This window comes from Loxodonta africana, chromosome 3 (genome assembly GCF_030014295.1).
Source record: "Loxodonta africana isolate mLoxAfr1 chromosome 3, mLoxAfr1.hap2, whole genome shotgun sequence".
Lineage (NCBI taxonomy): Eukaryota > Metazoa > Chordata > Mammalia > Proboscidea > Elephantidae > Loxodonta > Loxodonta africana.
The window spans coordinates 23,131,739-23,257,482 of record NC_087344.1 but is presented as its reverse complement, the minus strand read 5'-3'; the positions used below and the strand labels follow the sequence as shown (position 1 = coordinate 23,257,482).

Here is a 125,744-nt window from a genome sequence, read left to right as displayed (position 1 = left end):
TGTCTCTATTGAGCTTCTCACTGGATGTCCTGTCCTTCTCCGAAAGTGGTGTGTTGAAGTCTCCTACTATAATTTTGGAGGTGTCTATCTCACTTTTCAGTTCTGTTAAAATTTGATTTATGTATCTCGTAGCCCTGTCATTGGGTGCATAAATATTTAATATGGTTATATCTTCCTGGTCAATTGTCCCTTTTATCACTATGTAGTGTCCTTCTTTATCCTTTGTGGTGGATTTAAGTCGAAAGTCTATTTTGTCAGAAATTAATATTGCTACTCCTCTTCTTTTTTGCTTATTGTTTGCTTGATATATTTTTCTCCATCCTTTGAGTTTTAGTTTGTGTCTCTAAATCTAAGGTGTGTCTCTTGTAGGCAGCGTGTAGACGGATCGTGTTTCTTTATCCAGTCTGAGACTCTCTGTCTCTTTATTGGTGCATTTAGTCCATTTACATTCAGTGTAATTATAGATAAGTGTTTAGTGTTGTCATTTTGATGCCTTTTTACGTGTGTTGTTGACAATTTCATTTTTCCACTTACTTTTTTGTGCTGAGATGTTTTCCTTTGTAAATTGTGAGATCCTCGTTTTCATAGTATTTGATTTTATGTTTGCTGAGTCGTTACGTTTTTCTTGGTTTTTATTTTGAGTTATGGAGTTGTTATACCTCTTTGCGGTTACCTTAATATTTACCCCTATTTTTCTAAGTAAAAACCTAACTTGTATTGTCCTATATTGCCTTGTATCCCTCTCCATACGGCAGTTCTATGCCTCCTGTATTTAGTCCCTCTTTTTGATTATTGTGATCTTTTACATATTGACTTCAATGATTCCCTGTTTTGAGCATTTTTTTTTTAATTAATCTTAATTTGTTTTTGCAATTTCCCTATTTGAGTTGATATCAGGATGTTCTGTTCTGTGACCTTGTGTTGTGCTGGTATTTGATATTATTGGTTTTCTGACCAAACAATTTCCTTTAGTATTTCTTGTAGCTTTGGTTTGGTTTTTGCAAATTCTCTAAGCTTGTGTTTATCTGTAAATATCTTAATTTCGCCTTCATATTTCAGAGAGAGTTTTGCTGGATATATGATCCTTGGCTGGCAGTTTTTGTCCTTCAGTGCTCTGTATATGTCATCCCATTGCCTTCTTGCCTGCATGGTTTCTGCTGAGTAGTCTGAACTTATTCTTATTGATTCTCCCTTGAAGGAGACCTTTCTTTTATCCTTGGCTGCTTTTAAAATTTTCTCTTTATCTTTGGTTTTGGCAAGTTTGATGATAATATGTCTTGGTGTTTTTCTTTTTGGATCAGTCTTAAATGGGGTTCGATGAGCATCTTGGATAGATATCCTTTCGTCTTTCATGATGTCAGGGAAGTTTTCTGTCAGCAGATCTTCAACTATTCTCTCTGTGTTTTCTGTCCTCCCTCCCTGTTCTGGGACTCCAATCACACGCAAGTTATCCTTCTTGATAGAGTCCCACATGATTCTTAGGGTTTCTTCATTTTTTTAAATTCTTTTATCTGATTTTTTTTCCAGCTATGTTGGTGTTAATTCCCTGGTCCTGCAGATTTCCCACTCTGCATTCTAATTGCTCGAGTTTGTCCCTCTGACTTCCTATTGCATTGTCTAATTCTGTAATTTTATTGTTAATCTTTTGGATTTCTGCATGCTGTCTCTCTATGGATTCTTGCAACTTATTAATTTTTCCACTATGTTCTTGAATAATCTTTTTGAGTTCTTCAACTGTTTTATCAGTGTGTTCCTTGGCTTTTTCTGCAGTTTGCCTTATTTCATTTCTGAGGTCATCCCTGATGTCTTGAAGCATTCTGTAAATTAGTTTTTTATATTCTGTATCTGATAATTCCAGGATTGTATCTTCATTTGGGAAAGATTTTGATTCTTTTGTTTGGGGGGTAGTAGAAGCTGTCATGGTCTGCTTCTTTATGTGGTTTGATATTGACTGCTGTCTCTGAGCCATCACTAAGATATTGTAGTGATTTATTCTATATTTGCTCACTGAGTCTTATCTTGTTTTGTTTTCTTTCAATATACGTGGATGGGCTACTAGATTGTGCTGTCTTGATTGTTGTAGCCCTTGACTTACTTATGACCTATTACCAGCTGGTTTGGGCTGTTGCCAGATATATATGCCTGAGTCTATTCACTATTCTTGAGTAGAATCTGATTTTGGGTCATCAAGTGTGTGATGCACCCTAACACCTATCCACCTTGAGAAGTGGTGGTGATAGTTGTGTGCACCAGATTCTATTAGCAGCTGGGGTTCACACTTCGGGGGGGGCAGGATGCTGACAGGCTTCCCCCAAGTGTCAGTGAGGTAGGTGTGTCTGTATTCCTAAAGCACCTTGGTGGGAGGGCTCTGCAGCTGTACCTTAGGCTCCCAATGCAAGTACCTCTACAGATGGGTAGGTGTTACCCTCCTTAGACCCCTAAGGCAAGAGGCTAGGTGGTCTGGGGGGAGCTTCAGCCCTCAGTTCCCTGTTGTGGGTCAGTTAGGGCTCTGTTGAATAAGCAGAGATATCAGACCTGGGAAACTTGTTTTTCCAGTAAATCCGCTAAAAAAAAATGCAGTCAGATCCCTATCAGAAATGCCTTTGCATTATAATAGCCGCCTTGTTCCCTGTAGGGATGAAAGCCCGAGATATGGATCATATATGCTTGGCTGGAGCTGGTTCTGTGTTTTTAGTCCAATTAGGGAAGGATTTTTGGTCCCTGGGTTTTTTGCGGTTGCTTCTCTCAGGCCGGAAGAATGGGTTAGGAAAAGACCAAAAGAAAAAAAAGGGAAAAGAAAAGCCGCGGAACCGGAGCCGTTCTCCCTCTGGCTCAGGAAATTCCAATGTTAATGAAGCCGCCTGGGAAGGGGAGGGGAGGGTTCAGAAAAACAGGAGAGAGTAGCACCCCAGATTATAGCCAAAGTTGCTTATCTTGCTTGGGATGACTATTTTATCTGAGATTGCCAAGGGGCGTGTCGCCTACTTGTGCTGGCTGTGTAGAGATTGCCCCCAAGGGTCTGGCCCGCAGAAGCCGCGGTCAGTTCCTCCGCTGCCTGTCCAAAGCCCCGCGTCAAGGTTCCCCGGCTGGGACGCTGCACTTCTGGCTCCAAAATCAGTCGCTGCCTCCCGGGGACTTGTCCTCCCGCCAGCCACGTTGCCACGCCCTCACGGACCGGCTGGGCCCCCTCCCGGGGTCAGTTCAGGGGGGTAGGGCTGCGCCCCGTGTTTGCGCCATCACAAGATGTTGTGTTCAGCTCCCCTGGGCCTAGTCCTAAGCCCGGCGCCAAGGTTACCTGACTGGGACGCTGGCTCCAGGCTCTGAAAACAGTCGCTGCTTCCCCCTTGTTGTTCATTCTCCATCTCTGTCACTCAGGTCAACTCTTTAAATCTGTGTTTGTTGTTCAGGGTTCATAGATTGTCATGTATGTGATCGATTTACTTGTTTTTCCGAGGCTTTGTTGCAAGAGGGATCCGAGGTAGCATCTAGCTAGTCAGCCATCTTGGCCCCTTTCCCCTTTAGTATTTCTTGTAGTTTTGGTTTGGTTTTTATGAATTCCATAAACTTCTGTTTATCTGGAATGTCCTAATTTCACCTTCATATTTGAGAGACCGTTTCGCTGGATATAAGATTCTTAGCTGGCAATTTTTTTCCTTCAGTTTTTTATATCAGCCATCCCATTGCCTTCTTGCCTGCATGGTTTCTGCTGAGTAGTCTGAGTTTATTCTTATTGACTCTCCGTTGTAGGTGACTTTTCGTTTATCCCCAGCTGCTCTGAAAATTCTCTCTTTATCTTTGGTTTTGGCAAGTTTGATTGTAATATGTTTTGGTGACTTTCTTCTAAAATCTACCTTATGACCAGTTTGATGAGTATCTTCTCATCTTTCATGATATCAGGGAAGTTTTTTGCCAACAAATCTTCCACAATTCTCTCTGTACTTTCTGTTATCCCTCCCCATTCTGGTACTCCAATCACTCGTAGGTTATTTCTCTTGATAGAGTCCCACATGATTCTTAAGGTTTCTTTTTTTTTTTTTTTTTAATTCTTTTATCTGATTTTTCTTCAAATATATTAGTGCCAAGTGCTTTAGCTTCAAGCTCAGAAATTCTGCCTTCTACTTGCTCAATTCTGCTTCTGTGACTTCCTATTCAGTTGTCTACTTCTGTAATTTTATTGTTAATCTTCTGAATTTCTGATTGCCATCTGTCTATGGATTTTTCCAATTTGTTAAATTTTTCATTATGTTCCTGAATAATCTTTTTAATTTCTTCAGTTGCTTTATCTGTGTGTTCCTTGGCTTGTTCTGTGTATTGCCTCATTTCCTTCCTGATGTCTTGAAGGATTCTGTATATTAATCTTTTGTATTTTGCCTCTGGTAATTCCAGGAAGGCACTTTCATCTAGAAGATCCCTTGACTCTTTGTTTTGAGAGCTTGTTGAGGTGATCATGGTCTACTTATTTATTTGACTTGATGTTGACTGTTGTCTCTGAGCCATCTCTAAGTTATTTTATTAGTTTATTTTAGGTTTGCTGTGTCCTAGCTTCTTGCTTTGTTTTGTTTTGATATGCCTAAATGGTTTGCTTGAGTGAGCTCGCTTATTTTCATCTTTGGAGCTCTGACGTCCTGTCCCCAGATGGCTAGAGCTGTTATCAGGTATATCAGTGTAGGAGACCATTCACTTTTCTTGTATGAATTCAGCTCAGGTGTCCAGGTAGCTGATCATCAAGCGTGTGGTACAGGCTCTGTCCTACAGACTGAGAGGGGCAGGGGTGATTGGTGTAGGTACCGGTATCTCGTTGCAGTAGGGGGTCATGCTCTGAACAAGGCAGGGGGCTGAGAATCATCCCCCACGTGTCTCTGAGGAAAGCGTGTCCCTGTTCCCTAGAGCATACAGGTGGGTGGGTTCTGCAGATGGACCATGGGCACCCAAAGTTTTTGGTTGTAAGGACTTGGAGATACCAGTTATCCTTGGACTCCTGTTGCGGGTAGCTGGGTGACCTGAGTGGAGCCACCAGTCCTTAGGTCCCTGATGTGGGTAGGTGAAGACCCTGTTTAATAGGCAAGGCAATGTCAAAGATCAAACACTGAACTCTCAACCACACAGCTGAAACGGTTGGAGTCTGCTAACAAGGGCCTATTCTCCTGAAATGGGTCCAAACAGGTCCGTGCAGAGGGGAAAGGTATTCAAAGTCCATGGACCATTTATGCCTGGACAGGAGCTGCTTCTGTCCTGAGCTCCCTCAGTTAGTGGAACTGGCAAATTATCTTTTTCCCCAATTGCAAATTTATTCCTTCTCCAAGGCTGGGAGGATGGCTCTAGGTGCTCAATAGGGCCTATATCAGGCTCAAGGAATACAGCTGCTGAAGCCAGCTTGGCGGGGGTGGCAGTAAACTATACGCAAGTACTTAGCTTTTGTCGAGAGCACTGTTATTCTCTGGTTCTGGAGGTGTGAGTAGGCTGTGTGGCTGGGTGCTTCTCCCTGAGGAAACTGCGACCGAACACTAGTACCAGCCCGCAGCCACTGCTCCCGGGCATAGTGCCTGAGGGCTCCCCACAACTCAGGTCCGGTAACTCCTCTCCGCTTCTGAACCATCTCTTCCTCCCCCTGCCCCTCAGTTCACTTTCTAAGCTTGCCTTTGATGTTCAGGGCTTCTAGCTTGTCATAAATATACTCGTTTCACTTGTTTTTTCGGGTCTTTGTTGTAAGAGGGCTCGCCAGAAGTGTCTGTCTATTCTGCCATCTTGGCTCTGCCTCCAGCAAAGAGATTTTTACTGTGACGTATCAGAAAGCAAAGATGGGAAATCAGCTGCAAGCACTCAGGCTATAAACAGACCAAAATCCAAAGTAAAGTACATTCTACAGGTTCTTGTTACACAGTTTTGACAGATAGTAATTCATTGTGAGTAAGGGTCTTTCAACATGCTCTTTACAATCATTGGAGCCTGTACCTATGAGGAAATTACAGACTATGATTGGTTAAAGTAAAGACAATGAACTAAGATCATGATTGGGTGACCTCATTTTTTCTTTTGTAACAGTTTGGTCTCCTGGCTCAGGGGTCCTGGGTCTGTCATATGTTCCTTTTTTTTTTTGGTTATGTGGGCTATGTGTGCTATTGGGTAGATCTTTAACTTGCTTCCTAGGGGTGAACTGTTATTTAGTTTTTTGTATGCATGTCCACCATCCATTGAATGGGTTCGAGCACTTTGTTCTACCCTTTGATGTAGTTTCTTATTGTTTGAAGTCCTTTAGATTCTGGCAAAGAGGTTAGCCTTTTGTAGTGATAGCCTGCCGTGGTTAGGTTAACCTTCTTCAGGGTTAAGGTTAATTTCACATGAGGAGTCCCTGTGTTACACAAACAGTTAAGTGGTTGACTACTAACTGAAAGCTTGGTAGTTCCAAACCATCCAGAGGTGCCTTGGAAGACGGGCCTGGCGATCTGCTTCTGAAAAGTCACAGTCACGAAAACCCTATGGAGCAGTTCTTCTGTGCATGCATAGGGTCACCCAGAGTCAGAGCTGACTTGATGGCAACTAACAACAAAGTGTCACATGCTCAAGTCCCAAGTCCTGGGAACAGGTGGACAACAACCCCTGCCGCTGGGTACAGGTGTAGGGAGTGATCCTAGTGATGGGGTCCCCCCACCACACACCTTCTTGAGTTGAGGGACAGCATAGTTCATGTGTTCAAGCCTGTTTTTTCCCTTAATTTATCCTCCTGGATCCTAACCAGTAAGAGCGGCATCCCCACCTCTGGGAAGTCAGGGTGCCTCGTAAGAGTCAATACAGAGGTCTGTGACCCCTCTGTTGCTACATACCTTGCTTGTGTTGCTTTTGGTTCCCTGGCCTCAAGGGATATTGCAGGTCTGATCCCTGAAATTTGGTGGCAAGGGGCCTCATGAGTCAATTTAAGGGCCAAGAACACTTAGTGTCATCCCCCTAAAAGTCCTGAGGAAGTCAGTAAATTGCTAGAAGAATGCAAAACCCCTGTATGATGTGCCTGAATGCTTCTGTGTGCCTGCTACCTATTAGCTTGCAAAAGCGCTAGTCCTTGGTCCTCCAGGGCTGGGCGCCTTGTCCAAAGACGACCCCCTACCGTTGCATTAGTGGAGGCTGACACCATCCTAATAAGATCGATTGGGACACCCCAGACGGAAAAAACAAGCAGCCGCCTACAAACAGGGCCATGAGAGACCACCAGGAATTTATCTGGTAAACACCTAGAGGGAAAAACAGTGGGGGACAAAAAAGATTAAAACCAAGATTAAAATTTTACTAGGCTGAAAATACAGACGATTTTAAACAGTTTTATTAAAAAATGGGTAATGAAAAGGAGAGCCTCCAGCTTAAACAGGCTGCCCCGGAAAAGAAAGGGTTACAAAGCCCATACTGGGGAAGAGGAAGAGCCACGACAAGAACCCAATCAGGACGGGAAAAAATTTAAAAAGCTCAGCGACACCAGGCTAATGAGGGAGGGTTTCTATCTTGATCTACCCTCTTTAGCCTTGCCACGCAGCTAATTATAGCTCTGTTACAACAAGAAAGCTTACTTCCCTGGGTTGTAGAGGAAAACACCCTGTGGCACAACAAATAATTAATTCAAACCCAACTTAAGCCCAGGGTCCTTAAACCATAAACCACTGCCATGGGAGCGATCCCAGCCATATATATATAGGGTAAAGAGAGAGGACCCCTCTATAGTACATCTAGTAATAAACGAATAAAAAAGAAAAGTCAAACAAACAAGGATACAGGGGAGGAAATAAAAATAAAATTTTAAAAATATTATTACATTAAAACAAAGGTTCATAAATTGGTCCAATTGGAAATCCAAGATTGATCAAAATAATTTTATTATTAAATTATTACTGTTAAAATAATTTATACGGCAAAAGATAAAAGGGTGCTGTTTGGCATTTGTGCCTCTGTAATTTTTTTTTTTTTTTTTTTTTTTCTGTAATAGAAGTTGTAAATTAACTTTACCGTCTGCTAAAATACACCAATTGGCAGCCTTCATGAGATTAATCAATACTGGGACTCAAATTACACTTACTGTGGGGACCCCACTAGGTTACACATGGTACCCCTATAATTTTAGGGGAGTTATAAAAAACTTAAACCAAAGCCATTGCTATCAAGTCAGTTTCTGTTCATTGTGACCCCATGTGTTCCAGAGTAGAGCTGCTCCTTAAGGTTGTTGGTTTGTTTGTTTTTCCCCACAGGGTTTTCCTGATTGTAATTTTCACAGAAGCAGTTCACTAGGCCTGTCTTCCTGGAAGCCGATGGGTGGGTTTGAACTACCAACCTTTAGGTTAGCAGCTGATCACAAACCATTTGTGTCACCCAGGCACCTTACTGAATATAAAATGGAGAACAAATATGCCTCATCTTAACCATCAAAATTATTGCCTTGCCTAAATTTTCTATAATCATAGTACCCATTGCCCTAAAATATCCCATAGTTGGCATGATACTCTGACACAATGGATAATAAATTGACATTAAATTAAGTCCTTGGCACTTAACAAACTGGCCTGACAAGTTGGGATCCCACAGACCCCCAGTTAAAATAATACAGCCCAATATTACAACATAAGTTAAAACAGGGACTTCAAAGATTGTTGTTCTTGTTAGGTGCTACAGAGTCAGTTCCAACTCATAGCGACCCTATATACAACAGAACAAAATGCTGCCCAGTCCTGTGCCACCCTCACAGTTGTTGCTTATGCTTGAGCCCACTGTTGCAGCCACTGTGTTAATCCATCTCATTGAGGGTCTTCTCTTTTTCGCTGATGCTCTACTTTACCAAGCATGATGTCCTTCCCCAGAGACCGGTTCCTCCTGATAACGTGTCCAAAGTAAGTGAGGCAAAGTCTTGCCATCCTTGCTTCTGAAGAGAATTCTGGCTGTACTTCTTCCAAGACAGATTTGTTCATTCTTCTGACAGTCCGTGGTATATTCAATATTCTTTACTAACACCATAATTCAAAGGCATCAACTCTTCTATCTTACTTATTCATTGTCCAGCTTTCTCATGCACATGAGGCGATTTGAAAATGCCATGGCTCGAGTCAGGTGACCTTACTCCTTAAAGCGACATCTTTGTTTTAACCTTTAAAAGGTCTTTTGCAGCAGATTCGCCCAATGCAGTACGTCATTTGATTTCTTGACTGCTGCTTCCATGGGCATTGTGGATCCAAGTCAAATGAGATCCTTGACAACTTCAGTATTTTCTCTGTTTATCATGATGTTGCTTATTGGTCCAGTTGTGAAGATTTTTGTTTTCTGTATGTTGAGGTATAATCCATATTGAAGGCTGTAGTCTTTGGTCTTCATCAGTAAGTGCTCCAAGTCCTCTTCACTTTCAGCAAGCAAGGTTGTGTCACCTGCATATCACAGATCGTTAATTATTCTTCTTCCAATCCTGATGTCTTGTTATTCTTCATACAGTTCAGCTTCTCGGATTATTTGCTCAGCATACAGATTGAATAAATAGGATGAAAAGATACAACCCTGATGCATGCCTTTCCTAATTTTAAACTACACAGTATCTCCTTGTTCGGTTCAAACAACTTCTTCTTGGTCTATGTACAGGTTCCACATGAGCACAACTTAGTGTTCTGGAATTCCCATTCTTCTCAATGTTATCCATAATTTGTTATGATCCACACAGTCTAATGCTTTGCATAGTCAATAACACACAGGTAAACATCTTTATGGTATTCTCTGACAAGATCCATCTGACATCAGCCATGATGTCCCTCATTCCCCATCCTCTTCTGAATCCAGCTTGAATTTCCTGCAGTTGCCTGTGGATGTACTGCTGCAAACTATTTGAATTATCTTCAGTAAAATTTTACTTGTGTGTGATATTAATGATATCGTTTGAGAATTTCCGCATTCTGTTGGATCACCCTTCTTTGGAGTCAGCACATATATGGATCTTTTCCATTTGGTTGTCCAGGTAGTTGTTTTCCAAATTTTTTGGCATACCTGAGTGAGCGCTTCCAGGGTTACGTGTTTGTTGAAACATCTTAATTGGCATTCCAGCGATTCCTGTAGCCTTGTTTTTTGCCAGTGCTTTCAGTGTAGCTTAGACCTTTTCTTCAGTACCATTGGTTCTTGATCATATGCTACCTCCTGAAATTTTGGTACAGTGACTCTGTGAATTCCCTGCATCTTCTTTGCCTTTCGATATTTTGCCCATAAAATCCTCTAGTATTGCGACTTGAAGCTTGAATTTTTTTCTTCAGTTCTTTCAGCTTTTGAGAAATGCTGGGCATGTTCTTCCCTTTTGGTTTTTAAATTCCAGGTCTTTGTGCTTTTCATTACAATACTTTGTCTTCTGGAGCTGCCTTTTGAAATCTTCTGTTCAGCTCTTTTACTTAACGTTTCTTCCTTTTGCTTTAGCTACTTGACCTTCAAGAGCAAGTTTCAGAGTCTTCTGACATCCATTTTGGTCCTTTTTTTTCTTTCCTGTCTTTTTAATGACCTTTTGCTTTCTTCATGTGTGCCCTTGATTTCATCCCACAGATTAAGCCTTTTAAGACCTAGCTAGTGAACAGGTGATTTTCCTTACTGGTTCCCCATTTAACGACCCAAATTTTGCCTATTTAAACCTGCCAGAGATAAGTGACACCTCATGGTAGATTACTAAAACGTTAACGCTGTGGCCTCATACCCAACACCCAATAGATATTTTGCTATGATAAATTTGACTAACATATTCTATTCAGTGCCTATTCCAACAGCCTTTGCCTTCACCTTTGTGTGCTGCACCTGACACACCATCCAAAATGCCCACAGACCCTTTTCGGTCAAATTTAAGACAATCTGGTCATAAAATTAACATGTATTTGTACGGAGGTTTTTCTGTGTGGTATTTACCATGCAGAATATTTTGCACCTATCATCACATTTAATCCTCATAACCTTCTGAGGGATGCTATGTTGATTTGCCCCTAGGTAGTCTCCTCTCACTACTTTACATATCATTTCTGTACTCATGCCTACCAAATCTATATTTCTAGTTCCAGTTTCTCCTTTGAACCCCAGTTTCCACATCCAACAGCTTACTCCATATCTCCATTTGGGTGCCTAACAGTCATCTCAAACTTAATTTGGGTCAAACTCAACCCTTGACTCCCAACTTCCCAACTTTGTTCCAATCCTGTCCTTCTGCAGTGCTTTTCATTTCAGCAAATAGCATCTCCCACTGTTATGGATTGAATTATGTGCCCCCAAAATATGTGTCAACTTGCCTAGGTCATGATCCCTAGTATTGTGTAATTGTCCTCCAGTTTGTGATTTGATGTAATTATCCTCCATTTTGTGGTATTGTGTAATTATGCTCCATTTTATGTGTTCTGAATCCTAACCTCTGCCTGTGGTTATAATCCCATTGGCGAATGGATAATAAGGCAGGATTAGGTTATGTTAATGAAGATTAGGTTATGTTAATGAGGCAAGATTAGGCTTTGTTAATGAGAATTAGGTTATATTGGTTATGTTAACGAGGAAGTATTAGAGTGGTTCTTAAGTCAATCTCTTTCAAGATATTAAAGAGATTAAACAGGGAAGCAGAGACAGGGAACCTCACTACCACCAAGAAAGAAGAGCCGGGAGCAGAGTATGTCCTTTGGACCTGGGATCCCTGTGCTGAGAACCTCCTAGGCCCAGGAGACAGAGAGCTGGAACACTGGAGATGGTATGAGACAGCTAGAAGCAGTGGCAGAAAACCAGCAGCAACAGAAACAGGAGACCGGCAGGAGATGGTGTAGTGGGTGTGCTGACCTACAGACCAGGAGAGCTGAATGCCTTTGAGCAGGACGCTTGTTAGCAGAGCGGGGTGCCTCCAGGCACTTGTCTGTGGAGCTAGGCTTCCCAGCTCATGGAGCTACAGAGCTGAGCACCTTTAGGCTGAAGCTTACTGGTGGAGTGAGGTGCCCTTGGGCACTTGTCAGTGTTGCTGACAAGCTTTGTAGCCCTTGCCTGAGCAGGGCAGAGATGTGCCAAGGGGCCAAGGGCTGAAGGCTGAGACTTAGAGAGCAGGAGAGCAAAAGACAGAGAGTGAGAGAAAAGCCTGCCTGCACACAGGGCTGAGAAGCTGTCCTGACCACAGAACTGTATCCTGAGTCATTTCTGATCCTGTTATGCCAACACAAATGGAGATCTCCAAGGAATGCTGGCCTACAGATGTTGAAAAGAGACAAAAACCTTCCTCCAGAGACAACAGAGAGAGAGATACTCACCCTAGAGCTAGTGCCCAGAACTCAGACTCCTAGCCTCCTAAACTGTGAGAGAATAAATTCCTGTTTGTTAAAGCCATCCACTTGTGGTATTTCTGTTATAGAAGCACTAGATAACTAAGATACCAATCAATCAGATTTTAAGGCTGAAATCATTAATCCCCAACCCCACTGCTGTCGAGTCGGTTCCGACTCATAGCGACCCTATATCATTGAAGTCATATAAAAAACAGGTTAATAGAGGAAGATGGTGATGGCAGCATAGTTTTTCAAGCTCTCCAAGTCCCTCATAACAATAGATAGAGCAACTAGAATTAAAACCCACATTCAGAGACAGCACTTACAACAACACTAGGTGACAAGCTATTCCTGTAAGCCCCCAAATACAAGAAGATGGGGACAAATCCTCAACAGCCACAAAACTTGCATGACATTGGTGTCTGTGCAAGAAGAAGAAGGAAGCCACAATGTGGTTTCTGCTGAACTTGATAACTAAAGAATCCCAAAATAGCCAACAGGCATTGGCCATTGTGGGCCAATTTGAGAACAGCAGCAGAAACCTGGAGAAGCCAGAAAATCCACAATAATAAGAACTGAAGAGGATGGAGCAGTTTACCTACTGTGAATTCTCAAAATGGAGCTGCCAGGATACCCTTCTGTGACAGGGTCCCACCCTGAGTAGAAACCCCTGCGATGGAATAAAAATTGAGCAGGGTAGGCAAGAGAAAGGAAAGAAGTCTAGATCCAACAGAATTTTCTACAATGATGGAAATCTTCTCTATCTGTGCTGTCCAATACAGTAGCAAGTAAGGAGCTAATTTTAAATTTTTATTTAATTAATTAAATACATAAGCACATGTGGCTAGTGGCTACCTACTGGATACGCAGAAGACCAATGTGTGAGAAGGGAATAGAGCCAGGAAAGTTCAGAAAGGAAATCACCAAATTTCTAAACACTATACATAAACCACAGGAGTTAAAAAAGCTACCATGAACCCTGTTTTATTCTAAAAGTTTAGGATAACTAATTTCATATAAAAATGAGTAATAGAAAACTACCAACACCAAATCCCATACGAGGTTAATAAAAAACAGAATAAGGGACAGAATAATGTCCCTATTAACAATGAAAGCATACTCCAAAGAAATACCCACAAAACAGTTCATAACTGTAATCTACTATTTCAAAGTTAGCTAAAAGACCTTAAGAAAATGATACAAGACATGAAATTATAACATAAATCAGAATTGGAAAAACTCAGAAATGAAATGACAACTCAGAAAAGATTTAGAAAATAAAATGAAAAATTCAGCTATGAAGCCTCAAGTAAGAGCGCAAGAGCAAGTAACCATAACAGATATAACCTTAAGAGAAATAGAAGGTGCAAAAGAAGAAAAATTTAGACATAAAAAACAAAAGAGACATTAAAATAATTTTAGAGACAGTGACAAACATCGAAGATAGGCAAAGAATACTGAACATACGGATACTAACAGTTCTTGAAGAAGAAAACCAAAGCAAGGGAACAACAACAACAAAAACCCAAAAATAATCCAAGTAAATTTTCCTGCAGTAAAACAATTTGAAACTACATTTTGAAGAGCATGTAGCATACCTGAGAACATCAACCCAGAACATCCAATATCAAGGTACCAAGACATATTCTAGAAAAATGCTGGACTTTAAAGAAAAAGAAACATCCTTTGAGCATCTAGAAAAAAACAGCACGTGAATTGTAAGGGAATGAAAATTAGATTATCAACAGACTGTAAAAATGCGTGGGGGTGTCTGACCTCCTCTAGCTTCATGAAGGGGAAGAATCACCAGGATAAACAGCCCAATGCCGATTCCTATGAGGTGGAGGTCAAACATACCTCCTCTCTCCAACCTTTTTACCAATTCTGACACCAGCCATCTTTCACACTGCACTCTCTGCTTCTCTACTGGGATAATTTGTTGCAGTGGCCACATAGAACTCACAGACCATACTCACAGTTATGGGGGTTATTAGGGAAGTAATAGCTTACAATTCAGGATCAGGAATGGCTCAGAATACAGTTCTTCAATCAGGACAACTTCTTGGACATGGCTGCAGGCATGCCTCTCTCTGGCCTTTGGTCCCTCCACCCAGTCTCTGCCCTGCTCAAGCAAGTGTTCCAAAGCTCTTCAGATCTGCTAATAAGTATCTGGGGGCACTCCACCCCACTAAGAAGCCTCCTGCCTGAAGATACTCAGCTCTCTCGCTCCATAGGTTGGCACACCCACTGTAGCTGTCTCTATACATGAGCCAGGAAGCCCACCACACCATCTCACACTAGTCTCCTGGTTCTGCTGCTGCCATTTCTCTGCTGCCACTTCTCATTGTCTCATGCCATCTCTGATGTTACAGCTCTCTCTCTCTGCTCCTTCCTGGGTCTCATGGTTCTCAGTGCAGTGACCAGGAGTCTAAAGGATGTGCTCCACTCCTAGCTTTTCTTCTTGGTGGTAGTAAGGCCCCTCCTTCTCTGCTCCTGGGATGGTTCATTTTAAGCCTAGTGGGATGGTAAAACTGATCAATCCCATTGTTAGAGTTCCATACACCTTATTTGTATACTCCCACCCCCACAAGGAGTGGGATGCATTTGAATTATGCATTTGAATTATGGTATTGGCAAAGAATATTGAATATACCATGGACTGCCAGAAGAACGAACAAGTCTGTCTTGAAATAAGTACAGCCAGAAAGTACCTTAGAAGCGAGGATGGGGAGACTTTGTCTCGCGTACTTTGGACATGTTAACAAGAGCGACCAGTCCCTGGAGAAGGACATCATGCTTGGTAGAGGGTCAGTGAAAAAGAGAAAGACCCTCGACAAGATGGATTGACACAGGGGCTGCAACAATGGGCTCGAGCATAACAACGATTGTGAGTATGGTGCAGGACCGGGCAGTGTTTTGTTCTGCGGTACATAGGGTTGCTGTGAGTCAGAACCAACTCGCTGGCACCTAACAACAACAACAACATGGTTTTGCCCATTTTAAAAACATTTGATGTCTCTTAAGTTCTTTACTTTTGTTTGTTTGTTTGTTTTGACATACTTTCAGATTTAAGCTGTATATATCTATATACTAGGAATACACATTTGGGTGATCAAACTCTAAAGCAATGCAAGGAAGTGCTTATTGTAAAACTCAGGATAGTGCTTACTTTTGGGGTGAAGAGGGAGGCTGTGACTGAGCCACAGGCCACGGAGGGGTTTCAGGAGTGGATGGCAAAGTTTTATTTCTTGACCCGGGTGATATTTGCTTTATAATAATCTATTAAGTCATACATTTGATTTGTGTGGCCTTCTGTATCTTGTGTCTTCTTTTACAAATAAAGATTCAAAACACCTAAGTTAACAAATATGCCCAAAGGTAAGAATATTTTTTTCTCTACAACCATTTGTGATAGATTTTTGTCCTTAAGAAATAATTGCATGAATTTTAAAAAATAATCTTAAAAAATGATCACATACAACTCTTATATTCTTAAACTTTTAAAAATTTGTAATGTTGTAGAGTTGAAAACACTGAATGAGAAATGTGATGTTTTGGTCATGAGTTTCTCTTGTTAGGTGTTAACACATAATGTCACGTTGACATGTAGAAAATACACAGAGACTAGCCAGCAAGTTAGAAGAGCTTCTCAATATAATTGAAAATGGCAGTTTTTAAACTAGGAATTAAATTGTATTTGTGAAAAACTCACCATAAAATGATCAGTTGTGTGCTGGCAATCTTTAACTTTACCTGAGTGCTGTGATCTTGGAAGACAGGGCCAGTTAAAGAAACCCTCCACCCTGTGTGTTCTGGGAAAGAGCTTGCTGCAAAAAAAAAAAAAAAAAGCCCTTCAGATTGAAATAAGACTTGTGGCTAACCCTCTTATTTCACTTGACATCACCATTTGCTACACATGCCAGTTTCACCAGTTGGCGTTTCAGTGTTGACTCATGGTGGCTCCACGTGTCAGAGTAGAACTGTGCTCCACAGGGTTTTCCATGGCTGATTTTTCAGCAGTAGATCACCAGGTCTGTCCTCTGAAGTGCTTCTGGGTGGATTCAAGCCTCCAACGTTTTGGTTGGCAGCCGAGCGCATTAAGCATTTGCACCACCCAGGGACTTGGTACACACAGTTCATCCTAAATTCATCTGGTAGTTGGGGTGGCCATCTGTATCAGCTAATTGCCTTTATCCAAAGGAAAAATTAAGCTTCTGATGTTTCCATAACTTGGAGCCAGGCACCTGGGCTGAGTCAGGGAGATAGGAGTGCTATCTTCCTTTATGTACATTTCAAAGAGATGACTCCTAGGGCTCTTAAGAAAGACACTCCACATTGGAAAACTGATAGGAGGCTTATTTAGCTTTTAAAATATTTACATATTTGTTAGCTGACCTGAGCAAACTTCCGTTAAACTTAACTTTAATATATCCTCAGCAGGAGCCAAGTCAACGTTCAGAACAGCCCTGCCTTAAACACAAAGACATTCCCTGAGCTTTGCTTACTCTTCCTACAAAGTACGTATTTCCTGCCTGAACTTTGAGATGCTTGCAGATCTTACAGTTGCTTGGAGCATTCTTCCTCTTGCCCCTCTTGCAAAAATCATTTTCAGTAAAGTCTCTCCTTATTAATGTACGGAGTTTGTTTTTATTTGACAGTGCAAAATAAACAAACAAAAATGCCACCCTGGTCCAAGCCACCTTTATGTCTTATCAGGATTATTGCTTCAGCTCTCTAATTGTCTTCCCTAATCCTACTCTGGTGGCATAGTGGTTAAGTGCTACAGCTGCTAACCAAAAGGTTGGCAGTTCGAATCCACAAGGCACTCCTTGGAAACTCCATGGGGCAGTTCTACTCTGTCCTATAGGGTCACTATGAGTTGGAATCAACTCGACAGCAACGTTTTTTTTTCCTTTTAATCTGACCCTTGGCTCCTAGAGTCACTCAAAAGACAGATACTTAAAAAAACGTACATCACATAATGTCACTCACATAGCTCAAAACTGTTCAGTGGCTCCCCATCACACTCCAGTAAAATCCAAAATTCTTTGAGTGTCCAGGTGGCTCTGTATGATCTGGCTTCTTACTTCTCCAAATTCACTTCCTGCTATTCTCCACTGGCCTTCTGCTGCTGGTCAAATTCTTCTGCCTCGTGACCTTTGAACTGGCTGTTCATTCTTCCTCCAGAAATTCAGACACTCCCTGAATTCCTTCTGCCCGTTTTGCTGGGGGTAGGGGTGAAGCTGAAATACTGTGTGTACATGACTGGGCCTCAATTTTCTCATCTGTAGTCCAACTGTCGGCCCTCCCACTCTCAGTCCAAACGTTATATAGATGTTAGAAACCAAAGGTATAGTGTGACGAGAAAATGCTTTTTAAATGCAGAACTTTCCAGTAGGGAAGGAAGATTTTATGGTTAAGAGCAGCTTCTTAGCATGGATTGTAATTCTCGTGGTTCCCAGCAGGTGGCAGCATGTTATCTGCTTTACCGTGCAAAGTACTACCTCCTCCTAACACCAGAATGAAGAGAGTTAACATTTTTCCTTTTTTTTTTTTTTTAATGGGAAAGCTAAAGGAACTCATATTTGGTGGGCATCTACAGTATCAGCTGGATATTCTGATTTACATCCGTGATTGGATTCTCAGCCGAGCTGCCCAAATGATCCTATTAATACCTAAGTCAGATCATGTCCCTCATTGCTCAGAATTCTCCAATAATAATCAATTGTGAAACTAAAGGAAAAACTACAAGTATGTACATATGGTTTCTAGGAGTTAACCTAACTAAAAGGTGCAACCCATTTTAGCAGAAATTTTAAACTCTCCTCAAAAGCCTGAAGAAGCAATGGGATGAATGGAGGTGTAATCCATTTTGTGGACTGACAGATACTTTTGTAAACCTGGTGCCCTAGGCCGTGAAAAGGCAGAGAAAGGGAGCAGGAAAAGCTTCCATTGTGCCGCCTGAGACTGGCCATATATGAGACTAGGAGCAAGGCCTCACCCAAGCTCTGCCCCCACACCTAGTCCTCATCCCTAACTGTGCCCTCTTGGCCTGGAGCCTGACTTTATCCTGCCCTCCACCAGGTCTTGTCTTCACTCCCAGCCTCACTGTCCAGACAGGTCCCCAAACCCAGCCACACCCTCTTCCGGGCCCCAAGCACTGCCCACTAATCCTGGGACCTGCCCTAGACAAGACCGATTTCAGGACACCTGCCTGCCCCTGGCAGTTCCTGGGTGGTGCTCGGCTTACTAATGTCGGTTCTAGTCCACCCAGAGGTACCTGGAAGCATCTTGGAAGAAAGGCCTGCTTCTGAAAAATTAGCTACTGAAAAATCTATTTGTGGTTGTCGTTAGGTGCTGTTGAGTTGGTACAACAGAATGAAACACTGCCTGGTCCTGTGCCATCCTCACAGTTGTTGCTGTGCTTGAGCCCATTGCTGTAGCCACTGTGTCAATCCATCTTGTCGAGGGTCTTCCTCTTTTTTGCTGACCCTCTACCTTACCAAGCATGATGTCCTTCTCCAGGGACTGGTCCCTCCTGACAACATGTCTAAAGCATGTGAGACAAAGCCTTGCCATCTTTGCTTATGAGGAGCATTCTGGCTGACCTCTTCCTAATTAGATTTGTTTGTTCTTCTGATAGTCTATGGTATACTCTATATTTTTCACCAACACCACAATTCAAAGGAGTCAATCCTTCTTTGATCTTTCTTATTCATTGTCCAGCTTTCGAATGCATATGAGGTGATTGAAAATACATGGCTTGGGTCAGGCACGCCTTAGTCCCCCAAGTGACATCTTTGCTTCTTTAACACTTTAAAGAGGTCTTTTTTCAGAAGATTTGCCAATTCAATACATGCAATTGACTTCCTGACTGCTCCTTCCACCGGCCTTGATTGTGGATCTAAGTAAAATGAGATCCTTGACAACTTCAGTCTTTTTTCTGTTTATCATTATGTTGCTTATTAGCCCAGTTGTGAGGATTTTTTGTTTTCTTTATGTTGAGGCGTAATCCATATGGAAGGGTGGAGTCTTTGATCTTCATCAGTAAGTGCTCCAAGTCTTCTTCACTTTCAGCAAGCAAGGTTGTGTCATCTGCATATCACAGATTGTTAATTATTCTTCTTCCAATCCTGATGTCTTGTTCTTCTTCATACAGTTCAGCTTCTCGGATTATTTGCTCAGCATACAGATTGAATAACTAGGATGAAAGGATACAACCCTGATGCACGCCTTTCCTAATTTTAAACTACATAGTATCCCCTTGTTCTGTTCAAACGACTTCTTCTTGGTCTATGTACAGGTTCCACATGAGCACAACTTAGTGTTCTGGAATTCCCATTCTTCTCAATGTTATCCATTAATTTGTTATGATCCACACAGTCTAATGCTTTGCATAGTCAATAAAACACAGGTAAACCTCTTTCTGGTATTCTCTGACAAGATCCATCAGATATCGGGAATGATATCTCTCGTTCTACATCCTCTTCTGAACCCAGTTTGAATTTCTGGCAGTTCCCTGTTGATGTACTGCTGCAACCGTTTTTGAATGATCTTCAGCAAAATTTTACTTGTGTGTGATATTAATGATATTGTTTGATAATTCCTGCATTCTGTTGGATCACCTTTCTTTGGAATGGGCACAAATATAGATCTATCCCATTTGGTTGGCCAGGTAGCTGTCTTCCAATTTCTTGACACATACGAGTGAGCACCTCCAGCTCTGCATTCATTTGTCGAAACATTTCACTGGTATTGTCAGTCCTGGAACCTTGTTTTTCACCAATGTCTTCAGTGCAGCTTGGACTTCTTCCTTCGGTACCATTGGTTCTTGATCGTATGCTACCTCCTGAAATGGTTGAATGTTGACTGATTTTTTTTTGTTTTAGTGCAGTGAATCTGTATAATCCTCCTTCTTCTTCCTGTGTCATTTAATATTCCCCCACAGAATCCTTCAATACTTCAGCTTGAGGCTTGAATTTTTTTTTTTTTTTGTACATCAGATGAAGGTTTACAGAGCAAACTAGTTTCTCATTAAACAGTTAATACACATATCGTTTTGTGACATCAGTTGCCAATCCCATGACATGCCAGCTCTCTCCCCTTCTTGACCTGGGGTTCCCCATTACCAGCTTTCCTGTCCACTCCTGCCTTCTGGTCCTTGCCCCTAGGCTGGTGTGCCCATTTAGTCTTGTTTTGTTTTACGGGCCTGTCTCATCTCTGTCTGAAGGGTGAACCTCAGGAGTGACTTCGTGACTGAGTTGTAAGGGTCTGTGGGCCATACTCTCAGGGTTTCTCCAGTTGTTGCCAGACCAGTAAATCTGGTCTTTTTTGAGTTATAATTTTGCTCTACATTTTTCTCCAGGTCTGCCCAGGAGCCTCTATTGTGATCCCTGTCAGAGCAGTTGTTGGTGGTAGCCGGGCACCATCTAGTTATGCTGGACTCAGTCTGGTGGAGGCTGTGACGTTGTGGTCCATTAGTTCGAGGTTTGAATTTTTTCTTCAGTTCTTTCAGCTTGAGAAGTGCCAAGTGTGTTCTACCCTTTTGGTTTTCTATCTCCAGGTCTTTGCACATTTCATTACCATACTTTACTTTGTCTTCTAGAGCTGCCCTTTGAAATCTTCTGTTCAGCTCTTTTACTTCATCATTTCTTCTATTCGCTTTACTTACTCAATGTTCCAAAGCAAGTTTCAGAGTCTCTTCTGACATCCATTTTGATCTTTTCTTCATTTCTTGTCTTTTTAATGACCTTTTACTTTCTTCATGTTTGATGTCATTCCACAGCTAGTCTTGTCTTTAGTCATTAGTCATTAGTGTGCAATCTGTCAAATAGATTCTTGAGATGGTCTCTAAATTCAGGTGGGATATACTCAAGGTTGTATTTTGGCTCTAGTGGACTTTCTCTAGTTTTCTTCATTTTTGATGACTTCCAATTTTCCTAGATTCATACTTCGCACATTCCATGTTTCGATTATTAATGAATGTTCTCAGCTGTTTCTTCTCATTTTGAGTTGTGCCACATCAAGAAATGAAGGTCTCGAAAGCTTTACTCCGTCAATGTCATTAAGTTCAACTCTACTTTGAGGAGGCAGCTCCTTCCAGCGGTATTCTGAGTGACTTCCAACCTGAGGGCTCATCTTCTGGCACTATACCAGACAATGGTCTACTGCTATTCGTAAAGTTTTTACTGGCTGGTTTTTTCAGAAGTAGGCTGCCAGGTCCTTCTTCCTAGTCTGTCTTAGTCTGGAAGCTTTGCTTAAACCTGTCCACCACGGGTGACCCTGCTGATATTTGAAATACCAGTGGCATAGCTTCCAGCATCACAGCAACTGGCAGAAGGCATGGAGGAAACTGGTTTTATCTATTTTTGCTGCTGCCCTTCTTGCTGCTTATGCCTCCTTCACCATGGCCCCTCTCCCAGCCTCACTCAGACCTGAAGTGAAAGTGGGCGTCAGAGGGATGGTGGCTGTTTTACTTCTGCAGGTGTCCTAGGGCACTTTTGCAATAAGTCACCTCCAGCAGGGTTTAGCCCTGGAGCAGCCACATGTCAGCATGGTCTGGCAGGGGAGTGGCAGAATCAAGGGGCAGGTTGCACCTGCAGCTGTGTTTCCTCCTCCTGGAATCCAGGCCATGCACCGCAGGTCCCTTGCTTCTCCCAGCAAGGTGGTGGGGGGGCCTGCTTCGGGTGTCTGTTGCCTGGGAGGACCTTTTCTCTCTACGCTGTGCTCCCTTCTTCTAAAGCCTCCAAAGCAACATTTATGTCCTTTGCCCAGAAAAGTATCTCTGCTGTTAGGGTCATCCAGACTCTGCTGCCAGCATCCCCATGTCCTTACAGACCTGGAAATTCCAGCGTGTTCCGGTGATATCTCAGTGATCAGCTGCTTCAAGAGGGCTGCTTCTTTTGCTATGCAAGATCATTTTTAACAAACAGGTTTATTGAGACGTAATTTACGTTCTTCGGCTTCAAACTGACCTTGCATATGAGCAATTGATGGTCTGTTCTGCAGTCAGCCTCTGGCCTTGTTCTGACTGGTGATATTGAACTTCTCTGTAGTCTCTTTTCATAGATGTCATTGATTTGATTCCTGTGTAGCCAAACTGGTGAGGTCCATGTGTATAGTTGCCATCTATGTTGCTGAAAAAAGGTATTTCCAATGAATACGTTGTTGGTCTTGCAAAATTCTATTATGTGATCTCCAATGTCATTTCTATCACCAAGGCCATATTTTCCAACTACAGATCCTTCTGCTTTGTTTCCAACTTTTGCATTCCAATCACTAGTAATTATTAGTGCATCTCAATTGCATCTTTTATAAATTTCAGACTGCAGAAATTGGTAAAACTCTTCAGTTTCTTCATCTTTGACATTAGTATTGGTGTGTAAATTTGAGTAATAGTTGTATTAATTGGTTTTTGTAGGGCTATGAATATTATCCTATCACTGACAGCATTGTACGTCGCGATAGGTCTGGAAATGTTCTTTTTGATGAGGAATGCAATGCCATCCCTCTTCAGTTTGTCACTCCCAGCATAGCAGACCATATGATTGTTTGATTCAAAATGGCCGATACCTGTCTATTTCAGTTCACTAATGCCTAGGATATTGATCTTCAAGCATTCCATTTCATTTTTGATGAATTTCAAATTTCCTAGATTCGTACTTTGTACATCCCATGTTCTGATTATTAACTGGTGTTTGCAGCTGTCTCTTCCCATTTTGAGTCATGCCACATCAGCAAATGAAGGTCCTGAAAGCTTTACTCCATTGATGTCATTAAAGTTGACTCTACTGTGAGGAGGCAACTCTTCCCCAGCCCTATTTTGAGTGTCTTCCAACCTGAGGGGCTCATTTTCCAGCACTATACCAGACAATTGTTGTTTTTGTTAGGTGCTGTCAAGTCGGTTCTGACTCATAGTGACCCTATGCACAACAGAACAAAACAGTGCCTGGAACTGTGCCATCCTCATGCTTGTTGTTATGCTTGAGCCCGTTGTTGTAGCCACTGTGTCAACCCTTCTCAATGAGGGTCTTCCCTTCCTTCGCTGACCCTCCACTTCAGCAAGCATGGTGTCCTTCTCCAGACAATATTCTGTTATTATTCATAAGGTTTTCACTGGTCAGCTTTTTTAGAAGTAGATCGCCAGGGTCTTCTTCCTAGACTGTCTTAGTCTGGAAGCTCTGCTGAAACCTGTCCACCATGGGTGACTCTGCTGGTATTTGAAATACCAGTAGCATAGCCTCCAGCATCATAGCAACGTGCAAACAACCACAGTATGAAAAACTGACAGACAAGTGGTGAAAATTAAAACAAGTCCACAAGAGCCAAAGTACAATCATGAGTATATCCCACCTGAATTTAGAGACCACCTCAAGAATAGATTTGATGTATTGAACACTAATGACTGAAGACCGGACAAGCTGTGGAATGACATCAAAAACACCATGAAGACTAAGGTGTCCCTGACCCAAGCCATGATATTTTCAATTACCTGATATACATGCGAAAGGGGAACAATGAATAAGGAAGACCGAAAAAGAATTGATGCCTTTGAATTATGGTGTTGGTGAAGAATATTGAATGTATCATTGTCATCTAGTGCTGCTAGAACACAAATACCACAAGTGGATGACCTTAACAAAGAGAAGTTTATTGTCTCACAGTCCAGTAGGCTAGAAGTCCAAATTCAGTGCACTGGTTCTGGGAGAAATCTTTCTCTCTCTGTCGGCTCTGGAGGGAGGTCTTTGTCATCAGTTTTCCTTTGGTCTGGGAGTATCTCAGCATGGGAACCTCAGGTCCAAATGATGCGCTCTTCTCCCGGTGCTGCTTTCTTGGTAGTATGAAGTTCCCAACTCTCTGCTTGCTTCCCTTTCCTTTTTATCTCTCGAGAGATAAAAGGTGATGCAGGCCACACTCCAGGGAAACTGCCTTTACATTGGATCAGGGATGTAGCCTGAGCAAGGGTGTTACATCCCACCCTAACCCTCTGTAACATAAAATTACAATCACAAAACGAAGGACAACCACACAATACTGGGAATCATGGCCTAACCAAGTTAATACACATATTTTTAGGGGGACATAACTCAATCCATCACAATCATGGACTGCCAGAAGAACAAACAAATCTGTTTTGGAAGAAGTACAGCCAGAATGCTTCTTATAAGCAAGGACGGTGAGACTTCATCTCATGTACTTTGGACATGTTGTCAGGAGTGACCGACCAGTCCCTGGAGAAGAACATCATGCTCGGTAAGATAGAGGGTCAGTGAAAAAAAGAAAGTCCCTCAATAAGATGGATTGACACAGTGGCTGCAACAATGGGCTCAAACACAACAATGATTGTGAGGATGGTGTAGGACTAGGCAGTGTTTTGTTCTGTTGTACATTGCGTCACTATGAGTTGGAACTAACTCAACAGCACCTAACAATAACAACAACAGCATGCAAATGTTTGACAAATGAGTCCAGAGTCATTGACACTTCTTCCTTACTAGGTCCAGTCAGCATAATGTCATTAATATATTGGGCCAGTATGACATTTTATAGAAGAGAAAAGCAATCAAGGTCCTGCAGACTAAATTATGACATAGGGCTGGAGAGTTTATATCCCCTTGAAGTAGGATAGTGAAGGTGTATTGCTGGCCTTGCCAGGTGAAGGCAAACTGCTTCCGATGTTCCCTTGAAACTGGAATCGAGAAAAAGGGATTGGCCAGATCAATAGCTGTATGCCAGGAGATGTGTTAATATGCTCAAGCAATGAAACCATGTCTGGAACAGCAAACGCAATTGGTGTCACTACCTCGTTATGTTTATGATAATCCACTGTCATTCTCCAAGATCCATGTGTTTTTTGCACAAGCCGAATAGGCTAATTGAATGGCAATGTGATGGGAATCAGCAACCTTGCATCCTTCAAGCCCTGATGGTTGTGGTAATCTCTGCAATCCCTTCAAAAATGTGGTATTGCTTTTAGTTTTCTACTTCCCTGGGTAGTGGTAGGTCTAATGCCTTCCACTTGGCTTTCCCTATTGTAATAGCGCTTGCTCCATTGGTCAGGAATCCAATATGGGAGTTCTGCTCCCATGAGTATATCAGTTCGAATCATGCATTTTGGAACTAGGGAAATCACTACAGGATGGGTTTGGGGATCCACTGGACCAACCGTGAGATGTAACTGAGGTAAGACTCCATTAATAACCTGACCTCCATATGCCCCTACTCTGACTGTTGGGCCACAGTGACATTTTGGGTCTCCTGGAATTAGTGTAAATCCAGAGCCAGTATCCAGTAATACCCTCAAAATGTGATTATTTCCTTTTCCCCAATGAACAGTCACTCTTGTAAAAGGCTATAGATCCCTTTGCAGAAGGTTGGGAGAAAGATTAACAGTATAAATTTTTGGCAGTGTAATGAGATCCTTCCTGACAGGAGTTGTGGGTCTGTAAACCAGCTCAAGTCTGGGGATTGTTTGAAGGGCCATGATTCTCTATTCTGGTGATTTGAGTTAGATTGCTGTTCACTTGACCTAGAATTTTTCTGCTTGTACAGATCAAGTAAATATTTAGTAGATTTCCTATCTGTTTCACTCCTGGGGACACTATGTCTAAATAGCCAATGCCATAAGTCTATAGGAGTCAGATTATTCTGATTACTGCATTTAGTCTGCTGTCCGTTACGGTAACCATCCCAACCTTGTCTTTGTTGATTGAGTGCCACCAGTTGGCCCCTACCACCACAGGGTCTAGTCAGCCCCATTGTAGTTAGGTGTCTTAATTCAGTTAGGGCACTTGCCACTGTTAAATTTGACTTACATAAAATAGCAATCACAGCAGTCTTCAAAGATGCTGAGACTGCCTTCACAAAATTGTTCCTCACCATTGTGGTAAAAGTTGTGTCCTTTGTGCACTTCATGTGTGGCTCTGTGGGTCTAACCTGATAAATCCATGCTAACATGCCCTTTTCCTTAAGCCTTTGGATACCTTCTTCTACAGTATACCAAGACAGGTATGGTACTTCAACTTGATTTAATGTAGGCCACAGCATAATCCATGCTTCAGTGAACCAACCAAATAAACTATTAGATCCTTTTCTAACCTCTTGAGCTGAAACACTGAATGAAAAATCTGTGCTTAGTGGGCCGATATCAATAAACTCAGACCAATCCAGCTTTATGTTCCTTGCACCATTATCCCACATCCCTAGTAACCATTCCCACACATATTCCCCAGGTTTCTGTTTGTACATATTAAAAAAGTCAAGTAGTTCTTTTGGAGTGTAGCGTACTTCCTTCTGGGTCACACTTTGTACTTTACCTTTTGGGACTTACTAGGATTTAAGTCTAGTTATAGGTCCAGAAGCAAAAATGAGTGGTGGGGGTGAGTCCTGGGAACATTCAGCAATGTCTTGTAAGTTATCTATTGCACTGTCCCAGGCAATGACTCAGTTGCTGCCCCAGGCGATATCTCAGACAAAGACTTTTCAGACACAGCTGGGTTAATCTCATCAGATGGTGGTGGAGGGGATGATGATTTTACTGGGGAGGGTGGATCAGCAGACAAAGGTCGAGTAATCTCTTCAGATGGGAAGTAAGGGGGCTGGTTCTGTTGACAGGAATGGTTCAATGGAATTTTGGGGGTCAATGTCCCCAGCTTTCTGATTATCTGCCCATATGTCATCATCCAAGTTTCAGGGTCCCATTTCTTCCCAATCCATGCCCTCACTTTAACTTCAGACACCATTCGAGGCTGGAAATTCAGATGGCATTGTAATTCAGCCACTCTTATGATAAGACTCTGGGTTTGGTTTTCAGCAATATCAGCTCTGTTACTATAAGGAATAAGGCTTTCTTTCAGGCGCAAGTGGCAACTTGGGGTATTTTATGTGGCACTTGAACTGTGATTCTGAAGCCCCCAAGCTCATTTGTTTCTTTCACCACTTTGTCCTGTGAAAGTAGGACCAACCAAACAGCTTCCCTATACTTCTTATCTAAAAAAATTGTAGAAAAGTATCAAACATGTGATCACCCAGAGATTTTCTTCTCACCAATACTTGATCTATTGGTGATATTTTGCGTATTAATACTGTCAATCCATGCCATGGATTAGCAGCACCCTCTTTACTACTGGAGGCAGAGTCATCATTGCCTTCAAGACTAGTCAGACTTGAAAACCAATTTGGAAATCTCATTCTTACAATTGTTTCTCTAGAGCTATTCTTGGTGCCAAATGTCTTAGGATGGGTTCCCTAGAGAATAAAAACCAGCATACAAATATATACATACATACATATGTATATACATATATACATACCCACACCCCATCCAGGAATACATACATATGTGTATACATACACACATACACATATGGAAACCCTGGTGGCATACTGGTTAAGTGCTATGGCTGCTAACCAAAAGGTTGGCAGTTTGAATCCACCAAGAGCCCCTGGAAGCTCTATGGGGCAGTTCTACTCTGTCCTATAGGGTCACTATGAGCCAAAATCAACTCGACAGCAATGGGTTTGGGTTATACATACACATATATGGAAACCCTGGTTGCATAGTGGTTAAGAGTTACAGCTGCTAACTAAAAGGTCGGCAGTTTGAATCTACCAGGCGCTCCTTGGAAACCCTGTGGGGCAGCTCTACTCTGTGCTATAGGGTCGCTATGATTTGGAATCAACTCGATGGCAATGGATTATATACATATATATATATATATATCCATATATATATATCTCCATATAAAGAGAGACACAGAGAGAGAGATCTCAAAGAAATGGCTTATGCAGTTGTAGAGGCTGGAAGTCCCAAGTTCATGAGTCAGGTGTCAGGCTGAAGACTTCTCCTGTCTCATATAGCTGCAGTGGCTGATGAATCCAAGATCATCAGGTTAGACAGCAGGCTGCTGGCTCAAGGGCTGCAGAGGTTGATGAATCCTAAGGTCACAGGCAATATGGCAGGCCACTGGCTCAAGTCCCAAGAACTGGAGGTCAGATGATGACAAGCTGGATGCAGGATCCAGAGCAAGCAACCGAGTTTTGCCATAACATGCGTATACATATTAGATGCAGGCCACACCCCCAAAGAAACTCCCCTTACAGTTGATTGGCTGATCATATCACATCGTGGAGAATTACTACATCATTACATAACTGCCAAATGACATCATTAGATAACTGCCAAACTATATAACTGACAAATCACTGAGAATCATGGTCCAGCCAAGTTGACATACAACTTTAATCATCACAGCCAGAAGTTCCTGTACATGTTTTCGTTAATTTTTCTATTTATATTTGTCATTTCCCCATCAGTTTTTAGGAGTGTGTTATCTTTGATACCAAATATTTTTTGGTTATAAGTGTTCCTTTCTCTTTATATTGTCTTGTGAGCAAAGATTCTTAATTTTCATATAGTCAGATTCATTAGTTTTTCCCTTTATGGTGTGAGTTTTTGCAGTGCAATGGGTTTCTCTTACATATGGCTCTTCTATCCTTGGGTTTATAATTCTTCTAAAAATAATTGGTTGGACTGCAGTCTGTCCTGTGATTGGCCTATTTTATGCACCATACAGGGATTGGTTGGTTTGCTATGCAAATTGAAAAAACTAAACTCATTGCCATCAAGTTGATTCTGACTCATAGCAATCCTATAGGACAGGGTAGAACTACCCCATAGAGTCTCCAAGGAGCACCTGCTGGATTTGAACTGCCAACCTTTTGGCTAGCAGCCATAGCACTTAACCACTACATCACCAGGGTTTCCAAATATGCAAATAAAAAAATGCAAATAGTGGTGCTTAAATCCACCCAATAGGATTGACTGAGTTGTGGTCCATCTTGTAGTTTGGTCGGTTTTGCCATCCTGCTGGGCTTATATGAGGGACAGTCCCACAGAGGTTTGCAGGGGCAGGGGGACCACACTATCATCAAGAACAGCCTGGAGCAGAGTGTGTCCTTTGGACCTGGGATCCCGCACCAAGAACCGCCCAGACCCAGAAGAGTGAGCTGTAACACAGAAGACAGCATGAGACAGAGAGAAACAATGTTAAGCACAGCAGAGCCCAGTGGCAGTGAAATGGCAGCAGCAGAATGGAGTGGGAGGAACCAGGAGACCAGCATGAAATGGCTGTGGCTGTCTTGCCAGCTCTTAGAGAGAAAGCTGAGTGCCTTTGGGCAGGAGGCTTGCTGGAGCAGCAGGGTGCCTCTGGGCACTTGTTGGTGGAGTTAAAAGAGCTGTGATGCTTGCCCAAGCAGGACAGAGGTCAATAAGGGCCTGACAGAGGAGTCCAAGATGAGGGATTGTCCTATGGGCTTGGCTGAGAGGATGGCCCAGCCTATGGCCTGGCTTAGAGGGAGCTGAATGCTGTCCTGGTTGGAAGCTGTCCTGATTGATGAAGTTGATTCTGTCTCCTGAGTTGTATCCTGTTACTTCCAAGTTGATCTTGGTCCCAAGTTGTAGCCTGTTACCTCCCTAATAAACTACGTAACTCTGAGTATGGTCTGTCAGTTCTGTGTGGCCATTTCAATGAATTATCGAACCCAGCAGAGAAGTAGAGAGTGCTGGGGCGGTGGGGGGGGGGGGGGCGGGGGCGCAGGGGAGGGGGGCAGCTGGTGTCAGAAATGGTGAGGAAATTGAAGAGTGGAGGCATGTATTACCTCCACCTGAGAGGAATCAGCTTTGTGCTTGTTATGGACTGAATTGCGTCCCCCCCAAAATATGTGTCAACTTGGTTAGGCCACGATTCCCAGTATTGTGTGGTTGTCCTCCATTTTGTGATTGTAATTTTATCTTAAGAGCATTAGGGTGGTATTGTTACACCACCCTTACTCAGGTCATCTCCCTGATCCAGTGTAAAAGGAGTTTCCCTGGGGTGTGGCCTGTACCACCTTTTATCTCTGAAGAGATAAAAGGAAAGGGAAGCAAGAAGAGAGTTGGGGACCTCACACCACCAAGAAAGAAGCACCGGGAGCAGAGCGCGTCCTTTAGACCTCGGGTTCCTGTGCAGAGAAGCTCCTAGTCCAGGGGAAGATTGATGAGAAAGACCTTTCTTCAGAGCTGACAGAGAGAGAAAGCCTTCCCCTGGAGCCGATGCCCTGAATTTGGACTTCTAGCCTACTAGACTAAGAAAGTAAATTTCTCTTTGTTAAAGCCATCCACTTCTGGTATTTCTGTTATAGCAGCACTAGGTAACTAAGACAGTGCTGATCTTGATTCTCATCTCTCTTGAATGTAGATGAGTTCAGAGAATGCTATATTAAAGTTTTTGCGTCTCGTTTAAGAAATTTTTCCCTAACCTCAGATTATAAATGTGCTTTGCTACATTGTATTCTTAATATTTTGAAGTTTGGTTTCACATTTAAATTCTCAGTTGACCTGAAATTGATTTTTTGTTTGTGACAGAGTATGAAAGGTTCATTAATATGATTTCAGGAACACTGAAGTACTATTTTCATCCCGTCAGAATGGCAGATAATTTACAATTTAATAAGAGGCAAGTACGTGGGAAACTTATACTTTATTACACAGATACAAGTATACCCTGTGACTTAGCAATTCTACTTATTGATTTCTAGTCTAGAAGTACATATACCACAAGTATCACAAAGATGTATAAACAGATTGATCAATCGATTGATCCACCTATGTATCGAATTAGTCAAGTGAATGCTAGCTGCTGTAAAAGCTAAGTCCTAGTAGCAGTGAAGGTGGTGATACATGGATGAATAATAGATGTATTTTATGTACTCTATATATATTACAAAAATAGAACTTATAAGATTTTTTTGTAGATTACATGTGGGCTGTGAAAGAAGTAAAAAATGAAAGATGACTCCAAGGATTTCAGTTTCAGTAGCTGCAATAATGGAATTGTCATTTATTGAGATGGGATAAGACTTTAACATAAAATTACAATAACAAAATGGAGGACAACCACACAATTCTGGGAATCATGGCCTAGCCAGGTAGACACATATTTTGGGGGGACACAATTCAATCTATGACAGTTTCCAAGGCTATAATCTTTATGGAAGCAGACTGTCACATCTTTCTACTGCAGAGCAGCTGGTGGGTTTGAACCGTCAACCCTTTGGTTAGCAGCTGAGTGATTAACCACTGTGCCACCAGGGTTCCTTGAGTTCAGTCTTATGCATCTCAAATTTAACATGACTGTCACACATGGAGATGTCAAGTAGGCATTTGGACACATGCCAAGGGCTGGGCACTATTTTGAAAAAATTTTAGACTCAGTAGAGACCACAAAATTAATACAAAGAATTTTCATATACCCTTTCCCAAGCTTCATCTAATGATAATATCTTACAAAACTATAGTACACTTACCAAAACCAAGAAACTGACATTGGTATAACGCTGTTATTAAATTACAGACCTTCTTTGGATTTCAATGGTAGAATTACTTTTATTTAATAATTTTGTTAAATAATTCATTTGATTTACGGTAGAGGGCCAAAATAATTTCTACTTTCCCAAGAACATTGCAGGATTGCCCATATAGTCCACACTCTTCCACACTGCTTTCTAGATTCTGTTGTCTAGAAGTAATCTGTACTAATAGTGGAATAGAAGAGACAAAATTATCTCTATCTTTTTATATGGTTATATGTATAGAAAGAAACTCAAGAGATTCTGATTAAAAGCTATGAGTCTTAATTTAATTTTCTAAAGTACACGAGACGTGATATACAAGCACATACAAACAAGCTTCATGTAGAAATGGAAATGGGAAAAACTTCCACTCTTAATAGGGAGAGCAAATTTCAAAAAATAAGAAATAAATATAAGAAATGTGCAAGATCTACCTGAAGAAAGTGTATTTAAAAGCAATGGAACAAGATCTGAACAAATGGAAAAAAATTACATTACTGGATAACCCAGAACCCAGTGCTGTCGAGTCAATATAAAGAAAAAAAAAATTACGTTACTGGATGTAAAGAAATAAAAACCAGTTCTCCCAAGATTAACATAAAAATATAAAACAATAAATAAATGAATTGATTTTAAAGCCTATATGAGGTATAAACGTCAGCAGACAGACGAGAATTTTGAAACAAAAGAAAATGGAGACTTGCCTTGCTGGTACCCTACAGCCCGACAGTAAAGCAAGATGACTCTGAAACCAGGCTGTCTGAGATTGAATCTCAGTTTAAACTCTCTGTGCATAACATTTCTTCATTTGTAAAATGAGGATGAGAATAGTACCTACCTTGTAGAGTAGCTCTGAGGGTAAGTGATTTAACAGAGTAATAAACTCTCAGAAAACATTAGCTATCCTTATTGTTACAAACAGATATTAAAACTATCAGTTCATTGCAATTGCAACAGTACTATATTAGCTATCCATCTGGAGAACCATCAAGTTGTACTTCCATGTCATGCCACGTAGCAAAATGTATACTATAAAGATCTAAAAGTTAAAAAGTAAATATTTTAGAAGAAAATCAGGAAAATATTGTTATTATTCAGAGTTTGGTGAGACTTTCAAAAGAACAATAGGTCATCTAGAAGCTATAAAGGAAAGGACAGACAAATTTGACTATAAAAAAAACTTTAAATATTTTATAGGGCTAAAGATCCCATAAACAAGGTTAAAGGAGAAAAAAATTATAAATTCAATGGAAACATTAAAAAACACGTGATATGGAAACAACTACACTGTCCATCAACAGATGAATGGATAAACAAAATGTGGTATATATACACACAATGAAATGTTATTTAGCCATAAAGAGAAATGAAATACTGAAATATGCTCTGGTATGGATAAGCCTTGAAAACTTCATGCTGAGTGAAATAAACCAGACACGAAAGGACAAACGTTGTATAATCCCACTTATGTGAAATACCAAGAACAGGCAAATGCAGAGAGACAAAAGTTTATTAGTGGTTACCAGCGGTGGGAGAGAGGAGAGAATGGGAGTCATTGCTGAAGGAGTTCTGAATTTCCGTTTGGGGTGGTAAGAAACTTTGGAAAATGGATAGTGGTACTGGTAGCACAACATAGTGAGTGCAATGCCACTAAATTGTACACTTAAAAATGATTAAAATGCACTCCTTGGAATATATCCTAGAGAAATAAGAGCCTGTACATGAACAGATATATGCAGATCCATGTTTACTGCAGCACTGTCTACAATAGCAAAAAGACAGAAGCAACCAAGTTGCCCATCAACAGATGAATGGATAAATAAATTATGGTATATTCACACAATGGAATACTATGCACGGATAAAGAACAGTGATGAATCTGTGAAACATGTCATAACATGGAGGAATCTGGAAGGCATTATGCTGAGTGAAATTAGTCAGTTGCAAAAGGACCAACAGTGTATAAGACCACTATTATAAGAACTCGAGAAATAGTTTAAAGAGAAAAAAATATTCTTTGATGGTTAGGAGGTGGGGAGGGAGGGAGGATGGGAGAAGGGTATTTACTAATTAGATAGTAGATAAGAACTACTTTAGGTGATGGGAAAGACAACACTCAATACAGGCGAGGTCAGTACAACTGGACTAAACCAAAAGCAAAGCAGTTTCTGGAATAAACTGAATGCTTCGAAAGCCAGCGTAACAGGGGCAGGGGTTTGGGGACCATGGTTTCAGGGGACATCTAAGTCAATTGGTGTAATAAAATCTATTAAGAAAACATACTGCACCCTACTTTGGAGAGTGGTGTCTAGCATCTTAAACGCTAGCAAGCGGCCATCTAAGATGCATCAATAGGTCTCGACCCACCTGGATCAAAGGAGACTGAAGAACATCAAGGACACAAGGTAATTATGAGACCAAGAGACAGAAAGGGCCACATAAATCAGAGACTACATCATCCTGAGACCACAACTAGATACTGCCTAGCTACAACCGATAACTGCCCTGACAGGAAACACAACAGAGAACCCCTGAGGGAGCAGGAGAGCAGTGGGATGCAGATTCCAAATTCTCGTAACAAGACCAGACTTAATGGTCTGACTGAGACTAGAAGGACCCCAGAGGTCATGGCCCCCAGACCTTCCGTTGGCCCAGGACAGGAACTTCGCAGTGTCTGGAGTGATATCTAACAACGCAAATTGTGCTGGGTTGGACAACAATAACCTGAGAATTTTGTTTAGCAAAACACACCATTAAGAGAATGCAAAGTAAAGTAAGACATGGGGAGAAGTTATTTGCTTCACATGTAACTGACGAAAGGGCTCGTATCCAGAATAGAACATACAACTCCTATAAATTAACACAAAAATTAAAAATAATCCAATAAAATAAACAAGAGTTTTGGATAGGTTCTTCAATAAGAGAATATCCAACTGGACAACAATTATGTGTGAAAAGGTGCTCAGTATCATTAGGAATGGGGAAATGTAAATTAAAACCACAAAGGGATATCACTATACACACAGTTGAATGGTTAAAATTTAAAAGACTAACAATACCAAGTGTTGGTTAGGATGTGCATGCTCTGATGGTGGAGGGACAAATTGGAAAAACATTAAAAAAAAACCTAGCAGCATCGACTGAATTGGAGCTGTTGATTATCATCTTAATTGACACAGCAAAGGGAGGGAGTACCGTACAGGAGGATGAAGGCTAAATGGGGCTGGGCTTCTTTTGTAGTTATGAAAATGTTTTAAAATTGATTGTGATGGTGGATGCAAAGCTCTGTGCATATACTAAAAAACATTGAATTGTACACTTTAAATGGACGAATTTTTAAACAAGTAATTTCTTTTATAAGGATCAGCACAAAACTGGTTCCTATGAGGTGGAGGTTAAAGATGTCCCAGATATCCAACGTTTCCAAACTGCTGTACCACTCCATCATCTCTCACATCAGCTACTCCTTCTCCTCTCAGTGGTCTTCCTCCTGCCTTTGGGTTCCTTAATTTGTTGCAGTGACTCACACACAACTCACGAACCATATAAAGAAAATGGCTCATGAGGTTGTGGAGGCTGGCAAGTCCCAAATTCGTGGGTCAGGCGTAGGCTTCTCCTGACCCCTGTGGCTGTAGGGGCTGACAAACTCAAACCAGCAGTTCAGACCACAGGCTGCTGGCTTGAACATGTCAGATGATGGAGGCCTGCAAATTCCAGAATTGGCAGGTCAGACAGCAGGTCTCTGGCTGAAGTCCCAAGAACTGGACGTCAATTGATCATGAGCCAGATGCAGGATCCAGATGCAGAGAGAGAGAGCCTCACCAGAAAACACACATGTATCTTAGCTGCAGGCTACACCTCAGGGAAGGGCATAACTTGAGCAAGGGTGGGATTGAATTCCTCCAGCCTGCAAGGCTGCAAACCAAGACATACCCTACACCAATCCTGCCTCATCAACATGTAGAGGTCAGGATCATAAAATGGAGGACAACCATACAATATTTGGAATCATGGCCCAGCCAAAATGGACACATAACTCCCCAGCCATCACAGGTTCCAAATACCACTATTTGCATAGTCCCACTCAATCATTGTGTGTGGATCACAAAGACCACGGCTACAAGGGCCATATTAAGTAATTCACTGCACCACAATTGTATGGTGTATGAATTACATCTCCAAACAACCAAAAACTAAAGGCCTAAAGAGATTGAATGGGTTAAGGGGATAGACCATTTCATGGCTTGACTTTTTTTTTTTTTTCCAAATATGTGCATATCATTGCAAAGGACTGCAGAACCATGGAGGTAGGCAGGTAGAAATGAATTTGGAGGGAATTCTGTTGCCTGTCTAAAGAAGCCTTGGGTCTGATATTCACCGGAACCCCATCTTTCTGGGACAGGCCCCACACAAGGCACGCCCTCTGCGTCGGTCCCTGGGCCTTTGGGTCCGGTCGATATTCTTGAAACCGAGGCCTTGGCCTCAATCACCCCACTGTATTTCAGTTTCTTGTCTAACCTCCCCTATGCCCCTTTCTTAACCACCTTGTTAGCTTGCTTCGCAGAAAAATACCAGTTGTTTCAAGAAACCAAGGCCAGAGTGGTAAACAAGAACCAGCCCGAACCAGATCTGGCTCGCAGACCATGCGCACCCTGGACATGCGAGGTATGACCGTGCGCACACATTTTCTCTGCCTGGAATTACCTATGTGTGAGATTTCCCAGAAAACTGATGAATATGTATAGCTTCCTAGATTAAAATGCCAATAAAGGTTGCAGCCTGGCCCCTGCTCAGGGAGCCAGAGCTGGGCAATCCCCTGGCTCCTTGCATTGGTGCTCTGCAATCAAGTGATTTCTCTTTCCTCAAAGCTCCACGTGTCTCCTCTCTTGGTTTTACAGCGGACCAGGCAGGGACCAACTTGGTCTGGCAACATTCTCAATCAAGTGGGATGCGGATTTCCACAGTCTCTCAACGGAAAGAAGCTGGGAATTTTCTGCTCGTGTCTGAAAAAAGGAAACCCTAAATTTTTTTTTTTTTTTTTTTTTTTTTAGTGGCGTAGTGGTTAAATGCTACGGCTGCCAACCAAACGGTCAGCAGTTCAAAACCGCCCGGCGCTCCTTGGAAACTCTACGGGACAGTTCTATTCTTTCCTATAAGGTCGCTATGAGTCGGAATCGACTCCACGGCAACGGGTTTGGTTTTTTTTTTTTTGGTCAGAAAAAAGCGACTGCTACCACCTCCTCCCTACCTCACGTAACCTTAATCCCGGTGCTCCAGGGGCCCTGCCCCTTATGCTGTTCGCCGTGCGGTGACCGGAAGCGGCAGTGTAATTCCGCAAGCCCTAGCGCTTCCGCAGGCGTCAGGGGTCGGTTTCCGCCTCCGTCCGCCTCAGGTGGGATCTGGAGGGAGGGAAGGAGGAAGGGAGGGAGGAGGGTGGGGGAGCGCCCTGGCTCGGAGTTGCTTTCCGGCCGCGCTGGGCGCCGGCGCCTGCGCCTGCGCCTGCTTGGGAGTCGCGGCGCTTCTTCTCGCCGGCCGCGCGCTGGGGGCCTCCCGGCGCAGCTAACGCGTTTCCGCCAAGCGGCCGGGCCTACGCCTGTCGCGTCCGCCGAGGCTGGGCTCCGGGCGTCTGTTCCCGGGAGGAGGCAGGTGGGGAAATGCGGCAGGTGCGTTCGCGGGGCCTTTTTCCCCGCTGTAACTCCTTTTTCAAGAACATTTCAAGCACCTTTCTGACTTTTCTCCTGAAGGAATAGCATCCCCACCGTCACCCACGGCCCCAGCGTCCTCTTCTCACCGACGTGGCGATTAAGGCGGATCCGGTGAGTATGGGCAGAGTCCATCTGGCTGTGGGCGTCGGTTATTGAAGTTTGATCAATTATTCTGGTGTTAAAATGCTTTCCTACGTTTGTAGGCTTTGTCGGTTTCTAGAAATAAAACCACGTGTTGCCACAAGCTTTTTTACTAAAGCAGAGCAGGATTACTGAGCTGTTTTCGAGGTCAGTAGCAGCTGAACGTCCCCCCAAGAACTTCACAATGAAGGGATGTCCAAGAAGAAGGAGGGTGCAAACGTCATTGTGCTACTAACAGGAATTAAAATTGTCTTGACTGTAAGATGTGCTTGGACCAAGTGTCCCCCCCCCCTTACATTTTTAGTTTCAAAATTTCTAAATCAAAGAAAGTTCGAAAGTCCAGTACGGTAAACACCCACATGCCCTTGTTGGTAGCTTGACCATTTGTTAGCATTTGAACTATTGAGAACACAACGATAATGCATGCATGGGACCCTGCTGAAGTGGCCAGGGTTTGAAATGTATGTTGAGTTTTTCCTAAAATTATGATGTTCAAATTGTGTTTGGATCAAAAGTGTACATGAGGGATTAATTTCCGGAGTCCTCTGAAGTGGTTATTTCCCTCTTCTGCTATTTTCCTACCTCAAACCAGCCTTGTGTTTATAACAAATATATTCGTGTATGTAGTACTCCTTATACTTTCATGGGGTTGATTATTTTTTAACTATCCTGCTGTGGTGAAATGAGTTCCTTTATGTGGCCTTTCACCTTGGTTCTCGGAAAGACAGCTTGAGTGATTTTTTTCCGCCTAAGTCCTGAGGAGTTACCTTTGCCCTAGTTTACTACTCCAGAGGGTTTGTTACTCTTGTCCAGGTTGATTGACGTTTCCTAGGCAAGCTGTAAACAACTTGGTTTGATACTTTTTGTCTGGTCCTGGGCGGCAGCCTGCCCTGTGATTGGTATGCACCTTGCAAGGATTGGTCAGTAGACCATGAAGATGAAGTGAGTTGTAGCCTACTGTGCAAATGAAATATCTGTGGCCTACTGAGAGGGAGTTGGTCAGTTTGTGGCCCTGGTGGGAGTGCCATGCCTTGAAATTGACAAGGATTTTGTGTATTTAAGCAGTTAGCCCCACAGAGGTTTTTCAGACAGAGAAGCAATAAGAAACAGCAGCAGAAAGAGAGAGGGGAGGCAAGGAATCCCCTGAAATAGCTATAACATGGCTTAAGGGGTTGTAACACTGGTGGCAGAGACAGGCCCAGAAGGGACCCAGTGGCAGAGCCAGTGGTGACAGATGGCAGGGCCAAGGGGAGCCTTCTTGAGGGGGCAAAGAAGAGAGGGAGAGAGAGAGGGAGGGAGAGGGATGGGAGCAGGAGAGGGACGGAGGGAGGAGAGACAGACCTGCACGGCCACTAGGGGCTGAGAGAGCTGTCTTTCATTGAAGAAGGGAGGCTTTGCCTTCATGCTTCCTAATCCTGGTCCTGAGTCGTAGCCTGTTGATCCTGATCCCAAGCTGTACTCCTTACTTCCTTAATAAGCCACTTAACGATAAGTACAGTTTGTGAGTTCTGTGAGATGTTGCATCAAATGCCAAACTCAAACAGGAGAGGAAAGAGTGCTGAGGGGAGAGTGAGTGGCCACTGTCAGGTGGAGTGGTACAGCACCTTGAAGAATGGAAATCTGGGATATATTTGATTTCTGCCTCATGGAATTTGACTTTCTGCTGATTCTTATATTTAAAGTTATTCATACAAGTGCTGATCACCAGCTGATAAATCAGTTATTTGTTGATTACTTCTAATGCCCCCATTAAAATGTGAGATCCTTAAAAGCTGGGACATTTTCTGTGTAGGTCACTGTTCCCTCCATATGACAAGAACATGGCCTGACACAGGGAAGGCCCTTAATAAATACTTGCTGTATGAATGAAGGAATAGAGCATAGTTAAGTGACAAAAGGGAGACACAGCTTCCAAACCCACGCAAACTCCTGGAGCAGGCACCTGGGGAAGTCTCAACTGGGTAAAATTTTCTGTTTTTCTTCTCTCCATTATGCCTAGCAGTGGCCTGGACTGAATTCTGTTCATGTCAGAAACAGCAACTGCTGTAAGAGGTCAAGCTTTTGACAGAGCGTTCTGTTTTTACTCCCGAGTCCCACCAAAAAAAAACCGAACCCACTGCTGTTGAGTTGATTCCGACTCTTAGCGACCCTATAGGACAGAGCAGAACTGCCTGATAGAGATACTAAAGAGTGCCTGGCGGATTCGAACTGCTGACCTCTTGGTTAGCAGCTGTAGCACTTGACCACTACGCCACCACAGTTTCCGCTCCCGACTTGCCACTTCCTAATTGGGTGACTTTGGGCCAGTTACTAATCCAGTCTGAACTCAGTTTTCTCAGCTATTGAATGACAGCATTAATACCCAATTTGGAAGGTTATTAGGACAATTAAAGGGGACTACATATGTAGAGCTCCTAATAGGTGCTCCATAAGTGACAATTGTTATTGATACTTGCATGGTGTAATAGTCAACAGTTTTTAATGGCTGTCATATGTTTTTATCTATATAGTGAGAGGATAAACATATGATGTTTGATGACTGAGAAGAAACATTTGTTGCTTAACAATTGATGTTGTGAGCTGGTTCCCCAGACACCAGTGTACTAAGAGAAATCAAGATCAACCTATCAGTTTAAATTTACCATCTTCTCTGAAGTGATCTTCTGAGCAAGAAGTAGAAGATTCAGGAAACTTTCACTACCAGTTTTACAGGATGGCAGCCGTTGATCTGACTCCTGTGTGTGGTAAGTCCTCGTTGGTGGTTCTTTTCAAATACTCTGTTTAGTTCCTTCACTGATAGTGGATCCATTGCTCAGGGGCTGAGCAGTCTTCCTGTGGGCCATTTAAGCTACTGAAATGGGCCAGAGTGTTTATGAGTCAGGTTCTTGGGATTTGTAATGCAAGGAGTGTGTGTGGAGGAGGATAAAATATTCATGAGTTTTACCATGTCTGTCAAATATAGCACTACCTCTGTGTGCTTTAATTTCTGTGATTATAACATTTCTGTAGCTATAACCTCTTCGTCATAGCTAGCAAGATCCAGAGAACCCTGTTCTGACTTCAGGTAAATCAGAGCTGCTTTGGCTCATTATGGAAGTAGTGTGTGTATGTTATATGCACGGTGTGGAACAGCTTCTAGGCATATAATTGTTGGTATTGTGGATTAGGCTTGGAATTTTATGTTATCATTCTTATTCTTGAGGTCTTCTTTCTTGGGACCCTTTCTGTCTTCATGAGAGGAAAACAGAGGAGACAAGGATGGTGACTGGGTTGCTAACCGATTCTTATCAGGCAAGTGGAAAGTTGACTTTTCTGCACAATGTCATGCTTGTTTCCATCAGGTAGCCATGTCCCCTTGTAATGTCCCCGAGCTTCTCAAAGCAAATATTACTCTGCTCAGGGAATGAGTCACCTGTTGAAATTCCCCAGGGTCTGTGTTATCTCAGGTTGTAGAGTTTACACTGGAAGTGATAATATTATCACAGTATTTGCTATTTCTTTCTGATACTCAGTTTGCTTGTTGGCTTATTTTGTCAGATCAGAAGGAAGGAGATGAAGGTGTCTAATCTCAAATTTTTGTGTCACTTGAAATAATTCATCTGTCTTCAGATTTTAGAGTTCTGCAGTGTGCTCAGGACTAACTGCAGCCTGTAAATAGAGGAGGGATAAGATGAGAAGAGCCCACAGTAAAGTTGTGGTAAGATAAGTTCAGTCACGTGTGTGATGCTGGCAAAACCATGTGACTGCATGAGATCACCAGGCAGTGTGGGTAGCTCGAGAGGAGAAGAAGCTTGAGGATTCAGCCCAGGAGTACTGTCTAGGCTCAGGTCTTGTTTTCTCAATCTGCCATTCATCTTCCTGAGAACATTGAAGAAAATGGTACTTAGCTGAAGCCTGCCTGTGTGTGATGATTTAGGACTTAGTGACCTTTGAAGATGTGGCTATAGACTTTACCCAAGAGGAGTGGACCTTGCTGGGTGAAATGCAGAGAGATCTCTACAGAGATGTGATGCTGGAGAACTATAGGAACCTGGTCATAGTAGGTAAGGCTGGCATCGTTTTTTCCTCTAAGTCTTTTATGTAATATTTCTTATAATTATGTTGTCAAATGGGAATGCAGTGGTAAACAAGATAGACATGGTCTCTGACCTCATTAGTCTTATAGTCCAGTGGCTTCCATGTGAAAATGAAGATTAGTCTAAATAAATAACTTTATATCCTTTATGGGCTAAAAACCTTAAGTCTTTTTCAGTGTGCATGAGGTTGGGCATGGGTTTCAGGGCTTAGAAATCTCTAACCATTTTAGGGTAAAGAAAATGTGCTTGAAATATTGCTTCTTTTAAAATAGTTTTACTATTTAATTTTTATAAAAATTTTGCATGACTATTTTGCTGTTCTTAAAGTGAGACTTGACAGACTTCAGAATCTCTGATTGGAAAAGGAAATGTTTGTTATGTATAGCACAGTCCTTTTTTTTCACATATCTTTCCCTTGAGCAGGGTACAAATTATGCAAACCTAATCTGATCTCTCGATTGGAACAAGAAGAACTGAGGACCGGGGAGAGAGGAGTCCTGAAGGGTGAGTTCACAAGCAGCTATGGTATTATGAAGAGCAGCTCTCGTGTGGGAGAGAGCAGTATGTTTGGAAATGTTACTGAGCAGTCAGTCTTTTTAAGACGTACTCATTTCTTAGAAGGCTGAGGCCATTCATATTCTGAGGTTCTTCAGGTGGTTTTACCTTTCCTTCATCTTGAAATTTCTATTCATCCTCTCAACCTTCTACTGGTCTCTCGGAAAGATCTGTGCAGTTTCCTTGAAAATTTCATTAATTTGCATGTAGCTCTTCTCCTAGTACCTTCCTATCTTGTTTTCTTGATTCAGTCTTCTTTTTCTGTACTCTCAGCCTCAATTTTTCAGAATATTATTTTTTGGTAATTACCTATGGTTTTTTTTTTTTTTTTGGTGGTAAAATATATAAAACAGAAGGTTGAAATTTCAACCATTTTTGCATACAATTTAATAACATTAATTACACTTACCTTGTTGTTCCCCACATTTGTTTTTGTTTGCTGCTGTTGAGTTGGCCCCAGATCAGGGCACCCCATGGTTTCAGCGTAAGAATTGCACCATAAGATTTTCCTGGGTCCCTGTGAGTCAGAATCTACCCGATGGCGAAGGGTTAATCTTTATAGAAGCAGATCATCAGGTCTTTTCATCTATGGAGCTGCTGGGTGGGTTCAAACCACCAACCTTTGGGTTAGTACCCAGTCTCAAACTGCTTGTGCCACCCGGGTTTGTTGCCCACATTTACTACTGTCCGTTTCCAAAGGCTTTACATCTTCTCCAAACAGAAACTCAGTACCCCTTCAGCAATAATTTCCATTGCCTTCTCCTCACTGACTCCTAATAAAGCATTTGTTTTTATGCATGTGTTTATTCTAGGTATTTCATATAAGTGGATCATAGAATAGTTGTCCTTTGTATCTGATAATGTTTCAGCATAATGTTTTCACGGTTCATCCATATTGTAGTGTGTATCAGAATTTCATTTCTCTCTATGACTGAGTAATACTACATTGTGTATGTATTTTGTTTATCCATTCATTTGTTGATGGACACTCGAGTTTCCACCTTTTGGCTATTGCGAATAATGCTGCAATGAGCATTAGTATGCAAGTATCTGTTTGGGTCTCTGCCTTTAGGTCTTTCATACCTAGGAATGGAATTGCCGGGTCATATGGTAATTCTGTTAACTTTCTGAGGAACCGTTAAACTGTTTTTTGTGGTGTATGAGTCACTTTACAGTTTTGCAATTCAGGAGGGTTTCAATATCTCCACATCCTCACCAACACTTGTTATTTTCCATTTTCCTGAAAATAGCCATCCTAGTGTGAGGTGGTTTCTCATTGTGGTTTTGATTTTCATTTACCTAATGAATTATGCCCCCATGTGCCTGTCAGTTTGTCGTACAGTGGGGGATTGTGTGTTGCTGTGATGCTGAAGCTATGTCACTGGCATTCAGATACCAGCAGGGTCACCTGTGGAAGACAGGTTTTCACTGAGCTTCCAGGCTAAGACAGACTAGGAAGAAGAACCTGGCAGTCTACTTCTGAAAAGAATTAGCCAGTGAAAACCTTATGAATAGCAGTACAACGTTGCCAGAAGGTAAGCCCCTCAGGTTGCAAGGCACTCAAAATATGACTGGGGAAGAGCTGCCTCCTCGAAGTAGAGTTGACCTTAATGACTTGGATGGAATTAAGCTTTTGGGACTTTGATTTGCTGATGTGGTATGACTCAGAATGGGAAATAACAGCTGCACACATACATTAATAATTGGAATGTGGAATGTACGAAGTATGAATCTAGGAAAAATGGAAATCGTCCGAAATGGAGCACAAAACATCAATATTTTAGGCATTAGTGAGCTGAAATGGACAGGTATTGGCCATTTTGAATCAGACAGTCATATGGTCTACTATGCCAGGAATGGCAACTTGAAAAGGAATGGTGTTGCATTCATTGTTACAAAGAACATTTCAAGATTTATCCTGAAGTGTAGTGCTGCCAGTGATAGGCCTACACATGCCTATAAGGAAGACCAGTTAATACGACTGGTATTCAAATTTATACATCAATCAATAAGGCTAAAGATGAAGAAATTGAAGGTTTTTACCAACTTCTACAGTCTGAAATTGATCGAACATGCAATCGATATGCATTGATAATTACTGATGATTGGAATGCGAAAGTTGGAAACAGAAAAATGATCGGTAATTGGAAGATACAGCCTTGATGATAGAAACAGTGCTGGAGATCACATGATAGGATTTTGCAAGACCAATGACTTTTTCATTGCAAATACCTTTTTCACCAACATAAATGGCAACTGTACACGTAGACCTTGCCAGATGGAAGAAAGGAATCAAATCAGCTACATCTGTGGAAAGAGATGATGGAAAAGCTCAATATTATCTGTCAGAACAAGGCCAGAGGCTGACTATGGAACAGACCATCAATTGCTCATGGCAAGTTCAAGTTGAAACTGAAGAAAATTAGAACAGTTCTACGAGAGCCAAAGTATAACCTTGAGTATATCATACCTGAATTTAGAGACCATCTCAAGAATAGATCTGACACATTGAACACCAGTGACCAAAGACCAGATGAGTTGTGAAATGACATCAAAGGCATCATACATGAAAGAAAGCAAGAGATAGTTAAAAAGGTAAGACCAAAATGGATGTCAGAAGAGACTCTGAAACTTGCTCTTGAACGTCGAGTAGCTAAAGCAAAAGGAAGAAATGATGAAATAAAAGAGCTGAACAGAAGATTTCAAAGGGTGGTTCAAGAAGGCAAAGTATTATAATGACAAGTGCAAAGACCTGGAGATAGAAAACCAAAAGGGAAGAACACCCATGGCATTTCTCAAGCTGAAAGAATGAAGAAAAATTCAAGCCTTGAGTTACAATATTGAAGGATTCTACAGAGAAGATATTAAATGACACGGAAGCATCAAAAGAAGGTGGAAGATAGAGTCACTATACCAAAAGGAATTGGGTGACGTTCAACCATTTCAGGAGGTATCGTATAACCCGGAATTGATGGTACTGAAGGAAGAAGTCTAAGCTGCAGTGAAGGCATTGGCAAAAGGCAAGGATCTGGGAATTGACGGAATACCAGAGTTGTTCAACAAATGGGTGCACTGCTGGAAGTGCTCACTTGTCTATGCCAAGAAACTTGGAAGACAGCTATGTGGCCAAATGACTGGAAGAGATTCATATTTATACCTATTCCCAAGAAAGGTGATTAAACTGAACGTGGAATTTATGGAACAGTGTCATTAATACCACATGCAAGTAAAATTTTGCTCTAGATCATTCAAAAGTGGTCAGCAGGGAACTGCCAGAAATTCAAGCTGGATTCAGAAGAGGATGTGGAACCAGGGATATCATTGCTGATGTCAGATGGATTCTGGCTGAAAGCAGAGAATACCTGAAAGATGTTTACCTTTGTTTTACTGACTATGCAAAGGCATATGACTCTGGATCATATCAAATTATGGATAACGTTGTGAAGAGTGGGATTCCAGAACACTTAATTGGGTCCGTGAGGAACGTGTACATAAATCAAGAGGCAGTCATTGGATTAGAACGAGGGGATGCTGTGTCGTTTAAAGTCAGGAAAGGTGTGTGTTAGGGTTGTATTCTTTCACCATACTTACTCAGTATGTATGTTGAGCAAATAATCTGAGAGGCTGGTCTATATGAAGAAGAATGGGGCATCAGGATTGGAGGAAGACTCTTTAACAACCTGTGTTATGCAGATGACACAATGGTTGCTGGAGGTGAAGAGGATTTGAAGCGCTTACTGATGAAGATCAAAGACCACAGCCTTCAGTAGGGTTACACATCAGCATAAAGAAAACAAAAATCTTCACAGCTGGACCAGTTAGCAACATCGTGATAAATGGAGAAAAGATTGAAGTTGGCTAGGATTTCATTTTACTTGGATCCGCAGTCAACACCCAGGAGCAGCCATCAAGAAATTAAATGGTGCCTTGCATTGGGCAAATCTGCTGCAAAAGACCTCTTTCAAGTGTTGAAAAGCAAAGATGTCACCTTGAAGACTAAGGTGCACCTGACCCAAGCTGTGGTGTTTTCAGTCGCTTCATATGCATTCGGAAGCTGGATGATGAATAAGGAAGGCAGAAGAAGAACTGATGCCTTTGAATTGTGGTGTTGGCAAAGAATATTGAATATACCAATGACTGCCAAAAGAACGAACAAATCTTTCTTGGAAGAAGTACAACCAGGATAATTTTTAGAAGGAACGTAATGAGACCCCATCTCGCTTTGGACATGTCATCAGTAGGGATCAGTCACGGGAGAAGGACATCATGCCTGGTAAAGTAGAGGCTCAGCAAAAAAGAAAACCCTTAATGAGATGGATTGACACAGTGGCTGCAACAGTGGGCTCAAGCATAACAGGCATTGTGAGGATGGTGCGGCACTGGGCAGTGTTTCATTCTGTTTGTCCTAGGGTCTCAGTGAGTCAGAACTGACTCAACTGCACCTAACAACAGTGACTGATGACGTTGAGTATCAGTTCATGTGCTTATTGTCCATTTGTGTAAGTACTTTGGAGAAATGTTCAAGTCTTTTGTTCATTTTTTAATTGGGTTGTCTTTTTGTTCAGTTGTAGAAGTTCATTATATATCTTGGATATTAAACCCTTAACAGGTATATGGCCCCTAAATATTTTCTGCCGTTCTGTAGGTTGTAGCTTCATTTTTTTTGATAATGTCCTTTAATGCACATTTTTCATTTTAATGAAGCCCAATTTGTATATATTTTTTTCCTTTGTTGCTCATGCTTTTGATGTGGCATCTAAGAATGCATTGTCAAAAACAGGATTTTGAAGTTTTACTTTATGATCTTTTGTAAGAGTTTTATGGTTTAGTTTTCTTATTTACTTTGTTGATTCAAACCCTGGTGGCGTAGTGATTAAGTACTACAGCTGCTAACCCAAGGGTTGGCAGTTCAAATCTGCCAGGCACTCCTTGGAAACTCTACGGGGCAGTTCTGCGCTGTCCTATAGGTTTGCTATGAGTCGGAATCGACTCGACGGCACTGGGTTTGGTTTTCGTTTGTTGATTCATTTTGAGTTAATTTTTGTATATCCTGTGAGGCATGGGTCCAGCTTCATTCTTTTGCATTTGGAGATCTCGTTGTCACAGCACCATTATTGAGGAGCCTGTTCTTTCCCCAGTGAATGGACTTAACATCTTTGTTGAAAATCAACTGAACAAGAATGTATAGGTTTATTTCTGGACTCTCAGTTCTATTGGTCTGTATGTCTGTTGTTACACCAATTTCAGACTGTTTATTACTGTAGCTTTATAGTACGTTTCGAAATCGGAAAGTATGAGTCCTACTTTGTTCTTCATTTTCAAGACTGTTTAGGCTATTCAGGATTCTTTGCCTTTCCATATGAATTGAGGATTGAATTTTCCATTTATGCAAAGAAGACGGAATTTTATAGGGATTGCATTGAATCTGTAGATTCCATGGTATTGACATTTTAGTAGGATTAAGCCTTCGAATCCATCAGGACAGAATGTCTTTTTCCATTTATTTTTGTGTTCTTTCATTCAGCAATGTTTTATACTTTACAGTGAGTAAGTCTTTCACCTCCCTGGTTGAATTTATTCCCAGGTATTTTATTCTTTTACATGTTATTGTAAATGGGATTGTTTTCTTAATTTCTTTTTTCACATTGTTCATTGCTGGTGTGTAGAAGCACAACTAATTTTTGTTTTGACCTTGTATCCTACCACTTTTCTAAATTTGTTTATTCTAGTTGCTTTCTTGTGCATTCTTTGGGATTTTTTTCTATGTAGGATCATGTCTCCAAATAGCAATAGTTTTACTTCTTCTTTAACAGTTTGGGTATTGGTCTGTAGTTTTTTAATTCTTGTGATATCTTTTTTTGGCTTTCATATCGCATAATGCAGGGCTCATAGCATATATTAGGAAGTATTTCCTTCTGTTTTTCTTTTTTTTTTCCAGAAGAATTGTGTTAATTCTTTTAAGTGTCTTGTAGAATTTTTCAGTGAAATTTCCTGACCTTGGCCTTTTCTTTATTGGGAGGTTTCTGATAACTGGTTCAGTCTTTTTACTTGTTTTAGATCTATTCAGATTATTTCTTCTTGATGCAGTTTCAGTAGTTGGTGTCTGTGTAGGAATGTGCCTAGTCCATCTAGGTTTTCTGGATTCTTGGCGTATAATTATTCATAGTATTCTCTTGTGATTCTTTTTATTTTTGTAAGTCCTGTTGTAATATTTGCACTTGCATTTATGATTTTAGTAATTTGCATATTTTTTTTTCTTGGTCAATCTAGGTAAAATTTTATCAATTTTTTTTAAAGAACCAACTTTTAGTTTCATTGATCCTGTTGTTTTTGTACTCTGTTTCATTTATCTTCACTGTAATATTTATTGTTTCCTCCCTTCTAGCTTTGGGCTTAGCTTGCTCTTGTTCAGTTTCTTAAGGTATAAAGTTAGGTTACTGATTTGGGATCTTTCTTACTTTGAATGTAGGCATTTACAGTTAGAAATTTCCCTCCGAGCACTGCATTTTCTTCATCCCATAAATTTTCATGTTATATACTCATTTGTGTTTACTGCAGTGTGTTTTATAATTTCACTTGTAATTTCCTTTTTCATCCTTTGGTTTTTTAAAGAATGTGTGTTGTTTAATTTCCACGTATTTGTGCATTTTCCAGTTTTTCTTCTCTTCCTGATTTCTTATTCCATTGTGGTAGAAGAAGATACTTTGTATGACTTCAGCCTTTTAAAATTCTTAGTCGCTTTTTGTGGCCTAACGTGTGGCCTATTCTAAAGAATGTTCCATGTGTGTTTAAGAAAAATGTGTATTCTGCTCTCTTTGGGTGGAATGTTCTATGTGTGTACTTTAAGTTTAGTTTATAGTGTTGTTCAAGTGTTCAATTTCTTACTGATTTTCTTTCTAGTTCTGTCCATTATTGGAAGTGGGATATTGAGGTCTTCAACAAATACTGTAGAACTGCCTTCTCCCTTCAATAATGTCAATAATTAATATATTTTAGGGCTCTGTTAGGGGCACATGTATTTATAATCGTTATATATTTTTGATGGGTTGACACTTTTATCAATATATGTTATTTCTTGTAGCAATTTTTGACTTAAAATCTGTTTTGTCTGATATTAGTCTAGCCACTTACCTCTCTTATGCATGGTTTATCTTTTCCATCCTCTTACTTTCAGTCCGTATGTGTTTTTGAAGCTAACATGAGTCTCTTGTAGACAGCATGTAGTTGGATCATTTTTTAAAAAATTTTATTCAGCCGATCTCTGTCTTTTGATTGGGGAGTCTGTTGTGTTTACATTTAATTGATGATAAGAGAGAACTTCGGACATTTTGATGATTTTCTTCTATGTGTTATATATCATGTTTGTTCCTCAATTTTTCCATTATATTCTTTTGCAATGATTTTCCTTAGAATACTGTTTTGATTCCCTTTCCTTTCTTTTTTTTTGTATATTTTAAAGCTTTTTTTCTTAGTGGTTATCTTGGGTACTATTAATTAACAACTTCATGACAATCAATTGTGAATTAATTCCATCTTAGTAGTATTCAAAAATTCTGCTTGTATAGCTCCATTCCGCCTTTCTGTTGTTGTCTCAGATTACTTCTTTCTACATTGTATGTCAATTAACATAGGCGTACAACTTTTGTTTTATGCCTTTGTCTTTTAAATCATATAGGAAATAAAAAGAGTTACAAACAAAAAATACAACTATACTGACCTTTATATTTATTTATGTAGTTATTTTTATTGATGTTTTTTAATTCTAGTGTCATTTCATTCTGAAAGGCTCCCTTTAGCATTTCTTGTAGGGCAGGTCTGTGAGCATCATACTTCCTCAGCATTTGTTTATCTGAGAATATTTTAATTTTGCCTTCTGTTTTTGAAGGATAATTTTGTCTAATACAGGTTTTTTAATTGACAGGTCTTTTCTTTCAGCAGTTTAAATAACGTTCCACTGCCCTCTGGCTTCTGTTGTTTCTGATGAGAAATCCACCATCACTACTACTGAGTATCCCTTGTACATGATGAGTCACTTCTCTCTGGCTGCTTTCAGGATTGCCTTCTTGGTTTTGGCTTTTGACTAACTATGTCTCAGTATGGATCTCTTTGAGTTTATCCTGCTTGGATTTTGTTGCACTCTTGGATATGTAGATTTATGTGTTTTATGAAATTTGGAAAGTTTTTGGCTATTATTTCTTCAAATATTCTTTCTACCCCTTTCTGTCTCTATCTGGGACTCTATTATGCATATGTTAGTACACTTGATGGTAGGTAGCTCATAATTCTCTTAGGATCTGTTCATTTTTGTGCATTCTTCTACCTTTCTGCTGCCGAGACTGGATAAACTCAGTTGATCTCTCTTCAAGTTTACTGATTCCTTCTATTTTTCTATTGCCTGCTCAAATCTGCTTTTGAACCCTGTAGTGAATATTTCATTTCACTTGTTTTTAGCTCCAGAATTTCTATTTCGTTTCTTTTTGTAATTCCTATTTCTTTGTTTTGATGAGACGTCATTTTCCTGGGTTTTTTTTTTTTTTTTAGTTCTTTGTCCTTATTTTCCTTTAGCTCTTTCATCATATTTAAGGAACTTGATTTCAAGTGTTGGTCTGCTAAGTCCAGTACCTTGACTTAACTCAGGGACAGTTTCTGTTAGTAATTTTTATGTGTTTATTTACACGACTCAACTTTTTTTTGAAAACTAGACATCTTGAATAATACAATATGGCAGTTCTTGAAATCTGTCTCTCCCTTCTCCCCAGGATTTGCGGTTGCTGGTTGAGTGGGTTGGTGTTTGTTTAGTGAATTTTCTATGCTGTTTTTGTAAAGTCTTTGTTCTTTGTGTGTGGCCTCTAAAACACGTGTTCCATTAGCTTAGTTTTCATGAATGCCTGGTGCCAAGAAAATAAAAATACTCTCAGTCTTTGCTCATTGGCTCTGTGTTGGAGCTCTGAGGCAGGCTGTTTACAACTTTCTCTTTAGTGTTCACTTCCTGCTTGCGTAGACCTTGAATGTCTACCAGACTGGAAAGCTTTAGATCTTAAAGGTCTTTTCTGATCATGAATATATCTTTGGGCATGCGTGTAATCTTGATCCCCTGGTATATGTTGGAACTTTTAAAAGCCCTACTTCCTCACATATCAACATTCTCAACCTCTTGCTTCCCAGGCCTTTAGGTCTGTTGATTGTCCTGTTTTCCATTTCCCTGACTGCTTTTGCTAGTGTTTGCCTTTTAAATGCTTGGAAAAGCCACACGGGAAGCTGCCTCAGTCCTGGAATTCTTTGAGGTGGGTGAATCAAAGGCAGATCTTTGCACTGGTCCATGAGGAAGTTGCCAGTAGGGTTGCACCACACAACCCAATTCTTTGAGAACGAGGTTCATATTTCTCCTCCTGGCACTAACAGCCTGCACCAGGAACACAGTTTAGTATCTTTACAGCCCCATTTGATACAGGAAGTGATGATAAACGGTCAATTTAAAATGCAACAGCACTCTCTTACCACAGTGTGCCCTTCTTTCTTCCTTTTGTGTTCCCTTGGTTGTTATAACTATTTTACTGGAGTCCAGAGTTACACAAAAGTTGACTCTGACAGCTTTTCCCACCTTGTTAGTTGTTTTATGGAAGGAGAGCATCCAGGAGTTTGCTACTCCACCATTTTTGATGACATTCCCTATGCCATATGTTTTTAAACAACTGCATCCCACAGTTTTTCTCTAAAGCTAAATTTTTCTACTTTGTTTCAGAATTGTATTTGCAGTTCAAAAGCAGGAAAGCATCCATACTTCATCGAGGTATTTCTGTGCAAAACACATCAAATGGAATAGAATTGGTAAGATTTACAAGGGATCATTCCTTTCTTCTGTATTAGGAATAGAAGCACAAAATCCATGAGAATTTTATGAGGCAAATGGCATTTATCCAGAAAAAAAGCAGAGCCTCTAGAAAGAGATTCTGAGTATCATATATTTGGGAAGTATGCTAAACTTACTTGAACCCTATTTTTTCTCAGAGATTCCAGAAGTACACCTCTCCATATATGTAACTCCAGTATTCAGATTTTGATACCTAATTTAATCAAAACAATTATCAGACATTCTAAGGAGCTCTGTGGAAATAAAAATATAACGCACACTCCCGCCCTTATAGTCAGCTTATTCAATGTAAAATAACCAAAAACGAAGATAGGAGGAACTCTGTACGTACGGTGAAATGGTAAAAACTTCAATCATTATAATGTTTCATTTATATAACAGTTGTGATGGGGGAGAAATTTTATTACTATAGTGAACTTGAGAAAGTCTTTAGTCATCATTTTTCTCTTAATCAACAGGAGAGCAGCAGTGCTGGAGAGAAACTGTATGACTCTAACCAATGTGGAAAAGCCTTTAGTGAACACTCAGGTCTTAGGACTCATATGAAAACCCGCGTTAGAGAGAAAATATCTCTGGATAATCGGAGTGGAAAAGACTTCAGAAAGAATTTTATTCATATTCTGCACAAGAAAATCCATGTTGGGGAGAAACTTGAGTTTTTTCAACATGAAAAAGTCTTCACTCAGCTTCCAAATCTTACTGGGCACAAGAAAACTCATACACAAGAGGAAATGTGTGAAGGCAAAGACCGTGGGAGAACCTTTGCTAATCAGTCATACCTTAAGGTACTTCTGAAATCTCACATTGGAGAAAAAGTTTATGCATGTAAGGAATGTGGGAAAACCTTCACTAATTCCTCTGACCTTATAGAACATATAAGAATTCACAGTGGAAAGAAGCCCTACATATGTATGGAATGTGGGAAAGCCTTTACTCGTTCTACAGGACTTACCTTACACATACAAATTCACAATGGAGAAAAACCATTTCAGTGTAAGGAATGTGGGAAAGCTTTCATTCATTCTTCATACCTTACAAAACACATAAGAATTCACAGTGGAGAGAAGCCTTATGTCTGTAGGAAATGTGGGAAAGCCTTTGCTCGGTCCTCAGGACTTAAGTTACACATCAGAACTCACACTGGAGAAAAACCATATGAATGTAAGGAATGTGGGAGAGCCTTCACTAGTTCCTCACACCTTACAGAACATACAAGAATTCACAGTGGAAAGAAGCCCTACATATGTCTGGAATGTGGGAAAGCCTTTACTCGATCCACAGGACTTATTTCACACATACAAATTCACAATGGAGAAAAACAATTTGAATGTAAAGAATGTGGGAAAACTTTCCTTCATTCCTCATACCTTACAAAACATATAAGAATTCACAGTGGAGAGAAGCCCTATTTATGTAAGGTATGTGGGAAGGCCTTCAATCGTTCCTCAGGACTTGTTTTACACACGCGAACACACACTGGAGAAAAACACTATGAATGTAAGGAATGTGGGAAGACCTTTAATAATTATTCAATGCTTAATGAACATGTAAGAACTCACACTGGAGAGAAGGCCTATGAATGTGAAGAACATGGGAAAGCATTTACTTGTTCCACACATCTTAACATGTACATGTGAACTCACACTGGGTAAAAGCATTGTAAGTGTAAGGAATGTTGAAAGCATTTAGATATTCCACATGTCTTAATATCTATATGTAAACCGAGATTGGAGAGAAACCCTATTAATGTAAGGAACGTGGGAAAACCACTTGATCTTCCACACTTGCTAAACATCTTAAGAACTAAGCCATGTGAAAAATTCTTGTAAGTATTCCTGAGACCTTAGTATACACATCTAAACTCATCTGAAAAAAGACCTTATGAAAGTAAAGGATGGCAGAAATCTTCACTCAGTTTTCACTTGTACATAATATGTAGGAACTTACCATGAACAGAAATGTCATTAATTCAAAGAATGTGGGAGAGCAGTACAGATGTGTAAGAACTTGAGAGAAACCTGGTTTTAAGACATGGGAAAGTCTGTTTTAAACATTTTACACCTAAAATTACAGCAAAAGCCTTACGAAGGTAAGAATGAGATAAAACCTTTATTTCATATACATTAATAGCACATGAGAACTAACACTAGAGAAATACCTCTGTACGTTACAAAAACAGTAAATCCTTTACGTAGTGCTCAGGATTAATATGCACATAAGGATACATACTGGTATAAAATTCTGTGAATGTGTGAAGGATAAAGGAAGACCTTTTTTAAGTATTCAACATTTAAGAACTCAAAATGTAAAGATGTCATATAAATGTAAGCAATTTAGGAAAACTTTCAGAAATTCCTTACAACTTAATGTACTTCAGAAAATGTATGAATGTAAAAAATACGAAAAATCCTTCAGGTGTTAGTGGATGAGAACTTGAAGTTGAGAGAATCTGTATGAAAGTAAGATATGGAAAAACTTTAGTTCTGCTTTATGTTGATATTCTTAGATGATCTCATGGAGAAAAATATTATGAATGTTAGCAATATGGAAATGCCCTTTTTTATCTTTAGTAATTTGCACTGGAGAGAAACTGGTTGTAGGGAATGTGGGAAATACTTCATCCATTCTTTAAATCTTAATGTACATGTGAAAGCCAATACTGGAAAGAAGCTGTATGAGTGTAATAATGTAGGAATGTTTTTAGTTAATTCACAGCCCTAAAAGGATGTGGACAGGGATGGATCATCCAATAGGCAAGGTAAGCACGGTGCTTACCTTACTTACCAGGTCATCTGTAGTGAACAATTTCACATTTTTTACCACGCCAGATACTCTGCTTTCTAGGTATAGCTGGCATCTCTCTCCCTCCCAACCCCACCGCACCTTCCTACAGAATCAAAGCCTCTCTTCAGATTTATGGTTCCTAACAGGGATGGATTACCTGGGAAGCAAAGTAAGCATGGGCTGACTGTATTTACTTATCTGTAGTGAACAACTTTGCATGGTTTTTACCATATGTGAAGTTGTTCACTACAGATTAGTAAGTAAGCACAAGTCAAGCCTGTGCTTACCCTGCTTATTGGATAATCCAGCCCTGAATGTGGAAAATACTCATTAGAAGGATGAACTATGAATGTTCAGGAATTTGGGGGAAGCTTTCAGGTACTGTTCTTTACTTACTGTACACAGAGAACTTGTATTGGAGGAGAAATCAAAAATAAATGACATGAAAATGAGAATGTCTTTCTGTGTGTCTTATCCTTAAGGGAAATATCTGGACTCTTAATTTCCTGTGGTAATTTTATGAAGTTTAATTGCTTTTAAAAGGCTTGAAGTAAACTTTTTAGTAAATTACATTTCATATAATGGTGTTTTCATTTTGGCTCAGCTCTAAACACTTTCTCATTTACATAATGTCTTAGATGAACTCTGGGTTATTAGGGAGTGTTTTATTTGGCAGTATGGTATCTTGTAAATGCTTTTTAGTACTGCTTTCTGATTTCTTTGTTAACAGGTCATGGAATGGTATGGTATTTTTTTGTTAACGGAAAAAATTTCTTTGGCCTTGTATGGCAAATAGGATACATAGAATCCAAGTTCATAGTTCTAAAAAATCCTATGTGTCAGCTTTGCTTGGGTTTATGGGAGGTTATAGCCCAACGTACTGACTAGCGAGAAGTAGAGAGAAATCATTGCTGTGAGTTCCTGGAAAGCTGTTGGACGTGGGACAGCCTCATCAGGCAGTTATACTTGACACTTCCCTCTTCTCTCCTGGAAATCAGAAATAGTTCATGGAGTTGGGATGGTAAGTTTTGTGCTCTGAGGACAAAAGCCACAGACAATTAGTTTAGCTTAAAAAAACAGTGATACTTCCGCCTGTGGTGTCTGCATCAGCCATTGGATTGTTTGTTTCTGAACTTTTTGCTACTTGAGAAAAATGGTCTTTATTGGGCTGAGGATATACATTTGTTGTGAGTAATCAGTGTATAAATGGCACTTAAATCTGTGAGATCAGATGCTTTTCCCTGAAGATAAATTCTAGGACACATAACTTTGGTGGTTGGGGACATGGGAGGAGTAGCAAATAAATTGAGAAGTAATGAGTGGCTCATGAGATAGGAAGAGAATTATGATTGGTATGTATGAATGTAAGGAAAGGAGCAGACAGTGATCAAGTGTACCAAATGGTGATTTGGTGAGTTAAATGAGAATTTGTGATTTGGTCATGAAAGTCATTGGGGACTCTTTTTTTAAAGCTGATTCTGTGCAGCAGGGTGGGAAAAGTTCTCCAATTGTTATAGATTCTGGAGGAAAGAGGATAGGATTTGGAGATAATAAAGATAGCCACTCTTGTTTGACATTAAAGTCTGTTCAACTTTGCATTGGTATTAGTTTTCTATTGCTGTTGTAACAAATTACCAGAAATATAATGGTGTAAAACAATAAACATATCTTAATGGTTCTTGAAGTCATAAATCTGAAATGGATTTCACTGGGCTAAAATCAAGGTGTTGGTAGAACTGCATTCCTTTCTGGAGGTTTTAGAGGAGAATCCATTTCCTTTTCCACCTTTTAGAAGTAGCCTACATTCCTTGGCTCATGGCCCCCTTCCTCCATACAACATCAATCCAAATCCTTGCCACCATCTCTTACTGTCTCCCTCTTTTAAGGATCCTTTTGATTTTGTTGGGCCCACCTGCATAATCCAGGTTAATCTCTCTATATTAAGGTCAGCTGATTATTGTTAGTGTGTGTTGCTGAGTTGATTTTGACTCATAGCAACCCCACAGGACAGAGTAGAGCTGCCCCGTACCGTTTTCTAGGCTGTAATCTTTACAAAAGCAGATTGCCATGTCTTTTTTCCTGTGGAGCAGCATGTGGGTTTGAACCGTGGATCTTTCCGTTAGCAGCCTAACCGTTATGTCAGCAGTGCTCCTTGGTCAGCTGATGAGCAATTTTAATCCCTTTTACAACCTTAATTCTTGGTGGTCATGTAATCTCACGTATTTGTGGGTTCCGGGTATTAGTATGTGGATATCTTTGGGGAGCTGCTATTCTGCCTACCATAATCATTCATATGTTTATGTACTTTTAAAATACTGTTATTTTCAACCTTTCTGGTTTTAGTTATTTTGAGTATGGACATTTAATAAGATTTTGAAGTCTAATTTGAAATGTCAGTTTACATGTTAAATCACATGTGCTCTGATACTAATGAAGTGTTATTTCTGCCACCTTATTCTGCTCATTCTATGTTTTTTTCCTATGCTTAAGAAATTCGGTAATTATAGCATACATACAGGGATAGGGTCACTGTGAGACAATCAATTTGATGGCATTGGGATTTTTTTTTTGTATACAGGAAATTATATGAAAATACATGGAAAAAAAAAACCCCAAACCCATTGCTGTCGAATCTTTTTGGAAGCAGATCACAAGGGCTTCTGCAGCGATGTTCATTGGGTTTGAACTGCCAACCTTTAGATTAGTTGAGGGCAAACTGTATGTGCCACCCAGGGACCTTTATGAAAATGCGTAAGTACTGTTAACAAAGAAAATACTGAGCCCCTAGATAAACTTTGCAGACCAAGAAATAGATTACTTGATCCATGAGTTTCTGTCCCATTGCATCACATTTTTCTATCCAAAAGGAATCTCTTTTGAACTTTGTTAGCTGTTTACCTTTCTACATAGCTTTTATATGTATATATCCCATTTTATATGTATCCCGTAATGAGGTATTACTCCTTATGTGATTTTAAAAACTATGAAAGTTACTGTTACTTATGTCTGCCTCTGTAATTTGTTTAATCTGTACATGTTCAACCTTATTATGTCATGACTATGTTTTTTCCAAAGTGGTTGTGAGATAGTATCTCATGGTGGTTTTAATTTGCCTTTCCCTGATCAGTGATGTTTGTGAACACTTGGAAATGCTTTCGCTGTTTTTTTTTTTTTTTAAAGAAATACCTGGTCATGTCTTTTTAACCTTTTTTTTAGGCTTTTGTTAGATAATGTGATAGACATCATTTGTGAATTACATGATTGCAGTATTTTCCATTTTGTGTTTTTACTTTGGTTATGGTATTTTAAGGAAAAGGATTTCATTTTGGCATAGATGATGTGATGGTTCAGATTGTCCACTTGGTGGGGCCATGATTCTAGGTGTTTATATGTGATACTGCCATGATAGAGTGTGCTTTGAGTAGCCAGTCAGTTCGAAGGGTGTTTCCTTGGAGGTGTGGCCTGCATCCAAATATAAGCAGATGTTCTGGCTTTTTTGCTCACTCTGGATCCTGCAGCTGCTTCCTCTTTGTCTGACCTCCAGCTCTTGGGACTTGAGCTACCAGCTTATCTGTAGACCTTAGGATTCGTCCATCTTCACAGCCTAAGGGCGGGAGCCCTGCTCACCAACCTGCTGATCTTGGGTTCGCCAGCCCTTGGCTAAGCGAATTGAGAGAAGCCTCTATCCCGATCCATGGACTTGGGACATCCCAGCCTCTACCATTGCATGAGCCGTTTTCTTGATATAAATCTCTCTATATATTTACATGCTTTACTGGTTTTGCTTCTCTGGAGAACCCAGCCTAAGACATTTCTGGTGTAGTAAGTAGAGGAGAGATACACCAAATCTTAACAGGGAAGATATTATTAGATCAATATGCTAAAGGTATTATACTAAAAGAAATAAATTGGTGTTACGGAAATATCAATCCTTTACCCTCATCCACTGTCATGTATTGAATTGTGTCCCCCCAAAATATCTGTCAGCTTGGCATGATTCCCTTGTATGGTTCTATGTCTACCATTTTACCATCTGATATGATTTCCCTGTGTGTTGCAAATCCTATAATAAGGTGGATTAGTGGCAGTTATACTGATGAGATCTACAAGATTAGATAGTGTCTTAAACCAATCTCTTTTCAGATGTAAAGGAGAGAAGTAAGCAGAGAGACAAAAGAACCTCATACCATAAAGAAAGCAGTGCCATGAGCAGAGCACATCCTTTGGACCTGAGGTTGAGATGCTCCCAGACCATGGGAAGACTGAAGATGAGGACTTTGCTCCAGAGCCAACAAAGACAGCCTTCCCCTGGAGCTGGTGCCCTGAATTAGGACTTCTAGCTTACTGGACTGTGAGAATAAACTTCTCTTTGTTAAAGCCATCCACTTGTGGTATTTCTGTTATAGCAGCACAGGATGACTAAAACACCTGGGTAGAGGTTACATTATGATTACTACTTTTTGCTGTTTGTTGTAATTTAATAAAGTAAGTTTATAAAAATGAACTTTATCAAGTTAAAAGAGAACAGCAAAATGAACATAATGAATAAAAATATAAGCAGAACTAATTAGAAAAAGAGAACTCAATACCAAAAGGTAGTTGTTACAGATTGAATTTTGTTGCCTCAAAAGATACACTCAAGTCCTAACCTTTACATCTGTGAATGTGAACTTGTTTGAAATAGAGTTTTTCTTTTGTTACCACTTTAGTTAATGAGGTCATACTGGAGTAGGGCAGGTCCTAATCCCTCCTGAGTGGTGGTTTATTAAGAGAAAGAACAGACATGGAGACAGTCCCACATAGGGAGAAGGTGTCTTGTGAACATACATCTACAAGCAGCAAAGGAATGCTATGGACTGAAGGCAACTCCTAGAAGCTAGGAGAGAGGCATGGAACCATGTCTTTTCACACCCCTCAGAAGGAATCAACATAGCGATACCCTGATTTGGACTTCTAACCTCCAGAACTAAGAATAAATTTCTGTTCTTTAAAGCCACCCACTTTGTAGTATGTTGTTACTGCAGCCATAAGAAACCAAGACAATAGTTCTCTCGAGACCCATTACCATCGAGTCCATTCCAATTCATAGTGACCCTACAGAACAAAGTAGAACTGCCCCCACAGGGTTTCCAAGGCTGTAGTCTTTACAGAAGCAGACTGCCACATCTTTCTCCTGTTGGGTGGTTGGTGGGTTAGCAACCAAGCTGTTAACTACTGTGCCACCAGGGCTCTTTGGTTCTCTGAGAAAACCCACAAAATAATTAAATATTGGGCAGAGTCATACTTGGCACTGCCTCCTCCACTTTTTCTGCCCTTTACTAGGAGCAAGGAGCAGAGGCCCAGAACAATTAGTATTTCCAAACTGAGATCCTTTTGAGGATAACCAGTGTTTGAAATGTATTTTGAGTTTTTTTTGGTAGAACTATGACATTCTGGTTCTCATGCTTTGCAGTCAAAAGTAAAATATATTTTAAGCAAGCCAGTTATTTCTTAAGTTCTATGATATATATATAATTTTTGCCATTATCCTGTCCCAGAATAAGTGTATCAGTCTGTCTGGCACTCATCTTTTCACCTGCCTAATGTTTTCTTTCCCCATAAAACTTACTTGGAACTGATGTATCAATGTGGAATTCCTAATTCTGCTGCTCTGTCCTCAGCATATATCTCATTTCCTGACACGAAGCTCCTTCCTATTTGATAAATGAGTGAATGAAAGAGTCAGAGGTAAGCTCTGACTGGAGGCAAGCTTGCCTACATGGCTTCACAGCATAGAGAGCTCAAGGACACCTGAAATTAATAAAATATTTCATTTTTCTCGCCTCCATAATGCCCAGCATAGCTCTACACTGGCTTCTGATCATGATGGGGAATAACCATTGGCGACTGAGCTTTTGAGCCAGGCTGACATGCCTTCAGATCCTGGCTTATCACTTCCTAGCTAGTTAACTTTGGGTCATTTACTAATCCTATCAGAATCTAGGTTTCTTCAGCTACTAAATGATGGTAATAACATCCAAATTTAGAGGGTTACTAGGATAATTAAATGAACTTCTATGTGTAGAATTCCTAACTGATGCTCTAAATAACCACTGTTAATAATATTCATGTGGTGCAGTGCTATAGGTTTTAACGGTCTTTGCATGTGTAACTTCTGCAATTCTTCAAAGGTGCCATCCTGTGGGTTCTGACTCATACCCCATGTATAACAGAATGAAATGTTGCTGGGTCCTACGCCATCCTCACAGTTGTTGCTATTTTTGAGCCCATTGTTGGAGCCACTGTGTCAATCCATCTTGTTGAGGGTCTTCCTCTATTTTGCTGACCCTCTACTTTGCCAAGCTTGATTTCCTTCTCTAAAGATTGGTCTCTCTTGACAACATGTTCAAAGTACAAAGTACAAAGTACAAAGACATCCTCATTTCTAAGGATCATTCTGGCTGTAATTCCTCCAAGACAAGTGTGTTCATTGTTCTTGCAGACCATGGTATATTCAGTATTTGTCAACACCATAATTCAAATGTTTCAATTCTCCTTAGGTCTTTTTTTTTTTCATTGTCCAGCTTTTGCTTGCATATGAGGTGATTGAGAATACCATAGCTTGGGTCAAGCACACTTAATCCTCAAAATGATATCTTTGTTTTTTAAGATTTTAAAGAGATCTTTTGCAGCAGATTTGCCCTATGTAGTATGTCATTTGATTTTTTAACTGCTGCTTCCATGGCCATTGATTGTTGATCTAAGTAAAATGAAATCCTTGACAACTTCAAGGTCTTCTGCAGAGACATGGGCAGTGAATGATATCTGATGACTAAGGAGAAATGACTGCTGCTTAATGATTGCTGTTACAAGACAGGATTCCAGACACCACGGTACCAAGAAAAATCAAGATCAACCTATCCACCTGTGTTTAGAAATTTCCCTGAAGGAGCCTTGAAAGCAAGAAAAGGACTGTTCAGGAAAATTTTCCTATCAGTCTCACAGGATTACACCCATATATTTGTCCCATGTGTGTGGCAGTTTCCTGCTCCTTTTCAGACTCTGCTTTAGGTAGCTCCTGAACAACAGGAAGGTCTAGTAGGACTGAGCAGTTATGCTGCTGGGCATTTAGGAGGGGCTGAAGTGGGCCAGAACATGCTGTGGTCAAAGTCAGTTTCCTAGGAGTTGGGTCAGAGCGGGAGTGTGCATGTTCAAGGGGTTAGATGCTGCATAATCATAATTAATGGGCATTATCATCTAAACAGCTACCAGTCTCTGGACTTTCATTTTCTTGTAAATAATCAGAGGTTTTTAATCTCTTCATTGTGTGTAGGAAAGCCTGTAGTTCCCTTTCCTAACTCCATTTAGAATGAGCTGCTGTAATAGTTTGTGGCAGCAGAGTTTGTGTGTGTTCCACGTATGTAAGTGTGGGAATTGTACATAAGCCTGGATTCTCATTCCTTCTTTCTTCTCCCTGTGGTCTTTCTTTTTGGGATTCCCAACTGTCCTCATGAATGGAAAGTGGGAGAAAAGAATCATGGCTAAGTTGTTGATAAATTGTGTTTTGGAAATCTTCGAATTGAAGCACACACTGGTTTCAACCAGGCAGACATGAGAGTAACGATCTTTGCATTTCACTACTTTGTTTTCTCTGTGGAAAAAAAGCTTTTGCATTTCTTAAATGTGGAATAATGTTTAGCATAGTTTCAGGGGTGAGACATCTCCAAAGCATTTTTGGGTACACCTGGAGACAGTCTGTATTTTTGACCCTTCAGAAAAAAAACCGTGTTTATTAGAAAGCAGGAATGATTATTTTGTTGTTTCTAGAGTTACATTCGCTCATCTTCAGCATCCCTGAAGACCAAAGTGCAGGTCCCTGTTTCATAGTTTGTTGTACCTTGCACATCCTCTTACATCATGTATCTTTCCCTCTGAGCAGGGCATCAAATACATCAAATATACAGACCCAGTTGGAATGAGAAGAACTGAACACGTTGGAGAGAGGCAGGTAGCAAACGTAAGAATCTATGAAAGGGTCAGTATGTTGGGAAATGTAAGTGAGAAAACTTTTAAAGCTCTACTACTGGTCACAGAGCATAGTGATTCAGGGTACAGATTCTGGGGCCATACTGCCAGAGTACAAGTCTTAGTTCTGCCACTTGCTGGCTGTGTAATATTCAACAAGTTGCACTGCCTCTCTATGCCTCCGTTTTTCCTTCTGTAAACTGGGGGTAATTTTTAGAACAGTAACAATAACCTATCTGATTTGAAATTGAAAGTATGAAATTAGTGCATGACAGAGCACTTAGAATATTCAGTGACATTTAGTAAGACTAAATACGTCCTAGCTAATGCTATTTTAAAAGAAAACTTATTTGGATGCAAATATTCTAAATAAAATATTACTAAAATTAGTCCAGCTATGAAGCAAAAGTACACTAGGATCAGGTTTATTCCATGATTACAAAGGTGGTTTATTATCAGGAACTCTCTAAAATCAATTGATTACATCAATAAATTAAGGGAGAAAGAAAAAAGGAAGCCAAAAAGGTATCTGATAAAATCCTGTTCGTTCCTAATTTTATAAAGTAAATGAGCAAGAAAAACAAATAAAAGGCATCCAGATTGCCAGAGAAGAAATTAAACTGTCGCTATTAGCAGATGACATGATCTGGTACAGAAAATCCTAAGGAATCCACTAAAAAAACTATTAGAACTAATCAGTGAGTTCAGCAAGATGACAGATGCAAGATCAATATACGAAAACCAGTTGTATGTGTATACTAGCAATGAACAATCCAAAATGAAGTTAAGAAAGCAATTCTGTTTTCAGTAGTATCAAAAAGAATAAAATACTTGGGAATAAATTTAACAAAAGTGCAAGACTTAAACCTGAAAAATACAAAACACTAACCCAAATGAATGGTAAGACTTTCCTGGAAGACAATATTGTTAAGATGTCAATATCATCAAACTGAACTACAGCTTAAACACAATCCATATAAAATCTCACCCGGTTTCTTGGCAGAAATTGACAAGGTAATCATACAATTCATATAGAAGTGCCGGAGACATAGAATAACAAAAACAATCATAAAAAAGAAGAATAAAATTGGAGGACTTGCACTTTCCTATTTCAGAACTTACTGCAGAATTCTAGTGATAAAGACAATGTGATACTGGCTTACAGACAGATATACAGATCAATGGAATGGCACTGAAAGTCTAGAAATAAGCCGTCACATACATGGTCAAGCATTTCTGACAAGGGTGCCAGGAGAACTCACTGGGGAAAGAAAACAGTCTTTTCAACTAATGGGGCCAATCAGTTTGATCTCCAAATGTAAAAGAATGAAGGTGGACCTCTATCTCATGCCATATACGAAAATTAAATGGATCAAAGACCTAAATATAAGAGCTAAAATTATAAAACTCTTGGAAAAAAATATAGGGGTAAATCTTCATGACATTGGATTTGACATTGGTTTCTTATATATGGTAACTAAAGACAAACAACCAAAGGAAAAATAGTTAATTGGATGTTATCAATATTAAAAACTTTTATGCTTTGAAGGACACTATCAAGAAAGTGAGAAGACAAACCAAAGAATGGGAAAAAGAATTTGCAAATTATGTATCTGATAAGCGACTTGTATCCAGAACATATAGAGGACACTTAAACCTCAATAACAAAAAAACAAAAGCCTAATTTAAAAATGAGCAAAGGATTTGAACAAACGTTTCTCCAAAGAAGACATATACATGGCCAGTAAGCACATGAAAAGATGGTCAACATCATTAGTCTTTAAAACTACGAGATACTGCTTTCTCCCAAGAGCTGGTGGGTTCAAACCACTGACCTTCTGGTTAGCAGCTGAGTACTTAACCACCGGGGCACCAGGGCTCCTTTCACACCCACTAGGATAGCTAAAATCAAGAAGTCAGATAATAACAAGTGTTGACAAGGATGTGGAGAAACTGGAATCCGCATACATTGCCAATGGGATTATAAAATGTTGCAGCCACTTTGGAAAAACAGTCTTTTAGCTCCTTAATCGGTTGAATATATGGTTACCATGTAACTCAGCAATTCTATGCATATATATATACACACACACAAACACAAAAGGAGACATATGTCTTCACAAAAGCCTGTACATGTCTGTTCATAACAGCACTATTCAGAATACCCAGAAAGTTTGGAATCAACCCCAAATGTCCATCAACTGATAGATAAACAAAATGTAGTATACCCATACAACGGAATATCATTCGTCAATGAAAATCAGTGTTATATGCTATAACATGGATGAACCTTGAAAAACTTTATGCTAAGTGAAATAAGCCATTCACTAAAGGCCACATATTGTATAGTTCCATTTTATACACAATGTCCAGAATAGGCAAATCTATAGAGACAGAAAGTAGATTTGTGGTAATGCAGTGTTTAAGGGAGGGGTGGGGAATGAGGGGGGCTGACAGCTAAAGAGTTCTTTTGGGTGTGATGAAAATGTTATAAAATTGATTGTAGTGAAGGTCGCACAACTCTGGGAATGCACTAAAAACCACTGATTTATAAACTTTAAATGGATGAATTGTGTCATATGTGAATTATGTCTCAATATAACTCTTACCCCCCAAAAAAGAAAATGATGATAGCATGTACATCATTTGGTGGTTGTGACCATAAAAAATTTGTCTATGAAGTACTTAATAGTAAGATGCAACAAATACTAGCTGTCATTATATTTTTACTACTAGACAGAATATGAAACTGTCCTACAATAACTATTTGTATTATGATTAATGTAAAACTGAGAGATTGGAAGAAAAGAGACAACTTGAGCTGGGAATAGACTGAATGACATGTGGTCGAATCTAGTAATCCAATATGGCGACTAAGCAGTGATGTTTTATAAGGGGGAAACAAAGGACCTGAAGTACTTGATTGGTATTTATAAACTTAAATCATTGAAACACATCACTTGACTGGTAATTACAGGCTCAGATCATTGAAAGACATTAATTGATAGTAGACCTTTTTAAGGTGGGACTTCCTATGACAGGAACTCGTAAGGCAGGACTTCCTGTATTGCATCCTTTGAAGCTTAAGGGGATTGGCTTAAAAGAATATATATATCTTTCTTAGACTGGTTACAGTGTGGTAATTACAAGGGTGTGTGTGTGGGGGGGGTGTCCTCAGTGTAGTCACATCATCATTACCAGCATTCTTAGAAACAGCATGGAAAATTGTTGCTAGGGTGGAAACGGAACTAGTCACAGAAGAGTTGCACTCAAACCTCAAGTCGGCTACTTCAGATCTCAGGTACCTCAAGTTTTACAATTCCCTTACAGGAAGCCATCATAGTCAAAACAGTATGATACTGATATTGGCATAGGTAAACATATTTCTGGCACACAAGAGTCTAGAAACTGATAGGCGTATACGTAGGAGTTTATAATTTAATAAAGGTAGAATTTCAAATCAGTAGGTAAATCATAGTTTATGAATAAGTGGTGCTAAAACAATGGGCCATCTTTTTGGAGAAAAAAAAATTAGACCCACAACTCCACACCACATGCCAAAATACATTCCTGAGGATTAAAGATTTAAATGTTTTTAGAAAGTAATTTTAGAATAATATTAAATATTTATATAACTTAGAGCTTGAGGAGACTTTTAAAAGCAAGGTAGGAAACCCAGAAGCTATTTTTTAAAAAAAACTCATTTGCCTACATAAAAATTAAGGATTTTGTACAGGAAAAGACAAGTTAATGTGTTGTTTTTAGATGCCGTCAAGTTGGTTTTCCCTCGTAGCTACCCTATGTATTACAGAACGAAACACTGCCCAGTCCTGCGCCATCCTCATAATCTTTGTCATGCTTAAGCCCACTGTTGCAGCCACTGTTGTCAGTCCATCTCACTGAGGGTCTTCCTCTTTTTCACTGACCCTGAAGTTTACCAAGCATGATGTCCTTCTCCAGAGGCTGATCCCTCCTGACATGTCCAAATTATTTAAGACTTGTCTTACCATCCTTGCTTCTAAGGAGCATTCCGGTTGTGCTTGTTCCAAGACAGATTTGCTCGTTCTTTTGGCAGTCCATGGCACATTCAATATTCTTCACCAACACTACAATTCAAAGGCATCAATTCTTCTTCAGTCTTCCTTATTCACTGTCCAGCTTTCGCACGCATAAGATACGACTGAAAACACCATGGCTTGAGTCAAGTGCACCTCAGTCTTCAGGGTGACATCTTTGCTTTTCAACGCTTTAAAGAGGTCTTTCGCAGGAGATTTCCCAATGCAATGCGTCTCTTGGTTTCTTGACTGCTGCTTTCAGGGGTGTTGACTGTGGATCCAAGTAGAATGAAATTCTTGACAACTTCAATCTTTTCTCAGTTTATCATGATGTTGGTCATTGGTCCAGTTGTGAGGATTTTTGTTTTAATGTTGAGGTGTAATCCATACAGAAGGCTGTGGTCTTTGCTCTTCATCAGTAAGTGCTTCAAGACCTCTTCACTTTCAGCAAGCAAGGTCGTGTCACCTGCATAACACAGTTTGTTGATGAATCTTCCTCCAGTCCTGATGCCCCATTCTTTTTCATATAGTCCAGCCTCTCAGATTATCTGCTCAGCATACAGACTGAACAGGAATGGTGAATGAATACAACCCAGACACACATCTTTCCTGACTTTAAATCACTCAGTATCCCCATGTTCTGTCCAAATGACTGCTTCTTGATATATGTACAGGTTCCTCATGAGCACAATTAAGTGTTCTGAAATTTACATTTTTTGCAATGTTATCCATAATTTGTTATGATCCACACAGTTGAATGGCTTTGCACAGTCAATAAAACACAGGTAAACATCTTTCTAGTATTCTCTGCTTTCAGCCAGGATTGAACTGACATCAGCAACGATATCCCTGGTTCCACGTCCTCTTCTGAATCTGGCTTGAGTTTCTGGCAGTTCCCTGTCAATATACTGCTGCAGCCCCTTTTGAATGATCTTCAACAAAATTTTACTTGCATGTGATATTAATGATATTGTCTGATCATTTCCATATTCGGTTGGATCACCTTTCTTGGGAATAGGCATAAAGATGAACCTCTTCCAGTCAGCTAGCCAGGTAGTTGTCTTCCCAATCTCCTGGCATAGGCGAGTGAGCGCTTCTAGCGCTGCATCCCTTTGTTGAAATATCTCAATTGATATTCTGATATTGGTTTTTGCTAATGCCTTCAGTGCGGCTTGGACCTCTTCCTTCAATAACATTGATTCCTGATCCCATGCTACCTCCTGAAATGGCTGAACGTCGCCCAGTTCTTTTTGGTATAATGACTCTGTGTATCCCTTCCATGCTCTTTTGATGCTTCCTGCATCTTTTAATATTTCCCCCGTGGAATCCTTCACTATTGCAACTCGAGGCTTGAATTTTTTCTTCAGTTCTTTCAGCTTGAGAAATGCTGAGTGTGTTCTTGCCTTTTGGTTTTCTATCTCCAGCTCTTTGCACATGTCATTATAATACTTTGTCTTCTCAAGCTGCCCTTTGAAATCTTCTGTTCAGCTCTTTTACTTCATCATTTCTTTTTGTTTTAGCTGTTCAACGTTCAAGAGCAAGTTTCAGCATCTCTTCTGACAGCCATTTTGGTCTTTTCTGTCTTTCCTGTCTTGTCTTCTTGCTTTCTTTATGTATGATGTCCTGGATGTCATTACCCAACTCGTCTGGTATTCAGTCATTAGTGTTCAATGCATCAAATTTATTCCTGAGATAGTTTCTAAATTCAGGTGGGATATACTCATGGTCATACTTTGGCCCTCCTGGAATTGTTCTAATTTTGTTAAGCTTCAATTTGAACTTGCATATGAGCAATTGATGGTCTGTTCCGCGGTTGGCCCCTGGCCTTGTACAGACTGATGATATCAAGCCTTTCCATCATCTCTTTCCACAGATGTAGTCTATTTGATTCCTGTGTATTCCATCTTGCGAGGTCCACGTGAATAGTCACTATTTTTTGTTGGTGAAAAATGGTATTTGCAATGGAGAAGTCATTGGTCTTGCAAAATTCCCTCATGTGATCTCCATCATTGTGTCTATCACCAAGTCCATATTTTCCAACTACAGATCCTTCTTCTTTGTTGCTAACTTTTGCATTCCAATCACCAGTAATTATGAATGCATCTTGATTGCACGTTTGATCAATTTCAACTGTAGAAGTTGGTAAAAACTTCAATTTCATCATCTTTGGCCTTAGTGGTTGGCGTGTAAATTTGAAACATAGTTGTATTAGCTGGTCTTCCTTGTAGACATATGGATATTATTGTATCATTGACAGCGCTGTATTTCAGGAAAGATCTTGAAATGTTCTTTTTGACGATGAATACAATGCCATTCTTCTTCAAGTTGTTATTTCTGTAGGCCATATGATTATCTAATTCAAAATGGCCAATACCAGTGCATTTCAGCTCACTAGGATATCGATGTTTATGTGTTCCATTTCATTTTTGATGATTTCCAATTTTCCAGATTCATACTTCATACATTCCATGTTCTGATAATTAGTGGATGTTTGCCCCGGTTTCTTCTCATTTTGGGTTGTGCCACCTCAGCAAATGAAGGTGCCGAAAGCTTGAGTCTGTCCACATCATCAAGGTTGACTCCACTTTGAGGAGGCAGCTTTTCCCCAGTTGTCTTTTGAGTGTCTTCCAATTTGAGGGGCTCAACTTCCTACACTATATCAGACAGTGTTCTGCTGCTATTCATGAAGTTTTCACTGGCTCATTCTTTTCAGACGTAGACTGCCAGGTCCTTCTTCGTAGTCTTAGTCTGGAAGCTCAGCCAAAACCTGTCCACCGTGGTGACTCTGCTGGTACTTGAATATATTGATGGCATTGCTTCCAGCATCATAGCAACAGGCAAGCCCCCACAGTATGACAAACTGATAGATGAGATCAATTCAGCAGATTCATAAAAAAAATTTTGATTATATAAACAATTATTGAAATAATGTCTTAGTAAATCAGGACTAAAAATGAACTTTATTAACTCCATAAGGTCACCTGGTGAAAACTACAGCAAACATGATTTCCTGGGAAACTTTAGAACCATTACTAAATAAATGAAGAATTCCTGGTATCACTGCTGTTTTACAATTGTGCTAGCAAACTTCTAAAACTGAGGCACTTGTCATAATAAAACGGCTGGCATAAGGTCTGAATTAAAACTCCATTTTGTTATAAGCTTCTGCTTCTACATTCCTGAGAATGTAACTTTGACTTCTTCCCATTCATATGCATATGGCCTTGGGCTTGTGGCTGGGTGGAACTAGGGGACCCTGTCCCCTGATCGATCATCTGGCTTAAGGAGCTTGGCTTTTGTCCCATGCCACTCTTAGCAAATAAGTGTAGGGACCAGGAAGGCGGTTTAGCCAATCTTAGTAAATGAGGGTTGGGGTCAGGAATGTGACTCTAGAAGGAGATGTTTACTCAAGATGTTCCAGTAAGAAGGTAGATGAAAATAGGATTGTTGGTGATGTGCCTACCTTATGGGTACCACCACGAACTCCCCTTAGCCATCTGAGCTCTAAAAGCACACCTCTCCCTCCATACTTTGGAGCAACTTTGTATTATTTTCAGGGTTGCTGCCCAATTTGCAAATTGTTTTATTCCTCAATAAATCTCTTTACTCTTACTGTCTTAGTTTTAGTACTGCTATAACAGAAATACCACAAGTGGATGCCTTCAAGAAACAGAAGTTTATTCTCTCACAGTCTAGTAGGTTAGAAGCCTAAATTCAGGGCGTCAGCCCAGGGGAAGGCTTTCGTTCTCTTTCAGCTCTGGAGGAAGGTCCTCATCATCAATCTTCCCCTGGACTAGGATATTCTCAGTATAGGGACCCCAGGTCCAAAGGACACACTCTGCTCCTCGCACTACTTTCTTGGTGGTATGAGGTCCCCCGTCTCTCTGCCTGTTCCTCTCTATATCTCAAAAGAGACTGACTTAAGGTATAATCTAATCCTGTAGATTGAGTTCTGCCTCATTAACATAACTGCATCTAATCCTGCCTCATTAACATGATAGAGATAGGATTTACAACACATAGGAAAATCACATCAGAGGACAAAATGGTGGACAGTTACACAATACTGGGAATCATGGCCTCGCCAAGTTGACACACCTTTTTGGGGGGCACATTCAATCCATAATGCTTATTTTAACAGAGTATGTGTTCTTACTCTTCAACAGAATCTAGTATGGGAGGTCCTGGCCTATATAGTAAGATCAGTAATGAGGAATACATATTTGAAGGAAAAAAAATTCAACGAAGAAAATATTATTACATTGAAAACCCAAAGGGATCAGCTATTAAGAATTCAGCATGACTTCCAGATAAGTTTTAAATAGCAAAAAGCGATAAGAAAATAAAAAGGGAAACTAAAGGCCTAAAAATGTGATTGAAAGAATGGAGGTGTCACATCTTGCTGGGATTGGTAGGCTTGTCAACATTGGAGAATCTTTTTAAGGGCTCTGGGCAGGTGGAGGAGAGGTACGTTAAGAGAAACATTTGATGAGCATCTTCTGGGGCTGAACTCAAGTCTCCACCCTCAGCCTAGCCCATCATGTCCGTTCTGCCATCCGATTTAGAAAATAATATTGGAATCATTATTCCCTGTCCTTGAATATAGCGGATGTGACCCAGCTGGAGCTGGGCCCACAAGGGCTCACAAGGACACATCAAACTGGGCCCTGAGGTATAAAGACAATAGCTAACATAATCTTGGAAATATCTTTTAGTGAACTTTTCACATAAATCATCAAACAGAGCACAAAAGACTTCCCACTCTTATCTCTATTAGCATTTAGTGAACAGAAAATTTTTTGGACCAGTGAAGGCCCTCTTGATTGTTGTTTCTGAAAACTGTACCAGTGATTGTTAAGAAAGACGATTCAAAATGCAGGATCACTCTTTCTAGCCAATCTGTGAAAACGTGAAGCTTTCAGTGGTTTTGCCCATTTTATAATGTTGATATATACTTACGATTCTGTAACCTTCCTCTGCTGTGGCAGACATGGCTGTGGCAGCACGCTTGTCCACTTCCTACTTTTGCCTCTTTGAATATATATCAAATAAAACTTTATTTTTGCTTTACTAAACTTTGTGACATTTTTACTCTACAACACATCCATGGCATGCGCTGGACCACGTCACACCTCTAATCACCTCCCAAGGCTCATTCCGTTCTGCCCATAGTCGCACCTTTGCCTTACTCAGCCAAGGCCGGCTCTCAGCCACGTCCGGGTTTTTTCTACCACCAGCTCTGGCGCTGAGCTGACTCTAGGGCCCACCTCCGCTCCTGCGCGTGGGTAGAAGAGTTTCTCTGCCGGAGGCGGTTTAACGCCGCTGACTCACTGGCAGAGCCCCGCAGGTCTGCCCAACCCAGCCCGAAGTTGGAGGCGGAAGTGCGCGTTGGTGGTTGGGAGCCGTCTTCCGGTAGAGCCTCTTCGGATATGAGCGCCGTCGCTATTCCGTCATCGTCCAGCGAGGCCTGGCTCCGGAGAAGTCCGCGTGATGAGGAGGGCCAGTATGTGGAAGGGGCGGTGACGAAGGGCGGGTCCGGCCTCGGCCGCCGGGGGGTTTCCTTGGAGAGTCCCGCCTCAGTCTGCAGTTCCTACAGTCACCGCAAGCTCCCCGAGAGGAGGTGGCTCGGGAAATGCAGGCAGGGCGCGTTGGTCAGGGTTTTTCATTTATTGTCCTCCCTTCAAAAGCCTCTAAGGCAACTTTTGTGGCCTTTCTTGTAAAGGAAAAGCTGCTCCGCCGTTTGAGTCACGGTGACTCCGGCCCCAGCGTCCTCCTATCCCCAGGAACCTACCGATTCCGGCGTGTTCCGGTGAGCACTGGGTGAAAATTGTTTCAAGGGGCCTCTTTCATTTCTTATGCAGAAAGAATCTGAAAATTTGGCTTTGGGCATCATCATTCGTTCAGGTAGAAAAGATTTTTCAAAATGTGTTTAGAGAGTGTATATTTTTGCGTATAAACATAGGTAGACCACAAGTCTTTCTACTAAAGGACGAAAGCCATCGGCTCTTCTCTTCATCTGAACGTCTTAGATCTGTACATCCCTACAGAGCCTCAAAACGGGGGCCTCCAAGAAGAAAGGATGGAGGCTTTATTATTCTAGTAGTAGAAATTAGAATTGAATTTACCATAAACAGGATATTTTGACTAAGTGTATTTTCTCTCACATTTTTCTTTTGGAAAAGTTCTGTCTCAAAGAAAATTTGACATCCATACAGAGAACACCCATTGTAGTAGATTCATCAAATGTTAACATTTTGCACATTTTGTTCTTTCTCCCCAGATATATAAATACATTTTATGGTGAACAATTTCATAGTAAGTTGAAAATAAATTGCAGATGTAACACGACCTTTAAATGTTCCTCCTAAGGATTAGGACATTGACCGATTAAAGCAAAATACCATTATTTCACCCAAGAAAATTAAAAATAATTCAGTTATGCCATCTAATACCTAGTCCATCTAATAATTAAAATTCTCCCAAAAGAAGCCTTTTGAATGTTTTTGGATCCAGGATCCAATCAAGGTTCATATATTGCAATTGGTTGTGTTTTTTAGTCTCTTTTAACCAAGAGCAATGTATATTATTCCTGTCAGTTATAATGGCTTTCTGAAAAGTCACATATTCTTTTCGGTTACATATCTGGTATTTCTGATCATATTCTCATTTGTGTTTACGTTGTTTCTCCATTTCTTGTGTTTCCTGTACACTGGTAATTGGGTCCCGAGGAGGGAGTTAGTAAACTTTTTTTTTCTGAAAAGGGCCAGGTAGTAAATTCATAGACAAAAGTAAATAAATGGGCGTGGATGTGTTCCAATAAACTTTATTTACACAAACAGGTTCAGGAGCCAGAATTTGCCAACTCCTCGTTTAGAGGGTTCAAAAGATCTTTTGCAGAATATTTTGTAGGTGATGTTGTGTACTTCAAATTGCGTCCCACCAGGGGGGCATAAATTATATTGTCCCTCTATTGGTCACGCTAAGTTTGATTACTTGGTAAAGATAGTGGTTACCAGAACACTCTTTCTTAAAGATAGGCCATTCCTTTTGAGTTGGAAAGTAATTTGTGGGATGATATTTTGACACTCAGAATATCTTGTTTTCCAACAATCTTTTTACCAATGGTTTTAACATTCATGAGTAGCCTGCAGTGAATAAACTTAGTACAGTAGTCCCCTCTTATCCACGGTTTCTCTTTCTGCAGTAGCAGTTACTTATGGTCCACAAATATTAAATGGAAAATTTTAGAAATAAACAATTCATAAATTTTAATTTGTACCCCGTTCTAAGTAGCATGATGAAATTTTCCGCTGTCCCACACCGTACCTCCCAGGATGTGAGTTATTGGTACTATCCATGGTTACAAGGCATCTGCTGGGGGTCCTGGAACCCCTGTGGGTAAGGGGGCACTACTGTACATGTTTCACATTTGTGGAGGAAATTTTATGTGGAATTTCTAGTTCAAAGGGCAAATGTGTATGTAATTTTGCTGGATACTATACATCTCCTTTCATAGGTCTTGTACCAGTTATCACTTTCTGACTCTACTTTTTCTAAGCATATTTAAAAATTATTCTGGAGAAAAATAAGGAAGAAATTTTAGTTTTAACTGTAAGGCACTTGTGCTCAAAAAGAGTATCTTCTTCACTTTCATCCTGAGTAAGAATATTTGAATACATTTTCCGAAGTAGAGTGTTTTGATTTTCATTGTATAGTGGGCAGACATTTTATGCAAGTTTTACATTTAACTTTTATATTGTAATTCTATTTGTGTGCAGCTATACTGTAAAATTTTTGCAAGGAATGGTGATTGTCTGACAGTTCACAAATGATTATCGAAATCCTTCAATGAGCTAGGCTCCGTGCCAGGCGCAGAGAAACAATGGCCATCAAAAGAAATGTAATATTTCCATCATGGAGTTTACAGTTCATCTGTGAAGATATGTTTTAAAAGAATAATGGCAAAGTTTGGGGACACAAGAATTGCTTAATATGAGGGGGCAGGAAAGACCTCTTGAGAGGGGTTGATATTTTAAGTTGACAATGAAAGCATGAATAGGATTTAACCAGTCGGGATTGAGCCAGGGTGAGGAGTGTAAAGGAGCCCTGCCGATGCAGTGGCTAAGTGCTCAGCTGCTAACTGCAAGGTTGGTAGTTTGAACCTACCAGCTGCTCCATGGGAGAAAGATGTGACAGCCTGTTTCCGTAAAGGTTTCAGCCTTGGAAACCCTATGGGGCAGTTCTGCTCTGCCCTATAGGGTCACTATGAGTCAGAATCAATTCGATTTCAGGTGAAGGAAACTTCATGAGCAAAATACCAGAGCAGTTCAGAACTTAGTGTATTCTTGAACTGAGAAAAGTCAGGGTTGGCTGAAACAGAGCAGATAAAGAGAGAGTTGACTGGAATACAAGGCAGGACCAGGGAAACGACTTACTCTGGACCATATTCTAAGGCCATGGGAAACCTCTGAAATGTTTTAAGCAGGAGAGTGACTTAATCTATTTACAACTTAAAAAAAAAACCATTGCTGTCGAGTCGATTCCGGCTCATAGTGACCCTGTAGGACAGAGTAGACTAACTTAAGTAGAATCCACTAACTAACTTCTAGTTTGAGAATAGGCTTCAGGAAAGAAGAGTGAAGGCATGAAGTGAAGATCGAAGTTTATAGTAAGTAAGTTTCCACCATGATGGTGGTAGCCTACACTGGGATAATTGTTACGGAAAATAAAATAAGTGAAATGATTTGAGAGTTTTGTGGAAGGCAAAATTGAGAGAATTCAGTCATTCTTTCACCTTTTCATTAAAACCCAAACCTAACCCATTGCTGTTGAGTCAATTCCGACTCACAGCGATCCCATAGGATGGAGTAGAACTGCCCCAAGGGGTGCCTGGTCAATTCGAACTGCTGACCTTTTGGTTAGCAGCTGAACTCTTAACCACTGTGCCGCCAGGGTTTCCATCTTTTCATTTCCTAGAGTGTTAAATGACAGATTCTTGAGTTATAAAATGTTAACAAAGATTTTATTTGAGAGTACCTAATTGCTGCATCAAAGAAGCCTGGCACTCAAGAGGAATATCAAAGACTTCAATCTGAGAAAGATAGCAGTTTCTTTAAGAAGTTTTGAGGAAGTTGGGAAAAAAAGGAATAGGTTCTAGAAAGCTGTCATTTAAGCAAAGGTAGGTCCCTTTGGAAGTGGGGACAAAATTGTGATTGGGCCACATGTCCCTTCTTCCATTTGCAATAGGTGCAAATGTTCTTGGCTTTACTATGATGAAGTCTCAAGATAATGTGGGTTTGGGAAATACTAGTGAAGTAAGTGTTATATGTGGAAGCACCTGGGGCTGCCGTAAACTGGCTAGGGTGTTTTCTCCTTGACAAGAAGATAAAACCAGTTGTTGTCTAGTCGGTTCCGACTCATGCTGTCTCTCTGCATGTCAGAGTAGAATTGTGTTCCATAGGGTTTTTAGCGGCTGATTTTTCGAAAGTAGATCGCCTGGACTTTCTTCCAAGCTGCCTCTGGGTGGGCTTGAACCTCTAACTTCAGTTAGCAGCTGAGCATGTTAACCATTAACCCAGGGACTCCATTACTAGAGGATATATAGCACTTAATTAGTGCTTGAATGGTTGATTAGGGCCCAGTGAAAATGCAACCCGGGGCTGTCCTTATGGAATTTGTAAACTAGCAGAAGAGGCAAACATGTAACCAAATAAATAAATGTATTATTACAAATTGATGGGGGTTTTGAAGGTAGAGGACAGTGTTAGTGTTTCACAGTTATTTTCTCGATATGGAAGTAGGTGAAGCTGAGAAAAGGGCTTTCTAACAGAGTGACATTTAAGCTGAAATCAGAAAGACGAGGTGTAGGAGTTAGTCATGTTGGAAAATGAGGGAGTAGGAGGTGGCAAAGTGTTCTACGAATTGGTTGATTGCATTTCTGTGGTGAGAGAGGGGAGTTAATCTAGAGTTCCTCCCAGATATGACACTGGAGTCATTTTTCATGATTGGGGAAAAAGCTGAGGGAGGAATCTAATCTTCGTTGTCAAACTGATGGGAAAAAAATAAGTGATATCTGTATGAGAGGATGTAAATCAAAAGAGATTAGGAGAAAGTATGAATATAATGTTTGAATTTTATTAGTTTGAAATCAGTTTAAAGAATTTAACCAAAGCCAGTGGCTGAGCTTTGAAACATAAATTATTCATGAAAATTTCCTTGTATTAATATCAATCTTAGCAAATGTTTGTGTTCATAAACAGAGGGTCAAAACTTCTTTGAGTGGTTCCACACTCCACCTCAGTGTTCCTCCTTAGTACCCAAACTGGGCCTCCAGTTTCCTGAAGAAATGTCCAGAGTGACAAGTTCTTTGCGACTCCCTACAAACACTGGTACGTCTAGGGGTGGGATCACTCCATAGGTAAATGACCAGGGGACACCCCTCTGAATGTAGGCTGCCAGATAGCTCTGAAGGGGCCATGAAGCCTGAAAATGTCCATGCTTCCCTCTCTATTTGCTGCTTAGAGTTCCAGTGAGCTGGCTGGACATAGCGAAACAATTGACGAGGGTTCTGAAAGTAGAGTTGTCAAGAATGTGCATATACTGGTGGTTGGGGGTTCACTGGAAAAACAATTTTAAAAATTACATAAATTTGTACATGTGCTGTAACATAACAGTAATGCATCACATGTATGTTAAGATAAATAATAATATAATTAAGATAGTCTTTAGTATTCATGCCATTATTATTTAAATAGCTCTAAATTGGAAACAACCCAAATGTGAATCAACAGAAGAATGGATATGTTGTGGTATATTTATTCTATTTATACTATTGCAGCAAAAAGGAAGAATAAATCAAGGGTAGATGCAACAGTATGGATGAACTTCAGAAATACAATGTTGAGTGAAAGAATCCAGACACAAAAGATTGCACATCCCTCCCCAAGGCTGGGTCAGGTCTCATTAGAGAAGGTGTGTGTATTAGGTATCTATTATTGACTCACAAATTACCACAAAGAACACACATTGATTGTCTCATAGTTTCTGGAGGTCAGGAGTCCAGACATGGCTTAACTGGGTCCTCTGCTCGGTGTCTCAGCAGGCTGCAGTCACTGGATAGCCACTGTGAGGGGTAAGCTGAGGGCAGCAAGAACTATGCTGTCAGAGACCACGAGGCATTCTGCATTCTTCTGTCACAGCTTTGTCATCCAGCTATTTAGTCTCCCCAGATAGCAGGAGAAACAGTGAACCGACCATCAAATACACAGACCCCCAGGCAGGTGGTGGGTACTTACCTTCAGGTACCTTTCTGGAAGAACCCTGGCTGACGTCACCTATTAGCCCTCATGCCAAGCAGGCTGGGATTAGTTGTTGCAGCCTGGTGAGACACTAAGCCATGTTTGGACTCCTGACCCACAGAAACTATGCAGGTCTGTCTGCACAGTGTGGTTTCAGCCTACTGGATGGCAGAGAAGCTGGGTGACCTCGGCCAGAGCTGCTCCACCAGACAAGCAGAAAGCAATCCTCCAAGGTACTGCTGAGCTGTAGTTGGTAGGCCAGTGTGCAGAGGGAGTTGGGGCACCACTGGGCACGAGGTCTGGGATGCATGGAGTCTGCATCAGGAGAGCTGTTACCTCTGGCAAGCATGTCAACTGATGTTGGTGGGCAGGTGTGCAGAGGAATTTGGGTGCCACTCCAGGCACAAGGCCTGGGACTCTCAGTGTCCTTATCTGAAGGGCTGTGGGAAACAAGCCGCTGGGGGTATAGGTTAATTGTGGGTGGTACACAGAAGAATTTGGGGTGGCCCTGCACCATGTAGCCTGGAATGTGCAGTGTCTGTGTCCTAAGGGCCATGGGAAACAAGCCTGTGAGATGCAAGTGCAGCTGGTCAGCGGGTATACAGAGGGACTCTCTCTGCAGGTGGGAGTCTTCTGAGTGTACAGTGTCCATGTTGGGAGGGCCATGGGAAGGTGGTAGCTGGGCTGAGGCTTCAAGATCATCACAGGACTGTGTGTTCTGGGCACGTGACTGGGGTGGACCACCACCAAATGTCCTCACTCCCACAGTGCTGTCCCCCCCAGGGAGCAGAGGGATCCAGAAATAGAAGTCCCCTTCCTTCTGCAGTGTCCCTCCAGTGCCCTCTGCTGATGAAGCTTAACACCATGCTCCGTGTAAAAGAGAAATACTTGAAGAATCCAGTCCTTTATCACATGGAAGGTATTGAAAATGAATTTTTAGCTCAGATGAATAAATTGATAACTGGCACAGTCCACTGTCTACTCAGCTTCCATATATGCACTCTACACACAAATCTGAATACCCTTACTGTAATGAAACAGTTATATTTCCACCTAAAAGGGTAAAAGTAAAATTCTAGCCTTTCCCAAAATGAGAAGATTCACAGTCGCAATAGTCATTGTGTTCCCATCACAGGCTATATTAATTACTCCTCAAACTTAGTCACAGTCTCACTCAATAGTCTGTTACCTAAAGACTACATCATGAAGTTCTAATAACATATATAAAACAATTGGAAGTAGGAGATGGAAGAAATGAATGGTTAGTTTCTATGAATAAACATATAAAGAAATACATGCATATAATGAGCAAAGAGAAAACGTAAAACTGTTACAGTTTTTGCTTCTGTAATTGGTTGCAAGCTTGTAGTTGGCTTCTGTCTTCAGTGACCAATTCCATATTTCCTTTGCCTTTAGCCTGGGTTCTGCACCTGATGGAGTGACCTAATCGTTCATCTCCAAAGGGTCAAAGTCCTCCATTGTCCTGCCTTTTAGGTATTGTCAGAGTACTCGGAGATTCTAAAGTTACTCTTTCTTCATTTGTGCAGCAACCCAGTTTCCCTTTGGTGATTAGAATCACTCACACCACCAGTAGATTAAGAACTCTCACCTCTCCCCCTCCTTTTTTTCTTTGCTTCTTGGTTGAATGGCATAAGAAGCCCAAAATAGCCAGGTGGCAATCTCGTCGTCCAATTTATTGGAACTATAATTGTGCCTCTTGGGGGAAACACCATCATTAGGGACAAACAACTCCAAACCTGCAGAACTCAAAGTTGGTGGAATTGGAAGCAAAAATTTTGGTCAGTCAAGCTATTCCCATGCTTACTCACTGATTACTGGACCCATGTATTCTATTAGGAGACAACACCAGATAAGGGTCTTTGATTCAAATCACATACTGTGTTTTATAAGATGGAACCCCATCTCTTCTTAGGGTTGTCTCCCAATTTGCACTGTAACTGAATTTGCAGTAAGCCATTCCACTTCTCAGTTAGGCCATCTACTTCTGGGTTTTGAGTATATGATAAGATCAGTTGATTCCATGGGCATTTTCCCATTGTTGCACGCCTTTGCAATGAAATGTGTTTCTTGATCAGAAATAATTCTGTGCAGAATGCCATGACTTCAGATAAATGATTTTGTGAGTTCATGGATGGTGGTACCAGCAGAAGCATTACAAGTAGGATAGGCAAATCCATATCCTGCAGGTGTGTCTATTCTAGTCAGGATGAATCTTTGCTACCTCCATGATAGAAGGGGCCCCATGTAATCAGCTTGACACCAGGTGGCTGGCTGATCCCCTCCGGGAAATGGTGCCATATTGGGAACTCAGTGTTGGGTTTAGCTTTTAACAGATTAGGCACACAACAGTAGAACCAGCTGGGTCAGACTTGGTAAGGGGAAACCCATGCTGTTGAGCCTATGCATAGCCTTTTTGCTTGTCACCATGGCCATTTTATTCATGGCCCATTGAGCAAGCCCTGCAGTGGCTAGGAAAAATAACTGACATCTAAAGAGTGCATCATTTCGTCCACCTGATTATTAACAGTCTCCTGTCCAGTGGGTCACCTTTGGTGGGCATTCACATGGGACACAAATATCTTCATAGTCTATGCCTTTTCAGAGAGGTTCATTCACAGACTTCCTTGTCACAAATCTTTCATTCTGTTCCTTTCACATCTTTGCCCATCCAGCCAAACCATTGGCAACTGCCCATAAGTGAATGTGGATCCATACTTCTGGCCATCTCTCACTCCAGACCCATTGGACAGCCAAATATACCTTTTGAACTTCTGCTACTGATGGTTTTCCTTTGCCAGTATTCTTCAGGGTTACTCCTCAATGGGGTTATAGTGTTGTAGCTTCCCACTTTCCGATGATACTGGCATGTTGTGCAGAGTCATCTCTAAACCAGGCTTGGTCTCAGTCAGCTGGACATAAGAAATACCCCAGGAAACTATAGGCATGAAATTGAGGGAGAGGAGGCAGTGCAACCAGAATTGATGTTGAGACTTTGCCACCTGTTCATACAACTTGCACTTACTGGAACTTCCTGAGTTTGATCTCTTATACCGTATACCATTTCCATTTGATGATTGATTGCTGCCGTATGCCAAACTTATGGCTGCGTGGATCAGATAAAACCCAGTTCATTATTGGAAACTCAGGGCACATGGTCACCTGATCCTCCATGGTTAGTCTGCCAAGGCTCAGCACAAACCAGAAGCTGTTTCTTAAAAGAGGGCATAGGTTTGCTCCAAACTACTAGACGTCTGTGCTATTATTATCCAATTGGTGCTTGCCAGAGGCTTCCAGCAGGGACTAACAGCTCCAAACCTGCAGAGCTTAAAGTTGCTAGGATTGGATACTTCAGGTATCATTGAGTTTGCTGGATCATATGGACCAAATGCTCGAGCAGCTTGTACTGAAACCTGAACTTACTGCAGAGCCCTTTCTTTCTCTGGTACCCACTTGAGACTGGAAGACTTTCAGGTGACTAGATAGGTTAAAGCACACTCAAACGTGGTATATTTTGCCTTCAAAAATCCAAAAGGCCTACCAAGTGTGCTTTTTTTTTTTTTTTTTTTGGAAGCAGGTGTGTGAGGTTTAGTAACTTCTCTTCCATCTTGGAGGGAATATCTTGACATGATCCAGGCCACTGAACCCCCATAGACTTCTTTGAGTTGGCTGGCCTCTGAATCTCCTGCCTGCAATTTTGCATGTCTTATAAAAGTATCTAAAATATTTGCTACTTCCTGCTTGTCTAGTCATCTAGTGCTGCTATAACAGAAATACCATGAGTGGATAGCTTTAACAAAGAGAAATTTATTCTCTCACTGTCTAGTAGGCTACAAGTCCAAATTCAGGGTGTCAGCTCCAGGGGAAGGCTTTCGTTCTGTCAGCTCTGGAGGAAAGTCCTTGTCATCAATCTTCCCTTTGCCTGGGAGTATCTCAGTGCAGGAACCTCAGGTCCAAAGGACACATCTGCTTCCGGCACTGCTTTCTTGGCAGCATGAGGTCCCCCTGTCTCTCTGCTTCTCTCTTTTATATATCAAAAGAGATTGGCCTAAGACATTATCTAATCTTGTAGATCTCATCAATATAACTGCCGCCAATCCATCTTATTACATCATAGTGATAGGATTTACAACACATAGGGAAATCACATCAGGTGATACAATGGTAGACAATCATACAATACTGAGAATCATGATCTAGCCAAGTTGACAGATCTTTTTTGGGGACACAGTTAAATCCATAACATTGCTTATCAGATCCCACTGGCATAATGTCAACACAGTGGAACATGTGATGTTTTGTAGAATGTCAAGACCTCTGTAGAGAAATTATGGCAGAGAGCAGGATTATTGATATAACCCTGAGGCAATGCTGTGAAGGTACGCCGTTGGTTCTGCCAGGTTAAAGCAAACTGTTTCTGGTTGTGCCTTCAAATTAGTATGGAGAAAAAGGCATTAGCTAGGTCAGTAGCAGCACACCAAGTGCCAGGAACTGTGTTGATTTGCTCTAGTAAAAATACTAGGCCTTGGACAACAACTACAATTGGAGTGACCATGTGATTAAATTTGTCTTAGGCTGGATTCTCTAGAGAAGCAAAACCAGTAAAGCATATATATATATATATATATATTACACAGAGAGAGAGAGAGAGAGATTTATATTAAGGAAATGGCTTATGTGGTTGTAGAGGCTGGAACGTCCCAAGTCCATGGATCAGGGTAGAGGGTTCTCCTGATTCATGTAGACGCAGGGACTGACAACCCAAGACTGGCAGGTCAGAGAGCAGGGCTCTTGCTCACAGGCTGTAAAGACCGATGAATCCCAAGATCATCAGGCAAGACCGCAAGGCTTCTCCTGATTCACATAGCCACAGGGGCTGGTGAGCCCAAGATCAGCAGGTAAGCTGCTAGCTCAAGTCCCAAGAACTGGAGGTCAGATGAACAGGAGCCAGCTGCAGGATCCAGCGCAGGCAAAAGTCAGAATGTTCGCTTATATTCAGATACAGGTGACATGCCTAAGGAAACTCCCTTTCAACTGATTGGCTGCTTACAGAAGATCCCATCATGGGGATGATCACATATCACATCTCAACAGGGAAGTCATCACAACATTATATGACTGCCAGAACACTGAGAATCATGGCCCAGCCAATGACACACAATCTTAACTGTCACAAAGTTTATGATAGTTCATGGTCTGAGATTCATGTGACTTCTCTTAGGCAAAAGTGGTGAGTTAAATGGAGATGTGATAAGTATCATGACCCCTGCTTTTTTCAAGTCTTTGATGATGGCATTAATTTCTGCAGTTTCCTCAGGAATACGTTATTACTTCAGTTTATTACCCTTTTTTATCTTGATGGGTAAGGAGTTCCAGGAACTTCCATTTAGCTCTTCCTATGGATCAGAGAGCCATTTTTGGAATCCTGCCAATTGCCAAGAATATCTATTGTTTTTGTTGTTAGCTCCTGTTGACTTCGCCCCTAACTTATGGCAACCCGTGCACAACGGAACAAAAAGCTGCCTAGTCCTGCGCCATCCCCATGATTGGTTGCAGATCACACCATTGTGACCCATAGGATTTTCATTGGCTCATTTTCATAAGTAGCATTTCCTCCTAGTCCATCTTAGTCTGAAAGCTCTGCTGAAACCTGTTCAGCAGCACAGCAACACACAAGCCTCACTGACAGGTGGTGGCCATGCATGAGGTTCACTGGCTGGTAACTGAACCTAGGTCTCCCGCATAGAAGGTGAGAATTCTACCACTGAAACACCAACACCTCAATTATATATTTAGGAGTGGAAAAATTACCTCAGGGTGGGTACATGGTCCGACTGGACTCACCATGAAATTGTAATTAAAGTTAAGACTCTCTCACCTGATCACTTTAAGACTCCACTTTCACTGTGGGCCACAGTTGTATTTTAAGTTTCCAGGAATTAGTGTACCCAGTGTATAGTTACTCTAATAAAGGATTACAGGTTCCTTTAGGGGAAGGCTTGGAGAAATATTTATAGGGTGGACTTGTGGTAATGGTACAGTGTCCTTACTTCAATGAAGGTGATCTGGATCTGTGAATTAGGTTTGAAAATCGGGTAAGAAGCTGTGATTCTGCACCGTGGTGACTCAAGTCAGGTGTTTGGCTACCAGACTTTAGCCTTTCTTGTTATACAGATCAAACAGTATTAAAGCACCGCGATTGGTAAACTATGGCCCATGGGCCAAATCTGGCCCTCTTTTTTTTCTTTTTTAAATAAAGTTTTTTTGGAATACACTCATTTGTTTACGTACTGTCTATGGCTTCTTTCATACTGCAGTGGCAGAAGTTGCAACAGAGACTATATGATTCACAATGCCTAACATATTTTCTGTGTGACCCTTTACAGAAAAAGTTTGCTGATCCTTGCTATAGTAAGCTGCCCAAGTATTTCATCTCTAGAGACACCATGATCAGATGGCCACCACTAAAGATCTGCCGCAGGCAAGGAATTCAGATTACTGGCACATTCTCAGTATTGTTGTCGGTGGTTAAATATCACCACTTGGTCTTTGCTACTCTGGGCTCCCATCATCCCCGCTAAAATCAGGGAACTCATCTCAATGGTAGTATCCCCCACAGTCATACCTGACCTGTAAAGGAGAGTAACCACAGAGCTCTTCAAGGATGCAGCTACTCCCCTCATGAAATTCATGAAGAGTGTCTTCTGGGTCCTCTCTTGGAATATACGTGCAGATCACACATGCTAAATCTAGTGCAACACTCCTCTCTAAGCCTTTGGATTCTCTCCTCCACATTATGTCAGGGAAGCATACTTAACTGTAGGCCACCGTTGAGTCTCAGTTTCAGTCATCCAACCAAGCAAATGGTTAGATCCAGCCCCAGCTGTATGAGATAATATATTAAATCTAAAACGTCTAGTAAGTGTTCCTATGTCAATGAATTTGGTTCAATCTACTGTTATTCCACCCTTCTTGACCTAACACCCTTACAGCCCACTCCCATACATGTTCCCCAGGTTATTAGCCAGATTTTATCACTAGCAAAGTCTTAGAATTATTTTGGTGTGTAAACTATTTCCTCCTGCATTATATTGTATACCTGTCCCCCTTCCCCTCCACGGAGCATGCTGATATTTTACACTAGTGGTAATGGGGTGGTTGTGATGGGTCTTGAGGAGAAAGAGCATTCCCTTTGAGGGCATCTGCCCCAAGTGAGATTATCACATAGTTGTCAAGTACAGAAAGGCTAGTCTCCTCAGGAACTAAAGGGAAAGGTACTTCCGCTGGTAAGGGAGGCTCAGAGTGACTTGGAAGTTCAAGATTGTGAGTTTCATCTGGGTTCAACTAGATATCCCCATCCCAAGTTTCAGGCTCTCGTTCTTTCACGTGAAAAACTTGATGAGATTGAATTTAACTGGTTGTAACTCAACATGTACAATTAAAATTTGCATTTGATTTTCAGCAGTATCAGCTTGCAGCTACAAGAAATAGTTTCTTAAGGGTTGTCATGGAAGCTCTTTGGTTCTCAGGCCTTGACTTGAGCTGCAAGTTAGCAGATCTGAGCTTGTAATTTTCTGTGCAAGTGCACTCAAAAGAATCCATCCCTCACCACAAACGTTATAGTCATTATTACTGCTATAATGGTCAAGTGCAGTAGCCACTTGGACTCCCAAAGGAAGTGCTTTAGTTGGCACTTCATCACAGTCAACCATAGGTGATAACTTGATTAATGTGATGCTGCTGAATACCTTTCCCATTGGCAAGGAGCTCAACATTTTGCTCAAGCCTAGAGGTGTGACCAACCAATCCTAAAATCTCATTTTTACAGATCTATCTCCTGGAATCACTCTGTTTCAATTCTACCTAAGACTGGGCCCAGTCAGGAGACAGAAGCCACACCTTGATTTAGACAGGAGAAATGTAATATGAGGATGTAAGGAGACCTCTAAAGGATACCTTCGGATTGATGGAGAGTACCCAAGGAAGGTCAAATTTGGAGGGGGTTTCCTTCACAAATTGTGATTTAGGCTTTGTCAGAAAAGATGTCATTACAGTCTACTGGGTGGTGAAGAAGCTCAGTGGGTTGTCTGGTCCAGAGTTAGCCCACATTTGCTGGGCAAGCAGGAAGCAATCCTCTGGGATGCAGACAAGCCACGGCTGGTGGGCAGATGTGCAGAGGGAATCAGGATGCCACTAAGGTACAAGACCTAGAGCATTAGGTGTCCACATCAAGAGGCCATGGGAAATAAGTCCCTAGGGTCCAGGCAAGTTGTGGCTGGTAGGTAGGTGTACAGAGGTAGTCAGTGTCCTGTTTTTGGGTGGAAATATTTTCTGAAGGAATAGCTAAAGGTAAGAACGTAGAGAGGCCAGTGTGCCAGATCCCTCCAAGTTCCAACAAAGGACATCAGGAATGTCTTAATTGAATATTTTTCTCATCTCTATAACGCCCAATAAAAGTTTAGACTTATGAGACAAGCTAACTAACATTCAAGTCTGAGTCAGCACTTCATAACTGGGTGACATTTTGCCAGTTTTTAGCTCTTTGAACCTGGGTTTCCTTGGCTATTAAGTGATGGATAGAATCATATCCAAGTCGGAGGATTAAGATAATTGAAAGAGATTATATATGTAAAACTTCTAACAGAATCTCTGGCACATACGAATGCTAATTTTTACTTTCAATATTCATATTGTATATAGTATTCTACATTTTTAAATGACCTTTACATATGTAACTATCTTCCGCAGTGAGACGGCCAAAGAATTATGTTTGCCTGTTGCTTACTGATTGATGTTTTGAGACAGGACTCCAGACACAACTGTAACAAGAGGAATTAAGACCAGTTTATCCATTTAAATTCATGAGCTGCTGAGAAAGAACCTTGGAAGCAAGAGAAGGTGTGTTTAGGCAAATTTCAATATCAGCCTCCCAGGATGGCAGCGATAGATATGTCACCTGCATGTGGTAAGTCCTTGTTGATGCTTCTTTTCAGGTATTCTACTTTAGGTTACTCCCACACAACACAGTAGGTTCATTGCTCAGTCATGCTGTGGGCCACCTGAGAGGTGCTAAAGTGGGCCAGAAGGTGAATACATCAGGTTCCTGCTATTTGAGATGGAAGGAGTGGTTGTGTATGCTTTGGGAGGAAATGGTGTATATTCACATTCATGAGTTTTACCATCTTGGTTGAATTAACAGTTATCTCTCTTTGGATTTCAAATTCTGTACCTATAAAATGGAATTATTAACCCCTTCATGGGTCACAAGACCCAGAGTCCCCTTTTCTGGCTCTGGGTAAACCAGGCTGCTTTGGCATTTTAAGAAGTGGTGTGTTTGTGATATGTTATATGCATGGCATGGAACAGCTTCTAGACAAGCAAATGTCAGTATTGTGGACCAGCATAGAATCTCATATTATCTTTCTTCTCCCTGAGGTCATCTATCTCAGGACTCTTTCTGTCTTCATGAGGGGAAATCAGAGGAGGCAAGGATGGTGGCTGGGTTGCTGTCAGATTCTTCTCAGGCAAGTGAGAAGTTGACTTTGTTTCCGGAAGCTAGCCATGTCCCCTCGTAATGACCCCAAGCTTCTTAAGGAAATATGACCCTGCTCAGGGACTGAGTCTCAAGATGCATTTCCCCAAGACCAAGGGCATCTCATAGTTTCACAGGGATTACACTGGAAATGATCCTGTTTCCTCTGTATTTACTAATTCTTTCTGACCCTCAGTCATACTGGCGTGCATTTTGTTTTGCTGATTGCTCTGTCAGACATTAAGGAAGAAGATGAAGTGTCTCATCTCAAGGAATTTGTTCTGCCAATATGGAAAGAATTCATCCATTTTGCAGATTTTATAGAGTACGCAATGTGCTCAGGACTGGCTGCAACTTATGGAAAGAGGGAACAGTCTAGTTGTGGAGATAAGTACAGTTATGTGCTAGTGGTGCTGTAAAAACAAATGACTGCATGAGATTACCAGGCAGTGTCTATACATAGAACAGGTCTGAGTACTCATTCCTGGAGTAGATAATGGGAGACAATAGAACCCCATCTAGGCATCATATCTCCCTTCCTCAATCCCTCATCCATCTTCCTGTGGACACTAAAGGAGATGGTACTTGGCTGAAGTCTGCATGTGTGTGATGGTTTAGGGCTTGGTGACCTTTGAGGATGTGGCTGTGGACTTTACACAGGAGGAGTGGACTTTGCTGGATCAAACTCAGAGAAATCTCTACAGAGATGTGATGCTGGAGAACTACAGGAACCTGGTCACACTAGGTAAGGCTGGCATCATTAATACATTTAACCCATTATAGAATGGATATTTTTAAAAACCTGTGTGAGCAGATGGGAATATAATGGTGAATGAGACAGAAGTGGTTCCTGTCCTAAACAGGCATTTCCATCTCGTGGCTTCCCTGTGAAAATGAAGATCTCTTTAAATAAATGACTTTATTTCCCCAATGGATTGCAAATCTTTGGGCTTCCTAGATGTATAAAATTTCAAGTATGTGTTTCAATTTTTTTTTAATTGTGGTAAACACATATGTAACAAATTGTTTGCCATTTCCACATTCTTCATGTGTACAATTTAGTGACATTAGTTGTGTTTATCATGTTGTTGAACCATTACCATTATTCATTTCCAAATTTTCCCATCACCTTTAACAGAAGCTCAGTATCCCCTTAGTAGTGAGTTCTCCTTTTCCCCTCCCTCCCACTAGCCCCTGGTTAACCACTAATAAATTTTGTTCTCCATAATCCTAGACATTTCATATAAGTGGAATCATCCAATATTTGTCCATTTGTGGCTGAGTTATTTCACTCAGCATAATATTTTCAGGATTTATCCATCTTTTAGCATGTACCAGGACTTCATTTTTCTTTAAGGCTGAGTAATATTCCATTCCATGTATATACCACTTTTTGTTCATTCATTCATCTGCTGGTTGACATTTAGGTTGTTTCCACCTTTTGGCTATTGTGAATAATGCCACAATGAATGTTGGTGTACACGTATCTGTTTGCACTCCTGCTTTCAATTCTTTGATCCCTAATCCTTTTAAGGCACAGAGAGAAAGTATGTTTGCATTTTTGATCCTTTCAAAAGAACTTATTAAAAATTTGGTGTTGTTATTTTGCTGTTTCTGAAGTTAGACTTTACCATCTTCAGAATCCCCGAAGACTAAAGTTTTGGTTCCTGATTTATGGAAAGGTTTGTTATTTATTGAACAGCTTTTTTTTTTTTTCATGTATCTTTCCCCTTTAGCAAGGTACCACTTACGCAAACCTGGTCTGATCTCTCAACTAGAAGACGAAGAGCTGAGAACAGTGGAGAAAGGAGTTATCCAGAGTAAGTAAACAGACAGATATAAGTTATTATGAAGAGCAGTCCTAGTCTGGAAGAGGGCAGTACATGTGGAAATGTCCATTGGGAAACATTTTAAGGTGTACTCTTTTCTAGAATGTTGAGTCCGTTTTGTTTCCGAGATTCCTTATGTAGATTCAACTTCCTGTCATTTTGTCAGACTGTGGTGACTTACATGTTGGTAAGATGCTGGAAGCATGCCACTGGTATTCCAAATACCAGCAGGGTCACCTGTGGTGATCAGGCTTCGGCAGAATTTCCAAATTAAGACAAAGTAGGAAGAAAGGCATGGTGTTTTATTTCCAAAAATTAGCCCGTGAATACCCTATGAATCACAACAGAATATTGCCCAATATAATGCTGGCAAGATGACCCCTCTAAGTTGAAAGGAACTCAAAATACAGTGGCTGCAACAATGGACTTGAGCATATCAACAATCGTGAAGTTGGTGCAGGACTGGGCAATGTTTCATTCTGTTGTACGTGGGGTTGCCATGAGTCAGAGCCAACTTGTCAGCAACTAACACCATCCATCTTAAACATTTTCTTGGTCTCACAGAAAAATCTGTTGCATTTTTTCTTAATTTTTTTTATGCATGTGCTTGTCCAATTTTTTCCCACTATGATTATTGTCAGTGTTATTACTTAGTAAATGATCTTGAAACCATGTAAATAATTACCTCTGTTTTTTGACACCTTGTCCTTATCACTGCGAAACTTTTGACATAGCCAAACACTTCAAAGTCTATTTTTACTTTTTAACAATTTAAACTATGTTTCAGATTAGTACTTTAAATATATTTTAAATACATGATCTCTTAACACCTTTATCCTCCACAATTTATTTCTTCAAAACTTTTTTTTTTTCCATTTTATTTCAGAATTGGACTTGCAACTTAAAGCCATAGTGTCAGCACCTCAGCAAGATATTTCTGGGAAAAAAGTTTCCAGTGGAATACAGCTGGTAAGATTTTCAAGTTGTTATTTTTTTCCCTCACATTAGTAATAGATGGAATGCCATTACGATAGAACCAAAACAAAACCAAACCCATTGCCATCGAGTCAATTCTGACTTATAGCAACCCTGTGGGACAGAATAGAACTGTTCCCTAGGGTTTCAAAGGAGTGGCTGGTGAATTCAAACTGTCAACCCTTTTGGTTAGCAGCTGTAGCACGTCATAGCTCTTAACCACTGTGCCAGCAGGACTCCATAAGATAGAACCCAAAAAACAACTCATTGCTGTTGAGTCAATTCCAACTCATAGCGACCCTACAGGACAGAGTAGAACTGCCCCATAGGCTTTCCAAGGAGTGGCTGGTGGATTTGAACTGCCGACCTTTTGGTTAGCAACGAAGCTTTTAACCACTGCACCACCAGGGGTCCCTAAGATAGAACCGTAACCCTAGAACAGCAGCCCCAAAATAATGAAAAACATATGAAGCAAATGGCATTTGCCCAAGAGAAAAGAGAATCTTTAAAGAGATTCTTTGAATATTATGAATTTGGAGAACACACTACACTTAGCTCAAAACCTGTTTCTTCACAGTTACCACAAGTAAGCATCCTCATATATTTAACGTATTCGATATATAAATTAGTCTAAACAATTATTAGAGAAACTCTCTCTAAGAAGCCCTGTGGCAGTAGAGACTATAATACAGTCTCTTGGCTGTACAATCACATAATTCAACTTGAAATAACTAAAAACAGGATCGAAGCCCAAGCCTGTTGCCATAGAGTCGATTTCGACTCATAGTGACCCTATAGGTCAGAGTAGAACTGCCCCATAGAGTTTCCAAGGAGCGCCTGGTAGATTTGAACTGCTGACCTTTTGGTTAGCAGCTGTAGCACTTAACCACTATGCCACCAGCGTTTCCAACTATATATATGAAGGGAAAACAGTAAAATCTTCATTCATAGTAGTATTTCCTATACATAACGAGAATCGTGATGAGAATGTAACTGTAATGCATATGAAAAAGCTTTTAGTCATCATTTGTCTCTTCATTAACAGGAAAGAATCCACACTGGGGTGGAACATTATGACTGTAAACAGTGTCAAAAAGCCTTCAGTGAACATTCATGCCTTGAGACTCACATGAGAACTCATATTAGAGAGAAAGCACATAAGGGTAATCGACATGGAAAAGCCTTCAGTAAGAACTCTAGCCGTACTGTGATCAAAAGAACCCACGCTGGGCAGAAACCTTCTGAGGATTATCAACGTGAAAAAGCTTTCAGTCAACCTCCAAATATTGTGCACAAAAAAACTCAACCACGAGAAAAATTATATAAGTGCAAAGACTGTGGGAGAGCCTTTGCTAATCAGTCATACCTTAAGGTACATGTGAGATCTCACATTGGAGAAAAACCCTATATATGTAAGGAATGTGGGAAAGCCTTCACTAATTCATCACACCTTACAGAACATGTAAGAATTCACAGTGGAGAAAAGCCTTATGTGTGTAAGGAATGTGGGAAAGCCTTCACTCAATCCTCAGGACTTATGTTACACATCAGAACTCATACTGGAGAAAAACCATATGAATGTAAGGAATGTGGGAAAGCTTTCACTGATTCCTCAAGTCTTAATCAGCATGTAAGAATTCACAGTGGAGAGAAGCCATATCAATGTAAGGAATGTGGGAAAGCCTTTACCCAATCCTCGGGCCTTACTGTACATTTAAGAACTCACACTGGAGAGAAGGCCTATGAATGTAAGGAATGTGGGAAAGCTTTTACTCGTTCCACAAGCCTTAATATGCACATGCGTACTCACACTGGAGAAAAACCCTATGAATGTAAGGAATGTGGGAAAGCCTTTACATATTCCACATGCCTTAATATTCACATGCGAACCCACACTGGAGAGAAACCCTACAAATGTAAGGAATGTGGAAAAGCCTTCATTCAGTCTTCAGCACTTTTAAAACATGTAAGAAATCACACGAGAGAAGCTCTATAAATGTAAAGTATGTGAAAAAGCCTTTAAATGTAAGTCAGACTTTAATAGTCATATCCAAACTCATCTGGTGAAAGACCAGTGACCGTCTATAACTTGGAAAAACTTAGAGTGGACAAAAACCCCATTAATATAAGGAATGTGGAAGAGCCTTTATTAATTTTTCATATCTTAGAGAACAATTAAGAGCTGTCATTGGAGAGAAGCCTTTGGCTTGTAAGGCATGAAAGAAAGCATTTACTCATTCCACAATGCTTATTTTACACATCTAGAATTATGGCAAAACCCCTATGAAAGTAAGGAAAGTGGCACAACCTTAAACTATTTCACATACCATAATACTCACATAGGATCTCATATTGATGAAAGACTCTATGTATGGAACTCATGTGCTAAAGCCTTAATAGCCATATGAGAATTCACACTGGATTAAAACTCTGTGAATGTACAGGTTACAGGAAGACCTTCACTTGTTCCTTATATCTTACCATTTAAGAACTCAGTTGAGAAATATCCTGTGAATTTAAGGAATATGAAAAAGCCTTTGGAATCTCCTCACAACCTAGTATGTAAGAATTCACACTGAAGCTGTACAAGTGTAAGAAATGTGGAAAACCCTTCACTGATTCCTCAGGTCTTACTGAATTAATAAGATCTTGCAGTGGAGAGAAACCCTGTGAATGTAAGATATGTGGGAAAATAGTAGTTCTGCCAACTGCTTTAATATTCAACTGTGATCTCCTGTAATAGTGAAGAAAAACTTTGATTGTAAGAAATTTAGGAAAATCATCATTTTTTCATTGGATTGTCCATCATCCTTTAGTAAACATGGAGAAACTCGCACTCAAGAGAAACTGTGAATATAGGGAATGTAGGAATGCTTCCCTGAGTCCTGAAATCTTATGGCCTGCTGACAAAGACATGACTTTCTTTCTAGGTGGTTACGCAGATCTATTTTGAACATTCTCAATTCTTCCTGATCATTCTTGTGCACAATGTGTCTTTTTTTCTCCTAAGTGCAACACTAGGCTAGTCTCCTAACTGACCTAACTCCACTGCAGGCTCCTGACAGCATCATCAAGTGGCAGCCTGGCCAAAAAGGGGCCTGTGAGAGTCACACTTAATCCTGTTTCAGCCACCTGGATTCGCTTGTTGGATTCACATGGTCTTAGGGGAGGGAGGGATGAGTTGTGCAAACAGTTAATATGCTTAGCTGTTAACCAAAAGGTTGGAGATTAGAGTCCATCCAAAGGCACCTCGGAAGAAAGGCCTGGTAATCTACTTCCAAAAATTCAGCCATAGAAAACCCTGTGGAGCACAGTTTTCCTCTGACACAAATGGGGTTGCCATGAGGGTGAATTCAGCAGGAACCAGTGGTGATATATAGTGAACACAATGATCACTTGATTGAGTACACTTCTCTCCAAGTCTTATCTGCAGTGGCTCTCACTGGATAAAGTGTGGAATATAGTATATCTCTGTAAATACACCTCTGTCTCCCTCTTGCACCTGATCCTTTTGAATGAAAGGTCCGAGTATGAGCAGGGAATGAGTGGAGAAAAGTTGAGGTTATAGCTACTAATGTGAGACAGATTTTTGTGGCCATGGAGGGATAGCAACAACCCCAGCACTTAAGGAGGCAACACCTTGGACCGTTGGAAAGTACAGGGAGGGGTGGTTACAACGAATGCTGCCTTTGACCACTACGTCCAGCTCCATAGCCTGGAAAAGCAATCATTTTTCTGCTAAGTCAAGCAACAGTTGTGTCTGGCAATCTGATCCTCTATTGGATTTGTCATTCCTGTCTATGTGCTATGAAAACAAAAATTCATGGACACGATTGCTTCTGATACTCAGTTGTGATTGATGCCATCACTGACAGCTCCTGATGCTATCACTGGCCCCTGGGTACTGACATGCTGACCAGCACAACCTTGTTTCAGTCTGAATGATACAAATTCATAACTTCTGATGCCTAAGCAGGCTTGAGTTATGTATGGTGATAAAGGCTGCAACTGCTTGGTGACACTGTCTTTGGGACCTAATCAAACCAGTGTAATGGTGAGCCAAATCAAGTTTAACACCAACTTCTGAACGAGAGTGACCTGTGCCCTTTTGTCTTACATGTTTGTATGCATGAGGACAGCAGATCATAGAATGGCTCTCTCTTGGGGATGAGAGTTATTATATAGCCTATCTGTTGCACTCTTGGGAACCCTGGTGGCATAGTGGTTAAGTGCTATGGCTGCTAACCAAAAGGTAGGCAGTTCGAATCCACCAGGCGCTCCTTGGAAACTCTATGGGCAGTTCTACTCTGTCCTATTGGGTCACTAGGAGTTGGAATTGACTCGATGGCAGTGGGTTTGGTTTCTTTTGGTTTCGGTTGCACCCTTTAGTTATTGGTAATGACACCAAAGATCAGCAGATTAGTTTCACTCCCTTATATGGATTGCCACAGATAACAGATTGGCCTTAGATTATATCCTGACTGTATGAAATAAGACCTACTAGACCCTGCTAGGACTTACTCACATTTGAAGGGGGATGGTTGAGGTCAACACTACAGGTTGGTCTCATTTTGCTGCTTGGAGTCCTAGTCTTGTTAAGTGCCATCAAGTTGGTTCTCACTCATAGTGACCCTGTGTACAATGGAATGAAACACTGCCTGGTCCTCTGACATCCTCACAATAGTTATGCCTGAGCCCATTGTTGTAGCCACTGTGTCAGTCCATCTTGACAAGGGTTTTCCCCTTTTTCTCTGACCCTCTACCAAGCATGATGTCCTTCTCCAGGGACTGACCCCTCCTGGTATTATGTCCAAAGTACGTGAAACAAACTGTCACCATCCTCACTTCCAAGGAGCATTCTGGCTGTACTTCTTCCAAGACATTTGTTCGTTCTTTTAGCAGTGCATGGTATATTCAACATTCTTCACCAACACCATAATTCAAAGGGTCACTTTTTCTTCAGTCTTCCTTATTTTACATGCTTTCACATGCATATGAGGCGATTGAAAATACCATCCTTTGGGTCAGGTGCACCTTGGTCTTCAAGGTGACATCTTTGCTTTTTAACATTTGAAAGAGGTCTTTTGCAGCAGATTTGCGCAATGCAATGCATGTTTTGATTTCTTGACTGCTGCTTCCCATGGGCGTTGATTGCGGATGCGAGTAAAATGAAATCTTTGACAACTTCAATATTTTCTCCGTTCTTCATGAGGTTGCTTATTGGTCCAGTTGTGAGGATTTTTGTTTTCTTTATGTTGAGGTGTAATCCATGCTGAGGGCTGTGGTATTTTGATCTTCATCAGTAAGTGCTTCAAGTCATCTTCCACTTTCAGCAAGCAGGGTTATATCATCTGCATATCGTCGGTTGTTAATGAGTTTTCCTCCAATTCTGATGCCACATTCTTCATATAGTCCAGCTTCTCGGATTTGCTCAGCATACAGATTGAATAAATATGGTGAAAGGATACAGCCCTGATGCACACCTTTCCTTACTTTAAACTATGTATTATCCCTTTGTTCAGTTTGAACAACTGCCTCTTGGTCTATGCATAGGTCCTTTATGAGCACAATTAAGTGTTCTGGAATTCCCATTCTTCGCAATGTTATCCATAATTTGTTATGATTCACACAGTTGAATGCCTTTGCGTAGTCAAAAAAACACAGGTGAATATCTTTCTGGTATTCTCTGCTTTCAGCAACGATCCATCTGACATCAGCAATGATATACCTTGTTCCACATCCTCTTCTGAATCCGGCTTGAATTTCTGGCAGTTCCCTGTCAATGCCCTGCTGCAACCAACTTTTTGAATGGTTTTCAGCATAGTTTTACTTGTGTATGATATTAATGATATTGTTGCATAATTTTTGCATTCCATGGATCACCTTTCTTCAAATGGGCTCCAATATGGATCTCTTCCAGTCTGTTGGCTGGGCAGCTGTCCTCCAAATTTCTTGGCACAGACGAGTGAGCACCTCTAGCATTGCATCTGTTTGTTGAAACATCTCATTGATACTCTGTCAGTTCCTGGAGCCTTGCTTTTTGCCATTTTCTTCAGTGCAGCTTGGACTTCTTCCTTCAGTATCAACAATTCTTGATCATATGCTACCTTCCTAAAATGACTGAAGGTCCATCAATTCTTTTTTCCTTCCATCTTCTTTTGATGCTTTCTGCATTCAATATTTTCCCCATAGAATCCTTCCTTATTCAAACTTGAGGCTTAAATTTTTTCTTCAGTTCTTTCAGCTTGAGGAATGCCAAATGTGTTCTTCTATTTTGGGTTTCTATCTCCAGGTCTTTCCATATTTCATTATAATACTTGACTTTGTCTTCTTGAGATGCGCTTTGAAATCTTCTGTTCAGCTCTTTTACTTCATCTTTTCTTCCTTTTGTTTTAGGTACTTGACATTCAAGAGCAAGTTTCAGAGTCTCTTCTGACGTCCATTTCGGTCTTTTCTGTCTTTTTTTAAAAAAATTGTCCTTTAAGTGAAAGTTTACAAATTAAGTCAGTCTCATACAAAAACTTATACATACCTTGCTGTGTTCTCCTAGGTGCTCTCCCCCTAATAAGACAGCACACTCCTCCTCTCCACCTGGTATTCCCCATGTTCATTCAGCCACTTTCTGTCCCCCTCTGGCTTTTTATCTCCCCTCCAGACAGGAGCTGCCCACATAGTCTTATGTGTCTACTTGAGCCAAGAAGCTCACTCCTCACCAATATCATTTTCTGTCTTATAGTCCAGTCCAGTCCCTTTCTGAAGAGTTGGCTTCAGAAATGTTTCCAGTCTTGGGCTAACGGAGGGTCCAGGGACTGTGATCTCCTGGGTCCCTCCAGTCTCATTCAGACCTTTAAGTCTGGTCTTTTCACGAGAATTTGAGATCTGCACCCCACTGTTCTCCTCCATCAGGGATTCACTGTTGTGTTCCCTTTCAGGACAGTCATTGGTGGTAGCGAGGCACCATCTAGTTCTTCTGGTCTAAGTTTGATGTGGTCTCTGGTTTATTTTGCCCTTTCTGTCACTGGGGGTCATCTTTACCTTATGTCTTTGATGTTTGTCATTCTCCTTTGCTCCAGGTGAGTTGAGACAAATTGAAGCATCTTAGATGGCCGCTTGCTAGTATTGAAGACCCTAGACGCCACTCACCAAACTGGGATGCAGAACATTTTCTTAATATATTTTCTTATGCCAGTTAACCTAGGTGTCCCCTGAAACCATGGTCCCCAGAGCCCCATCTCTACTACTTTGGTCTTCAAAGCATTCGATTGTATTCAGGACACTGCTTTTGATTTAGTCTAGTTCTGACCTCTCCTGTATTGTGTGTTGTTTTTCCCTTCGCCTAAAATTGTTCTTGTCTACTATCTAATTAATGAATACCCTTCTCCCTCCTTCCCCACCCTCGTAACCATCAAAGAATATTTTGTTCTGTGTTTAAACTTTTTCTTGGGTTCTTATAATAGTGGTCTCATACATTTGTCCTTTTGCAACTAATTTCACTCAGCATAATGCCTTCCAGATTCCTCCATGGTATATTTCACGGATTCATTGTTATTCTTAATTGTTGTGTAGTATTCCATTATGTGAACATACCATAATTTATCCATTCATCTGTTGATGGGCACCTTGGTTGCTTCCATCTTTTTGCTGTTATAAACAGTGCTGCAGTGAGCATATATCTGTTCAATGTGAAGGCTCTTATTTCCCTAGGATATATTCCAAGGAGTGGGATTGCTGGATCATATGGTAGTTCTATATCTAGCTTTTTAAGAAAGTGCCAAATCAATTTCCAAAGTGGTTACACCATTTTACATTCCCGCCAGCAGTGTATAAGTGTTCCAATCTCTCCACAACCTCTCCAATATTTATTATTTTGTGTTTTTTGGATTAATGCCAGCCTTGTTGGGGTGAGATGGTATCTCATTGTAGTTTTGATTTGCATTTCTCTAATGGCTAATGATAATGAGAATTCCCTCATGTATCTATTAGCCACCTGAAGGTCTTCTTTGATGAAGTCCCTGTTCATATCATTTGCCCATTTTTTAATTGGGTTATTTGTCTTTTTGTTGAGTTTTTGCAGTATCATGTAGAGTTTAGAGATCAGATGCTGATCAAGTTTGTTATAGCCAAAAACTTTTTCCCAGTCTGCAGGTAATTTTTTTCCTCTTTTGGTGAAGTCTTTGAATGAACGTACATGTTTGATTTTTAGGAGCTCCCAGTTCTCTAGTTTCTCTTCTGGTGTTTCTGCATTGTTAGTAATGTTTTGTATACTGTTTATGCCATGTATTAGGGCTCCTAACATTGTCCCTATTTTTTCTTCCATGATCTTTATTGTTTTGTATTTTATATTTCAGTCTTTGATCCATTTTAAGTTAGTTTTTGTGCATGGTGTGAGGTATGTGTCTTGTTTCATTTTTTTTTTTTTTTTGTAGATGGATATCCACTTACGCCATCACCATTTGTTAAAGAGACTGTCTTTTCCCCATTCAACAGACTTGGGCCCTTGTCAAATATCAGCTGCTCATATGTGGATGGATTTATGTCTGGATTCTCAATGCTGTTCCATTGGTCTATGTATCTGTTGTACCACTACCAGGCTGTTTTGACTACTGTGGTGGTATAATAGGTTCTAAAATCAGGTAGAGTGAGGCCTCCCACTTTGTTCTTTTTCAGTAATGCTTTACTTATCCGGGGCCTCTGTCCCTTCCTTATGAAGTTGATTTATTTCTTCATCACATTAAAAAATGTCATTGGTAGTTGGATCAGAATTGCATTGTATCTATAGATTGCTTTGGTTAAAACAGACATTTTTATAATGTTGAGTCTTCCTATCCATGAGCAAGGCATGTGTTTCCACTTCTATAAGTCTCTTTTGGTTTCTTGCAGTAGTGTTTTGTAGTTTTCTTTGTATAGGTTTTTTGTTTTTTACCTCTCTGGTTAGATTTATTCCTAAGTATTTTAACTTCTTGGGGGCTATTGTAAATGGTATTGATTTGGTGATTTCGTCTTCGATGTTCTCTTTGTTGGTGTAGAGGAATCCAACTGATTTTTATATGTTTATCTTGTATCCTGATACTCTGCTGAACTCTTCTATTAGTTTCAATAGTTTTCTTGTGGATTCTGTAGGGTTTTCTGTGTATAAGATCATGTCATCTGCAAATAGATATTTTTACTTCTTCTTTGCGAATTTGGATGCCCTGTATTGCTTTATCTAGCCTAATTACTCTGACTAGGACCTCCAACACAATGTTGATTAAGAGTGGTGGTAAAGGGTATCCTTGTCTGGCTCCCATGCTCAAGGGGAATGCTTTCAGACTCCATTTAGATGATGTTGGCTGTTGGCTTTGTATAAATGCCCTTTACTATGTTGAGGAATATTCCTTCTATTCCCATTTTGCTGAGAGTTTTTATCATGAATGAGTGTTGGACTTTGTCAAATGCCTTTCCTGCATCAATTGATAAGATCATGTAGTTCTTGTGTTTTATTTATACGACGGATTACATTGATTGGCTTTCTAATGTTGAACCATCCCTGCATACCTGGTATGAATCTCACTTGGTCTTGGTGAATTATTTTTTCGATGTGTTGTTGAACTCTCTTGGCTAGAACTTTGTTGAGGATTTTAGCATCTAAGTTCGTGAGGGATATTGGTCTCTAATTTTCTTTTTTTGTGGTATCTTTACCTGATTTTGGTATCATGGAAATGCTGGCTTCATAGAATGAGTTTGGGAGTATTCCATCCTTTTCTATGATCTGAAATAGCTTTAGTAGTAGTGGTGTTAAGTCTTCTCTGAAAGTTTGGTAGAATTCTCCATTGAAGCTGTCAGGGCCAGAGCTTTTTTTGTTTGGGAGTTTTTAAATCACCTTTTCAATCTCTTTTGTTATGGGTGTATTTAGTTGTTCTACCTCTATTTGTGCTAGTTTAGGTAAGTAGTGTGTTTCTAGAAATTTGTCCATTTCTAGGTTTTCAAACTTGTTAGAGTACAATTTTTCATAGTAATCTGATATGATTCTTTTAATTTCAGTTGGTTCTGTTGTGATATCACCCGTCTCATTTCTTATTCAAGTTATTTGCTTCATCTCCTGTTTTTCTTTTGTCAGTCTGGCCAATGTTTTATCATTTTTGTTAATCTTTTCAAAGAACCAGCTTTTGGGCTTGTTAACCCTTTAAATTGTTTTTCTGTTCTCTATTTCATTTAATTCTGGTGTAATTTTTATTATTTGCTTTCTTCTGTGCCTGAAGGTTTCTTTTGTTGCTCTCTTTCTATATGTTCAGGTTGTGGGGATAATTCTTTGATTTTGGCCCTTTCTTCTTCTTGGATGTGTGCATTTATTGCTATAAATTGACCTCTGAGGACTGCTTTAGCTGTGTCCCAAAGGTTCTGATAGGAAGTGTTTTCATTATCATTTGACTGTATGAATTTCTTTATTCCATCCTCAATTTCTTCTGTTACCTGGTCGTTTTTGAGCAAGGGGTTCTGTTTGATTTTTTTCCCTGCATTTTCTGTTATTGATTTCTACTTTTATGGCTTTATGGTCAGAGACGATGTTTGTAATATTTCAGTGTTTTGGATTCTGTTAAGGGTTGGTTTATGACCTAATATGTGGTCTATTCTAGAGAATGTTCCATGTGAGTTGGAAAAGAAAGTATACCTGTCTGGTGTTGGATGGAGTGTTCTGTATATGTCTATGAGGTCAAGTTGGTTGACTGCGGCAGTTAGCTCTTCTGTGTCTTTACTGAGCTCTTTCTGGATGTTCTGTACTTCACTGAAAGTGGTGTGATGAAGTCTCCTACTATTATTGTGGAGCTATCTCACTTTTCAGTGCTGTTAGAGTTTGTTTTCTGTATCTCGAAGCCATGTCATTGGGTGTGTAAATATTTAATATGGTTATATCCTCCTGGTATATTGTCCCTTTAATCATTATATAGTGTCTTTTCTTATCCTCTGTGGTGGATTTAACTTTAATGTCTATTTTGTCAGAAATTAATGTTGTCACTCCTGTTCTTTTTTGGTTGTTGTTTGCTCGATATATTTTTTTCAATGCTTTGAGTTTTAGCTTTTTTGTATGTTTAAGTCTAAGGTGTGTCTCTTGTAGGCAGCATATAGACAGATATTTTTTAAATCCATTCTGCCGCTCTGTCTCTTTATTGGTGCATTTAGTCCATTTGCATTCAGTGTAATCATGGATAGGTGTGAATTTAGTGCTGTCATTTTATGTCTTTTTTTGTGTATTGTTGACAGTTTCTTTTTTCCACTTAATTTTTTGTGCTGAGTAGTTTTTATATATCGTCTTTTCCTCTTTTTCATTGTTGATTTTGTCTTGGCTGACTCTTTATGTTTTTCTTGTATTTTATTTTGTTGTATAGGATTGTTAGTCTTCTTTGTGGTTACCTTATTATCTACCCGTACTTTTCTAAGTTTAAACCAAACTTTTCTCTCTCTCTATCGCCTTGACTTCCTCTCCATATGAAATATCTATGACTACATTTTTAGTCCTTCTTTATTGATTTAATTTTGTCATCTTTTACATAATGTTATCACTGTTTCCCTGTTTTGGACATTTTTTAAAATCTTGATTTATTTTTGTGATTTCCCTATCTGGGTTGATACTCGGTTGCTCTGCCCTGTGTTCTAGTCTTGGGTTGTTATCTGGTGTTATTGATTTTGTAACCAGAGGATTCCTTTTAGTATTTCTTGTAGTTTTGGTTTAGTTTTTGCAAATTCCCTAAACTTCTGTTTATCTGGAAATGTCCTAATTTCGCCTTTGTATTTGAGAGAGAGTTTTGCTGGATATATAATTCTTGGCTGGCAATTTTTTTTTCCTTCAAGGCTTTATATATGTCATCCCATTGCCTTCTTGCCTGCATGGTTTCAGCTGAGTAGTCCAAGCTTATTCTTATTGACTGTCCTTTGTAGGTGACTTTCTGTTTATCCCTAGCTGCTCTTTAAATTCTCTCTTTATGTTTGGTTTTGGCAAGTTTGATTATAATATGTCTTGGTGACTTTCTTTTGGGATCTACCTTGTGTGGGGTCTGATGAGCATCTTGGATAGATACCTTCTCCCCTTTCGTGATATCAGGGAAGTTTTTGCCAACAAATCTTCAGCAATTCTCTCTGTATTTTCTGTTTTTTCTCCCTGTTCTGGTACTCCAATCATTCGTAGGTTATTTCTCTTGATAAAGTCTTGCATGATTCTTAGGGTTTCTTCATTTTCTTAAATTCTTTCATCTATTTTTTCTTTGAATATATTGGTACAAATTGTTTTGCTTCTGTCTCACTAATTCTGACTTCCATTTCCTCAATTCTCCTCCTCTAACTTTCTATTGAGTTGGCTAATTCTGAAATTTTATTGTTAATTGTCTGGATTTTTGATTGCTGTCTCTCTGCAGATTCTTGCAGCCTACTACATTTTTCATTATGCTTTTGAATAACCTTCTTAATTTCCTTAACTCCTTTATCTGTGTGTTCCTTGGTTTGTTCTGCATTTTGCATGGTCTCCTTCTCTATCTCTTGAAGAGTTCTGTATATTAATCTTCTGTATTCTACCTCTGGTAAATCCTGGAATATCTCTTCATCTGGAAGATTCCTTGATTATTTGTTTTGGAACCCTGTTGAAGTGATCATGGTCTGCTTCTTTATGTGATTTGATATTGACCATTGTCTCCAATCCATCTATAATTTATTGTATTAGTTTATTTTATGTTTGCTTACTATGTCCTAGCTTGTTTTATTTTGATATACCCAATTAGGCTGCTTGAGTGATCTAGCTTGATTATTAGCACCTCTGAAGCTCTAAAGTCCTGTCTCCAGATGGCTAGAGGTGTTACCAGGTATATGAGCCTAGGAGTCCATTCACTTCCCTTGTATGGATTCAGTTCATGTGTCCAGGTATTTGGTCACCAAGTGTGTGGTGCAGGCTCTCACCTACAGTCTTAGAGGAGCAGTAGTGATTGGTTCACTTACAGGTATCTGGTTGCAGCAGGGCGTCACACTCTGAGCCAGCAGGGGGCTGACAACTGACCCCTGAGTGTCTGTGAGGAACATGTGCCCCTGTTCCCTACAGCACACAGGTAGGTGAGCTCTGCAGCTGGGCCATGGACACCCAATGCTTTTAGCTGTAAGGACTGGGAGGCACCACTTATCCTTGGACCTCTTTCATGGGTGGCTACGTGGCATGGGTGGAGCCACGAGTCCTCAGGCCCCTGATGTGGATAGGTGAGGACCCTGCTTAATAGGCAGAGTGGTGTCAACTGTCAAAAACCTGCCTCTCCACTGCACAGCTGAGACAGTTAAAGTCAGACCTCAGGTGCATACACCCTTCCACTGTGCCAACAAGGGCCTAGCTGCTGAAATGGGTGCACAGAGGTCCATGCAGGGGTGAACGGCATTTAAAGTCCGTGGACTGTCTGTGCCTGGACAGGAGCTGCTTGTGCCCTGAGTTCTCAGCATAAGGGAAGTGGCAGATAGTTTTCTCCCCATTTGTTAATTTGTTCCTTCTCCAAGGCCAGAAGAATGGCTCAGGGCAAGCAGCAGGACTTATCTCGGGCCCAGGGAAATCAACTGCCACTGACGCTGGCTTGGGGCCTGGGGCAGAGGGAGGAGGGATCATATAAATTGGACAGAGTTCTTTCAAAAGCGGTGCTTTTAGATCCGTGTGGTAAATTAGATGCAAACACTTAACTTTTGCTGAAAGTGCTGTTCTTCGCTGATTCTGGAGGCGTGAGTAGACTCTGCTTCTTGCTCTCTGTTCTGAGAAAACCGTGTCCAGAGTGCTACCACCAGTCCTGCCACGGTTGCACCAAGGGATCAGTGCTGAGGGGCACTGTTCTCACCGAGTTAGGTCTGGCAACTCCTTGCTGCTTCTGAACTGTCTCTCCCTTCCCCTACCACTTAGTCCAATGTCTTAACTTTGCCTTTTCTGTTCAGGACTCCTAACTTGTCATATATATAATAGATTCACTTGTTTTTTTTGGTCTTTGTTGTAAAAGGTACCACCAGAAGTGTCTGACTACTCTGCCATCTTGGCCCCACCTCCTTTCTTGTCTTTTTACCAACTTCTTGTTTCTTCATGTATAATATCCTTGATGTCATTCCACAACTTAGATGGTCTTCAGTCATTAGTATTCAGTGCATCAAATCTATTCTTGAGATGGTCTCTAAATTCAGATGGGATATAGTCAACATCATATTTTAGCTTTTGTGGACCTGCTCTAGTTTTCTTCAGCTGGAGCCTGAGCTTGCATATATGAGCGGTTGACGGTCTGTCCCACAGTTGGCCCCCGGCCTTGTTCTGACTGATGATATTGAGCTTCCCCATCATCTTTTTTCCACAGATATAGTTGATTTGATTTCTTTGTATTTCATCAGGCGAGGTCCGTGTATATATCTGCCATTTACGTTGTTGAAAAAAGGTATTTGCAATAAATGAGTCATTGGTCTTGCAAAATTCTATCATCCGATCTTTGGCGTCATTTCTATCACCAAGGCCATATTTTCCAATTAGTGATCCTAGTTCTTTGTTTCCAACCTCGGCATTACAATCACCAATAATTATCAATTCATCTTAATTGCATATTTTGGTGGACTTCAGACTGCAGAAGTTGGTAAAAATATTTTCTTTCTTCATCTTTGGCCTTAGAGGTGGGTGCATAAATTTGAATAACAGTCATATTATCTGGTCTTCCCTGTAGGCATATGGATATTATCCTATCATGTATAGCATTGTACTTCAGGATAGATGTTGAAATGTTCTTTTTGACAAAGAATGTAGTGCCATTCCTCTTCAATTTGTCATTCCTGGCATAGTAGACCATATGATCTTCTGATTCAGAATTGGCAACACCAGTCCATTTCAGCTCACTAATGTCTTGGATATTGATACTCATGTGTTCCATTTCATTTTTGATGACTTCCAGTTTTCCTAGATTCATACTTTGTACATCCCACGTTTGATTATTAATGGGTGTTTGTAGCTATTTGATTATTAATGGGTGTTTGTAGCTATTCTCATAGGTACATCAGCCATATCAGCAAACGAAGTTCCCTAAAGCTTGACTTTCTGTCATTAAGTTTGACTCCACTTTGAGGAGGCAGTTCTTCCCCACAGTACCTTTAATAAATGCTGTATGAGATTAGTTGAACTGATTTGGTCTGAGCCTCTGTCAGTCTGGTCAGATTAATCATTGACTGACAAAGTGACATATTCATGTGAAAATTCATCAGAAACCAAATAATATAGGACCCAGTGGTGGATCGTTGAGATACATTCCTCCATGGGTCTCATGCTCCTACATATCTTGCTGAGCATACAAAGAATGCAAGGCCCTTACCTCTCCTTACTCATGCCATTTCTCAGGGCTGTCTTTTCAGCGAGCAACCTGGAAAGATGAGATTCATTCTGTCTTTGGGATAAAGAGTAGGCTTGCCTACTGTCTGCTATAAAACAGTGAGTTTCCTAACCTCAGTGTCTCTCTCCTGTAACACAATCCAGTGCATATGAAAGCATCATCTAGGGATTGCCTCTGAGGAGCTGGGAGGCAAGGGAAATCAATGTAAACATGCTGATACATGCTGCCGTAAAGTCCTACTGTTGTGGTAAAGTCCATGCTATAGTAATGTCTTTTGTCTCTGAATCCAGAGTTTCAGATCTTCTGCCAGCTTCCATTAAAGACTAACAGGCTAACTTACTAGCTTTCAAATAACTACAATCAAATCTCAGGTCCAACATTTTTGGCAATGAAGATGGCATGCTGACAGAAACATGGCTTTCTGGAAGAGGAAGGGCAAAGTTTACCTGTGCCAGGTTCAGAGATGTAGAAGACCGTGATAATCAGTAATGAACTCTTCCCACAAGAGGAGGGGAGTATTTGTCCTCTAGTTTCCTACCTATTCATGAGGCTGAGTACCAAAAGGTAAGATTGAAACAAGTCATCCAAATGACCCCTTGGTCATTGTTCAGTCCCTTCTGAGTGGGTATAGGAAGGAATGTTATCCTTATAATGGAGCTAAAAGTTCTGCAGCCCCAACCAAAAACAGTCAGAGGATCCCTGAAGCTGAAACAAATTGTGTTAACAATGAGAATCTTTCCATTTGATAGTTTTGTGGTTTTAGTTGCCACTGGGTTGGCTCCGACTCATGGTAACTGCCTTAGTTATCTAGTGCTGCTGTAACAGAAATACCACAAGAGGATGGCTTTAATAAACAAAATTATTTTCTCACATTTTAGGAGGCTAGAGTTCCAAATTTAGGATGCCAGCTCCAGGGGAAAGCTTTCTCTCTGTTGGCTCAGGAGGAAGGTCCTTGTGTCTTTGAGCTTCTGCTCCTAGGAGATCTTCATGTGGCTTAGTATATCTCTTCCTCCCCCTCTACTTCTCTCCCTTGCTTGTTTTAATCTCTTCTATGTATCAAAAGAGATGGACTCATGACATACCCTACACTATTCCTGTCTCATTAACATAACAAAGACGACCCACTCCTAAATGGGATTATAACCACAGGTATAAAGGTTAGGATTTATGATACATTTTTGGGGGACACAATTCAACCTTAATAGTGACCTTATGTATAACAGAATAAAATACTGCCCAGCTCTGCTCCATTCTCACAATTATTAGTGTACTGGAGTCCTTTGTTGTGGCTACTGTGTCAGTCCATATCATTGAGGGTTTCCCACCTTTTTGCTTCAGGTGAACTGAAAGCATTAGACATTTGGTTGAGCTGTGAGTGAGCAGCATGTCAGAAGTGAAAGTGAATGTGATCATTGGCCCAGGGCTACTCTCTCCTTCCACGCCTCTGATCCCTCTCTCTGTGTCTTTATGTGGGACCAAAAGGCATATGTACTTTCGGGTATTCTAGGAAACTTCAGGGAGAGGAGGGACCCAAACATTTGTGGTTCTGTTGAAGAATGAGAATTCCAGAACACTTAATTGTGCTTATGAACCTGTACATGGATCAAGAAGCAGTAGTCCATATAGCAAGGAGGTTACTACAAGATTTTAAACTAGAAAAGGTGTGTGGCAGGGTTGTGTCCTTTCACCTTACTTATTCAATCTATATGCCGAAGAAATAATTCAAGAAGCTGGGCTACATGAAGAAGTATGTGGCATCAGGATTAAAGGAAGACTCATTAACAACCTGAGATATGTAAATGACACAACCTTGCTTGCTGAAGTGAAAATGACTTGAAAGTCTTAGTGATGAAGGTAAAAGACTACAGCCTTCAGTATAGATAATACCTGAACCTAAATTAAAATCTTTACAGATGGACCAATAAACAACATTATGATAAATGGCAAAGTAATTGAAGTTCTCAAGGATTTCATTCTACTTGGATGCACAATCAATTCCTGTGGAAGGAGCAGTCAAGAAATCAAATGATTTTCTTACTCAGGGAAGCAACCGGGTCAGTTATGTTTAGTTCACCTGCTTTCCCAGGTGTTATTTCCACCTTGCTTTGAACAAAGGCTGAAGTTGATACAAAGAGTTGAAAGAGGTGGCTCTGGAAGATTCTTATTTTCCCTCCTCCTCTTCGTTATCATTCCTCCCACTGAAGGACACACTTTTGTGGCCATGGTATTTTGCAAAACATCAAGGAATCCTTACCATAATCCCTCCACCAAGCCAAGTGTCAACATTTCAAGATGGTTTAGACAGACCATTGTTTGACCCTTCGCCACAAATACAAGAAATACAAGGAAACAGAAGTTGGCCTTGAGGGACTCTGAATCAGGGAGCAGAGGAAAGCAGCGGGGAACCACAGACAGGCAAGAATCAATGAACTGAGTCACATATGGTAGAAAATCACTTCTCTCAATGTCCCTATCCCTCCTGCCAGCCACATGGGTCACCAGCTGCTGTGAACTGGGAAAGTGGCCCCAGAAAAAGAGCCTGTTTCCCCAATGACCACACCCCCTGCCTGTACAAAAAGACAGGTCTCCAAGCTTCTGCTCTAAAATCAACAAGGCAGACTTTCCTGGGGATCCGTTTGGAGTGTGCCAGCACCTCCCCCACATGGACACTTGTCAGCTGCAAGCCTACTGGGAATTGCTAGAGAAATGCCCCTGCAGTGGAGTCTGCTCCCATAGTCAACACTCTACCTGCCTCCCTGTGCACCCCATAGCTCAGGCCTCTGAAATCAACAGGACAGACCTCCCAGGGAGCCAGTTTGGGTCTGCCTGCTCACCCTTCTGGTCAGCACTGAGGACTACTGACCAATGCAGCTGTGTACTAAGAAAGAGGCATCTTGAGTGGAGGCTACACCCACAGCGAACATACCACAGATGGTCTTTGATAGCACCAAGACAGACCTCCCTGGGGGTCTATTTGGAGCATGACAACTCCTTCCCCACCTGGACACTGTCACCTACAAGCCTGCAGTGAATTGCTACAGAACATCCTGGAGTGGAGTCTATTCCCACAGTCAGCATTCTGCCTGCCTCTCTGGGCACCCCATAGCTTAGGCCTCTGAAACAAAAAAGACAAACCTCCCTGAGGGTCAGTTTGAGTTAGTCTTCCCCCAGTTCTGGTTGGCATTGAGAATTGGCATCTGAGGCTGTTCTGTGGTAGGAAGCAGGCATCTTGAGTGGAGGCTGCATTTACAGCCAACAATCTACTGGGGGGTTGGAGGTGGGTAATGATAGCAACAAGGCAGACCTATGTGGGGATCTAAGCAGAGCATGACACTCCCTCCCCACCTGGTAACTGTTGGTTCTCAGGGTGTTGCAAACTGCTACCGAAGGCCCCTAGAATGGAGTCTACTCCCATACTCAGCACTCTGCCTGCCTCCCTGTGCACCCCATAGCTCAGGTCTCTGAAACTAAAAGGACGGACCTCCTTGGGGTTCAGCTTGGATCTGTCTGCTTCCCCTTCCATTCGGCTCTGAGGGCTGAGGCTGCTGTGTGCTAGGAAGCAGGCATTGTGAGTGGAGGCTACACCCACAACCAACATAGTATGGGATGGGCTCTGGTGGCAGTAAGGCAGGCTTCCCTGGGGATCCATTTGGAGTGTGACTACCCGTTCCCCAGCCAGTAACTGTCATCTGCTGGACTAAGAACTCCTACATAGGGTTCCCTACAGTGAAGTCAGAAGGTGGGTCACCTAAGTGGAGAATGCACCCCAACCACCACACGGCCACTGAGGCTCTGAAACCAAGAAGACAGATCTCTCAGAGGTCCTCTAGGGAGTGCCAGCCCCTCCTCCTGAAAGGGAGGAAAGTCTGCCTGGGCTCCCCTGAATGCCTGCTCAGATATAAGCATCTCCAGAAGGAGATGAGAGAGAGAAAGGGATGGAAAGAATATTTGTAAAATAATAACAGAAAATGTCCCCAGTCTAACAAAGGACATGATGCGTATATTAGGCCCCTTGTTCTTGTCTTATAATTCCATTAAACTATGCTCAGCCTTCTTGAGCCTCCATTTTTGTTGCTCTTCAGCATCTGTAATTTTAACTATCCTACCCTTTAACTTGCTCTTTCTTCTGCCTGATTAAATCTGTTGGTAAGTCTTCCTATTGTGTTTTCGTTTTGGTTACGTTCAGTTGCAATATCTTTTTTTAGATCCTCGTTTTGTTCTTGCATTGTTTTCTTTATTTCTTTGATATCTTTGTGACTTCCCTTAGCTCTTTAATTATGGTTAATGTTGTTGTATTATACTCTGTCATTTTTCTTTGTTAAAGCCATCCACTTGTGATATTTCTGTTACAGCAGCACTAGATAACTAAGACACTAGCCACTGGCTTCTCTTCTCTAGCTATGAGACTTAGATGGCATTATGAGGCTGTTTCGCCTGTACTGAAACTCCATTGTGTAGCGTGGCCCCTTCATCAGTCATCCTCGCTAGATCTTCTGGATAGCTTGCGGTGGCTTCTACATCAGCACTTGCTGCTTCGTCTTACACTTTTACGTTATGGAGATGGCTACTTTCCTTAAACCTATGAACCAACTTCCACTAGCTTCAAACTTTCCTTCTGCAGCTTCCTCACTCTCCTCTTTTAGCCTTCATAGAATTGAAGAGAGTGAGGGCCTTGCTCTGAATTAGGCTTTGACTTAAGGGAACGAACATTGTACCTAGTTTGATTTTCTATCCGGCCCACTAAAGCTTTCTCCACATCAGCAATAAGGCTGTTTTGCTTTATCATTCGTGTGTTCACTGGAGTGTTGTTAGGTGCCACCGAGTCGGTTCTGACTCATAGCAACCCTGTGTACCACAGAACAAAACACTGCCTGGCCCTGCGCCATCCTTACAGTCCTTAGTATGCTTGAGCCCATTGTTGCAGCCACTGTGTCAATCCATCTCTTCGAGGGTCTTGTTCATTTTCACTGATCCTCTACTCTACCAAGCATGATGTCCTTCTCCAGGGACTGATCCTTTCTGACAACATGTCCAAAGTATGTAAGACGCAGTCTCACGCTCACTGTCCTTGTTTCTAAGGAGCATTCTGGTTGTACTTCTTCTAAGACAGATTTGTTCATTCTTTTGGCAGTACATGGTATATTCAATATTCTTTGCCAACACCACAATTCAAAGACATCAATTCTTTGATCTTCCTTATTCCTTGTCCAGCTTTCACATGCAAAAGAGGCAACTGAAAACACCATGGCTTGGGTCAGGTGCACCTTAGTCTTCAAGGTGACATCTTTGCTTTTCAATGCTTTAAAGAGGTCCTTTGCTGCAGATTTCCCCAATGCAATGTGTCTTTTGATTTCTTGAATGCTGCTTGCATGGTTGTTGCTTGTGGATCCAAGTAAAATGAAATCCTTGACAACTTCAGTCTTTTCTCCATTTATCTTGATGTGGCTTATTGGTCCAGTTATGAGGATTTTTGTTTTCTTTACGTTGAGGTATAATCCATACTGAAGGCTGTGGTCTTTGATCTTCATTAGTAAGTGCTTCAAGTTCTCTTCACTTTCAGCAAGCAAGGTTGTGTCATCTGCATAACGCAGGTTGTTAATGAGTCTTCCTCCAATCTTGATGCCCTGTTCTTCTTCATACAGTCCAGGCTTTTTGTATTATTTGCTCAGCATGCAGATTGAATAGGTATGGTCAAAGGATACAATCTTAATGCACACCTTTCCTGACTTTAAACCACTCAGTATCCCCTTGTTCTGTCCAAACAACTGCCTCTTGATTTGTATACAGTTTCCTCATGAGCACAATTAAGTGTTCTGGAATTCCCATTCTTTGCAATGTTATTCATAATTTGTTATGATCCACACAGTTGAATGCATTTGGATAGTTAAAAAAACACAAGTAAACATCCTTCTGGTATTCTCTGCTTTCAGCCAGGATCCATCTGACATCAGCAACGATATCCCCGGCTCCACGTCCTCTTCTGAATCCAGCCTGAAATTCTCTGTAGTAGTACTTTTAATTTCCTTTAAAAACTTTTCCTTTGCATTCACAACTGGGCCAACTGTTGGTGCAAGAGGCCTAGCTTTCAGCCTGTCTTGGCTTTTGACGTGACTTCCTCACTGGGCTTAATCATTTTCGCTTCTGATTTAAAGTGAGAGATGTGCAAATTTTCCTTTCAGTTGAACACTTAAGACACAAGTAGGGTTATTAATCAGTCTAATTTCAATATTGTTGTGTCTCAAGGAATAGGGAGGCTCAAGGAGAGGGGGAGAGAAGGGGAAACAGCTGGTTAGTGGAGCATTCAGAATACACGCAACATATAGTATTAAGTTCTCCATCTAATACGGGTGTGGTTCATGGCGCCCCGAAACAATTGCTATAGTAACATCAAAGATCTCTGATCACAGATCACCATAACAGATATAATAATAATGAAAAAGTCTGAAATAGTGTGAGAATTACCAAAATGTGACACAGAGACACGAAGTGAACATGTGCTGTTGGAAAAACGGCCCTGATAGGCTTGCTCGATGTAGAGTTGCCACAAACCTTTAATTTGTAAAAAATGCAATATTTGCAAAGCACAATAAAGTGAAGTGCAATAAAACGAGGTATACCTGTATCCAAGAAGAGTCTAATAGCCAAAATATATATAAAACTTTAACATGTTAACAACAAAGACAGCCCAATCGTAAAGGACTTGAATAAATATTTCACCAAAGAGGATATTCAAATGGCCACCAAACAAATGAAAAGATGTTCAGCATCATTAGCCATCAGAGAGATGCAAATCAAAAACACAATGACATATCATTTCACTCCCACTAGGAGGGCTAAGATCTAAAGCAAAACAAAACAGAAAATAACAAATGTTGGCGAGGATGTGGGGGAAATGGAACCCTTTTCCATTGCTGGTGGGAATGCAAAAGCCAAAAAGCCATTGTGGAAAACAGTGTGGTGGTCCCTCCAAAAACTAAAAATAGAACTACCATGTGACACAGGACTCCCACTTCTAGGTATATACCCAAAAGACTTGAAAACAGAGACTCAGAAAGAGACCTGTACACTAAAGTTCACTGCAGCACTATTCACAATAGCAAAACGGTTGAAATGACCTAAATGCCCATTAACAGATGAATGGATAAATAAAATGTGGTACATACATACAATGGAATACTATTCAACCAGTATGAAAAATAAAGTCTTGATACATGCTACAGTATGGATGAGACTTGAAGACATTATGCTGGGCAAAATAAGCCAATCACAAAAGGACAAATATTGTATGACCTCATTTATACAAAAAGACAACAAAAGGCACATATATAGAGAACAAAGTTTATTAGTGTTTACCAGGGGCAGGAGGGAGGAGGAAAAGGGGGGTTAACAGCGATGAAAAATTGCACTGATTAAGGGTAGGGTTGCACAGCCAATTATTGTAATTGCTGTCAATAAGTAGTACACCTGTAAAAAGTTGAATTGGCAAAAGCTGGGTGATAGGCACATTTACAACAATGACAAAGAAAACGAATAGTTGCTGAGGCTGCTTATGTACACCTCGTGGGATTGGGTTCCTTGGTTTGGAGGTTTGGGGTCATGGTTTTGTGGGATATTCCAGTTAATCGGCCTAATAACATGTTTGATACTTCTGTTCTACCTTCTAGTTTGTGGTGTAGTGCCTGGGGTCTTTAAAGCTTGCAAATGGCCATCCAAGGCACAACAATTTGTCTCAATTCACCTGGAGCAATAGAAGAAGTGGGAGAATCAGGAATAAGAAGAGGATATGGGATGTGTGGCTGATTGCCTCCATGAACAACTGCCTCCTTTGCCATGAGACTACTTCCATTACTGAACATTTTATCCAAGATTCCATAAAAGAATCCTGATCAAAAAGGGGGAAAATGCAGAACAGAATTTCATATTCTCATGGACTCTAGAGTTTCTGGAGCCATGGAGGGTGAATGAATCCCTGAAACTTGCCCTGAGATAATCTTAAACCTTAAACCAAAAATATCCCCTAAAGTCATCTTAAAGCCAAACAATAGTTTATCATAACTAGTCTAAAAGGTCTGCCTTGAGCATTGTCTTAGTTATCTAGTACTGCTATTAACAGAAATGCCACAAGTGGATGGCTTTAACAAAGAGAAATTTATTATCTTACAGTCTAGGAGATTAGAAGTCCAAATTCAGGGAACCAGATCCAGGGGAATGCATTCTCTCTCTGTCAGCGTTGGAGGAAGGTCCTTGTCATCAATCTTCCGCTGGTCTGGGAACTTTTCAGCACAGAGACTCGAGTCCAAAAGATGCACTCTGTTCCTACTTTCTTGGTGGTATGAAGTCCTGTGGTGCGGTTGATTACTTTTGTGTGTGACCTTTCTAGCCATGTTCTTGTAACTCCCACCCAGGTGGTTGCGTGGGACTGTATGATAAGGTGATTGTGACCCACAAAGGGAATTGATCAGTTTTGCTTTAAAAGAGAGTCAATTCCAGAGCAGAGAGAAGGGTCCTACCACCACCAAGGAAGAACAGCCAGGGGCAGAGAGCGCATCCTTTGGGTCCGGGATCCCTGCTCTGAGAAGCTCCTGGAAGCAGGAGACCAAGAAAGAGCAAGTTGTAGCCCTGAAGATGGTGAGAAGCAGTGGCAGGAGAGCCTTGGCAGCAGGAGACGGCTCAGTGGGTTTCCCAGCCCAGGGAGAGAGAAAGCTGAGTGCCTTTGGGGAGAAGCCAAAGGCCAGGAAGAAGCATGCTTGTGCTCATGGCTGGGAAGAGGCTGTCCTGATGGAAGAACTGTATCTTGAGTGTCCCTGAGCCTGAATTGTAACTGTTACTTCCCTAATAAACCCCCTAATTGTGAGTATGGTCTGTGAGTTCTGTGTGGCCATTGCAGTGAATTATCAGACTCAGCAGAGAAGTAGAGAGTGCTGTGCCAGGGACAGCTGGTGTCAGAATTAGTAAAGATGGTGGAGAGAAGAGGCTTATCTGACCTCCACTTCTTGGGAGTCAGCTATTGTGCTGTTGATCTTGGTTCTCCTTCCCCTTGTGGGGTTGGAGGAGGTCAGACACTGCCACCATTCCATTTTTACAGGTCCTCATTTCTGTCTGCTTGCTTCCCTCTTTTATATCTCAGAAGAGACTGACTCTACACACAATCTAATCTTGTAGTTTAAGTCGTGCTTCCTTAACATAGGCTATAACATAGCTGCCGTTAATCCTACCTCATTAACATCATGGAGGTAGGATTTACAACACACAGGAAAATCTCATGAGATCATAAAATGGTTGACAATCACACAATACTGGGAATCACGACCTAGCCAAGTTGACACACATTTTTGGGGGACACAATTCAATGTATAACAAGCATAATGCTTTTTAAAGAACTATATAAGAACAAACTGACAACAGCAACTCAAAAACTTAGATAGGAACTTTAGGGGGCAGTGAGTTTATGTTAATGAGGGAGAAACAACTCAGAAAAGGAGGGTGAGAATGGTTGCACAAATTGAAGAATGTTATCGATTTCACTAAATTGTACATGTAAAAACTGTTGAATTGGTGTATGTTTTGAGTGGATATTATGCATAACAACAACAACAAAGTAAATTTAGGAAAAAAAAATCAAATGATGTATTGCTTTGGGCAAATCTGTTGCAAAATACCTCTTTAAAGTGTTAAAAAGGAAAGACGTCACTTTGTTGACTGAGCTGTACCTAATCCAAGCCATGGTATTTTTTATCGACTCATGCACATGAAAGCTGGACAATGAAAAAGGAAGACTGAAGTACTGAGGCATTCAGATTGTGTTGGCGAGGAATATTGAATATACCACGGACTGCCAGAAGAATGAACAAATCAGTCTTGGAAGAAGTATAACCAGAATGCTCCTTAGAAGCGAGGATGGGAAGACTTCATTTCCCTTACTTTGGACACGTGATCAGGAGGGACCAATCTCTGGAGAAATACATCATGCTTAGTAGAGGGCCAGTGAAAAAGAGGAATCCTCATGAGATGGTTTGACACAGTGGCTGCAACAATGGTCTCAAACAGCAATAATTATGAGGATGGCACAGGACCAGGCAATATTTTGTTCTGTTATACATAAGATCGCTATGAGTCAGAGCTGACCGAGGGCACCAAACAACAAATGTTTGGAGTAGCTTTGGTTTGTGAATATACTTTTTCAACAGTAAATTTTATGAAATCTAAATACTAATCAAGAATTTCCAATGAAAATTTTGTATTCCATTGAGATGTGCTGTTTGAGTATTCTGGAAGACTCAGAACAAAGGGAAGGAAATAGAAAATGTCCCGTAAATAAATTTATATCGATTGCTTTATTCATTAATTTAATCAATACTTTTTATATTGGTAATAACTGTATATATTGGGTTCAATAAGATTTTCCATTAAAAATAAATTTAAATTTAACATTCTAATATGGCTACTAAAATATTTAAAATTACATCTACATAAATATTTTAAATTACATTTAAACTTACATTTTGCAATACAACTCACTTTGATATATGTGTGTGTGTGCATGTATAAAGTGCAGGCAAATGTTCTATGTATAACAGATTAAAGAGATCTAAAAATAAAAAGGCAACACGCAAATCTTGTTTGCATGCTAGTTTCAAAAATCTTCCAACTATAATAGATACCTTTGAACAACCAGAGAAACTTTATTTTCTTGGGTCAGACAAGCAGATTTGTTGTTTTGTAGGAGACTGTCGTTATGCTTAGGAGGAGCATGCTAAAGATTAAAGGGTAAAGTCAAAGTCTGCAATTAAACATTATATGTTTCATTGTATTAATGGATATATATGGACAAATGAGGCAAAATCGTTACAATTGGTGAATCTAGGTCAAGGGTTTATGGGTGCTTGTAACTACAGACTTTCTTTAATAACCAGCACCCAAAGCCAGAGAAATTACATCCAGTGTTCACAGGAATGTGCCAGAATCATGTGGAGACGATAAGAACAGAGAGGTGGGAAGGTGAGGACTGGATCAATTTCCACAACTCCAGGACTGGGTTCATGCTGATCCTTACCAGCAATTGCCAACAAAGGTGGGGTACAACACCTACCTAACAGAAGGCTCCATCTGTATTAGTCACCAGGCCCTGCTGGATCTGGGTACAATCCCTTTCCCGGTGCTGAGTCCTAGTATTACTCAGCATTACTTACTGAGACTGCTCTAAGCTCAAGCAGCTCTAAAGCCTGATCATCTTTGCAGGCCGACTCCCATTCGTTGCCTTCCTCCTGGAAAAGAATTCCCTCTAATCTACTTATTCTAGTTAGTAATTCTTTTTCCTCTGAATGGAGCTCCTCATTAAAAGTGAATTCAGTCTGTCCTGCGACGCCTAGACTAGCACCTGTCTCCGCTACAGCCCCTTTCTGTTTTGTGGGCCAGTGTTGTTGAATCCACCATGCATGTTGTTGCCGTCGTATATTAATGATTTGAATGTAGCAAGGACAGTTTAAGCCTCAGCGTTTCTAGAGAAGAGAGAAGCCCTTTTAAGTATTAATATGATTATAAAAGGATTCAGTTAAATTGGACACAGGGAAAGGCTTCAGCCCCAAGCTCATCAGCCTGCCAAACATAAATTCAAAGAGAGATGCTGTCCTTGCTTGCAGGGGCTGCTCTAAATTTTAACAATGGTAGTGGTAAACCTCTAGGTCAATTTAACCCAGCAGATTGCTGAATTTTAGCCAATGAGGGTTTTAAAATCTGGTTCATCTACACTACTTCTGTGAAGGACTGAGGATATTAGGGTACAGTACAGATTACAGGAATCTGCCAATGCCAGCATAATTCCTCTATAACAGAAGAAATAAAACAACTTCCTGTCTGACTCAATATATTCTGGTATCCCAAAAGTCGGTATTATGTATACTGAGAAAGCCTTTACCTGTTCGTTGCAGCACTTTTCACGATAGCTAAAAGGATGAATGGATAAACAAAATGTGGTATATACATGCAATATTAAGCAACCGTGAAGAGAAATGAAGTTTTGATGCATGCCACAACATGGATGAAGCTTGAAAACATTATGCTGACTGAAATAAGTCAGTTGCATAAGGGCAAATACTGTATGATCTCACGTATATAAACTAAGCAAATATACAGAAACCAGATTATTAATGGTTACTAGGGCTGGGAGGGAGTGAGAAAGGAGGGAGTTTTATTTGGCGGCATTCAAGTTATGCTCATAGTGGTGGAATATTTTCAAATAGTATAGTGATAATGGCGGCACAACATGAAAAAATGTAATCAATGTCAGTAAATTGTAAATGCGGAAGTGTTGTCAAAAACTTGGTGTGTATATTTGCACCATAATTTAAAAAAAGGAAGCGCCTTTACCACTGCCTGAGCATCAGCTTTTGAAGAACGAAAGACGTTAGGTCATTAAGTCATCATATACATGATAACTACCCAAAATCTCTTATCTTCTTCCAGCATTAATTCTGTGAAATCTAACTGCTACGAGGTTTCTGGCAGAGGTAGCTGGAGTAAACTTCCTGCACTTACATCGGAAGTAATATGTAAAAAAAATCTATTGAAAATAGCACATCTTTTTAACATGGTTTGAAAAATTTTCATCTTTCTGTTACGTGGAGTAAGCGTTCAACAACCCAAACTCAAACCTGCTGTTGTTGATTCTGACTCACGGCAACTCCATCGGTTACAGAATAGAAATGAGCTCCATTGGATTTTCTTGGTTGTCACCTTCATGATAGATCACTAGGACTTTCTTCTGTGGCAATGCTGGGTGGGTTTGAGCCCCAGACCTTTTGAGTAGTATAGTAGCCAAGAGTAAACTGCTTATGCCACCCAGGGACCAAGTAAGAGTCTACTGACTTTAAAATTCCTCTTTTGCAAATGATTTCGTTGATGATAGAATAACACAAACCAAATATGGATTGCAATACAGGAGTTACTTTGTTACGTAACTCCCATAGTTCAGTAGAATTTGTCTTTGTTTAAAAATCCAGTTGTTCGTTGCTTTTTGTGAAGCACACTTTTAGACATAAACAAAAGTTTCCTGTTGTACTGGAAGTGGGGCTTCTAAGTCTGGGATCTGCCATACTTACTGGTGGCCTTTGCAGCTCTGTCAGTAATTGTTTTTAGAAATTTTATAATTTTCAGATATGAGTAGTCAGTTGTAAAACCTCTAGCAATGCATCTATCAATATTCCAGGAGATATTCTAGAAGTCAAGAATCCTTTATGTTTTTCCAAAATTCCCCTGTTGCATGACAGATACCAAACACATATTTACTATTAGTATATGTATATTCCCTTTAAGTTCAGTACCACAAATTCCAGCTGCAGTAACTGCTAGTAAGTTGTCTGCTCTTGAGGACTTAATTCCAGAAAAATTAACAAAATTTCATGTAACCACAGAATAGGAAGTCTTAAGTGGGCCACTTTTATCCTGAGTACATGAACCATCAATAAATATTGTCAAATCTACATTACGAACAAGAATAGGCCCATTTAATCTGCAAAATGGACTGACTCCTAGACCGTAACATTTTGCAATCTTCAGTTGATAACAGATGCCCTCAATATTTTATATCAATTTGGCAATATTGCAACTTGTTGAATAAGGCCTTATAGGCCTTTGAAGCAAGAACTAGTAATAAAACCAATGAGTTTTATATTGCTCTTTAGTCTGAGGCTACCAGAAATCATTTACATATCTAGTAATTAGACATCAATCTGGTGAGCCAAATTTCTCTAGGTTTTCCTGTAAGTAACCAGAAAATAGTAGGAGCTCTCAAAACCCTGCTAGTCACAAAACTAGACTTCTTAATCAAACATAAACAAGACTTTGGGCTCATCAGCTAGAAGGACAAAAAGAAAGAGAAAAACAGATCAAATACAGAGGAGAAAATGGCAGATGATGGTACTGAGGTCAGAAGCAGAGTAGTTGAGGGTTAGGAACTACAGGGGTTAATGGGACAATGAATTTATTTACTCCCCTAAGATCATGTACAAATCTACATATTGGATGACTATTAAATTTACCTCCCTTACTTACTGGATCCCACATGTGTCTGTCAGTTTGCTGTACTTTGCAGGCCTGTATGTTGCTGTGATGCTGAAAGCTATGCCACCAGTATTCAAACACCAGCAGGGTCACCCATGACGGACAGGTTTCAGCTGAGCTTCCAGATTAAGACAGACTAGGAAGAAGGACCTGGTGGTCTACTTCTGAAAAGAATTAGCCAGTGAAAACCTTATGAATAGGAGTGGAACACTGACGATATAGTGCCGGAAGATGAGCCTCTCGGGTTGGAAGGCACTCCAAAAACGACTGAGGAAGAGCTGCTTCCTCAAAGTAGAGTTGACCTTAATGATGTGGATGGAATCAAGCATGTGAGACCTTCATTGGCTGGTATGGCATGACTCAAAATGAAAAGAAACAGCTGCAAACATCTATTAATAATTGGAACATGGAATGTATGAAGTATGAATCTAGGAAAATTGGAAATTGTCAAAAATGAAATGGAATGCATAAACATCAATATCCTAGCATTAGTGAGCTGAAATGGACTGGTATTGGCCATTTTGAATCAGACAATCACATGGTCTACTATGTCAGGAATGACAACTTGAAGAGGAATGGTGTTGCATTCACTGTCAAAAAGAACATTTCAAGATCTATCCTGAAGTACAACACTGTCATTGATAGGATAACATCCATACATCTACAAGGAAGACCAGTGAATATGACTATTCAAATTTACACACCAACCACTAAGACCAAAGATGAAAAAATTGAAGATTTTTACCAACTTCTGCAGTCTGAAATTCATCAAACATGCAACCGGGATTCATTGATAATTACTGGTGATTGGAATGGGAAAGTTGGAAACAAAGAAGAAGGATCAGTAGTTGGAAAATACAGCCTTGATGGCAGAAACGATGCTGGAGATTGCATGATAGAACTATGCAAGACCAACAACTTCTTCATTGCAAATATCTTTTTTCAACCACATAAATGGCAACTATACACATAAAAAAACAACTATACACATGGAGCTCGCCAAATGGAATACACATGGAATCAAATCGACTATATCTGTGGAAAGTGACAATGGAAAAGCTCAATATCACCAGTCAGGACGAGGCCAGGGGCCGACTGTGGAACAGACCATGAATTGCTCACATGCAAGTTCAAACTGAAATGGAAGAAGATTGGAACAAGTCTACAAGAGCCAAAGTAAGACCTTAAGTATATCCCATCTGAATTCAGAAACCATCTCAAGAATACATTTGATACATTGAACACTAATGGCAGAACAGCAGAGAAGTTGTGGAATGACATCATACATGAAGAAAGCAAGAGGTCTTTAAAAAGACAGGAAAGAAAGAAAAGGCCAAATGAACGTCAGAAGAGACTCTGAAACTAGTTCTTGAATGTCGAGGAGCTAAAGAAAAAGGAAGAAATGATGAAGTAAAAGAGTTGAACAGAAGATTTCAGAGGCTGGACTGAGAAGACAAAGTATTATAATGACACGTGCAAAGACTTGGGGATAGAAAACCACTTGGCATTTCTCAAGCTGAAAGAACTGAAGAAAAAATTTAAGCCTCGAACTGTGAAAGATTCTATTGGCAAAATACTGACTGACACAGGAAGCATCAAAAGAAGATGGAAGGAATACCAAAGAGAACTATACCAAAGAGAATTGGCTGACGTTCAACCATTTCAGGTGCTGGCATATGATCAAGAACTGATGGTACTGAAAGAAGAAGTCCAACCTGCACTGAAAAAAGACGCTGGTAAAAAATAAGGGTCCAGGAATTGAGGTAATACCAATTGAGATGTCTCAGCAAATGGATTCAACCCTGGAAGTGCTCATTTGTCTATGCCAAGAAATTTGGAAGATTGCTACCCGGCCAACTGACCACAAGAGATCCATACTTATGCCTATTACAAAAATAGGTGATCCAACAGAATGCAGAAATTATCTAACAATATCAGTAATATCACACATAAGTAAAATTTTGTGAACATCAATCAAGAGCTGTTACAGCAGTACATCAACAGGGAACTGCCAGAAATTCCAGGGATATCATTGCTAATGTCAGATGGATCTTGTCAGAGAATGCCAGAAGGATGTTTACCTGTGTTTTATTGACTATTTAAAGGCATTTGACTATGTGGATCATAACAAGTTATGGTTAAAACTGCAAAGGATGGAAATTCCAGAATACTTAATTGTGCTCTTCAGAAACCTGTGCACAGATCAAGAGGCTGTCGTTTGAATAAAAGGAAGTCAGAAATGGTGCACATCAGGGTTATATCCTTTCAGTATATATATTCAATCTGTAAACTGAGCAAATAATCCATGAAGCTGGAGTATAAGAAGAATGGGGCATCAGGAGTGGAAGAAGACTCAACAACCTGTGTTATGCAGATGGCACAATCTTGCTTATTGTAAGTGAAGAGGGCTTGAAGCACTTAGTGAAGAAGATCAAAGGCTACAGCCTCGAGTATGGATTACACCTCAACAGAAAGAAAAAAAAAATCCTCACAACTGGACCAATAAGTAACATCATGATGAACAGAGAAAAGACTGAAGTTGTCAAGGACTTAATTTTACTCATATTCACAGCCAGTACCCATGGAAGGAGCAGTCAAGCAATCAAACGATGCGTTGCATTGGGCAAATCTGCTGCAAGAGACTTCTTTATAGTGTTAAAAAGCAATGATATCACCTTGAAGACTAAGGTTTGCCTGACCCAAGCCATAATGTTAGTAATTGCCTCATGTGCATGTGAAAGCTGGGCAATGAATATGGAAGACCTAAGAAGAATTGATGCCTTTGAATTGTGGTGTTGACAAAGAAAATAGACTACACCGTGGACTGCCAAAAGAATGAACAAATCCGTGTTGCTCCTTCGAAGCAAGGATGGCCAGACTTCGTCTCACATACTTTGGACATGTTTTCAGGAGGGATCAGTAAAGTAGAGGGTCAGTGAAAAAGTGTAAGATCCTCAATGAGATTATTGACACGGTGGCCACAACAATGGGCTCAAGCATAACAATGACTGTGAGGATGGCACAGGACTTGTCAGTGCTTTGTTCTGTTGTGTATAGGGTCGCTATGAGTCAGAACAGACTCAACGGCACCTAACAACAACATATTTGTCTAAACTCATACTACTGTACATTCGAAAAGAAAATATTTTTAAATTAAAAAAATTAAGGTAATGAATGATGACCGCGGAAAAGTTTTAATTCAGGTAGAAGCAAAAGGAGTAAAGAAATTACTTCATCTCACATTTGGGAGATCTCTGTGAATGTTCCAAGATGGAACTTCTCTAAATGGTTGTCCGCATCATATAAATTTTAAAAAATCTGCCATCATCATGTACATACTATTTTATACCCTATCACACATTAAGCTATGATTCCTTCTGGTGGACTAAATTTTCCTGAAGAAATTCATTTAGTAGCAGTACAATATTATGACATGTAATCAGGCATTTATCTAAAAACTCCCTTCTTGATGGACACTGACACTGTTTCCCCTCTTTCACTATTTCCACCATCTAGCACTATTATCAAGGTAGATCACTATGCCTTCCAGGGATTTACATAGGATGATCCTGAAAGGGGAATTGCTAGTCCAATGGGAGGCCTAATTTGAAGAGTTTTGCTAACCATGGTCACCATTTCCCAAGCCCCTTATATAAGAAGTCACAGAAGAAGGTTCCAGTGCACCATGGGGCAGAGCAGCTCTGTATAAACCTGTAGGCCCTGTGGCAGGTGTGCACCCAGGTGGAGCAGCAGCTACCAGTGCAGCCCAGTCCAGCAATTGCAGCCTCAATTCCTGACCCACTGTACTCTCTTTGAGCCACAAAATTACCAAAAGCAGGAATGCTTCAAAACACAGGTTCTGTGCCTGTTCTGGACATAAATCCCATTGCATACAGGTCAGGTTGTGGGTCTGTGGGGGCCCACTATCTCTTTTATCCCCAATGTGGGCCCTACTTCAGCAAAAGCCTACTTCTCATAGCACCATTTAAGAGGGAAATTTTTGTGAAATGGTGGGATGTGGGTTAAAATTTTCTGTGTAGTTTCTGTATTAGCAGCCCGGGGATCATAATAGTTGTGGAGGATAAACAAGTAAAAAAGCTATGAAAAAAATGTTCAGTACAACACTACAAACACTGTATATTTTAGATTCTTGAACAAAACACCGCTTTGCATACAAAGAAGGCTAAAAGGAAATACAATAATGAGAGTGGTGGAAATCTGAGTGATTTTTTGTTGAAATACAATTTTTCTACAATAAAGCCATACTGCTTTATAATGTGGAAAAATATAAAAACTTTAAAAATATAGCTGATAAAAAAAAAGACAGTTTAAGACACCAAAAGGTGATGAGATTTTGTAATAAAAGCAATTTTTATATAATGAAACCAAAATAACATTTTGGTACTTATTCAAAATCATGTGCTACAATTGAAAGGGTACTTTGCTTGCAGTCACAGAGTCTCTCCAGTGTGTGAGGTATCATAGAGGACCTAAGGAATGATGGATACTTAAGGCTTCTCATGTCTTTTACATTCATCAGATCTCTCTACAGTATAATGTGTCTCACATTGTCTGAGAATACAAAAAGACTTGGAAATATTTCCATGTTCCTTATATTTACATTCTTTCTGTAAAGTGTGAATTCTCATATATCCAACAGGCTTAAATCTTCACATCTTAGCTAGTGGGGGGTGGGGTTAGAGAGGAAGTAAAAACTTCCTCACATTACATGTCCTTAGACTTACATGGTTTCCTCCCAAGTGTCCTCCTTCACATGTTTGAAAAGACAAGGGATGACTGAGAGCTTCCCAACATTATGTCGTTTCCCTCCAGTGTACCTTCATTATATTGTCTCTCCAGTGTACCTTCTTAGATGCCTTCAAAAGGCTGAGAGAGAACAATACTTTCTCTCATTGCTTACATTGATAAGGACTCTCTCCACTGTGAGTTCTTACATTTTCTGAGGGATTTTGGCCAACTAAATTGTTTCCCACATTCTTTACATCTATAAGGAATCTCTCCACTATGGGTTCTTATATGTGTAGTGATCCTTGAGAAATCGCAAAAAGATTTCACGCATTCCTTACATTCATAAAGCCGCTCTCCACTGTGAGTTCTTCTTATATGGTTGATCAGATGTGAGGACTGGTTAAGGGCTTTCCCAAATTCCTTACATTTGTAATGCCTCTCTCCACTGTGAGTTCTTACATATGTAGTAAGGGATGAAGACCAAGTATAGACTTTCCCACATTCCTTACATTTATAAGGAAACTCTCCACTATGGATTCTCACATGTGTAGTGAGGCTTGAGAACTCGTGAAAAGATTTCCCACATTCTACTTTTGGAAAAATCAGCCACTGAACACCCTCTGGAGCCCAGCTCCACTCTGACACATGTCGGTTGGAATCAACTCCATGGCAACTGGTTTTTAGCAAGATAATTAGGAATTGATGGGTTCTTAGTATTTATTACCTTTGCTTTCCATATGGTTTATTTAATTGTAAGCTTATGTTATTTAGTTTTTAACAATGCTCATATTTAACAACTGGCTTGAAAATTTCTTGAAAATTTAACAGTCATTTCCTGTGAGCTGCTGCTAGCCGGTTCCACAACACTGCTGGGTGAGTGGCATTTAGATGTTGGTCTTTTATTTTTCAGTTGCTGTCAACTTGATTCTGACTCCGGTAAATTTATCTGTGTCAGAGTAGAACTGTGCCACATAGGGCTTTCAATGGCTGATTTTTCAGAAGCAGATTGCCAGGCCTTCCTTCCGAGGCATCTCTGGGTGGACTCGAGCCTCCAGTCTTTTAGTTAGCAGTTGAGCTGGCATTAACTATTTGC

General features: G+C 40.5%; 1 protein-coding gene across 1 annotated transcript; it reads left to right on the top strand.

Annotated features, from left to right (window-relative positions):
• Positions 1 to 37,213: 37,213 nt before the first annotated feature.
• LOC100675669 (zinc finger protein 846) lies at positions 37,214 to 95,438 on the top strand. The gene is given in 9 exon segments (XM_064280617.1): positions 37,214 to 37,474; positions 40,015 to 40,248; positions 40,707 to 40,795; positions 41,421 to 41,547; positions 42,004 to 42,084; positions 51,878 to 51,963; positions 52,465 to 53,654; positions 57,866 to 57,867; positions 91,814 to 95,438. Coding segments are annotated over 8 exon segments (2,289 nt in total). The 5' UTR covers positions 37,214 to 37,474; positions 40,015 to 40,217; the 3' UTR covers positions 92,497 to 95,438.
• Positions 95,439 to 125,744: the final 30,306 nt, after the last annotated feature.